The sequence below is a fragment of the Calliphora vicina genome, chromosome 2, assembly GCF_958450345.1.
Source record: "Calliphora vicina chromosome 2, idCalVici1.1, whole genome shotgun sequence".
In the NCBI taxonomy this organism is placed as follows: domain Eukaryota; kingdom Metazoa; phylum Arthropoda; class Insecta; order Diptera; family Calliphoridae; genus Calliphora; species Calliphora vicina.
In genome coordinates, this window is record NC_088781.1 from 9,603,203 (window position 1) to 9,747,381 (window position 144,179).

Below are 144,179 nucleotides of genomic sequence, written 5' to 3' on the forward strand. Positions count from 1 at the left end.
TTATATATATAAAGATTATTCATGGATATTTTATCAGAACTAGTAAAATATATTTGTATATTTTGAATTTATGACATTTATATCTGCAATAAGTGATATGTAAATATTTCTGTGGTCCGAGAGAACAATTAAGTTAATAATTTTAAATAAATATCGTTCATTCGTGTTAAGACTGATTGCAATTATCTTTTGTAGTTTATCAGTAAAATATTGCTCTAATAACTAACTATTCCATACTATAATACTTTATTTTTAGATTATTTAAACAGTTGTTTTTTGTTTATATATTAAAGTTTATGCATAACCATCATAAAGAGTAATTTTTAATCTGTTTTTATTATAAATAACAAAAATATCAAGCTATTAAGTACACACCTACCGAACTACTACTATTGTAATTTAAAGTAATCTTGAATGAATATCATAAGTATACAATTCAGCAAAATTAAATGAATAATGAAAATGATGTCCCTAATTGTCTTATTTTGTAATAATTTTAAAATTGTATAAGAAAAATTGCCAAAAATACTTTAAGTAATTACTGCGTAGTTATACCAAAAAGACGAAAATTTCACAGTTAAGCACATTTGGGAAGATGTTCATACTAATTTTCAACGATAATTAATTTTCACAATTTCTCTATATTTTGTCAATTATTTTAAATATATTCGATTATGCAGTATGCGTTTTATACCTTGTATTTAAACTGCTTGAGTATTTTAAAACAAGCACAAGTGCCAACGATAAGCACAAAAAGAAGAAAAAAGCTTAAGTAAATACAAACAACAAAGACTTTAAAAGCAACAAAACAAACAAATAAGATATACGACTTTTTCTTGTCAGAGATATTAGTCGTTTTGGATCTGTCAGTCAGTACGTTATACATCTAGAAGTACTCCTCCATCTTCTGACACAACAAGTTATCAATAGATCGCGTACGTACACATACATACAGCAGTACTTAAAAATAACAACACTTTTCTTTCTTACAATTGAATTAAAAAATGTTTGTGTTCAATTAGTATTTCATTTCATTATAATAAAATTGACAAATAAAGCTTAACCACAAAAGAGAGCCAGCTAGCCACAGTACTAAATATTTTTGACTTAATTAAACTCAATTGATAATCAAATATTGTTGTATACCAAATTTATATAAATAATGTAAAGTGCTAAATATTTAACAAATAATCGTTCAATAAGATATTTATTTTTAGCATTAACGAGAGAAAAATTTAAATACAACGGGTCAGTTAAGTGCATTTAAGTGGCAATGGATGATACCTGGAATAATGTTGAATTGACAAATATGTCAAGAAGAAAATCTTATACACTTAATCATGAATATGATGCCAATGGGAAATTCACTTTCAACAATAATAAGGACGAAAGTGTGCCTAATGATTGTAATCATGCGGAAATTGAAAATACAAATGGTTCGTCCACATCACCATCTACTACTTTACAGCCCGGCTCAGATATTAAGCCTAAAGTTACTAATGAAATTGTCGAAAGTTTGCTGCGACGATTGTATGGCATTACCATTGGAGAAATTAAGGAATTGATTTCGTATGATGATCGTAACTTTTTAGTTAAGGAAGACCCGTAAGTATAAACAGGTTGAAAAAATACTTTTTTTTTCCTCGATTTGAAAAAAAAAAAATAATACACTGTGACTTAAAATTGATAACTTTATAAAATGCAAAAAAAGCACATAGGTATTTATTAAACACACAAACATCATTTATAACAAAAAAAAAAACAAATCAAAACATAAATAACATTATTAAAATACACTAACCTATAGCTATAACTTTTTCAATGAGGGTTTCTTTTGAAAGCCAAACATACTTAACTTTGATTGCTTTGGATCGACCAAAGTCTTGGCAGATTTACGAGGTATGATTTGTGTTTTTGATTTGGTTTTGGAAAGGCTCACTTGTGACCTTTGAGAGAATGTGGTGGTAAGATTTGGCATTACTGATGTCGACGACTTTGAAGATTTTTGGGAACCCCGTTCTTCTTCAGTATCCGAAAGTAAAATTATATCTTCCTGTTCATTTGAAACGGTAAGTTCCTGGGAACTAATGCAACTCTCTGAGTCTGATGTTGACGCTTCTATACTTTCTTTGTTACATTTATCATTTTCCTCTTCATTACTTTGAATATTGGTATTAGAAGCTTGATCATCAAATACTGTTGTATCATTTACTTCAATTTTCTTTTTCGGAGATTGTGGGGAACAATTGTATAAATCATGTTGTTGCTCTATATACGTATTTGTTTTCTTTTCTATTTTGAACATTTCAGAGGTTAAATCTCTGGCAGCAAAAGGTTTTTTTACGATTTGTTTGATATTTTCGGCAAAAAATCTAGACTTAACAGATGCCTTTTCTTTGTTGAAATTATTCTCATTGGCTTTCTTAGGACTTAGAAGTTTCAGTAGTGAGTTGTTGTTACACACAGGTGATTTTTGTATATTTTCCAACGAACCATTGACTTTGGCAAATGGATTGTGAGTATATTTCTTAGGTGTTCGTTCAACAGTCGGTGTTTTTTCGCTTTCTTCTGCTTCACTGCTAGAGGAGGTTGAAGGTCGTCTTTTCCGTTTTCGTTCCATTTTAGGGGAGGCATATTTATACATAGAAAATATTTCAGACTCCTCAAGTTTACATCTTTCTTCAGACATTTTTTCTTGGATTTCCATTTCAGCCATATGTTTGAATTCAATTTTTTTAAATTGCAATATAGGAGCAGCAGTTTGCTTATGATTTTTTGTATCTTCGTTATGTATTTTACTCGACTGTGAATCGGTTGCACTTTGCCAAATACTTTTATGTTTAAGTTTAACATCTGACCACTTTTGGTCTGGGTGCCAGTCGTCCAATTGCTTTAATGTAAAGGGATTTAGATTTCCTAATGCTAGTTGAAAAGCTTGTTCTTCGTTATCTAGCAAAGATCCAGCATTACTACAATGACTTTCATCTGTGTTGAATTCGTCAAGCTCGTTCAATCTTTCCATTCTTCTCTCCAAAGGATTGTATATAAACATATGTTTAAATGTAGCCTCAGCCTTTAGAAAAGATTCTACATATTCATCTGTTACCACTAATTGTTTCATTTTCAAATAACTTGGTATTTTCTTCAAAGCTTTCGTCATATCATCTTCCTCGGTAGTTAAAATGAATTTGCAGGCCTTCTTTAAGCCAATGCCTTGCAACGAGTCCAAATAGTCACATCCTGACAATATGCACATTCTACGAAATTTGTTAAAAGTGTATTTTTCGGGTTTCAAACCCATTGATAAATATAATTTAGTATTTTCCACCAACAAAGCTTGCCCTGTCAAGTCTAATTTGAATAAAATCTTTTTGGCACCAAATAATGTCAAATCGGAATCTTCAGTTACTATATATTCGGCCAAACCTACCTTATTTAGCCATGCCATTTGAGCATCTGCTTCATAAGGTGCTACAATACAGTCGACGCCACGACTTCGACATTCTTTTATTAACTCCAGAGCCATTTCGTGTGTCACATCAACTGCCCTTCTCATATGGGATCTGGCTTTGTCTATTTCATTGCGCCTCAAATATTCTTTCGCCAACTGTTTGCTTTCATTTCTAGCTTCCCGTCTTCTGCGCTCAGTTTCGGCTTTTGCTGGTAAATGTCTTCCGTCAAACACCATGATGACCTTAATTTTGTGCCTCATCAGCATGTCAACGTACTTTAGACAATATTGTATGTGAATATCTGTAGTTTCGCCTCTTATCAGCTTTTCGGCACACGCAAAAACTCCTTTATGCAACCAACAATAACTGTCCACTGCCACCGATGACCCCTGCAATTTCATGATGTTGACAGGGGAGGATGACTTTTCCAAAAATGGTATTAAACCAGTAATACCCATTTCAATTTATTTTAAATAATTTTTTCTCACAATTAACATTTATATGACTCTTTTTTACAAGCACTACGAATGCGTATTTACATCCACACTTTTATGAACTTCATCCCAAACTACTTGTTTGTTTTCGTTTTGTTTTTCTTCTTCTTTTCAATAAATTGGCGCGAAAAGTAATTTTTGTTGTGCCAAATTATAGTGATGCCATATTTAATAGTATCAGTAATGTCAACTGAGCGCTTCTCATTTAAAAATCTTCAAATACCCAAAAAAGAATAAAGGTACAATTTTTTAAGCCACTTCATTATAATTTTGTCGAAAGTTATTAGCAAATAATTCTGTTCACATACAGATTTATAAAAACTCGGACGAAACGAAAATATTTTTTTTAAAAAATAATTTTTAATTTCCTCTTCCGAATTCGATAGATGTTTTTCATGGTCATACAAAATTTGAAGATCTCCACAATTTCGAAATTCACTTTGTTTATTTTTTATATAAGTTCATATTATTTAATAGATGCGTTGAACTAAAACTGTTGATAACTTTTTAACTGTTCGTCTGATTTTATCATTTAAAGTTAATGAATCGCAGATTTTTGAATTTGTTCTAGTAATCCTTTTTGTTATCAAAACAATGCCTTATTACTTGAATACGCACAATTAAAACATACATAATTTATAAAATTCAAATGGGGGTTCTCGAGATAATTCAAATTTAGGGATATATTTGAAACAATATTTACAAACTTTATCCTACGTGTACGTGACTTTTTGAATTTCACACATCCTAACTGAAAGGACAACACTGCTCCTGTCAACAGCCATCTGTCAGTTGACTCCTGTTAAAATTTCAACAAGGTGCGTCATAGTAATTTGTTTTTAACAGCCATTAATAGCAGACTACCGCGTGACTTTAGGCAAAGATGATGAACAGATACGTTAAAATGTATCAAAGTGGCATCACCCATTTAACCCCATCGTAAGTAGGGTTCTATAAGTCGATTGTTCGAACAATCGACTATTTCCTGAAAAAAGTCGAAATCGACTTTTTAGATTGTTAAAAAAAATATTGCACTTGCATTTTTTGTAGTGTATGCTAATATATGTAAATAATATATAAATAAATGTTTATAAAATAAAGCTTTTTCCTACACAAAATTCTTACAACATTATTCTAACTATTATCGCCTTGATAAATTTCATTTTTATTGCTAAACTTTACAAAAGGCGCATCAATAAATGTAGAAACCATGTATTTTTTACAAGAAATGGTAAAAAGTTGAAAAAAGTCGAAAATAGTCGGAAAGTCGAAAAAAGTCGATTAACTAAAAAGTCGAAAGTTCGAAAAGTCGACTTTTCATAAACTACCAAAAGTCGAAAGTTCGAAAAGTCAACTTTTTAAAAAACGGAAAAAGTCGCAAGGTCGAAAAGTCGTCTTTTTGTTTCAGCTATAGAACCCTAATCGTAAGGAATAGCAAATATCCTTTTTTTTTGTTCAATGGGGTTAAATGTAGCACAGCTGATACACCAATTTTTAAACGTCAGTTTTTACGAATCTGTTTTGTATCTGTGCTTGAGGAGAAAATGGATAAAAGTGAATTTCGTGTGCTCATTAAACATTATTTTTTGCGGAAAAAAACCATTACTCAAACCAAGGCTAAGCTTGATAAATACTATGGGAACTCTGCACCATCAATTTCAATGGTAAAAAAGTGGTTTACCGAATTTCGTTGTGGCCGTACAAGCACGGAAGATGCCGAACGTTCTGGACGCCCAGCTGAGGTCTCCACATCCGAAACAATTGAAAAAATTCACAATATGGTTTTGGCGGATCGGGGATTGAAAGTGCGAGAGATTGTAGAAGCCGTAGGCATCTCACATGGCTCAGTGGTTTCGATTTTGAATGATCACTTGGGTATGAGGAAGCTTTTCGAAAGATGGGTGCCGCGTTTGCTCACAAACGACCACAAACGCAATCGTGTGACAACTTCGCAAGAGTGTTTGGCAATGTTCAACCGCAATATGGATGAGTTTTTGTACCGTTTCGTAACCGTGGACGAAACGTGGATCCACCACAACACACCAGAGACCAAACAGCAGTCAAAAAAGTGGGTTTCTCGAGGTGAATCGACGCCAAAGAAGGCCAAGGTGGATTTGTCAGCCAATAAAGTAACGGCGACCATTTTTTGGGATGTACGCGGTATAATCCACATTGACTACCTTCAAAAGGGTAAAACAATCAATGGTGAATATTATGCCAACTTATTGGGTAGATTTAATGAGAATTTGAAAAAAAATCGACCGCATTTGACCAACGAAAAAGTTCTTTTTCACCAGGACAATGCAAGGGAGTACACATGTGAAGCTTTCGTGGCAAAAATCCTTGAATTAGGCTACGAATTGCTCCCCCATCCGCCATATTCACCGGATTTAGCACCGAGTTGCTATTTCTTGTTTCCAAACCTGAAGAAATGGCTCGGCGGAAAGGGATTTGACTCCAAAGACGAAATCATCTCACAAACAAATACCTATTTTGATGACCTCGACAAATCTTATTTTTTGGAAGGGATAACAAAATTAGAGAAACGTTGGACAAAATGTATAGAGCTCAAAGGAGGCTATGTTGAATAATAAAATATATTACAAAAAAACATTTTATAAGATAAGGGTCCCTTGAAGAAGGATATATCAAAATTGATGTCCTTAATTTTTGTATTTTGTTTTCATAAATTTGTTGGGAAAAACATACCCAAAATTGGAAAAGGGATTCTAAGGATCCCATAAGATAAATGTATTGCCATGTACTTTGTTATTGTATCCCATAACAAAGTAAATGGCAATACAGGGAGTAATTATACCCTTCATCAGAGTGGCAAGGGTATATGTATATAAGTTTGTCATACCGTTTGTAATTTTTCATTTGCGACCCCACAATGAATATATGTATATTCTGGATCGTTATAGATAGCGGAGTCGTTATAGCCATATCTGTCTGACTGTCTGTATCTCGAAATCAACATACCAGGACGATCTCGATTTTTTACCTATTTTTATATATATCTGGATTACTAAGTAATTAATATATGTAGACATTATGGATATCTAATGATAGATATTTCAAAGACCTTTGCGACGGCGTCTATAAAGCTATAGTAAGTCGGACCTACGGGTCAAAATCGGGGTAAATATTTTTTAACTCGATTTTTTCTTTTTCACTAATAAATTTCAATAAACATTTTTCTTAAAAAATTAAAAAAAATGTTTGCCATAAAAAGTTTTTCTTCCAATTGTATTATTGTATTATTTATGTATGAATTATATAAAGTTTAAATTGTTTATTTCTTTTACAGAAACATTAAAAATCCTTTAATTGTATCCCATTGGCCACATGGTTATGTTTTGAAGATATTAAATTCGTTGGATTCCAAAAAAATTGAATTTGTTGATGCCCAAAATCAATTGATGTTGTATTTATGTAAGTATTAAACAAATTTAACACTCGAAATACAATTTTTATTTGTAAATCAAACTATTCACATACAGCCAAACAACAAGTTCAATGTCCACGTCCCATAGCCAATGTAAATGGAAAATATTATTCCTTAGAGCATATAAATGGTGCTGATCATGTCGTACGTCTATTAGAGTTTATACCTGGTAAAATGTTTCATGAAGTGCCTACAACAAATTATTTGCTTTATCAAACTGGTGAATATTTGGCAAAAATTGTCAAAGCATTAAAGGTATATGATAGTTTTAATAATATTTTTATATGTTATACCCTTCTTCACCATAAGTGGCAAGGGTATATGTATATAAGTTTGTCATTCCGTTTGTAATTTTATTTTTTTATAAAGAATTTTGAACATGAGGCATACAACACTCACAAAACTACTTGGCAATTACAATCCGTACCAAAGCTCAAAGACTTTTTGTACGTTTTACAAAATCATGAACGCAAAGAAATAATAGAAGAAGTTATAAATGCATTTGAAACAACCATACTAAGTCAATTGGACACCTTCGAAATGCAAATTATTCATGGTGACTTTAATGAACAAAATTTAGTGGTTGAGCCTGCTGGAGAAGGTGAAAACTATAAAGTGAAAGGTATAATAGATTTTGGCGATACAAATAAATCACCTATACTGTTCGAGGTCGGTATTGCTCTGACCTATATGTTGCTACAAGCAAAAAATTTGGAAAGTGGTGGCATTTTCTTAGCTGGTTTTGAATCGATGTATCCATTGACAGCCGAAACAAAACAATATCTGAAATATTGTGTGGCAGCACGTTTAGCTCAAAGTCTGGTGATGGGTTCTTATACACATTCCCTTGATCCATCGAATGAATATGTCTTGGTTACACAAGAGGAGGGTTGGAAATTAATTGAACAGCTATGGAGACATCAATTTGAACACATAGATGAGTTATGGCGATCTGCAGCTGATAAATATTTAACACAAAGTGTTAAATAAGTTTATAATAATTTAACGTTTTAATATTAAATATTGTTGTTTTTGGTCATAAAAATTTGTTTTATGTTTAATTAATTAATTATAAATTTTTTATATACATACATATACTGTGCAAACATTTTTAATCAAATAACATAAACATTTTTGCCTTTTCTTCCACAATGTCAATTATATGTTAACAATTGTATAAATAAAGTATTACGTCCAAACAATATATTATAATTAATAATTAAATTGTTTTTTAATAGAGTTATTCATACAGACATTATAAATATTGTGAATGGCTACGGAGTTTTTTGATTAAAAACTAAATAATAAAATATAACCGGGTAAATAGAAGTGCACATAACGCTCATATTTACCTGATCAAAAGTATTTATAACATTACAAAAGGATAAAGGATAAGTTTACAAAAAAATATGACTAGACGGATTGAGATATTACATATTAGTTTTGAAATAAGAGATAAATTTTAGAAACAATTTGCATGACTCTTACGGAAGATATTTGCGAAAAACAAAATAAAGTCAAGGTAAAAACGAAAATTTCAAAATTTAAACTTAAATATCATTTAAAGTATACTATGAGATAACTTAGAGAAATAAAACATAATTTCAATATCATCCTATTTGCTTTATAAAAAAAATTAGTTAAATATCTGACCATATTTGTAAATGTTAGAGTTCTACAAAACATTTTAACCTAGAGGTATTCGATTATTTTAATGTTATTTTTATAATTTTTTTCTTACCCCCAGTAACACGAAGTCTGGTTATGTATTAACTAATAGTTAAACTGACAGTTTTCATACAAAAATATTCTTAACCGACAATTTAACTATTAGTTAGGCCATAACCAGTCTTCGTGTTAATGGGGGTTAATAAATATATCAATAGTTTGACGACTCGGATTTTGTTTCAATATTTTCCCCGAAGACGGCCTTAAATAACAAACCCATATAAGTTTCATATCATGAACAAAAATCATTATTATTATAGGTTATATATCAATTAATTCCTAATATCGAATTCATGGTACCTATCATGATCCAAAAAACTATGAACATCGTTTACGTCAATAGTGTGCAAATCGAACTAATTCTGTTCTTAATCTCTTGCAAAAACTCATCTAACTTGATACTTTTTAGGTTTGGGAACCAGTAAGATTTAATGTTGAATAAACTAATTATTCTTTAAATTGTTAATTATTATTCAGGAGTATATCTTTGTATATCTAATGTAAGTTTATTGACATCAAGAGGCTTTTTTATATTACTGTTTGAAAGAAATAATCTATTTTATAGTTTTTACTTGGAACAAATCAAGATCTCAGTAACAGTTTATATTTTCATAATTTTTTGTCGGTTAATATTCATATTTCCTGTATTGTGTAGTGTGCACCCTGTAGACAAAAGCTACTAGAAAAAAGAAGAAGAGCTAATAATGAATTGATGATGACAAAAGGGTTTTGTTTTAAAGTTTTTTTTGTGTTTTGACAATTGGAAAGATTGTAAACAATAACAAATGAAAAGAATATATAATTTAGATGGCTGAAATAAAAATCTCGGCCATTTTCTTAAAAAAGATAGGTTTCGAGGAAGGAAAGATAGTGAAATTCTTTTTTTTTTTAATCGTACTGGCCAAAGAAGGAAGAAGGTGGAGTTCGTGGCGCAAATTTATTTAACAATTTTTATATTTTTGAAGTAAATTTTTTTTATTTGGAAGTTAAAAAGAAGAAAAATTCATAAATGATCTTAAAAGTAAATAATCTTGAAACTAAATGATTTTAAAACTAAAGAATTAAAAAAAAAAAAAAAACTAAGAAACCGCCAGCCACTTCAACAGGACTCCATCCATCGTGGGAACAGCAGCATTAGCACCACCACGCCTGGGGTGCTAGGGTATATTTGGTGATATTCCGACGAAGTACAGTAAAATACACCGGGACATATAGACGGACGTTCAATTCGGTTCCTTTTCTTTAAGAAAATAAGAAAAAAAAAAAGAAATATTTATAAAATAAAAAAAAGGTGATTAGTGAGATATTTATATAAAAAAATAGGAAGTCTTAAGTATCGCAAAGTCCATCCCGCGTGTGAACCTTAACCACGCGTGCGCGAGTTAGGTTAGAGCTCTGGCCTAGGGAACAGTGAGTCGCGAGGTTAATTAACCCAAGATTTTCCTAAATCTTATATAGGTAATTCTCCTATACAAAAAAAAAATTTTATAAATAAATATATATAAATAAATAAATAAAAGGAATTAGAGAATTCTAAATATTAATAGTACCTCGAACCACTTAGACATTTAGACACGTCACTGACAGGAAATATCCATCTACCCTATCCTCACCCGGGAGATTCTTCCGCAAAATTAGTTGGCCGCCAGGGAATAGAGCGGGAAAGCAGTAACGCTAGATTTAAAAAGATACATTATAAATTATTATTATTAAAAGAAATTTTATTAAATTAAACTAAAAGCAAAAAAAAATTAAAATTTAAAACTAAAATCTAAGAAAAGAAAATTAAAAACTAAAATCTTAAATTTAAAATTTAAAACTAAAATCTTAAATTTAAAATTTAAAACTAAAATCTTAAAGCTAAATTTTTAAAACTGAATCTTAAAGCTAAAATTTGAAATTTTTAAACAAAAACAAAATTTTTGTACATTTTTATTTCTAAAGTAAATTTTGTTAATAATTCATTTTTTGTTTGTATAAATTCATTCTTTATTAATAAACCGAAACTTTTATAATGTTTAAATGAAATTGCTATTTTTCAAGTTTTTTTTTTTAAAATGATTTACTAAATTTCAGTAAACGCGGCGGTAAGTAGGGAAGGTATTGTTTGCGGGGAAAGTTTGGGACATTCTTACGATAGGATGTCATGGCGGGATTCAATCCCGAGTGGGTGGGTTATCTCCTGGCAACAACATCAGCCAGGAGAAGAAATTGTTCGGTAGATAGGTACGCAGGGAAATAAAGGAAAGAGAAAAAGGACAAGAGAAACTACTTCGAGCCCCTTTAACTTAAATATACTTTTGCTGGTATGATTTTTGTGATAGTGTGTGTTTTCGATCCGGATTGCTGGCAAGGACCACCCCCTCCGGCGAGTTCCCAGCCAGGCAAACGCGAGCATACCAGCGCCGCCGGCAATCTGGCCACCTTGTTTCTTTATGTTTATTTTGTTTTCTGTTTGTTCAATGAACAATGAACAGACGTTTGACAGACACACCAGCCCATACACTACATAAATGGCGCCCAACGTGGGGCACGAAGTAGGTCCATAGCCTAATCTAGTTAGTCCTTAATGCTATTTAGTCAAGACTACGTAAGTCCTGTTAGGTCATAACAAGAGTCCCTAACTGCAGCGACGTCGTCAGACAAATAGTTATTTATTTTTTTTCCTTTTCGTTTTTTTTTACTTTACAATAGATGGGAATCTATCATCGTGCATGGCTAATGTGGTGCACACCAACGTAAGTCCCGAACATCTGGACAATCTAGTCTGGTTCGCGTTGCGACGTTTGGTGTGTACGCTATAGTCATGCGGGATGATAGATTCTTCAGCCTGTTCTTTCCAAGCAACTTGAGGCTCTCGTGTTAGCTTTCTGTAGCAAAAGCGAGAATGCTCAAGTTGGGAGGAAAGAATAGCATAGGCAGCCACCCTTAATAGATACGATTATTAGTATTTGTTTTATTTAAACTCACGTTTTGTCTGCGGTAAAATAGATAGGGTAGTCCTAGGCGTACTGGGTTTTCAACACCAATCTTCTAGATGCCCCTTGAAATTTGAGCTGCGGTAGAACAAATACTACCTTTTTTTTATTTATCCATTTACTTTTTCCATTTCCTGAAACCAATAGAAAAACAATTAGTACATATCTTCGAACAATTTCTATACACTTTACCTGCAAACATTACTTACCCGAAAAACATCGCCGTTCACAAGATTAAGTTTTGAATCTTCTTTTCCATTTTGAGTTTTAACCTTTTCTTTGTTAAGATTTATACGTCTAGTTTTTTAAGAGGAGGAGATTTCTATTAGTATCTTGTTTGATATTTATCTGTTAGATAAATATATTTTTTTTACTAGCGTTCTATACAAATAATCAACATTGTGGTTTTATCATTTTGATTTGTTTCATTTGGTTATTCCTCGTACTAGATCTTTATCTATATCTAATTAGACAAGTAGTAATGGTTTTAACTCGTTCGGCTAAATCTAATATGGAAAATACAAATAGAACTACCGTAGGAACTACAGTTTCTTCTACACTTCCGGTGTATACCATCGCGAACACGATCACGACTACGGCTACAAGAACACCAACAGTAACTCCAGCAGTTCAGCAATTCATCTCAATGGCGCAGGAACGTTCAGGATTCTTCAATGAATCGGCCATTTCGAACAGTACCATAACTTCGCCAGACTACAGTAGTGCCGCCGCCAGACATGTACAGGAGGAATATCGTGGTAGTAACCCGCCTCCAGTTCCTCAACCTGTCAATAATGTCCTATCTAACGACACTATAACGCCACCTGAGTACAGCAACATCACTGCTAGAACGGTGCAGTACCGTTCGGTTATGCCACCTGTAGCTCCGCAACCGGCAAATAATATGCCAGCCACAGGAGATATGTTTACTTTTATGCGGGAGGAACTACAGCGACAAATGCAGTTGTTGCGAACAGATATGCAACAAGAAATTGCGAATGCCGTATCTCGCGCGATCCCGTCAACACCTGGTCCACAAACTGCCGTACCACTTTTTCCTGCTGGACAACAAGATAATTTAATAAATCAACAACAACAACAAACTCATTCTTACATACCCGGTAATAACATTCAGCCACCACGTAATTTTCCTCAAAGCAATGCCGCCAATACGCAACCGAGTCATGGAACACCGACTGTCAATCCAGTTCAGTCTTCGCAGGCGCCTAGTTGGCCAACCGAAGGCGAGTTTACCATCCAACGCAAAGTGGATTTATCGAAATGGGGGATTAAATTCGATGGTACTTCGAGATCAATGAGTGCCGAAGACTTCATTTTTCGAGTAGATGTGTTGAGGCAAGATTATAATTGCGCTTTTAATGATCTCTTAAGATGTTTCCATACCCTTTTGGAAGGTCAGGCGCTGGATTGGTACTGGACCTTACGTAAGCTGAGTACGATACAGTCCTGGGACGAGCTCGTGGGAGCATTTCTCACACAATTCAGGAGGTATGGTAGTGAGTTCCAATTGCAAAAACAAATTATGGATCGTCGCCAAATGCCTCAGGAGAATTTCGAGAGTTTTTACAATGCTGTAATGAGGCTGAGGAACCAGCAACGGAATCCCTATTCGGAAAGAGACTTGGTCGAGATTATGAAAAGCAACTTGAAGCCATCTCTATCCCATTTGCTATTCGCTGTTAGAACTGACAGTCTGAATGATTTCTGTCAACAGGCAAAAAGAGCCGAAAATTTGATAAATACCCAGAGGCAGTCATTCCAGTCAAGAACTCTTACACCCGCTCGCGTGCATGAACTACAGTTCAGTGATGAAACACCTATACCAATCCTCGAGATAGATGCAATGGCCACCAGCAGCCGTTATACATGCTGGAATTGCAAGCAACCAGGCCATAGCTTTATGGATTGTCCTTCAACTAATAGGCGCGTATTCTGTTTTAAATGTGGTCGGGACAATGTAGTGACACCTAATTGCCCTAAATGTCAGGGAAACCTGAAGGGGGGCGAGTCCCAAACGGGGGAGACTCGTTCAACCCAAACCTAATCCCGGTGTTCTCTGATAGTGATAAGTTTAGGCCTACTGAAATTTTAGTAAGTCCGCAACGTCCGCTACCTAAGGACGAAAAGCCACGAGTTCACGTTATCAAACCACTCCATCAGAGAATTCGTGAATATAACGAAGCTAAATCTAGGATTTTCGGTCAGGTCTCTAGTAAAATACAGAAAGCTAGGATTAGGTATAAGATTAGGAGGAAAATTAAAAATGAAATTATGTCTACTAGTCTATATGAGGGTGAAGACGCCCGTTTTTATCTGAAGATACCCATTAATGGCGTACCCATAGAAGGTCTTTTAGACAGTGGAGCCACTGTCTCATGTTTAGGTAAAGGGTGCCTGGAGTTTCTCGAGAACACAGGTATACAAATTTTAAATTTTTCATCACACATTAAAACAGCTGATGGTAGTCCTCACAAAATAGTAGGTCGTGTAAGGGTCGAAATAAATTTTAATAATAGGACACAAGAGATCACTTTTTATTTGGTGCCTTCTCTAAATAGACCACTATTTTTAGGTGTAGACTTCATGCGAAGTTTTGGTTTATTTCCTAATTTGTGTAGCCTAACAACTAATGATGTCAATCTCTGTCCGGAGTCCGAAGAAACGAATGATAAATTTAAGACACATATACTCACTCCGAGTCAGAAGGCGTCATTAGATGTCATCGTAGCGAAATTTCCATGTTTTACGAAGAAGGGACTTGGTCAGACTTCCCTCGAATCTCATACAATCGACACTCGCGACGCGATTCCAGTTAAGGACAAGCATTATCCGGTCTCACCAGCTGTGCAGAAGTTGATGTACGCAGAACTTGATAGGATGCTTAATCTTGGGGTCATTGAGCAAAGCGAGAGCCCTTGGAGCCATCCGGTTACTCTCGTCCGTAGGGGCGAGAAGAACCGTTTGTGCTTGGACGCTCGTAAGCTGAATGCCCTCACGATTAAGGACGCCTATCCTCTGCCGCACATCGAAGGTCTTCTCAGCCGGTTAGGGGACACATATTTTATATCAAGCGTAGATCTTAAAGACGCATTCTGGCAGATACCACTAGATGCGTCTAGTAGAGAAAAGACTGCATTTACGGTGCCAGGACGACCACTTTACCATTTTACGGTAATGCCTTTCGGGTTGTGTAATGCAGCCCAAAGGTTATGCCGTCTGATGGATAAAGTGATCCCCTCAGCACTTCGTGATAGAGTCTTTGTCTATCTAGACGATCTTTTGATCGTATCTCCGGACTTTAAAACCCACCTGGAATTGCTGGATCGAGTAGCGCATTGTTTGGATTCGGCAGGACTGACCATAAATGTAGGGAAATCTAAGTTCTGCTTCAAAGAGTTGAGGTACCTAGGTTATATAGTGGGAGGGGGTAAATTAAGACCAGACCCAGAGAAAGTAGAAACGATTTTAAAATTTACTTACCCGAAAACCGCTAGGCAGGTCAGGAGTTTCATGGGAGCTACTGGCTGGTACAGGCGCTTCATCCCAGACTACGCGACGATTTCTACTCCTATCTTCAACACCCTTAAGAAAGGAAAAACGTTCAACTTTCCCGATGATGCCAGAGAAGCCTTCGATAGACTGAAAACAGCCCTAACAACCGCACCAGTGCTCACTCATCCCAATTTTAACAAGCACTTTTATGTGCAGTGTGATGCCTCGGATCTTGGATTGGGAGCTGTCTTATTTCAAAAGGACGAAGACGACGGAGAGCATCCCATCGCTTTTTTTTCTCATAAATTGACCAGCGCTCAGAAGAACTATTCGGTCACAGAGAGAGAGTGTTTGGCCGTAGTAATGGCCATTAAAAAATTTAGGCCTTACATCGAGTTGATGCCCTTTACAGTCATTACTGACCACAGCAGCCTTAAATGGCTAATGTCTCACAAAGACTTGAGCGGTCGACTTGCCAGATGGAGCTTGCATCTTCAGTCATTTGCCTTCAACGTCGAACACAGGCCAGGTTCTAAAAATATAGTACCCGACACCTTGTCGAGGTATGACATGGAGGAGCTTTCTACGGAGGTAAACAACATTATAAGTTTTGATTCCAAGTATTTTAAAGAACAAAGTTACCTGGAATTAATCGCCACAATCCAAGAAAATGCAGAACGTTTACCAGATTTGAAGGTAGTAGACGATTTGGTCTACAAACGAGTTTTGCCTTACGATGGAGTCCCGATAAACGAGGACTTCGCTTGGAAACTTTGGGTCCCGCTCGAATTAACCCAAGACATAATTGCCAAGTGCCACAATCCACCTCAGGCTGCGCACGGAGGATTTGGGAAGACGCTTCGAAGGGTCAAAGAATACTTTTACTGGCCCAACCAGAATGCACATATCCGCACGTTCGTGTCAAATTGTCAAACCTGTCGAGAAACCAAACCCTCTAACACCATCTTACGACCACCAATGGGAACTGAATCTCAGTCGGAACGACCGTTCCAAAAGTTATTCATCGATTTTTTGGGTCCGTATCCGCGGTCAAAGAACGGAAATACTTTCATTTTTATCGTGCTAGACCACTTGACCAAATACGTCCTACTTAAAGCTATGACCAAGGCAAATTCTAAAAACGTAATTAAGTTCCTTATATCTGAAGTATTCTTCAAGTTTGGTACCCCAGAGACGATTCTATCTGATAACGGTAAACAGTTCGTGGGCAAGGATTTCAAGGAAATGGTTATAAACTTTGGCGTTAAACACGTAAAAACAGCCATTCATTCACCACAGGCGAACGCTTCAGAGCGTGTAAACCAGTCGATTCTGTCCGCAATTCGGTCATATATACAACAGGATCACACTGAATGGGATAAGTACCTATCCGAAATTGAGTTTTCGTTGCGTTCGTCAGTCCAAACGTCTATTGGAGTTACACCGTACTTTGCACTGTTCGGCATGAACATGATTTCGCACGGAAGTGTATATAAGCTCGCTAGAAAACTACAATGTCTTCATGATCCGGAAATCGACATAGTACCAAAACCCGTAAAAATGGATCTAGTACGGCAGAAAATTCGCGAGAATCTGCATAAGGCGTACCTGAAAAACGAGAAGTCCTACAATATCCGTTGCCGTCAAGTCAAATTCATACCAGGTCAAGAAGTTTATCGCCGCAACTTCCAGCAAAGTGATTTTAAAAATAATTTTAACGCCAAACTAGCCCGAAAATTTTTAAAATGTCGAATTGTCAAGCCTATAGGTAATAGTCTGTACGAGGTGGAAGACCTTCAGGGGAAAATGTTGGGGGTATTTCACGCCAAAGACTTGAAACAATAGGTTCAAGTTCTTTGGTGGTCTTAGTCCCAACCTTTCAGTCCCAATACCTAACTCTATCAAATACAAAAACGTATTGTCAATTTTTTTTTGAGTGGTTAGTAAATACCTTTTTTTTACACAAAACTCTAGTTAAATGACTACATTTTTCTTTATTTTGCCTCATTAGATTTTATTTTAATTAATATTTTGCTATTTTTGTTGTTGTGTTTTTTTTTTTAGAAATTTGTGACCAGATGGTTGTTGTGAAACAATTACCAGTTGCGGTGGATTTACGCAGTAACAAGTAGTACGTCGCCATGCTCACCGAAACCAATTTAATCCTTTATCACAGTTGTGACTGTCAACACACTATTGATGCAATTCCGTTAACACTCTGGGGAACTATGCCATTAAGAGCTGGGAATCGTTAGTCATCTAGTATGTTGATCTGATTTTTTTTATATTAAAGGAACGGGAGCAATTCGCGACGTTTACCCAACAAGCATCTCGTAAAGAAATACGTGGCTTACTTGTTATTGGATGAATCTAACAATACTGTGATTTGTTCTCACAACATGAACCATTCCTGGCAAAATAGTTTAGTTTCTAATGGAAAACATTATGATCTTAACGATCACGAAATAAGGCAATATATCCAATTTGTTTTTAAATCTAATTTAAATACTAAATCTACTGTTAGACTAAACAGAATAATTTAAAATTAGATGTTAATAATAGCAATTTAAATTTTTCACTCACCGATTTTATTCTCGCTGACAGGGATCTTTTCCTCAGTGTGTTGCTTCTTCCTCAGTCTCGCTGTTTTTCTGTAGGAAATACGAATTGTTACCAACACCTGTAATAGGAAAAACAAAACAATTAGTATTTGGTCTAAATTAAGTTTTAATGATACAATTCATTTACAATATCTAATCAAATGATTTAGCTAACTTCAGCATTATTTAGTACTTACCTTTTTGAATCATAATTTGGTCCAAATTATTTCATATTTAGTTTTCCGGTCCAGGTCCCATCTGAATTTGTAGCCTGTGGAAGATAGATAAGATATAATTAGTTAAGATAAGTTATTTTAGTTTTTGTTATAATTTTCTAAAAGGACAAATTGAATTCCAAGCTAAAATCAAACCATTTTTATTTATTATTCCTTTTAGAAAATTATACTTTATTTTTTTTGTTTTCCAAAATAATTTTATTTTTGAATATTTTTACTTTTATTTTCCGGAGAAATGGTAAGGGGTATTTCTTGCCAAAGTCTCTAGACCTTAGTCTATGAGCTTTGGTGAGCTTAGTCCTTACATTTCTACCAAATTTCCTGCGATTAAGTCGTGAATTAATAAAGTTAATAAAATTATCTTTCATTTGTTATTATTTAGTTTTATTACTTGCCTTTCCTGAACGGAAGCAGCTAACCAAGGCCAAATCCCAGGTCCAATTGAATTTTATTAGCTGAAAGTAAAAGAAAATTTATAAAATTATTAATTTTGAATTAAAACAAAAGATATTATAATTGGAGAAATAATTTTATTTTCACTTTTCTTTTATTTTACCCATTTAGGATCGGTTTGATATTTTTTTTTAAGTTTTCTTTAATAATTTTTCTTTTGGATTGGTTACTAAATGGTTATGGCCACAGTTCACATTAATTTCCATATAGGAATTAAATTTTCATAAAATTTATTTTCACTCTCAACATTTCCTTTTTTTTTATATGAACAATTAAAATATTTGAGCAATTACTTTCGTCGCACACTATATTAATAATTTTCCAGTTATCCCATTATTTTTGATCACAGAGTTCACTTATTTAATTTTTAAATTTTATTCAGTTTTTTTATCCGTTTCACAAATTTTAGTCGCCACTGTAAATTATAAAATTCAATTTTTATTTATGTTTTTTTTTATTCAACAGTTTCAAATCACTCAATAGTTTAATTTTCATAAGATTATTTTAAATTTTTTTTATTAACACAAACTTTTATCAAGCACTGTATTTCCAATTAGATTTTTTTTTTGTTCCAATTTTTATTCTAAATTTTCTTTTTTTATCACTCATCGTAGATTCCGATTAAATTGTCTTTATTTAACGAATTTTTTTTTTAATTATTATTAAAGATGTTAAAAATATTTTTAACAGAAAACGATTTTACGGATTACTCACTTTACGCACACACTGTAACCAAATTTTTTTTATATAAACCCGAACCACATTTTTATTTTTCGCACTTTTTTATAAAAAAAAAAGAGAACACTTTTTTATTCCATGATAATTCATTACACTTACCTTCCATTTCCGGAACCACCTTAATCGATAGTCCACCAGCTTATCTGGAACAGTACCTGAAAAATTTCCAAAAGATTTATTAGAATTTATTTAATTTTTTTATTATTTGTTCCTTAATTTTACTTACCGGTTAAATCTGCTCAGATTCACCATCTTCAGAAGCGGCCATTGAAATTCTTCTGGTCCAAGGCAGCCAACATTGTCCCTGTAAAGAAAAATGTTTGGTTGTGTTAGTTAGCAACACCACTAATAAATTTCAATTTGTACAACACTTTCACTTACCTTATTCAAAATCTCCATAAATGGCCTTCAATCTCCAGCAGAACCTAAAAAGAAACAAAAGGAATAATTATTTTATTATTTTAAATAAATTAAATGAATATTTTTTTTTTTATAATGTCTTGTTAATAAAAAAAAAAAATTTTTACTTACCTTTTTATTTTCATTCATATTTTTTTTGTTTGGGTGCTTCTTCTTCACCCACGCGTAGTATTTTTCACATTTGCCTCTTCCCGTTCCATTCATTCATACAGCTGTGTAGTATGTTCAGTGGGGGGTTGCCATACGATTGATGTAAACAGGGCACAGAGTTGTTTTTTTTTAAGTGTGGTGAGTTTGTAAAACGGGGTTACCGTAGTGGTAATTGTATTATAGGAGTGAGTAAAATGCCCAAAATTCCCAAAATTTTTTGAACATTAGGGATTTCATTGAAATTAGGGCGCTTTTTTTTCCCTCCCATCCTGTATCCAGGGCTGGATAACAGGAGTGGTGGGGTTTGTAGTGTGCACCCTGTAGACAAAAGCTACTAGAAAAAAGAAGAAGAGCTAATAATGAATTGATGATGACAAAAGGGTTTTGTTTTAAAGTTTTTTTTGTGTTTTGACAATTGGAAAGATTGTAAACAATAACAAATGAAAAGAATATATAATTTAGATGGCTGAAATAAAAATCTCGGCCATTTTCTTAAAAAAGATAGGTTTCGAGGAAGGAAAGATAGTGAAATTCTTTTTTTTTTTAATCGTACTGGCCAAAGAAGGAAGAAGGTGGAGTTCGTGGCGCAAATTTATTTAACAATTTTTATATTTTTGAAGTAAATTTTTTTTATTTGGAAGTTAAAAAGAAGAAAAATTCATAAATGATCTTAAAAGTAAATAATCTTGAAACTAAATGATTTTAAAACTAAAGAATTAAAAAAAAAAAAAAAACTAAGAAACCGCCAGCCACTTCAACAGGACTCCATCCATCGTGGGAACAGCAGCATTAGCACCACCACGCCTGGGGTGCTAGGGTATATTTGGTGATATTCCGACGAAGTACAGTAAAATACACCGGGACATATAGACGGACGTTCAATTCGGTTCCTTTTCTTTAAGAAAATAAGAAAAAAAAAAAGAAATATTTATAAAATAAAAAAAAGGTGATTAGTGAGATATTTATATAAAAAAATAGGAAGTCTTAAGTATCGCAAAGTCCATCCCGCGTGTGAACCTTAACCACGCGTGCGCGAGTTAGGTTAGAGCTCTGGCCTAGGGAACAGTGAGTCGCGAGGTTAATTAACCCAAGATTTTCCTAAATCTTATATAGGTAATTCTCCTATACAAAAAAAAAATTTTATAAATAAATATATATAAATAAATAAATAAAAGGAATTAGAGAATTCTAAATATTAATAGTACCTCGAACCACTTAGACATTTAGACACGTCACTGACAGGAAATATCCATCTACCCTATCCTCACCCGGGAGATTCTTCCGCAAAATTAGTTGGCCGCCAGGGAATAGAGCGGGAAAGCAGTAACGCTAGATTTAAAAAGATACATTATAAATTATTATTATTAAAAGAAATTTTATTAAATTAAACTAAAAGCAAAAAAAAATTAAAATTTAAAACTAAAATCTAAGAAAAGAAAATTAAAAACTAAAATCTTAAATTTAAAATTTAAAACTAAAATCTTAAATTTAAAATTTAAAACTAAAATCTTAAAGCTAAATTTTTAAAACTGAATCTTAAAGCTAAAATTTGAAATTTTTAAACAAAAACAAAATTTTTGTACATTTTTATTTCTAAAGTAAATTTTGTTAATAATTCATTTTTTGTTTGTATAAATTCATTCTTTATTAATAAACCGAAACTTTTATAATGTTTAAATGAAATTGCTATTTTTCAAGTTTTTTTTTTTAAAATGATTTACTAAATTTCAGTAAACGCGGCGGTAAGTAGGGAAGGTATTGTTTGCGGGGAAAGTTTGGGACATTCTTACGATAGGATGTCATGGCGGGATTCAATCCCGAGTGGGTGGGTTATCTCCTGGCAACAACATCAGCCAGGAGAAGAAATTGTTCGGTAGATAGGTACGCAGGGAAATAAAGGAAAGAGAAAAAGGACAAGAGAAACTACTTCGAGCCCCTTTAACTTAAATATACTTTTGCTGGTATGATTTTTGTGATAGTGTGTGTTTTCGATCCGGATTGCTGGCAAGGACCACCCCCTCCGGCGAGTTCCCAGCCAGGCAAACGCGAGCATACCAGCGCCGCCGGCAATCTGGCCACCTTGTTTCTTTATGTTTATTTTGTTTTCTGTTTGTTCAATGAACAATGAACAGACGTTTGACAGACACACCAGCCCATACACTACAATTGTCGACATGCGACCTTTTCTATATATCATCATTTTCTGATGTAAATTCCTATAGCTCCTAAACAATGAGAGATCAGTCAAAAATTTTAAAGTTGTTGTACTTATAATTATGAAAGCTTTCAACACCAAAAAAAAAATTTTAATGCAAGCTGTTTCGACGATCTTGGTTTATGCCAAAATTGTTCAGCTTTTTGTTTCAAAAAGTTTTTAGAAAAAATTTTTAACTAACGATTTTATAAAAATGCATTTTAAAGACTTGTTTAAAGTTAATCATTACACCAAAATTTTCGTAAAAATGTTTAAACATTTTTTTCACTTAATACTGTGGCAACATTCTTGAACAGTAAGAGAAAAACATTCACAATATTAAACAAATTAAGCACTATTGTGAAAACCCATTCACAATAGTAAACAAAAAATCAGCTCTATTCGAGAACAGTGGTACGAGAATTACATACATACATTTATTTAATTTGGCCGTTAAAAACATTTAATTTTCCCAAGTTAAAACAATAGTTATATATAGCTTGAATCTAATGATTTGTTTTATTTTATATACATTACATTTTGATTAATTTAAAATACTAATTATTTTAAATTTTGCTACAATTAGTACAAATAGTACGTTACGTTTAAATGATTTTGAAAATATATAATTATTTAACGTGCAATTCTGTTGGGTATTTGATTTAACATTACACTTACAAACTTAAATTACATTGAAAATGCATTTTGATTATAATTATTATAAATATTTTACACTTCATCCAAACGTTTAATTAAATTTATCACAATTTTCTTAGGTCAAAATGTTGTAAAAATTTATAATATACATACAATGTATTTTTTTTAAGAATCGTGCTTGAATATTTTTCTAAATTAAAGGTTTTAGTTATATATATGTACATATAAATGTCTAGTTAAGGTATAGTAAAAGCTATTTAAATTCAAATTTATTTACATTTCTACTCAAAGAAATTATTCGGAGATTTCTTTCGAATATTATATTTACGTACTGCTTACATTTGAGTTGTTACTGCCACTAGCTACCGTATGTGTTGTGGTAGTCGTCGTTAGCGACATCGATGAAGAGGTTGTTAAAGTACTGCTAGTTGCAATGTTTGATTTTACAATGTTCAAAAATGTTGGTGTAGGGGTTGTAGTTGCGGCTGTCGTGCCACCACTAATTGTGCATGTAGTTATTATATTTGTAGGGTTATTAGTATTTACAAAACGTGATGCGTGATTTCGTTGACGAGGGTTGTGGTGTAGAGTGCCAAATGATGAGCTTTGTTGTCTTCTGCGTTTCTTAAGAAATGTAAAAGAAGAGTTCAACATTTGTTGCTGTATTTGTAGAGATGCTGATATTGTTGTTTCACTAGAGTTTACTGTGGATACGGTTAGTGGTTTATTATTGTCGCTTAAAAATTGCAAATGCTCCTTGTCCAACCAAGGCAATTGGAAACCCTTACGGCGTTCACCCTTTACACCGCTGTTAACAGCGGCTGTTAGTCTTGGTATCATTTCTCCAAATGCCTGCACCGGTAAGTCGTGGACGAAACAAATTGTTTGCAGATTCTCTGTTGTGGGATAAAATGTTTGTAAACTAGGCGTATCTTGTGTGGGTTGAATTTCATCTTTACAGTGCCGTCTCTTAAGACGCTCTATACGCCTTTGTTCCCGTATTTGTTGCACATCCCATTTTTTACGACGCTTCTCATCTACTTCTAATTTTGCGTGTCTTTTAAGAAATATTTCATCAGAAAGATCTTCTGTTCCTTCAATGCAATATGACGGTGTCAACTCATGTTCTGTCCATTTGGGTATTTCCAATTTCGGATTATCGGCTTGCAAGAGTTTAGCTTCCGCTTTAAAAAATTCGTTATCATAATCGCAACTAAATGCTTCATCTTCCCACTCTCTAGTGCTGTATAGCTGGGGTGTCGATATATAGGCGCACCTTCGGATTTTTTGACGATGATGTGTATGCTGTGACGAATTATCATGAAATCGTTTCTTTTCAGTAACATTTGGCGAAGGTTTCATAGGTGAAGATGTAGTGGAAGTGGATCGCTAGAATTTAGTAACATACAGTATATTATTAGCATGATATTCAATAATGATAAAGCTATAATTGTGTCTTACCCTTTCAGCTTCGGCCGTTGAATCACAACTAACGGATTCGTCAGTATTATAATCTGGTGCATGCCAACGCATAATTGTCATCTGTTTACCACGACTGGGTGTAGGTGGCTGTTTACTTAACTGTAGCGTCGATGAGGAAGATGATGAGGTTACTGCCTTAAAGGCAGTTTGTCCATCATTTGTTGTAGTAGAAGCCGGGGATACACTTGGCTTTGCACCCCTTGGTATTGCCAGAGACTGTTTTGCTGCTTGACGCAGTCTTAAACGTTTGCTTTGCACTGCCAGAACTTCATTGCTGTCTTCAGTTGTGTTGCCGGTATCATATAAATCATCAATGGCAACTGCTTGTGTGTTTGACTTATCATCGACTGAATCCTGAGAATGTTCTACTTCTTCGATCTCGCCTTCTTCAACAAGTTGCTCTGTATCATCCTCTTGAATTTCTTCTTGATTACTTTCATCTAAGTCCTCTTCATCTTCTAAGCACTCATCAACACCGTCGCCATCTATTTCCTCTTCGCCTTCGTCGTGTTCTTCATCCTCACCTTCCTCATCAGCTTCCTCATCATTTTCCGTATCACTTGTTTGACTTTGTGGACTTTGGTTATGTTTTCCCCTACCGGCTGCCATATTTACTCTCTGCAGCACTATTTTACTTATCAACTTGCCATTGCACTCTCCAATTATATTAGCAGACTTTCCCGTGCTCGAAGTTGTTAAAATTTTGGCGCAATTCGCCGTTACTGAGCCCAACGTTGCCATCGCTATAGATGGATTTGTTTTGCATTGTATTTTAGCCAGTGGAGGTGGGGGTAGTGTTGATACTTCGCCAGATCTTTTTATTTGCTGCTGCAGCTGTTTTTGTAATTCCTTGACTTGATTTTCGAGAACAGAATTACGCGTTCGTACCGTTTCTATTTCTTCATTGCGTGCTATCAAGAGCTTCTCTTTAGCCATGAGTTGGTCACTTTGTTCCTGTATTAAATCCAAATGCAATATCAACATGGCTTTTAGTTGCTTGTTTTCCTTAAGCAATGCCAATACATCAGCATTTGGAGAAGCAGCCGCACCACCTCCACTGCCGCTGCCGGGTGTTGTTACAATGTTGTACGAATTTTTCGTTTGATTTGAGTGACAATAAACATGATCCATGTATTTGCTGTTTGTTGTATTGTTATTATTACTGTTATTTGGTGTTTTATTACATTTATTTTCCATTTTTGTTTGTTTTCAGTAATTTTTTTATGATAAATTCAATTAATTTTTGCAATTTTTGTTGTTATTCTTCAGATTTATTCTGTATTCCCTTTTGGTATTTTCATTTTATGAAATGTTCTTTCTATTCACCTTTTGTTTGCTGTTTCTTATAAATGCGCACTTTTTTCACCATTATGCTTTTCACAAATGGAAAATTGTACTTATTTATTTTATTAATGCACACGTGTAATTATTGTTAAACTTTTTATTATTTTAGCTGCTTGTATTGCAAATGTTTTATTTCAAACAATTAGCCAACAATTTTTAATTTTATTTGCGAATGCAATAAAATATTTATTCCAAAGAAAATTTGGCACAACACAAGGCGTATTCATTATTAGGTGGTGCCGATACCACAACTGATTATTTTTTCTTTATTTTGTTGGTGACTCGAACTGTCAAATTCACTAGTGTTTGTTGTTGTGAATACTACAGCAGAACGAAAAGAGGCAGAGTTTGACAGCTGCAGTCAACATAAACAAAAACAAATTGCGTGTGGTTTTTGTAAATGTTGTACTTAGTGTAGAATCGACATCACTAACTTCTACTATATTTAATTCACCACCACTTTATTTAGTTGCTAAAAGTAGTATGCAATGTTTACTACTATTTATGTATTTTTATTATATTGAATAGTGATGCCATTTTTAAAAGTACCAATTTTGTTTAGTAGATGTTTTAATTAATATTATTATAAAATTTGATAAAATAAGTCTTTATGTTTGAATTAGTTAAAATTTGTTCGAGTAACAATATTTGAATGAATTCTAAATTGAATTATCTGAATACTGCGAGTTAAATGTTTTGTAGTAAATTGACTTATGACAGTATTTACTCAAACGTTAATACTATCGTGTAAACGTTTATTTTTTTATAGATTGATAGTTTTCTGCAAACTTTTTTTATTTCATTCACATTTTCGTGTGATATATTTCTATTTATAAATACATACCCGATACATATGAAAATTAAAAGTTTTTGAATTGTTTTAAACATTATTTGAATACCGACCGTAAATAAAAAAATCATGAATTTGGTATGAACCTAATAAGCAATGAAATATCACGTATAAAAAATCTACAATAAAATAGTAATGCTAAGTATTTGTCAAAAATTAAAAAAAAAAATATAAAATTGATCCGTTGTCATATGCGTTTTATTTTTGAAGAACTGGATAAGGGTTAAAAATGTTACCAAATTTGTAAGCAATATGTGGCAACACTTGTGCCGCCTTTTTAGTTTTTTTTCTGTTTACAATTATTTTTTTTTTAATAATTTACACAAAAATCCTATAATTTTTAAAAATGTCCATATTCGGAGATGATGGCGTTGACGATTTGCTAAATGGTAATTTGCACAATGATGAAGATCAATTACCGGGTGATGCTGACGACAACGATCAGATATTTGGCGATAATGAGCAGGCGGAAGGGGAAACTCAAGAAGGCGCAGCTGCTGTATCTGCAAAGGTTCAACCTAAAAAACGAAATGTCCTTAATCCGAGACCACGCTTAAACGTAGAAGTTCTAAGAGGTCAGCGTGGTTTGCACACGATTGAGGATTATTTTAAAGATATTAAATATAAAGGTAAGGGCAACGAGAAAGAGGATCTTGATGAAGTTATGCGTCGAATGCAACATTGGGGTCATAGAATGTATCCTACATACAAATTTGATGATGTATTAGCAAATATAGAACGATTAGGTAAAAAGAAACCACTGCAAGTTCATATGTCGCGCTATCGCCTGGGAATGCTAGAAAGTATGAAGAATTATGGAGAAATCAACGATGGAGAGGGTGATGATGACGATCAACCGCCTGCAGCTGCAGATGAACCATATGATGAGTTTGATGCACTATTGGATGAACAAATTGCCATATCGAAAATAGATCCACGAACACCAGGACCAAGTACTTCAAGGTATTCTGGTGGAGGAATGGGCACCTCTACAAACATATCGGTTTCGAGCAGTAGTTTTGCAACACCTTCCTTTTCTAAGGGTAACGCTGTCATATCTACACCCTATACAGGACAAGGTAACTTAAATGACACTAGTGATTTGGCTACACCTTTGCCACCAAGTCAACCTACAACACCTGCCGCCAAGCAGCAATTAAGTGCTGAACAAATGGCTCGTATTGCCGAGAATAGAAGATTAGCGCAAGAACGTTTAGCAGCCAAAAAGCGGGCCCAACTAGAGGCTCAAAAAGCGCCAGAAATAGTTCAATCATAAACATATTCAAAATAATACTATGTATTAGATAATTAAGACTTTTAAAATGCTTTTAGTAAAAGTGATTTTACAATGTAATTAAAATATACACATGTACTGTTTGATTTGATTATGAATGAGGCGTTTGAATAATTATACATTGAATGAACAATACATAGGAGTCGTTTCCTATGACTAAATTTGGAAAACGAAATTGTAAAAATTTTAATTTCACCTATAACTTTTTTCATTACGTGAGACTAATATATTCTTAAAATGACCACATGATTCTGAAAAATATTGCATTGTTTTGTCTAGGCTATCTAACATATCCTGATAAAAAGTAGTCAGGTTGTCTTATTGAAGTTACTTGCAATTACGAATATTCAGGTATGTGATGAAAAACGATTTGAAAACGACAAAAGGTGTGATGTGTTTATTTGAATCGTTTTGTCATATTAGTTTCAAATTCGAATTTGTTTAAAAGGTAATTTATCAGAATTAAATTTTCACTTTAATTAAGGTAAACAAATGGAGAGTTGCTTATTTTGTTCTTTTTTGTTATAATAATGATACGGAATGAAACAAAAATTGAATATCAAATCAATCGAAATTCATCACACCTAAATCGTTTATGAAATTGATTTCAGTTTTGAAAACGATCGTTTTTCATCACATGCCTGATTAATTTAATAGGATAAAATGAAGCATTAAATATGATTACTGCTACTATTTTTAAAATTTTTATTTAATCCGAGAAATATTACTGTTTTCTACTTTGATCACCATAATTTAATTATTCCATTAGGAAGTAAACTAATCGGGATATGTTTAATAGACTTTGAATTATTCCACAACCTAGACATCAAAATAAGTGAAATTTCAGATATTTCCATTTAGAAATCTACCGAATCACAGTTATGAGCTACATTACCATTCACAATTTTTTAATATTTTAAAAATTAAATCCTTAAGGCCATATTTATAAACAGTTTTTAAATTTAGGTTGGATTACCGACTTTTTCCGACACTGTATATTAAAATCGAGATCGAGATGCAATATAAAACAGATGTTTTTTAAAGGCCAGCAACGCGTACCGGGTTCAGCTAGTATCAAATATACCCGAACGAGACCCACTTTGAAAATCTTAATGAAATGTTTAGTGTGTTTATTTGAAGCAATAACTTCTTTTTAGTTCAATCCAATAAATTTTGATTTTAACTAAAATTTTCAGCCACTTTATTAGAACAATCTCGAAGTACTGATAGCAAAAGATGATTTAGGTACTGGAACGCGACATTGGAACATGAACAATTGAAAATAATAATTTTAATATGAATAAGAGCTGTACCTGGCGAAATAAGGTAAACTCTCCTGCTCGACCATAGTAAATTTCTATTATTCCAATAAATAACAAATTTTATATGTATATATTTTTTTAAATAAAATCTTGTTGGAAAACTTAAACTATTACTTATTTATAATAAGATTACATTTAATATTGTTATGACAACTTTAACTTATTAAGATTATGAACTGTTTCACTAATATGTCTTATATCGCGTGCATAAGTACGACAGCAGCCACCAATAATTTTAGCTCCCAGTTGTGCCCATTCTGCAACATAATTTGCCAAAGGCACACAATGCTCCTTACCCATCCAACCTTTGTTAACATCATACACCTCACCGCTATTGGGATAAACTACCAATGGTATTCTGTCCTCTACCGTGCGCTCACCATTTAACGACTTAAAAAGAGGTGTTACAAATTGGGGATTTACGCAGTTAACACCGATTGCTAAACAATTTTCTTGAGCATTGCGTTCCTTGAGTTGTTCCCATATAGTATTAGCTGCTTCGACAAACTGTTCACCATGTGCCAACGTCTTTTCGTCTTTGCATTGGAAGGCAATCCAAAATTTAACATCTGGATAATCTTCGCATAACATCTCAACTAAAACTTCTGCCTCCATTTGACAAGGTATCGTCTCAATAGCTAAAGCATCCACACCGGCTTCTAGACATGCATCAATTCGTACTCTATGCCAATCAGTAATCTCTTTGGCTGGCACATAATCAGCGTAATCGCCTGAATACTCAGAACCGTCGTGTAAATGGGCACCATATGGTCCTATCGAAGCAATAATCATGGGAAATCCTACAAGTTGCACAGGAAATATTATTAACATTTATTAGTATCCATTCATAGAAAAAACTAAATTAATTAATACCTACCCTCATTAACGTTTAATTGTGCCTGATAACATTCTGTCAAGTATTTCTCTTTGGCTATATGAGCTAATCGCACTGTGTTTTTAATTAGTTCAACACTTTGATCAGCATCTAATTCCAAATATTCCATATAACCCTCAACACTTGTCTGATAGGTATTTGTTAAAATTAAATCGGCACCATCTACATAGTATTAACATACATACATATATATGGGGGATTTCATGTCAAGTGAACCAACTTTTGAAATCGATGTCTTCCGATCGGGATGAAATTTGCACCAAGGTTAGCTCTATTGGATAGTAACTCAGACACAATTTTTCAACAACATCGGTCGAGAACTCTCTGAGTTATAGGGGGTAAAATTTTGACAATTTGGTCAAACAGGGGTTTTTTCTTATCCATGTAACTTATTACCTATTGTTCTTAGCAAAATGTGTTCCAAATAGTATAGATAGCTATTTCTTCGATCTTTCGAAAAAAAATATTTAAAAAAAAAAATAAAAAATTTTTAATATTTTTTTTCCGAAACCAAAAACTTTTTTGACTTTTTTTTAAAATACGCTATTTTTTTTATTTTTTTTTTTTCTTAAAATAAAGTTTAGATATTTTCCTTGAACACCTACTTGGTCGCTTAGTGGGATGCGAGTGGGATATCTATCAAAATAAATATTTTGTAACTCAAAACATAAAATTTTTGACTTTTTTTGCAAAATCAAAAACTTTGTTGACTTTTTTTTTTCAAAATGGACCCTTTTTTAATCTTTTTTTTTAGGTCAAACAAAAGCTTAGATATTATCCTTGAAGACCCTTTTGGTCGCTTAGTGGGATATCTATCAAAATAAATATTTTTTAACTCAAGACTTACAATTTTTGACTTTTTTTTTTGCAAATACGATTTTTTTTCCAAATGGGCCCTTTTTTTAAAATTTTTTTTGTAGTCAAAAGAAAGCTTAGGTCCATTCCTTTAAGATATTTTTAGTCCCTTAGTGGGATGCGAGTAGGATATCTATCAAAATAAATATTTTGTAACGCAAGACATACAATTTTTTAATTTTTTTTGGCAAAATCAAAATTTTTTTCCAATATGGGCCCTTTTTTAATTTTTTTTTTTGCTCAAAAGAAAGCCTAGGTCCATTCCTTTAAGATATTTTTAGTCCCTTAGTGGGATGCGAGTGGGATATCTATCAAAATAAATGTTTTAACACAAAAATTGTATGTCTTGAGTTACAAAACATTTATTTTGATATATATCCCACTCGCATCCCACTAAGCGATCAAAACCATCTTAAAGGAATAGGCCTAAGCTTTCTTTATAGCAAAAAAAAAAATTACAAAAAGGGCCCATTTTAAAAAAAAGTCAAAAAAGTTTTTGATTTTGCCAAAAAATCAAAAATTGTATATCTTGAGTTACAAAATATTTATTTTGATAGATATCCCACTCGTATCCCACTAAGGGACCTAAAATATCTTAAAGGAATGGACCTAAGCTTTCTTTTGACTAAAAAAAAAATTTTAAAAAAGGGCCCATTTTGAAAAAAAATTCGAATTTGCAAAAAAAAAGTCAATAATTGAATGTCTTGAGTTACAACATTTTTATTTTAATAGATATCCTACTCACATCTTCCTAAGTGACAAAATAGGTCTTAAAGGAAAAGACCTAAGCTTTCTTTTGAGCAAAAAAAATTTTTAAAAAAAAGTCCCATATTGGAAAAAAATTTCGATTTTGCAAAAAAAAATTAAAAAATTGTATGTCTTGCGTTACAAAATATTTATTTTGATAGATATCCCACTCGCATCCCACTAAGGGACTAAAAATATCTTAAAGGAATGGACCTAGGCTTTCTTTTGAGCAAAAAAAAAAAATTAAAAAAGGGCCCATATTGGAAAAAAATTTTGATTTTGCAAAAAAAAATTAAAAAATTGTATGTCTTGCGTTACAAAATATTTATTTTGATAGATATCCTACTCGCATCCCACTAAGGGACTAAAAATATCTTAAAGGAATGGACCTAAGCTTTCTTTTGACTACAAAAAAAATTTTAAAAAAAGGGCCCATTTGGAAAAAAAATCGTATTTGCAAAAAAAAAAGTCAAAAATTGTAAGTCTTGAGTTAAAAAATATTTATTTTGATAGATATCCCACTCGCATCCCACTAAGCGACCAAAAGGGTCTTCAAGGATAATATCTAAGCTTTTGTTTGACCTAAAAAAAAAGATTAAAAAAGGGTCCATTTTGAAAAAAAAAAGTCAACAAAGTTTTTGATTTTGCAAAAAAAGTCAAAAATTTTATGTTTTGAGTTACAAAATATTTATTTTGATAGATATCCCACTCGCATCCCACTAAGCGACCAAGTAGGTGTTCAAGGAAAATATCTAAACTTTATTTTAAGAAAAAAAAAAAAAATAAAAAAAAATAGCGTATTTTAAAAAAAAGTCAAAAAAGTTTTTGATTTCGGAAAAAAAATATTAAAAATTTTTTATTTTTTTTTTTAAATATTTTTTTTCGAAAGATCGAAGAAATAGCTATCTATACTATTTGGAACACATTTTGCTAAGAACAATAGGTAATAAGTTACATGGATAAGAAAAAACCCCTGTTTGACCAAATTGTCAAAATTTTACCCCCTATAACTCAGAGAGTTCTCGACCGATGTTGTTGAAAAATTGTGTCTGAGTTACTATCCAATAGAGCTAACCTTGGTGCAAATTTCATCCCGATCGGAAGACATCGATTTCAAAAGTTGGTTCACTTGACATGAAATCCCCCATATATATATAAAACGTTTTTTAATTGTATTGCATTTAAAAATAGTACAAACTTTGCAAGAAATCTACGTGGGTATTCACTACAGCTGCTGGATTTGTTGCATTGAATCTGGCACTCCATAGGGGATCACCATCAACAGCATTTCCCACATGCACGGTCATTTGTGTGCCGAATCCTCCATCTTTAACAAGAATCTGTTTTAGGCGCATGATATATTTGTAGAAAAATGTCGCTCTAAAAATTTCATTAACTTTTATTAAAATTATATAGTCTGCATATTAACTAAAATCTGAAAGATCTTGTTTTACTAAAAAAAAACATTTCGTTTCAGTTTTTCAATCGATTTCAGAATTTCTAATTGTATTTCATAAATTTCTAATTATATTTCAGAAAATTATAATTGAATTTCAGAAATTTTCAATATATTTCAGAATTTTCTAATTGAATTTCAGAATATTCCAATTATATTTCAGAAATTTCTAATTGTATTGCAGAAACTTCCATTTGTATTTTAGAAATGTTCAATTGTTATTCAGAATTTTCCAAATGTATTTAAGAATTTTCTAATTGTACAATTGTATTTCAGAATTTTCTAATTGTATTTCAGAAATTTCTAATAACAATACAAATAGAAATTTCTGAAAAACAATTGAAAAATTCTGAAATACAATTAGAAACTTCTTAAAGTTTCAATTGAAACTCAATTGGGAATTTCTGAAATATAGGCCGACTTCATAAACGCATTTTGCAAAGAAACACTGCCATGCATAGTGTTCATAAACGCAATAGATTTTGATTTGGCAATGTCGCAAGTTCATTATTGTATGGCAATGCTTGTCCATGCGCAGCATCTGTCAAATTTGTGAACAGTTTTTATTTATGATTCTTTACAAAACATTTTTGTGTTCATGAATGTCACAAAGTATTGCTTTGCCTTGTAATTGCTTTGCATTACTGCCTTTATGAAGTCGGCCATAATTAGAAATTTAATTGGAATTTTCTGAATATATGTAATTAAAAATTTCTGAAATTCAATTGGAAATTTCTGAAACATAATTAGAAACTTCTGGGAAAACTGGGGTATATAACGAAGCATTGCAATGAGATTGTTAAAATCCGATAAGCGGTTAAAAAGTTATTCTTATATAAAATTTGAATCATGATAACAGACAAACCAAAGCTAATTTTATATGTTTGAGCGGCTTCATATTTTGTATGACCATAAAAAACCTGTGTACCAAGTTTTAACAAATCTGAAACTGGTAAGATCCGATGCCTTGCCAAAAATTTTTGTTTCCATATAGGTAGTTACTAAATATGTACTTGACGAATAGTAGGGTATTCAATTAATCGGGTTTCTGATTTAATCGGTTAATCGATCAAATAATTAATCGAGGTTTAGATTTATTCGGTTAATAATCGGTTAATTTAAAATTATTCGATTAACCGAATAATTTTTATTTTCATTTTAAATTGAAAATACAACAACGAATTTTGTGTACAAAAACATAAAAAACAGCAAATAAGGTATTTGAGATCATTTTTGTAAACATATCGTCTATTTGCTGCAACAACGTCATAACTCAAAATCCGTTTTTTTTTTAACTGAATAATACAAAATATGAGCTGTTCTACAATCTTTCTTAAAGTTTTATCAGTTTTCAAAAAAGTCAATTATTTTTTGTGAGTGTTTTTTGTTGTAAACATCAAAATTAAAATTCATGTTTTCTCGTATATTTTATAAGTTTGGGTTAAATACAGATTAGAAAGATATTAACATCTACTATTTATATTTCTGAAATCGCATGATTTGTTGAACATTTATTTAAGAAATATGTAGTTTTTCTCGAAACGACTTTTTTTGAATTATGACGTTGTTGCAGCAAATGAGCAATATGTGAGGTTTTTGGGGCTTTAGTGAGATCTTCTGAAATAATGTTTTATTAAAATAATATAATTTAAAAGATTTTTTCTTTAGATTTAATAAAACTTTTCTTGGAAAAAACTCTCGCTGATTGTATATGTTAGAGAAATCAAAAGCATGATAAAGAATATTCCTTTTTGCATTGTTTTAGATTTTTCATAATTTTGTTTAGTTATGATAAAAGACTCATTTCAAAAAAAGTTTCGTCTATACATGTAAATCCAAACAAAGTTTCAAATACATGTAAATTAAATATGTCAGTTGTTATACATACTCACTAATCAATGTTTATTGGATGTTCCTAAAAATATCTAAATTTAATTTGAGTTGAAATAAAAAAATAAATACAAAAAAATGGTTAAAGTGCAAAAAAAGGAATTTCGGTTAATCGATACAAATTAATCGGTTTATTTGTTATTTGAAAATCGGCAATTTCAAATTACTCGAACAGTTAACCGTCCAAAATTAATCGGTTAACCGATTAACGGTTAATCGATTGAATACCCTAATAAATAGTAAAAGCAGCAGTTCAACTGATGACAAAGTTGATCGAATTATGTGAATCATGTCTCATTTTAAAATTAGATTGGATTAAATATATCAGATACACTTTAAACAGTTTCTGTTGTTAATAAGTATAAAATTTACACTTTGTACTTCTAATTTGTGCGTGTGGTTTTTGCCAGAATTTACAGGAATTATTTTTTTTGTTTTTTTTTTAAATATTGAACATTTCTCATAAAAACGTGTAAATTGAACTATTTATTACTGGAACAGGGAGAGTATTTGTGATCTTCCATAATTAAGGAATTATTCTTTCAATTTATTTAAAATTTTATTTGCTGATGTCAAAGTATAATGCTGATATATTCTTTTCCCCTTTGTTTTAGTCGACAGTGTATTAAATATTCATGATTGTATAGACAAGTGTACAAACTAGTAAATAGTTTTATTAATAGGTATTTTTTATGAGTGCAGTTTGTTAAACTGATAAGATCCCTATAAAAAAATTATTTGTTTTGATTTCACACGTTATACGTATGTATAACGGTATGTGTTTGTAGAGAGAGAACTCTTTGTTGTAATGTTTTTGTTTTGAAAAAACTCTGTTGTTGCTATACTAAGTTATTCATTCTTTCTAATGGGAGCCTTGACATCAGGTTCATGAACATTAGTTTACGAAATTCTGCCTGCTTGTGATGATATTGATAATAATCTTAATAACGTTTTTGTTTGTCGCAGATTTTATAAAGAAAACCACCAAACGGACAAAGCAAATGTTTAGTTTTTCAAAATTAATGTTAAATTATTTCGAGTCCTTTTTGGAATTAATGAATTAATTTAAAAATACCGCCAAATGGACTAATCAAATGTTTAGTTTTTCAAAATGATTGTATTATGCATTATATTGCTAGTCGTGCAGCTGTGTAGCCAGCTGTAGTCTATAGGCATTTTTCATAATGTTTTTAAATTTATAAAAGGTTTTTAAACAAAATTTCCATACAAAATTCCATATGGACTAGAGCATGCCACACATCTACACGATTATAGATACCGTTGACCTGAAGTCAGTTACTTAATTGTAATGAAAACGACAGCTGACATTGATGTTTCGATAGATCTGTTCATTGTTGTCGAATTCGAAACGTTGGTCATGAAGCTATGATGCCATCAAAATAATCGTCTTGTGTTTATCTAATGTGTTTAAAGCATTATATTTAAATTATTTATAGTTATTTTTGAAATTAATAAAATAATATTTTTTTTCTAAACAGTTTTTTTTTTCTTAAAAAATTTGGAGATTATTATAAGATCTTTCAGAATAGTTTTATTTTTTTTATTTCAAACACAATATTATTTTTCTTTATGTGTAACATACCTTTTAAAAGTTTAAATTACTTAAGATTCAAATTAATAAATAGTATTCTTTTTAAATTTATTTGTTAATAAAGATTTTTTAACTAAAACAAACACTGCTTTGCTACCAAACGTTTCACTAAGTCTAATTAAAGTCTCTGTTACAATTGATTGATTAACTTAAATATGCGACAGCTTTTATATGTAGTTCGCGGGACAACATAAATCTATATCAATTTATATATATTTTTTTGTTTATTAAATTACACCCATAGACAGACTATAATAATACAGCTGTTAAGTGATAAGGTGTTCTTAAAATGCAAACGTTTTCCATTAACACAGTGATAACAGAGAATTAAAAGAGAGTAAATGAGAGCTTAATCGAGCAAAAACTCCCAGTTAAACAGCGTATTTTTAACCCATTAACCCCCATTTTCACAATATTTAGTTATATTTTAACACATAAAGTTATACTGACAGTTTTCATACAAAAATTATTTTAACAGACAATATATCTTTAAATTAAGATATAACCAGACGTCGAGAAAATGAAGCTAAGTAATAAATATTTTTGCTACTTACTAACTATTTTCTTGCAAGTTAAACCAAGGTTGTCTACCGATTAGAAACTGTAAAAAGGTAACGGTCACGCTAATTTGAATTATTTCCGTAAAGTTGATTTAGCGGTAATGTTATTTCGGCTTATTTTAAAAACAGTATTTTGGGGAACGTTTGTTGCTGTTTAGGGAAGGGCAATTTCTGTCAGTCTGAAATAATGAATAAAATTTATAAAACATTTTAACTTCTGCAGATTCCAATTAAGTCAATTGCGAAGAACAACAATAGGCAACGATAATTGCAGTTATTTCGATAACCATAGCTTACGGTAACTGTAGTTGAGCTTATAGAGTATTTTAGGTGTAAAGGTATCTTCACCTTGGTATTTTCATCTTATATGTATATAAATAGGCCACACGTATTAAGTATGTTTTTGTCCACCAATATTGATGTAACATATATGGTTTAAAAGATTATTTTCTCTAGATATATACAATATAAAAAATTGTTTCAAAATTCTTTCCATAAAAGTGGTAAAAGGCGTTTTAAAAGTGTTCGACCACCGGGTGATCCAAGTAATTTATAATTATTTATAGAATATTTGTAAAGGCATTTTAGAGGTAACTGTGCGGTAAAGTTTTGTTGACGGTAATTGCAGTTACCTCGTCAACGAAAGCATAGGGGTAACGTAAGCCTAGCAGTAACTAGCGTCAATTGTTTTCAGTTAGGAACAAAAGAAAACTATAAAAAATTTGAGTGAAAAAAAATTTGTTGTGAAAAAAACTTTTTGGTGGGAAAAATGTTTGGTGAACAAAATTTGATTTTGACCGATTGTCGGTCCGAACTACTGTGACGATATATATGTCGTTGGAAAGGTCATTGAAATGTCTATCATCAAATATCTATATTGTGTATATTAATGACTTAGTAATCCAGATATAGACCCAAAATCGAGGTAGTCGTGGTTTTTTGTTTATATCTCAGCCATTTGTGGGCCAAAATTTAAAGAACATTCAGATCAACACTCTAAATTGTTACAAATAATGCATGATTTCTGGTTCGGCATAACCAGAATATGCCACACAAGTCAAAGTATTGTAATTTTCTGATTCTGTTTCTACAATTTGTTTCCCTTTTGATAAATTTAATTAATTTCGATCACATTTGTTTTATATACATCTGGGGGTTACTCCCTAATTCGATTCGAAAGGAAATCGTTTCGAATTACAATGTATTTAGCACAGAATTTCGAACATTTTCATTTTCGGATTGAGTTACGCAGTAATCGCCCTGAATAGACAATCGGCCTTTGTAAGAATACTTTAGTGAAATTTTTGAGTTTTTGTCAATGTTGGCATGCGTTTTGCCAAGGAGTTACTAACTTAAATGGGTTAATAGATTTGTATACGTAGTCTACTAAACAAAAGTGATTACACTTTTATATTGTTTTCAAGCTCCACTTTTTTTGTTTACTTTTTTATTATAATCATAATCATACATACATACATATGTATGTATATTTATTTATTAATACATATATAATCATAAATCTTGTTTATATAGAATGATGTTTGATTCTATTTCAGACATAGTGTTATTTACCATAGTTTAAGATAATGAATTTGTTGTTGGGTTTTCTTTATTTCAGATACATATGTACATACAAATTAATAAATGTACTTTAAAAATCTATACATGTATGTTATACATGAATACATATGTCAGAAATATAACATAACTTTTTGACATTGAAATATTCCAAATTAAAAAAAAAATAATGGTAAAAACATGGACTTGCGTTTATAATAATTAAAGATAACCCTAGACAACATCAGACAGATTTTGTTTATATAGTAAGTATATTGAAAATAAATGAAGAATATATTTGTATAAAGGTTTGTTGACATTGCTTAGTAGCTAATAATAATAAAACCTTAATGATCGATTGAGTCTAATCTTGATACACATGTATGAAATTGAAATGTACAAAATTCAGCAAAAAGTAGGTCAGTTCAATTACCTTAAATTATTAAATGCAAAGTAAAGTAAACAAAATATGAACAAATTCTTCAGTTTAAATATTTTTGTAAGTATATTTTATTTCAAATTTAATAGCAGTTACAATTAAATATTATTATTACCCAAGCTATCGATGCACTTGCGTATATTAAGTATATCAGCCGGATAAACGCGACAACAACCACCAATTACTGTGGCACCTAAACGTATCCAATCTGGTACGTATGTCTCCAATGGCACACACTTGTCTTGGTCAACCCATTCATCCTTTTCTAAGTCAAAAGTTTCGCCACGATTACTATATACCACCAAGGGCGGCAAATCCTTATCATCTAATAAAACGTGCAGTGATTTAAAAAGAGCACCCACAAACTTAAAATAGAAAATTGTGTTTAGAGTAAACAACTGAAACTTTGAATATAGATATTAAATTTACCTTTGGGTTAACACAATTTACGCCTATGCCAAAGATTCTATCTCTAGCATTTGCCTGTTTTACCATGTCCCATATAGATTTGGCAGCATTGGCAAAATTCTCACCATGAGCTAAATGCAATTCATCTTTACATTGGAATGATACCCAAAATTTGACTTTAGGATAATCCTTCAAAATCATTTCAGTAACAGCTTCAGCCTCCTTTGGACAGGGTATAGTTTCTACGGCTAAACCGTCCACGTCTTCGGCCAATAAAGCATTAATGCGAGTACGATGCCAATTCTGTATTTCCTCTTTGGAAACTTTATCAGTGTACGAACCATTGTATTCCGAACCATCGTGCAACATAGCTCCATAGGGACCTACAGATCCTAATATTAAAGGTAGACCAGCTTCCAGTGAGCCATTTGATTTTTCGACCATATCAACATATTTATCTCTAGCTTCTTTAGCAAGTTGTACACTTTTGCGCATTAACTGTACAGAATCTTCCTTAGTTAGTTTCAAATGCTTCATAAAGCCTTCAACGCTTGATTGATAAGTGTTTGACAATATAATTTGTGCTCCATCTATATAAATGGATAAATGTTTAATAAAGTGTTTTGATTAGGAAACCTTTAATCAGTTTTTTAGACTACGTAATAATTTCCTTTATAATTACTAATAAGGACCTAAATATAAATTGAACATATCTGCCATATTCATGTACTCGATTATCAATACATTTTTTTATTCAACAAATTATAATTTCACCAAGAAATCTAATATTAATTTGTGTGCCGAATCTTATATACCCTTCATCAAAGTATACTTTAATATTAAAATTGAAAACAATTTATGTTGAAACATTTTTTTTGGTGGAAAAAATTGTTTTTAAAAATAAAATTTTTGGTTGAAACACAGAGTTTTTGTTTAAAAAAAGTTTTCGTAAACAAATTTGTGAAAAATAAATTTGAAAAAATTCGGGTTTAACAAAATGTTTCCATTTTTGACCCAATGTCGGTCTTAATTTAAATAGCGTTCATACGTCGTTGGAAAGGTCTTTGAAATGTCTATCATTATAATCTATAGATATCCATATTATCTATGTTAATATCTTAGTAAACAATATATAGATAAAAAATCGAGATAGTCGTGGTTCTTTTGCTTATATCACAGATATTTGTGGGCCGATTAACTGCAACAAAAAACGAATTTAATTTAAAACAAGAAAGTATACTCGGTCAACCCCAAATATATATAATACCCTATACTGAGCATATGATCAACAAATATTTCTTTTAAAATTTCATAATTTTGGTTAAAGTATATATTAATACATACTAACATATTTAATTTTTATGCTCGTTAAAGTAATTTTCGGAAGTGGGCGTTATATGGGAGCTATGGATCGATTCGCCAAAAAATTTTATAGGTATAAAACTTATTTTTGGAGGTATTTGTAAATTAAGAATTAATTCTTTTGAACCTTGGATCTCTGACAGAAAAAGAAAATCAGACTAAAGCCTATGCGTTGTACAAACTATTTTCAAAATTATTGAAATGATAACGCCAAATAATCAATGCCCCTAATCTTATTTACAATGTTGCCATAATAACGTAAATATAAGTTTACATTTTTAATAAATATTATTTTTTAGGCCCTAATTTTGTAAATCACTTCACAAAGTGATATTTATATGGAAAACAAAAACAAAATTTAAAAAATTTTAAAAATTTGTTTTTGTTTTATATACAAAATCTTAACAGAACAAACGAACCAAAATTCAAGCGTTGATTTGCCTTTCATAATTTGAAAATTTTGTATATAAAACAAAAACAAATTTTTAAAATTTTGTTTTTGCTTTCAATATAAATATCACTTTGGTGACTTGATTTACAAAATTAGGGCCTTAATCTTTTCATTCAAGTAAAATTCAGAATACGTGGAGGTGAACTACAACATAATTTAAAAACTAAAGCGTTATACCTACAGTTTATTATGGAACAATATTAAAATAAAACTTATGCTGTTGTTACTCTTTAAATATTAAATAAACCTACAAAACTACACACATATTTGGAAATCTTTAATTTTAAATAGATATAATTGCAGAAAATCAATTGTAATTCTTTACTTACTTTCCAAAAAATCTAAATGAGTTTGCACTACGGCAGTGGGATTAACCAAATCGAAACGTGAACCCCACAATGGGTCGCCATCGATTCTTTCACCAACATGATTGGCCAATTGGGTAGAAAAACCACCACATTTAACTAAGACACGTTGTTCACGGGATTCAGACAGAGCCATGTTTATTTATTTTTATTTGAAGTTCCTTTGAAATGTACGAACATGTTAATTCATTAAAATGAGATTAAATGTAATGCAACGGATAAATAAATAAGTACATATAAATAAAATTGTTTAAAATAAATTTCTTTTACTTATTGATAAATTCTTTTGTTTTGCAAATGAATAATGCGTACATGTACGTATTATTTTTGTTATTGTAGCTGCGGTCTTGTAGTTCTATCGCTCCACTGACAACAAACAGTTTAATTAATCTTTTTTCTATAATCTAATACTGTATTATTAATTTTATTGTTATTTGTATTTTATTTTCATAAAAATAAATGTAGTTTTTGCAAAAAAAAAGTTGCTTTGTAAGCATAAAGTTCTCCAAAGGAATTATTACTGTTCTATTAATTTCCAGCACTTTGAAAACAAAAACAAATGTCAAGGTAAAGAACATTTAAAAGAAAAAAAGAGGGATGTAGAAAGCAAGAGCTTAAAAAGGGGAAAACAACAAAAAGAAACCGGCAAGTTGAACAGCTGTGTATATTAGGAGGGCTCCGTTTATATTGAGCCAAACTAAGTTATGGGCTTTCCTAACTAAATACAATTTTAGTTTGGGAATAAAATTAAATATCCCCGAATAATTTTGTATAGTCATGCAACCACGCAAACTATAAATAATATTGAACAAATTCAAAACTTAAACTACACAATATGTGTTATATTGTTATATGTAATTCATAAACAGTTTTTAAATTTATCGATGGTTTTTAAACCAAAATTTACAAACCTTTAATAAATTTGTTATGAAACTAGTGTCCACTGTAGTATAAGGAAACAAATATATGAAAAAGTATGTTTTATTACAACTTACAAATCATTTTATTCCATCTTTTAAATATATTTACCTTTAAAAATATATTTAAACACCGTTAAGGATAATAAAATATATTACTGATACTTACGTCACTGGGAGTATGTATAAGGCGTCAAGGATACAAAATTCATCTGGTGCTTAATTCTATAGATAATATAACCGTAAGTTTTCATCAAATTAATTTCTGATATTGTTTTCAATGAATTAAAAATATTTGTTGAGCTTAATAATGATAATCATAAAATAAATAATTGTATAACATAAATTGCCGTATTTGTATATGAAACATTTTGAGGATTGTTGTATATCTCATAGAGTAAAAAAAAATATGTCTGATACAACAACAAAATGCATACGGCACTGCTACACGTTCAATATATGTGTATTGACTGCGATCCAGTATCGCGATAGCATGCGATATGATGATGATGGATCGTAGAATAGCCTAATATTCTGAAATCTAGATCACGATCCAAATATCACAATATACACGTTCTATATGGGCACTGCTACACGTTCAATATATATTGACCGCGATATTTATTGAACGTGTAGCATGCAGTATTGATAGATCGCGATCCAAATCGCAGAATAAATCCATTGTAATGGATCACGATCTAAATATTACAATATATATTGAACGTGTAGCAGTGCCCATAGATTAACATGAATTTTGTTGTTGCAAGAGTTAGGTTTTTGACAATTACGTCTCATCTCTATGTTACCCTATTGTATATCTGATTTGACTAAAATATATGGCAATGCTGTCAAAATTGACAATTCGTAATTCATTAGCTTTATTGATTAAAGTCCGCCAAAATTTGTTTCAGTTTTAACTTATCAGCGTGTTTAACCAGCAAGTAAAAAGTTAGCTTTTAACAAGTAAAAACTAATTATAGACAAAAAATTTGTCCAAACCCTAAACTTTTTTAAAGAACTTATTACTTATTCGAGACGGTTAATTAATAGCCCAAATGAAAAAACCGATTTCGGTCGGAATTTATCAAAAATATGATTTTTTTACAGAACTATAAATGTCGGAGATTTGAATCAAATAGAATCTGATGAAGCTAAAACAACCTTGATTGGAAATACATATATCTACGGATTTGAAAACGAATGTAAATTCCTCCTACAATTACAATTGCCATCTCTGGCAGTACTACATTGATCAACGTATGAGTAATATGCATTAATTATAACAAGTATACGCACGGCGCGCCTAATTGGTGAGATTATAAAAAAACTTTGTGAAAACAAAAACAATCTCGTTACGTGTGATTATTTTGAGTTATGTTGTAGTTTTTTTTAGATTATTAACCTAAAAATGCATACAATTTTACACTAATTTTGTAATAACAACAATACACATGTATATGGGCATTTCCACTATGGCGTGACGTGATATTTATGCAACAAAATGTTCAAAAAATTATTAAATAGTCAAATTTGTAAAAAGTTTTTATTTTTTTATTTGAGAATTAATTGAGTACCGCTTAATTCAGACAATAATTGCAACAATTGACCCTAAGGAATTGAAGATATTGGCAAAAATATGCGATTGCTTGATGTTACCAAAAACAAAAGTGCGGTTTGACTTGCATTACAAAATTGCACAACTCTGCGAATTGGGCAAGACTTTTTGTATAAAACCTTTTGTAGTAGGATTTGGAATAATTTTGGATAATTTATTATCCAAATTATAAAATTTGAAAATCTTTCCATGTTTTGTATTTGATAGCCTTAGTATCTGACGTCACATTACATGACGTTATTTTATTTAAATTTCAATTTGATATATTTTTTTGGTTAAGAAATAAGAAAACAATTAAGAAAGTATGGTCGGTCAAGCATGACCGTACACTGAGAAACATTTTTTTTAATTGCAGTAATTTATTTTCGGAAGTTGGCGTTATATGGGAGCTATGACCAGTTATGGACCGATCGCCATGAAATTAGGTCTCGTAATTTATGTCTATATGAAATTTATTTCTGTTGAATTTTGTGTGGATACCAAAATTTTTAAGAGTTGACTAATTATGGACCGATCATCATGAAATTAGGTACCATGATTACCGTATATATAAAACTTATTTGGAGCGAAATTTTATTTGAATTGATTAACTTTTAATTTTTCGGTCTTGGTGGACTTTTCAGTGCAAATACCCTTTATATATCATTAGTTTTATTCCTTTTTTTTATTAAAACAACGCAATAAAACAACATTAACATTTATTTATTCTGTGTAACATTGTTAAACAATTTTACTTTATTTTTATTAATTTTTAAATATTGTATGTTGTATATATTATATATATTGTATGTTGATAAAATTATTAATTTATAAATTGTTATGTAAATAAAAAAATAATAATATATAAAAATAACAAAATAAAAAACCAATTGTTAAAATGGAGAATAAAAAACAATAATAAATTAAAAACTTTGGTTAGATTTTTTATAGGGACTCTAATGTTAACAATTAATTTTAGTATAATGTTTTAAATTATTTTAAAAATAAAAAAGAGAAATATATATATGTATTTAATAATAATAATACACTTGTGTATCTGTTATAATAATAATAATAAAAAGTAATTATTTAAAAAATGGAATTTTTGTTATGTTTTATATTTAAAATAAAAGCAGCACTTTAAAAGCAATAATAATAAATTCATATTGATATACGACGAGAGTACAATGCATAATAAAATATGTAGTAAATATAATAATAATAATAGTAATAATAATATGTATGTATTTAAATAAATTTTATGTTTAATAATATGTTTATGTTTAAGATAATATTTTATACGAGTAATAATAAATTCAACAATAAAAGTATGTAGGTATGTAGTGTTTGGGATTAAGATAATATGCTAAATAGTAATAAGAAAGAAAGAAAGTATGTATTCATTTTGTATCTGTTTCGAAATTTTCGCCATTCAAGGGACTTGATGAAAAAACGCGGGAGTTTGTTAGAAAAAGTTAGACAATTTTTGTTAATTTTTTTTAGAAACATTTAATATTAAACTGGGTCTTACTTATCAAACTTTTAGTTATACGTTACAGTTCATTTTATACAAATATATATATAGTAGTAGTAGTAGTAGGTTCTAAATACATTCACATTAGATCATAAAAATTTGTTTTTCTTTTTCGACATTTTCATTTTAAATAATGCTCTAAAAGGCTTTATAGTTCTGGTATAAAAGACTGTATAAAACTGTGTGTTTTTGTTCTGTGTATGTTAAGCATAGTACTTTTAGTGTATTCTAAGGCTTCTTTCTATCCATACTGTAATGATATTTGGAAATAATTGAAATGAAAAAAAAAAATTATATAAAAACAAGTCATCATTTTACCATATTAAATTAATTGAAACATTTAATTTAAGTATTCATGTATACATACTTAGTATTTCTTTAGTATAATTTTGTATAAATATATATTCATTTAATTTTTTATTACTTTTTAAGGTTCTTTTTATTATTTTTTGGTTTTTTATTTGTCTTCTAAAAGCTTTTTGAGTATATTATTTAAGGTTAGGATTTGTGTGTGATTTTTTTGTTTGTATTTCTGCAATTACAATTTATTCTAAAGGCATTTTTACTCGTTTTATTTTAGAGTTGATCTGTTTTAATGTTCGGTTTAACAAAGAAAGCCGTCGCCACAAACAACAACACATGGAATAAAGTGATTGATCATCAGTCTTGCAGCAGAGCTCTTTAAAACTCACGAACGAATATTTTATTATGTTGATTTCGAGTGTCCAACTGTTACAAATTTCTTTATTGCTATTCGTAACATTTATTGAGATTTTTTATTTTTTTTAATTTTGTCAAATACTGTATGTGATTTATTTGTGTAATAGGTTTATTTTTAAATTGTATTAAAAAGTCGTTACTTTGGAATGTAATGTTTGATAATTACTGATATATAGATAGAGTTGGCGGTGTCCACAAAACGTTTCGCAGTCGAATTCTGTTATTTTAACAAATTACTTGAAAAAACTTTGGAATTAATTATAGGGACGAAACGAAAAATTTTGAAAAAATAAATAATTTTTGAACCTTTACTTTTCTGCATTCGCTAATATTTGGCATGCAAGTTTTTCATAGTCATACAAAATATTTAAAGTTCTCCATTAGCTTATATACAATTGAAATTGAACGATTTTACACCATTCTTATATAAAATTTGAACTTTGAACCTCAATAAAAGACAAACCAAAGCGAATTTATCAAATTTAGAACTGGTAAGGCCCTAGCCTTGTCGTAAATATTTGTTTCCTCCCTATGCAGTAATTACATATTTAAGACGATTCGTTTCTTGTAACAATTTAATGAACATTTTCAATCGTCTTAATAGCGCCTGATATTTATGAACTGAATGAGATTTAAAAACCGTTAATTTAAGAATACAATAATGTCTTATATCTTGGCCGTTTGGAACTTTTTTTTGAGACATTCTAGAAAGTATTTCTGGAATTTTGTAAGAAATATCTTTTTTTTATAAAATACTATTCGAAATGAATATTTAAAAATAGATTTGTTTAAATTTAAATAACAACAGTTTCCATTTTGTAGGCTTGTTTTTGTGATTAAAATTAAAATTTCCTCCGAAGTTGGTTTTGACAAATATACAAATTTAAAATGAACATTTAAATTTACACTTAGATAATTAAATCCAATTATTAATGCTTCTAGCACCTTGTTATAATTGACTAATTTTAATTTAGGAAATATTAATCACATTAATTCTTATTGTGGTGTGCCGAAGTTGACGAGGAGGACGATTTTAATACTTTCTGAAGGATTTGTTTGAATTCCTGTTTCAGTGACTGTTTGGTCACTGGTTTAATTCTCTTCTAGGAGAATAGATTATTACGTCTCTTCAAAGAGCCAAATTTCTTTTCGGCCTCTAAAAGAGCCTTTTCATTGCGGACCACTTCAAAGGGCAAAGCGGGTGCTTGAGTCATACCACGTCCACCGGCATCCATTTCTTGATCGGATGGAAAATCTTCAAAGGACATGTTACTAAAGCCTGTTTTAACGGAATTTTTTATTGAATTCGACTGGAAGGAAGAATTGCCAAAAGATTTACCCGAAAAGGACTTTGAATGTTTTTGTGTCATCGAAGTGGTGTTGTTAGCCGTGTTTGATGACGACAACATATTTTCATAGTCTTCTTCGTCATCGAATTCATCGGTGTGTGATTTATATTTGGAACGTTGATGTTTCTGTTTGGGGGGACACATACTTAGTGATGAGGATGATGAACCTAAAGCTGATGTCGTAAGGCCGGTGTTGGTAGAAGACGATTGAGGGTGATGGTGATCACCAGAAACTTTCTTGTAGGAATTTCCTTTAACTTTTTGTGACAGTTTTGCAGGCAGAGTCCTTACGCCCATATGGTTCTTTTTTTCTTTGTGTTTTGTGGATGTGGGTGCTGCTACTGCTGCCGTTAACGGTGTGTTTGTTATTGAAAGACTGGAGGAGGAGATTGATGCCTTTGTTGAATCCAGGTCGGCATTATGTTTAGCATGCAAAACAACTGGCTCCTCTTCATCGTCTGGCGTAAAGTCCGAGCAACGTTCTTGAGAAATTTGAACAAAAGCATTATCAGCAATTGGAAACATTGACTGTTCACTACCAGGGGAAGCACACAAGTGGGGAGGCAATGCTTGACAAGTGACAGTGGTAGTTGTCTTCCCCAGTACTGAGGATGAGCCGGGGGCATTCAAAGAAATTTGCATAACTTGGGGATTGCTCGCATTGTTCAAGTCAACAATTTGTTTCGACCTTACTGAAGCATTGGGAGGGGGTATAATCGCATTTACAATTTGTGTTTTAGGTATTTTAGTAGCGGAACCACTCAAGACACAGGTATTCGGTAATGGCGGCACATTAACATAAGTAGCCAAGGGAGTAACATTCACATTCGTCTTTTGGTGTGATGCAAACTTGTTTTTAGGAATTTGTGGCTGTTGTTGCTGAGGTATGGAATATGTCGGTTCAGGCGTTTTATTGATTATAATAGAATGATTGACAGTTACAAGTTGGGGCCTAGATTCAAGTGTTGGTGGAGTTGTGTATGTCGTAGCAGTGGGAGCGGTAGTTTTAACTTGTACAACATTATGGTTTTTGTAGTCTTTTTGACAACTGACAATATCTGGATTAACATTATTAATACATTTACTAATTACCTGAGGGAACGGCTCAGAATCAAATAAATCGCGCTGTTCTGTTGCTGATGTGGCTGTGGTCACCGTCAATGATGTGGGTGCAAAAGAGCAGCAAGTTGACGCTGTCGCTGTGGGTGCAGAGGTCTCTGATGCGTTTGCTGAGATAACTGTTACTAGGCCATAGTGAGACGAACTTTGTATGTGTTGGCTGGGAGTTACTTTATCATTATTTTGCAATTGTTGCTGCTGCTGTTGTTGCATAGGCTTTATATGATTTACAAATGGATTAAATACGGGTTCATTGAACTCATCCAACACTGCATGAAGTTGAGATGTCTGTTCAACTTTTTGTGAAGTCGTTATTGTAGCTATTGCTGCTGGCGTCGGCATATGAAAATCAGAAAATGTTGTCTTTATATTTTTAATTGGAGTAGATGTCCATATTTCTGCTGTCTGATTTAAAGTGGGCTTCACACTAACTCTCTCTGTATCTAATGATTTCTTGCGGGAAGCAGTTTTAGAATCTAATTTAGTTTTATGAGGCAAACCTTCAGGCATTTTGAATGGAGCCATAGCAAAAACATCTAATTCTTCTTCCTCTCGCTCGACTTTAACAGTTTGCTTATTATTATCGGCTGTATCAAGCGGAGCGTGTGGAATAGAATCGTCAGAACTAGAATTCTTGTTATTGGAATCTGTTGAGTCAGCCGAGTTATATGCCAACTCATCATCAAGTAGTAGCGGCTTATCACCCAGTTTATTAATGAATTCATTTGAAGTGGGACTTAGCTCATTTTCTTCACATGCCAGATTACCACCAGCGCTAGCGATAGTTACTGCATTGGCTTCATTGTAGGCAGCCTGTAAAGCAGCAATACGATCCTTTTTACGCATACGCACTTTAACGACAACCCGACTAATGTCATCTTCGTGTGTGGTCACAGATTCACATTCGGCATGATAAGCCGAGGAATTGCATGTTTTAACACTCTCACTTATGCCATCCATATCGGGTCGTTTCAATTTTGCATTGGTTCTCAATACACTGTTCATTTGATTCTCGTCAAAGAAATCATCATCTTCGGCCCTTAAATCCGAGGCCGAGCCAATGGAATCAGCATCTTCATTGTCTTTGTTCGCTTCGTCGGCTGCTGCCACAGCTGCCGCTATTTCAGCTGCCTGTTGCTGTTGTTTTTCATGTTTTTCCAGAGCAGCATTTACTTGTTGGGCCACTTGCTGGGCCGCAGAAGATGGTCGTTTTGTAGTGGTTTTTTCTCTTAGCTTCTTAACGATCGGTACTTTAATTTGTGTCTTGTCCACTTTGTGATAGGCTGCCTGCTGGATTTTATGTATAGTATCGGGTATATTATTAGTAACAATCTGTTTAAAGATGGCCTTCTTGGAGGTGGTAATTCCGGAATTGTAATCCTCCTGAAAAAATTCCGAATCGGAATCATCTGAAGTGGCCTGATCAATGCTGCGCAATTTTTCATATTTATTGCGATCTTCCAGTGGTAGTTTAACAAAGCCCCCAGAAGCTAATGCAACCGAGGCACCACTTAAATTAACTAAAGAATCATCTAGGTCTTGCAACAAACCACTTCCTCCATCCCCAACACCACCACCATCGGAATCAGTTTTTAAGTTATTTATTAGCGAAGTTTTTTCCTCGCTTGACACTTCTAAGGTGGGTGACAAAAGCCATTTCGACGATGTCGATGATGTGGTACCACCACCACAGTAGGCCACACCTGCCAAACTGTTGGGATTTGTTAGAATTGGTGTTGTTGTTGTTGCATTTGTAGCACTGTTGTTGTTGTTGTTTCCCATAAAGTATTTAGCTGTTAAAGAAAATTAAGTTCTTTTATGTGATAAAAAAGAAATGAACTGAAAATAGTGTAAGTATGTATGTACGTGACGGGGGATTTTGAGAAACTGTGATTGAGTAGGTGTGTGATTGAGTATAAGTGAGTGAGTGAAAGGGCGGTTAAATAGATACAAAATTATAGAGATGTTATGTAATTATTAAGGAAGTATAGACAAGTTGAGGAACAGTTCTTATTACAGTCTGTCATTTAACTATATCCAAATAAGTTTTAATTATACATTATGTTTCTTACATATGATTGGTTAAATATTCTTGCAGTAGACAAACCACAAATAAATACATTTTAATACTTGTTGAAAACATAATTTTTTAAAGACTACTACTATATTTTAAAAACAAAACCTTTGTTGAAAGGCAGGGAGAAGATTTATTTACATACATATATTGAAATTAAGAGTAAAAATATCCATGTTTCCCTGTTTTTCTAGATCTATTCATAAAGAGATAATAATTACTCAATCCACCCTGTAGTATTCTACACTTAATTACATGCATAATTATATATTTGTTCATACATTTACATAATATTATGACCCAATAACCCAAACGATATTATAACTATATCATCTTTTATCTCGTTTTTCCATGAAATTATGATATTGTTTTCGCTATCATAAATTCACGGAAAGACGATAGAAAATTTATTTACTTATTTTATTGGAAGCAAAATATTTAAATATAGTTTTTAATAATAAAATATGATATCATAATCGCCCCCATAAGGTAATATCATTTACGCTATTATATGATCATTTTCATCTTGGTTGGAGATCAAGATAACAAAAAGTGATTCTCGAGAAACAAATGGTGATAAAATGTGCCACTGTACGCAATTTGATAGTTATCCTGATATTTCTGCCTAAACTACAGACATTGGCTTTTACGGAACGATGTCAGGTAGCGAGCATGTGTAATTTCCTATTTGTGTAAATACTGTTACAGAAAAACTGAGAAACACGATTATTTTTTACTCTTCTTTCTGAATAATACTGGACCTAAATTATTATATTGAAGTTTTTTGGATGGAACAGAAAAGGTTTTAGACTTTAAGTTTCGGAACAGAAAACACTTAAATTAACATCTGAATATTATCGGAATAACAAAGAAATACGTTTCTAGCCAAAAAGATGGTAGAAAAGAAGCTACACGATTTCAATTTAAAATAAAAACTTTCGTTTATAAATATAAATGTTTAACCATACCCAAGATTTATATTTACAATTTTCTTTTCAATTATTTAAATGCCTGACTCACTAAATGCGAACGAACATTTTCTTTCTTATTTTATATTGAAAACAAATAAATTTGATTTTTATATTGTTTTCAATATAAAATAAGAAAAAAATGTTCGTTCGCATTTAGTGAGCCAGGCCCTTAATTTTTCTCCATTTTATGTTGTTTCTTTTTCAAATTTAATTATTATTTTTCGAATTTGAAATGGATTTTCTTAGTTCTATTCTGAAATTGAACTGAAAAATCACAATTTCAATTGTTCTATTCCGAATTTGCAATAAAAAATCTAATTTTCAATTGCTGTTCATTTCTTATTGTTCTAATCTGAATTTTAAATGGAAAATATCAATATCGAATATCAATCCTATTCACAGAGCTTTTTTTTAAATTACTGTTGAAAATAATGTTAAGATGTTGGAATTGCTTATTTGTTGGAAAACTATACAGTGCACTCGCCATAATATGAACACTTTTTTACTTCCATTACCGATTTTCCACTATTTAAATAGTAACCGAACTAGGAATATAGCAGATATAGTGATATATCAGGCATGTACGTAAGTTATTTGGGGGCTTCGGAAAGTTGATATCAACAGGCAGATGGCTAAATCGACGCCGCTATATATATTATTTTACGGTGTAGCAAATGATAAATGTAGAAGTTACACACATGATGAGAGTTCAGTTACTGTTATATGTGTTTTATTTTTCACTTTAAATTTTATTTAATTATTCCATTCGACCATAATGCTGAATCATCATCTCCTTGAATTTGTCACACTTATTTAGTAAAAATCTCAAACTACTTATTTCGCTCCCCATGTAATTTAGTGTGATATTTTTAAAATATTTTAATTAAATGAAAATTCTTTTGTTAATAATATACATAATAAAGGTGGGTGGGTAGTAGGTACAGATGTGTGTATGAGGGTAGTAGATATTTGTTACATAACATTGTTATTAAACAAATTGTTAATGAATTTATGATTATACGGTGAGTTGTGCGATGTTTTTGTCATAGAATGAAATAAACTACCAGGCATTAAATTTGAGTGCTAAAAAATAATAAACATAAATTATAAAAAAAAATAATAATAAAACTTGGGAAATTGGAAAGAAAAATGTATCATGGACTTTTCAAAAGCACTGAGACACATGTTAAGGATATAAGATTAGGTCATCTTTAATTTGAAAACTGCTTTATGGTAAATGACAGGATAACGGATAAGAACAAGAACAAGAAAAAATAAACTTAAAATTAATATAAAAAACAATGTTAAATAAATTATATTGTACAGCAATTAAGGCCAATTAATATTTTAAAACAAAATATATAAAAAACAACATAAATTTCAGGTAAAAAAAACAATTTTGAAAGTACAATATTTGTTGTAATAACAAAAGGAAAATGAACTTTTGGATAAACCAAATAAACAAAAAATTTAAACAAATTAAGGCTTCATCAAAAGTAAAAATTAATTTCGTTATTTTCGTTTTTAAAGTTTTTCATAAATATAATTTTTAATTTATTTAGTGAAATATAATATTTTCATAATATGCATACATTTCTTTATAACTTAAGCTAAATATTTATTTATTTAATTATTTATTCATTCTTGTAATCTATTTAATTGAGAATATATTCAACAAATAATCAAAAACTAATTGTTTTCTTTTCTTGTTTTGTTATTGTAATTATTATTATACTTGGTTGTTTCTCTTAAATAAAACTTATTGTGGCCATTTGTTTTGTTATAAGTATGTATTTGTATTTGTTATAAGTATTTCGGTTATATATAATTATATAAATATACAGTGTGTAGATTTTAATTGAAAATATATATATAAATTTTCATATAAGAATATAGTTATTATAGCAAAAATATTTAATCTTTTGAATAACTAATTTCAATTCGTTTATTTCCTTCAATTTCAATTCATACTAAGAGTGTGTTTGATTGCTTTATTTATATTTTGTAGTTTTTCTTAATGTTTTAATTATTTTTATTAATAATGTTTAAATAAATGTACATAAACACAATTTTATTTAAATGTAAAGGAACTTTTTATTTATTTATTTATAATAAAATTTTATTAATATTTTTTGTTGATACAAAAAAAGTATACAGTGAGCAAAATGGTTTATTTTTTTTTTCAAAATATTTTGCCAACGTTCTAAGGGGAAGTGTGTGGAAAGGAAACAAAAGTTATGATAAAAATATTATTACTTCAGCTCGAAAATGTGACAGTGAAAATTTTATTTATAATTTTATAAATTTTGTTTTAATATTTTGATAATTGAAAAACGTATACAGTGAGAGTAGTTTATTTGTTATTTGTTTTGGAATATTTTGCTAAATTGCATTAAAAATGTAACCAGACATCGTAGTATACTACTAAATTTTTTGAATATTAACTGAAGTTCTTCTATCGGCATTTATTGTTAAAGTCCTTAAAGCTCTTGCATGCACCTCTTTTGGCATGGATATAGAGACGATTGTTGGGACATATAAGGAATTTGTTTGCTCTCTTCTCAATTATGCATAGACTTCATTCTTCAGCGTCACCAAATGGCACAAAATAAAAAAACGGTTTCTCAAAAAACCGAAAAGTTAAAGAAAACCGAAACCGGTCGAGTTTACAAAGATGAAAAAACTGGTTGACCGGTTTTCGGTTTCGGATACTCTACTAGCCACCCAAACCATCAGATGTCCTTCTCTGACATATCCGTCTGATCTTCCGACGCTTTCTCAACGAAAATCAGTCGTCGATTTATTGTCTATTACAAGTGTTCAGAAAATGTGGCATAACATGGCGGTCTCCGAAGCAATTTATGGCTACAGATGCAACAGAGTTCTGAATCCAGCTACACAAGATTTACTGAGATTTTTAGTATAATGCCTGTATTCATACAAATATAAATTGCTTTCATAATTTTATTGTCATAAATTTGCTATAATGTTACCTATTCGAAAATGTTACCTATATCTATGTAGAACATATCTTTCAGATATAATTTTTATTTTGTTATTAGTTGAAATTTCAGAAATAAATTAAAAAAATCGATCATTTTTAGCAAAATATTCAACAAATAAAATAAAAATTTTAAATTAAACTTGTTTAACTGTATTATTAAATCAAGTGTGTCATAAATTGTAAGATTATATATAGGCGAAATTGACCATATTTTTAATTGTCATGATCAATTTTATAAATATTTGCACATTTAATTTTCGAAAGTCAATATTTATTACCATGTAATATTTAGCTGTGTTATCGTACTAGTCAAATTTACATTTCTTTTTTAAAGAATTGGTAAATAAAAGACAAAAAAAAATGATTGCTCGTTCATTTACGCCAAAGGAAAAATCATTCGAACCAAATTTAAAGGATTTCTTACAAATTAGTTTGACAAATTTTTCCTTTGATATAGAGAAACCGGCTGTTTGACTGCGTTAATGTCTAAAACCTGTAAATATGACTAACATGACAACAGATTATTTATTAGAGTGGCTTAATAGAAATACTACTAGACTTGTTATAAATTAAAAAGGAATTAGAATGTATGCTTTCTTTATGGTTAAAAACATATTTCTATTAGCTTTACTTGCTTCTTTTTTGTCGCATAATTTTAAATTTAGCTTACAAGATTTTTAATAATTTAAATTTTTCATTACAGTTTGATTTGTATTTTGATAAAATATTGCAATTTCTGTTCAAAACTGTATTTTTACAAAAACAGTAATATATATTCGAAAAATAGTACAATAATTATATTTTTGGTTTTTTTTTTTAGACGAAAACTAAATAATTTTATATTAATTATAAAAAAGAACTTAAAATAATTTTAAATGTAGGTATTAAAATAAATTGTGCTAAGTTTTAATTACATAGAATTGAATGCTTTTTATACAATGATATGCCAAATAGAATTCTTGTTTAAATCATAAATATAGTTTACAAGATTTTGTTACCGATGAAACCAAATTAAAACAATATTATGCAAGTTTTTATAAATTTTCTTTCATTTTTTTTGTTAGCTAAAACCACAACCAAATTCTTATATAACAAAATAATTTACAATATTATCAGGACAGTTTTTTTTAAATAAAAATAAAATATTAACAATCATATAGTACATATTAAAAAGACCAATGTAAAACCACCACTATTTGAAAGTGTTAGATTGTGTTTTTGGTGTAGGATGATGAAAGAGAGACGCATGTAAGGAAACATTTTCTTTATTTTTTTTTGCTTTAATTAGAGTTAGTTTTAAATTTGAATTTGAATTTTCTCATATTATAGTTTAGTTTTGGTTAGAACCACAATAAGTTAATAATGTATTATGTTTATAATAATAGAGTTGTTATTTATACTATTTTGTATAAAGAGGATGTGTGTTTAAGATGTATTATCTAATTGATTTTCATCTTTTGAACGAAAAAAATCATGAAGAAGATTAAGAAGAAAAAAAGAATAAAAAACGTATTCCTTTAATATTTTTTTTTTTTTGGTTTTGGTAATATAAAAATAAAAAGTAGCAAGAAAAATACAACTGGGAGCAGGGCTTGGGTAGAATATTTTGTAACGAGAACAAAACGAAAAGAACGTAAAATATATAAAACCAAAATACGGATAAAATTAAGCAGATTAGCCATTACACTAATGGACAAGGCAAGCCTTAAAAAATCATAACACTATAGCAAACTACAGACAGCTGTTTTAAGTGTTACGCGTTTTTTAAAGATTGCACAAAGGCTTTGGTTTTTGTTCAAGGGAGTTCAAGGAGGTTTATAGGCAAATTTGTAGTATATTTAGTAAAATATTAAAAGAACAAAATAACAATAATAAAAATTTATGCTTTACCTCCAGTTTTGCGTAAAGATGCTGCCTTTTCCCTTAAGCCAGGCGGTAAACTAAATGGTGCGGAACCAAATGGATCCTCAGGTATTGCTGGGGCTATTGCAGTACTTCCTGCAGCTGAGTTGGGTGGCGGTAGAGATGTAGAAGCCGATTGCGAAGTATTGGAATTGACAGAACCAGGCGTTGCAGCCATATAATTTGTTTCAGTTGGCGTAAGAGTTGATGTGGTAGATGCTGACTTTGCAGTGATACCTAAAAAGATTTTATATATTATATGTAAATAAAAACAAACAAAACAAATAGCTGTAACTTCAAACATACTTCCTTGACTGCCTCTTTGACGAATTTTATCAAATTCCGCCTCAAATATATGATCCTCAGTCATTTGACCAAATGGCTGCTCTTCAAATGGATTCCAAGTATCGACACGTGCTGCTATAGTCTCACCAATACCGATTCCCATTCCGGCACGACTCATCTGCGATGTTTGTGTTGTGGCTAATTCGGCATTTGAAACCGAAGATTGTGTGGTAGGTGGAGCAAATAAGCCCGGATTAGAGCCGCCGTAATTATTGCTTGTTAGGCCTGAATCACCACCACTGCCGGTGGATGAGTTGCCACTTCGACTTTTAACAGATTGATCATAAGGTGCTAGAAATTGTGAGGTCTCATTGGCAAAGGTTCTGTGTGTGTTGGATTGTTGTAAATATTTGGAAACAGAATTTCATAGTTGGGAGTAGTAGTTTAGGCCAGAAAAGAGTTGGGTTGTTTGGTGGTGCATTAAATGTGCCATGAAATGAAATTAAAGTTATATGATAAGAAAAATATTGTATAAACCGAAATTTTAAACTATATAGTTGCCATAATATCAATTATACGAAATTCTTTGCGGGGCCTAGATGCAAAAGAAATAAATACATTTATTTATTTATTAAATATCTAAAAACAAAATGGATAGTTGTTACATACATTCTTTACATACACTGACAAATTAACGTCTAATTTCAATCACGAAAATATGAATTGAAAATTCCTCTAATTGCAAATATCGATATTAAATTAATATTTTATAATCAATATATTATTTCATCATTGTTTTCGCTCTAAACTGTCTCGTTTACGACTTATAAGCAATTTTATAATTTTTGGGATTTCATATGAAAATCCTCTCGTTTTCGAATTATAAGAACTTTTAGAATTTTCTGAATTTCATATGAAAACATTGATTTTTGGTGGGAAATATCAGTGATCACAGATTATCATTGTTTTCCCTATAAACCCTCTCGTTTTCGAATTATAAGCACTTTTAGAATTTTCTGAATTTCGTATGAAAAAATCGATTTTTGGTAGGAAATATCAGTGATCACAGATTATCATTGTTTTCGCTCTAAACCCTCTCGTTTTCGAATTATAAGCACTTTTAGAATTTTCTGAATTTCATATGAAAAAATCGATTTTTGGTGGGAAATATCAGTGATCACAGATTATCATTGTTTTCGCTCTAATAGGGGGGTCAGACGGCATGTATTGCTTGTGTATTGGGACATGTATTCGATACATATGGAATTCCATGTGTATGTCAAAATTCACGTTATACATATGATTCATAATTTCCACGTTCAAACGTACATATGTAATTGCATGTGACATAACCTCTATTAGTTTATATGTTTTTTGTTTTTAACAATATATTTATTTAAAACATTTTTAAATCACAATAAATATATTTAATGCAATGAAATTTATTTCGTTATGATTTTTCTTTACTCTTTTTTGTTTTGTTTTTTTTATTTTAAAACATTTTTAAATCACAATAAATATATTTAATGCAATGAAATTTATTTCGTTATGATTTTTCTTTACTCTTTTTTGTTTTGTTTTTTTTATTTTGCACTCACACAGTGTTGTATTTCAAAATACAACACTGTTAAAGGGGGGTCAGACGGCATGTATTGCTTGTGTTTTGTGCCATGTATTGGGACATTTTTCCATATGTAAACATGTACACACCGTGTGATCCATATGAAACTTTGTGTATGTAAAATACATGTGTATTACTCGTGACATTTTTTGCAATTAGAGCATGTTCTATTTTCGTGTGTATAACAGTGTTGTATTTTGAAATACAACACTGTGTGAGTGCAAAATAAAAAAACAAAACAAAAAATAGTAAAGAAAAATCATAACAAAATAAATTTCATTGCATTAAATATATGTATTGTAATTGTTTTAAATAAATATGTATATTGTTAAAAACAACAAACATATAAACTAATAGAGGTTATGTCACATGCAATTACATATGTACGTTTGAACGTGGAAATTATGAATCGTATGTATAACGTGAATTTTGCCATACACATGGAATTCCATATGTATCGAATACATGTCCCAATACACAAGCAATACATGCCGTCTGACCCCCCTATTATACACACGAAAATAGAACATGCTCTAATTGCCAAAAATGTCACGAGTAATACACATGTATTTTACATACACAAAGTTTCATATGGATCACACGGTATGTATATGTTTACATATGGAAAAATGTCCCAATACATGGCACAAAACACAAGCAATACATGCCGTCTGACCCCCCTTTAAACCCACTAGTTTTCGAATTATAAGCACTTTTAGAATTTTCTGAATTTCATATGAAAAAATCGATTTTTGGTAGGAAATATCAGTGATCACAGATTATCATTGTTTTCGCTCTAAACCCTCTAGTTTTCGAATTATAAGCACTTTTAGAATTTTCTGAATTTCATATGAAAAAATCGATTTTTGGTGGGAAATAACAGTGATCACAGATTATCATTGTTTTCGCTCTAAATTTCTATGAAAAATTCGATTTTTGGTAGGAAATATCAGATCACAGATTATCATTTGTTCAATTCACAACTGACGTTGTACAGTCGTATGAGTTATAAGTCGTCTGAATCTACAATAGTTGTACAAATGTTGTTGATAATTTCTATATAAATGTTTTGTACAACACCTACAACATTTTTACATATGTTTTTCGAATGTTGTATGAAAGTCTAAGTGTTACCAAAAGTTCATATTTTTACATAAACAAAAAAATTAGACAATTTTAGTGTAAAATAATAACCAAACGGTAACACTGAAATCAGTTGATTTATTTAATTTATGAAAAACGATAATTTGTTTTAAATATTTGGTAATTGTTTTCATTTTTACGCAATGCAGATATTAGTTTGTTATTAATAATGATTTTACATATTATTGGACTTTGGAATCTTTTGTTTTAAACTCCTTCTTTTACCATTTTCAAGCTTACGATTTGACGAAAATTGTGTTCACAACCACAATAGTTGTATCATAGAATGTACAACATACAACTACGTTGTGAATTGGACAATTGTTTTCGCTCTAAACCCTCTTGTTTTCGATTAATAAGCAATTTTAGAATTTTCTGAATTTCTATGAAAAAATCGATTTTTGGTAGGAAATATAAGTGATCACAGATTATCATTGTTTTCGCTCTAAACCCTCTCGTTTTCGATTTATAAGCACTTTTAGAATTTTTGAGACTTCATATGAAAACATTGATTTTTGGTAAGAAATATCAGTGATCACAGATTATCATTGTTTTCGCTCTAAACCCTCTCGTTTTCGATTTATAAGCAATTTTAGAATTTTCTGAATTTCTATGAAAAAAATCGATTTTTGGTAAGAAATATCAGTGATCACAGATTATCATTGTTTTCGCTCTAAACCCTCTCGTTTTCGATTTATAAGCAATTTTAGAATTTTTGAGACTTCATATGAAAACATTGATTTTTGGTAGGAAATATCAGTGATCACAGATTATCATTGTTTTCGCTCTAAACCCTCTCGTTTTCGATTTATAAGCACTTTTAGAATTTTCTGAATTTCATATGAAAAAATCGATTTTTGGTAAGAAATATCAGTGATCACAGATTATCATTGTTTTCGCTCTAAACCCTCTCGTTTTCGATTTATAAGCAATTTTAGAATTTTTGAGACTTCATATGAAAACATTGATTTTTGGTAGGAAATATCAGTGATCACAGATTATCATTGTTTTCGCTCTAAACCCTCTCGTTTTCGATTTATAAGCACTTTTAGAATTTTCTGAATTTCTATGAAAAAATCGATTTTTGGTAGGAAATATAAGTGATCACAGATTATCATTGTTTTCGCTCTAAACCCTCTCGTTTTCGATTTATAAGCACTTTTAGAATTTTTGAGACTTCATATGAAAACATTGATTTTTGGTAAGAAATATCAGTGATCACAGATTATCATTGTTTTCGCTCTAAACCCTCTCGTTTTCGATTTATAAGCAATTTTAGAATTTTCTGAATTTCTATGAAAAAAATCGATTTTTGGTAAGAAATATCAGTGATCACAGATTATCATTGTTTTCGCTCTAAACCCTCTCGTTTTCGATTTATAAGCAATTTTAGAATTTTTGAGACTTCATATGAAAACATTGATTTTTGGTAGGAAATATCAGTGATCACAGATTATCATTGTTTTCGCTCTAAACCCTCTCGTTTTCGATTTATAAGCACTTTTAGAATTTTCTGAATTTCTATGAAAAAATCGATTTTTGGTAGGAAATATCAGTGATCACAGATTATCATTGTTTTCGCTTTAAACCCTCTCGTTTTCGAATTATAAGCAATTTTAGAATTTTTGAGACTTCATATGAAAACATTGATTTTTGGTAGGAAATATCAGTGATCACAGATTATCATTGTTTTCGCTCTAAACCCTCTCGTTTTCGATTTATAAGCAATTTTAGAATTTTCTGAATTTCATATGAAAAAATCGATTTTTGGTAAGAAATATCAGTGATCACAGATTATCATTGTTTTCGCTCTAAACCCTCTCGTTTTCGAATTATAAGCAATTTTAGAATTTTCTGAATTTCATATGAAAAAATCGATTTTTGGTAGGAAATATCAGTGATCACAGATTATCATTGTTTTCGCTCTAAACCCTCTCGTTTTCGATTTATAAGCAATTTTAGAATTTTTGAGACTTCATATGAAAACATTGATTTTTTGGTAAGAAATATCAGTGATCACAGATTATCATTGTTTTCGCTCTAAACCCTCTCGTTTTCGATTTATAAGCACTTTTAGAATTTTCTGAATTTCATATGAAAAAATCGATTTTTGGTAAGAAATATCAGTGATCACAGATTATCATTGTTTTCGCTCTAAACCCTCTCGTTTTCGATTTATAAGCACTTTTAGAATTTTCTGAATTTCATATGAAAACATTGATTTTTTGGTAAGAAATATCAGTGATCATTGTTTTCGCTCTAAACCCTCTCGTTTTCGATTTATAAGCACTTTTAGAATTTTCTGAATTTCATATGAAAAAATCGATTTTTGGTAAGAAATATCAGTGATCACAGATTATCATTGTTTTCGCTCTAAACCCTCTCGTTTTCGATTTATAAGCAATTTTAGAATTTTCTGAATTTCTATGAAAAAATCGATTTTTGGTAAGAAATATCAGTGATCACAGATTATCATTGTTTTCGCTCTAAACCCTCTCGTTTTCGATTTATAAGCACTTTTAGAATTTTCTGAATTTCATATTAAAACATTGATTTTTGGTAAGAAATATCAGTGATCACAGATTATCATTGTTTTTGCTCTAAACCCTCTCGTTTTCGATTTATAAGCACTTTTAGAATTTTCTGAACTTCATATGAAAAAATCGATTTTTGGTAAGAAATATCAGTGATCACAGATTATCATTGTTTTCGCTCTAAACCCTCTCGTTTTCGATTTATAAGCACTTTTAGAATTTTCTGAATTTCATATGAAAAAATCGATTTTTGGTAAGAAATATCAGTGATCATAGATTATCATTGTTTTCGCTCTAAACCCTCTCGTTTCCGATTTATAAGCACTTTTAGAATTTTCTGAATTTCATATTAAAATATTGATTTTTGGTAAGAAATATCAGTGATCACAGATTATCATTGTTTTTGCTCTAAACCCTCTCGTTTTCGATTTATAAGCACTTTTAGAATTTTCTGAACTTCATATGAAAAAATCGATTTTTGGTAAGAAATATCAGTGATCACAGATTATCATTGTTTTCGCTCTAAACCCTCTCGTTTTCGATTTATAAACAATTTTAGAATTTTCTGAATTTCTATGAAAAAATCGATTTTTGGTAAGAAATATCAGTGATCACAGATTATCATTGTTTTCGCTCTAAACCCTCTCGTTTTCGATTTATAAGCAATTTTAGAATTTTTGAGACTTCATATGAAAACATTGATTTTTTGATAAGAAATATCAGTGATCACAGATTATCATTGTTTTCGCTCTAAACCCTCTATTTTTCGATTTATAAGCAATTTTAGAATTTTTGAGACATTGATTTTTGGTAGGAAATATCAGTGATCACAGATTATCATTGTTTTCGCTCTAAACCCTCTCGTTTTCGATTTATAAGCACTTTTAGAATTTTCTGAATTTCATATGAAAACATTGATTTTTTGGTAAGAAATATCAGTGATCACAGATTATCATTGTTTTCGCTCTAAACCCTCTCGTTTTCGATTTATAAGCACTTTTAGAATTTTCTGAATTTCATATGAAAAAATCGATTTTTGGTAAGAAATATCAGTGATCACAGATTATCATTGTTTTCGCTCTAAACCCTCTCGTTTTCGATTTATAAGCACTTTTAGAATTTTCTGAATTTCATATGAAAAAATCGATTTTTGGTAAGAAATATCAGTGATCACAGATTATCATTGTTTTCGCTCTAAACCCTCTCGTTTTCGATTTATAAGCAATTTTAGAATTTTTGAGACTTCATATGAAAACATTGATTTTTTGGTAAGAAATATCAGTGATCACAGATTATCATTGTTTTCGCTCTAAACCCTCTCGTTTTCGATTTATAAGCAATTTTAGAATTTTCTGAATTTCATATGAAAAAATCGATTTTTGGTAAGAAATATCAGTGATCACAGATTATCATTGTTTTCGCTCTAAACCCTCTCGTTTTCGATTTATAAGCACTTTTAGAATTTTCTGAATTTCATATGAAAAAATCGATTTTTGGTAAGAAATATCAGTGATCACAGATTATCATTGTTTTCGCTCTAAACCCTCTCGTTTTCGATTTATAAGCAATTTTAGAATTTTTGAGACTTCATATGAAAACATTGATTTTTGGTAGGAAATATCAGTGATCACAGATTATCATTGTTTTCGCTCTAAACCCTCTCGTTTTCGATTTATAAGCACTTTTAGAATTTTCTGAATTTCATATGAAAAAATCGATTTTTGGTAAGAAATATCAGTGATCACAGATTATCATTGTTTTCGCCCTAAACCCTCTCGTTTTCGATTTATAAGCAATTTTAGAATTTTTGAGACTTCATATGAAAACATTGATTTTTTGGTAAGAAATATCAGTGATCACAGATTATCATTGTTTTCGCTCTAAACCCTCTCGTTTTCGATTTATAAGCAATTTTAGAATTTTTGAGACTTCATATGAAAACATTGATTTTTTGGTAAGAAATATCAGTGATCACAGATTATCATTGTTTTCGCTCTAAACCCTCTCGTTTTCGATTTATAAGCACTTTTAGAATTTTCTGAATTTCATATGAAAAAATCGATTTTTGGTAAGAAATATCAGTGATCACAGATTATCATTGTTTTCGCTCTAAACCCTCTCGTTTTCGATTTATAAGCAATTTTAGAATTTTCTGAATTTCATATGAAAAAATCGATTTTTGGTAAGAAATATCAGTGATCACAGATTATCATTGTTTTCGCTCTAAACCCTCTCGTTTTCGATTTATAAGCACTTTTAGAATTTTCTGAATTTCATATGAAAAAATCGATTTTTGGTAAGAAATATCAGTGATCACAGATTATCATTGTTTTCGCTCTAAACCCTCTCGTTTTCGATTTATAAGCAATTTTAGAATTTTTGAGACTTCATATGAAAACATTGATTTTTGGTAGGAAATATCAGTGATCACAGATTATCATTGTTTTCGCTCTAAACCCTCTCGTTTTCGATTTATAAGCACTTTTAGAATTTTCTGAATTTCATATGAAAAAATCGATTTTTGGTAAGAAATATCAGTGATCACAGATTATCATTGTTTTCGCCCTAAACCCTCTCGTTTTCGATTTATAAGCACTTTTAGAATTTTCTGAATTTCATATGAAAACATTGATTTTTTGGTAAGAAATATCAGTGATCACAGATTATCATTGTTTTCGCTCTAAACCGTCTCGTTTTCGATTTATAAGCACTTTTAGAATTTTCTGAATTTCATATGAAAAAATCGATTTTTGGTAAGAAATATCAGTGATCACAGATTATCATTGTTTTCGCTCTAAACCCTCTCGTTTTCGATTTATAAGCACTTTTAGAATTTTCTGAATTTCATATGAAAACATTGATTTTTTGGTAAGAAATATCAGTGATCACAGATTATCATTGTTTTCGCTCTAAACCCTCTCGTTTTCGATTTATAAGCACTTTTAGAATTTTCTGAATTTCATATGAAAACATTGATTTTTTGGTAAGAAATATCAGTGATCACAGATTATCATTGTTTTCGCTCTAAACCCTCTCGTTTTCGATTTATAAGCACTTTTAGAATTTTCTGAATTTCATATGAAAAAATCGATTTTTGGTAAGAAATATCAGTGATCACAGATTATCATTGTTTTCGCCCTAAACCCTCTCGTTTTCGATTTATAAGCAATTTTAGAATTTTTGAGACTTCATATGAAAACATTGATTTTTTGGTAAGAAATATCAGTGATCACAGATTATCATTGTTTTCGCTCTAAACCCTCTCGTTTTCGATTTATAAGCAATTTTAGAATTTTTGAGACTTCATATGAAAACATTGATTTTTTGGTAAGAAATCACAGATTATCATTGTTTTCGCTCTAAACCCTCTCGTTTTCGATTTATAAGCAATTTTAGAATTTTTGAGACTTCATATGAAAACATTGATTTTTGGTAGGAAATATCAGTGATCACAGATTATCATTGTTTTCGCTCTAAACCCTCTCGTTTTCGATTTATAAGCACTTTTAGAATTTTCTGAATTTCATATGAAAACATTGATTTTTTGGTAAGAAATATCAGTGATCACAGATTATCATTGTTTTCGCTCTAAACCCTCTCGTTTTCGATTTATAAGCACTTTTAGAATTTTCTGAATTTCATATGAAAACATTGATTTTTTGGTAAGAAATATCAGTGATCACAGATTATCATTGTTTTCGCTCTAAACCCTCTCGTTTTCGATTTATAAGCACTTTTAGAATTTTCTGAATTTCATATCGATTCAAAATCGATTTTTGGTAAGAAATATCAGTGATCACAGATTATCATTGTTTTCGCTCTAAACCCTCTCGTTTTCGATTTATAAGCAATTTTAGAATTTTTGAGACTTCATATGAAAACATTGATTTTTGGTAGGAAATATCAGTGATCACAGATTATCATTGTTTTCGCTCTAAACCCTCTCGTTTTCGATTTATAAGCACTTTTAGAATTTTCTGAATTTCATATGAAAAAATCGATTTTTGGTAAGAAATATCAGTGATCACAGATTATCATTGTTTTCGCTCTAAACCCTCTCGTTTTCGATTTATAAGCACTTTTAGAATTTTCTGAATTTCATATGAAAACATTGATTTTTTGGTAAGAAATATCAGTGATCACAGATTATCATTGTTTTCGCTCTAAACCCTCTCGTTTTCGATTTATAAGCACTTTTAGAATTTTCTGAATTTCATATGAAAAAATCGATTTTTGGTAAGAAATATCAGTGATCACAGATTATCATTGTTTTCGCCCTAAACCCTCTCGTTTTCGATTTATAAGCAATTTTAGAATTTTTGAGACTTCATATGAAAACATTGATTTTTTGGTAAGAAATATCAGTGATCACAGATTATCATTGTTTTCGCTCTAAACCCTCTCGTTTTCGATTTATAAGCAATTTTAGAATTTTTGAGACTTCATATGAAAACATTGATTTTTGGTAGGAAATATCAGTGATCACAGATTATCATTGTTTTCGCTCTAAACCCTCTCGTTTTCGATTTATAAGCACTTTTAGAATTTTCTGAATTTCATATGAAAACATTGATTTTTTGGTAAGAAATATCAGTGATCACAGATTATCATTGTTTTCGCTCTAAACCCTCTCGTTTTCGATTTATAAGCAATTTTAGAATTTTTGAGACTTCATATGAAAACATTGATTTTTGGTAGGAAATATCAGTGATCACAGATTATCATTGTTTTCGCTCTAAACCCTCTCGTTTTCGATTTATAAGCACTTTTAGAATTTTCTGAATTTCATATGAAAACATTGATTTTTTGGTAAGAAATATCAGTGATCACAGATTATCATTGTTTTCGCTCTAAACCCTCTCGTTTTCGATTTATAAGCACTTTTAGAATTTTCTGAATTTCATATGAAAAAATCGATTTTTGGTAAGAAATATCAGTGATCACAGATTATCATTGTTTTCGCTCTAAACCCTCTCGTTTTCGATTTATAAGCAATTTTAGAATTTTTGAGACTTCATATGAAAACATTGATTTTTTGGTAAGAAATATCAGTGATCACAGATTATCATTGTTTTCGCTCTAAACCCTCTCGTTTTCGATTTATAAGCAATTTTAGAATTTTTGAGACTTCATATGAAAACATTGATTTTTTGGTAAGAAATATCAGTGATCACAGATTATCATTGTTTTCGCTCTAAACCCTCTCGTTTTCGATTTATAAGCACTTTTAGAATTTTCTGAATTTCATATGAAAAAATCGATTTTTGGTAAGAAATATCAGTGATCACAGATTATCATTGTTTTCGCTCTAAACCCTCTCGTTTTCGATTTATAAGCAATTTTATATCAGTGATCACAGATTATCATTGTTTTCGCTCTAAACCCTCTCGTTTTCGATTTATAAGCAATTTTAGAATTTTCTGAATTTCATATGAAAAAATCGATTTTTGGTAAGAAATATCAGTGATCACAGATTATCATTGTTTTCGCTCTAAACCCTCTCGTTTTCGATTTATAAGCACTTTTAGAATTTTCTGAATTTCATATCGATTCAAAATCGATTTTTGGTAAGAAATATCAGTGATCACAGATTATCATTGTTTTCGCTCTAAACCCTCTCGTTTTCGATTTATAAGCAATTTTAGAATTTTCTGAATTTCATATGAAAAAATCGATTTTTGGTAAGAAATATCAGTGATCACAGATTATCATTGTTTTCGCTCTAAACCCTCTCGTTTTCGATTTATAAGCAATTTTAGAATTTTTGAGACTTCATGTGAAAACATTGATTTTTGTAGGGAAATATCAGTGATCACAGATTATCATTGTTTTCGCTCTAAACCCTCTCGTTTTCGATTTATAAGCACTTTTAGAATTTTCTGAATTTCATATGAAAAAATCGATTTTTGGTAAGAAAAATCAGTGATCACAGATTATCATTGTTTTCGCTCTAAACCCTCTCGTTTTCGATTTATAAGCAATTTTAGAATTTTCTGAATTTCATATGAAAAAATCGATTTTTGGTAAGAAATATCAGTGATCACAGATTATCATTGTTTTCGCTCTAAACACTCTCGTTTTCGATTTATAAGCAATTTTAGAATTTTTGAGACTTCATATGAAAACATTGATTTTTGTAGGGAAATATCAGTGATCACAGATTATCATTGTTTTCGCTCTAAACCCTCTCGTTTTCGATTTATAAGCAATTTTAGAATTTTTGAGACTTCATATGAAAACATTGATTTTTTGGTAAGAAATATCAGTGATCACAGATTATCATTGTTTTCGCTCTAAACCCTCTCGTTTTCGATTTATAAGCACTTTTAGAATTTTCTGAATTTCATATGAAAAAATCGATTTTTGGTAAGAAATATCAGTGATCACAGATTATCATTGTTTTCGCTCTAAACCCTCTCGTTTTCGATTTATAAGCAATTTTAGAATTTTTGAGACTTCATGTGAAAACATTGATTTTTGTAGGGAAATATCAGTGATCACAGATTATCATTGTTTTCGCTCTAAACCCTCTCGTTTTCGATTTATAAGCACTTTTAGAATTTTCTGAATTTCATATGAAAAAATCGATTTTTGGTAAGAAAAATCAGTGATCACAGATTATCATTGTTTTCGCTCTAAACCCTCTCGTTTTCGATTTATAAGCAATTTTAGAATTTTCTGAATTTCATATGAAAAAATCGATTTTTGGTAAGAAATATCAGTGATCACAGATTATCATTGTTTTCGCTCTAAACACTCTCGTTTTCGATTTATAAGCAATTTTAGAATTTTTGAGACTTCATATGAAAACATTGATTTTTGTAGGGAAATATCAGTGATCACAGATTATCATTGTTTTCGCTCTAAACCCTCTCGTTTTCGATTTATAAGCAATTTTAGAATTTTCTGAATTTCATATGAAAAAATCGATTTTTGGTAAGAAATATCAGTGATCACAGATTATCATTGTTTTCGCTCTAAACCCTCTCGTTTTCGATTTATAAGCAATTTTAGAATTTTTGAGACTTCATATGAAAACATTGATTTTTTGGTAAGAAATATCAGTGATCACAGATTATCATTGTTTTCGCTCTAAACCCTCTCGTTTTCGATTTATAAGCAATTTTAGAATTTTTGAGACTTCATATGAAAACATTGATTTTTGGTAGGAAATATCAGTGATCACAGATTATCATTGTTTTCGCTCTAAACCCTCTCGTTTTCGATTTATAAGCACTTTTAGAATTTTCTGAATTTCATATGAAAACATTGATTTTTTGGTAAGAAATATCAGTGATCACAGATTATCATTGTTTTCGCTCTAAACCCTCTCGTTTTCGATTTATAAGCAATTTTAGAATTTTTGAGACTTCATATGAAAACATTGATTTTTGGTAGGAAATATCAGTGATCACAGATTATCATTGTTTTCGCTCTAAACCCTCTCGTTTTCGATTTATAAGCACTTTTAGAATTTTCTGAATTTCATATGAAAACATTGATTTTTTGGTAAGAAATATCAGTGATCACAGATTATCATTGTTTTCGCTCTAAACCCTCTCGTTTTCGATTTATAAGCACTTTTAGAATTTTCTGAATTTCATATGAAAAAATCGATTTTTGGTAAGAAATATCAGTGATCACAGATTATCATTGTTTTCGCTCTAAACCCTCTCGTTTTCGATTTATAAGCAATTTTAGAATTTTTGAGACTTCATATGAAAACATTGATTTTTTGGTAAGAAATATCAGTGATCACAGATTATCATTGTTTTCGCTCTAAACCCTCTCGTTTTCGATTTATAAGCAATTTTAGAATTTTTGAGACTTCATATGAAAACATTGATTTTTTGGTAAGAAATATCAGTGATCACAGATTATCATTGTTTTCGCTCTAAACCCTCTCGTTTTCGATTTATAAGCACTTTTAGAATTTTCTGAATTTCATATGAAAAAATCGATTTTTGGTAAGAAATATCAGTGATCACAGATTATCATTGTTTTCGCTCTAAACCCTCTCGTTTTCGATTTATAAGCAATTTTATATCAGTGATCACAGATTATCATTGTTTTCGCTCTAAACCCTCTCGTTTTCGATTTATAAGCAATTTTAGAATTTTCTGAATTTCATATGAAAAAATCGATTTTTGGTAAGAAATATCAGTGATCACAGATTATCATTGTTTTCGCTCTAAACCCTCTCGTTTTCGATTTATAAGCACTTTTAGAATTTTCTGAATTTCATATGAAAAAATCGATTTTTGGTAAGAAATATCAGTGATCACAGATTATCATTGTTTTCGCTCTAAACCCTCTCGTTTTCGATTTATAAGCACTTTTAGAATTTTCTGAATTTCATATCGATTCAAAATCGATTTTTGGTAAGAAATATCAGTGATCACAGATTATCATTGTTTTCGCTCTAAACCCTCTCGTTTTCGATTTATAAGCACTTTTAGAATTTTCTGAATTTCATATGAAAAAATCGATTTTTGGTAAGAAATATCAGTGATCACAGATTATCATTGTTTTCGCTCTAAACCCTCTCGTTTTCGATTTATAAGCAATTTTAGAATTTTTGAGACTTCATGTGAAAACATTGATTTTTGTAGGGAAATATCAGTGATCACAGATTATCATTGTTTTCGCTCTAAACCCTCTCGTTTTCGATTTATAAGCACTTTTAGAATTTTCTGAATTTCATATGAAAAAATCGATTTTTGGTAAGAAAAATCAGTGATCACAGATTATCATTGTTTTCGCTCTAAACCCTCTCGTTTTCGATTTATAAGCAATTTTAGAATTTTCTGAATTTCATATGAAAAAATCGATTTTTGGTAAGAAATATCAGTGATCACAGATTATCATTGTTTTCGCTCTAAACACTCTCGTTTTCGATTTATAAGCAATTTTAGAATTTTTGAGACTTCATATGAAAACATTGATTTTTGTAGGGAAATATCAGTGATCACAGATTATCATTGTTTTCGCTCTAAACCCTCTCGTTTTCGATTTATAAGCAATTTTAGAATTTTTGAGACTTCATATGAAAACATTGATTTTTTGGTAAGAAATATCAGTGATCACAGATTATCATTGTTTTCGCTCTAAACCCTCTCGTTTTCGATTTATAAGCACTTTTAGAATTTTCTGAATTTCATATGAAAAAATCGATTTTTGGTAAGAAATATCAGTGATCACAGATTATCATTGTTTTCGCTCTAAACCCTCTCGTTTTCGATTTATAAGCAATTTTAGAATTTTTGAGACTTCATGTGAAAACATTGATTTTTGTAGGGAAATATCAGTGATCACAGATTATCATTGTTTTCGCTCTAAACCCTCTCGTTTTCGATTTATAAGCACTTTTAGAATTTTCTGAATTTCATATGAAAAAATCGATTTTTGGTAAGAAATATCAGTGATCACAGATTATCATTGTTTTCGCTCTAAACCCTCTCGTTTTCGATTTATAAGCACTTTTAGAATTTTCTGAATTTCATATTAAAACATTGATTTTTGGTAAGAAATATCAGTGATCACAGATTATCATTGTTTTTGCTCTAAACCCTCTCGTTTTCGATTTATAAGCACTTTTAGAATTTTCTGAACTTCATATGAAAAAATCGATTTTTGGTAAGAAATATCAGTGATCACAGATTATCATTGTTTTCGCTCTAAACCCTCTCGTTTTCGATTTATAAGCACTTTTAGAATTTTCTGAATTTCATATGAAAAAATCGATTTTTGGTAAGAAAAATCAGTGATCACAGATTATCATTGTTTTCGCTCTAAACACTCTCGTTTTCGATTTATAAGCAATTTTAGAATTTTCTGAATTTCATATGAAAAAATCGATTTTTGGTAAGAAATATCAGTGATCACAGATTATCATTGTTTTCGCTCTAAACACTCTCGTTTTCGATTTATAAGCAATTTTAGAATTTTTGAGACTTCATATGAAAACATTGATTTTTGTAGGGAAATATCAGTGATCACAGATTATCATTGTTTTCGCTCTAAACCCTCTCGTTTTCGATTTATAAGCAATTTTAGAATTTTCTGAATTTCATATGAAAAAATCGATTTTTGGTAAGAAATATCAGTGATCACAGATTATCATTGTTTTCGCTCTAAACCCTCTCGTTTTCGATTTATAAGCACTTTTAGAATTTTCTGAATTTCATATGAAAAAATCGATTTTTGGTAAGAAAAATCAGTGATCACAGATTATCATTGTTTTCGCTCTAAACCCTCTCGTTTTCGATTTATAAGCAATTTTAGAATTTTCTGAATTTCATATGAAAAAATCGATTTTTGGTAAGAAATATCAGTGATCACAGATTATCATTGTTTTCGCTCTAAACACTCTCGTTTTCGATTTATAAGCAATTTTAGAATTTTTGAGACTTCATGTGAAAACATTGATTTTTGTAGGGAAATATCAGTGATCACAGATTATCATTGTTTTCGCTCTAAACCCTCTCGTTTTCGATTTATAAGCACTTTTAGAATTTTCTGAATTTCATATGAAAAAATCGATTTTTGGTAAGAAAAATCAGTGATCACAGATTATCATTGTTTTCGCTCTAAACCCTCTCGTTTTCGATTTATAAGCAATTTTAGAATTTTCTGAATTTCATATGAAAAAATCGATTTTTGGTAAGAAATATCAGTGATCACAGATTATCATTGTTTTCGCTCTAAACACTCTCGTTTTCGATTTATAAGCAATTTTAGAATTTTTGAGACTTCATATGAAAACATTGATTTTTGTAGGGAAATATCAGTGATCACAGATTATCATTGTTTTCGCTCTAAACCCTCTCGTTTTCGATTTATAAGCAATTTTAGAATTTTCTGAATTTCATATGAAAAAATCGATTTTTGGTAAGAAATATCAGTGATCACAGATTATCATTGTTTTCGCTCTAAACCCTCTCGTTTTCGATTTATAAGCAATTTTAGAATTTTTGAGACTTCATATGAAAACATTGATTTTTTGGTAAGAAATATCAGTGATCACAGATTATCATTGTTTTCGCTCTAAACCCTCTCGTTTTCGATTTATACGCACTTTTAGAATTTTCTGAATTTCATATGAAAACATTGATTTTTGGTAGGAAATATCAGTGATCACAGATTATCATTGTTTTCGCTCTAAACCCTCTCGTTTTCGATTTATAAGCAATTTTAGAATTTTTGAGACTTCATATGAAAACATTGATTTTTTGGTAAGAAATATCAGTGATCACAGATTATCATTGTTTTCGCTCTAAACCCTCTCGTTTTCGATTTATACGCACTTTTAGAATTTTCTGAATTTCATATGAAAACATTGATTTTTGGTAGGAAATATCAGTGATCACAGATTATCATTGTTTTCGCTCTAAACCCTCTCGTTTTCGATTTATAAGCAATTTTAGAATTTTCTGAATTTCATATGAAAAAATCGATTTTTGGTAAGAAATATCAGTGATCACAGATTATCATTGTTTTCGCTCTAAACACTCTCGTTTTCGATTTATAAGCAATTTTAGAATTTTTGAGACTTCATATGAAAACATTGATTTTTGTAGGGAAATATCAGTGATCACAGATTATCATTGTTTTCGCTCTAAACCCTCTCGTTTTCGATTTATAAGCAATTTTAGAATTTTCTGAATTTCATATGAAAAAATCGATTTTTGGTAAGAAATATCAGTGATCACAGATTATCATTGTTTTCGCTCTAAACCCTCTCGTTTTCGATTTATAAGCAATTTTAGAATTTTTGAGACTTCATATGAAAACATTGATTTTTTGGTAAGAAATATCAGTGATCACAGATTATCATTGTTTTCGCTCTAAACCCTCTCGTTTTCGATTTATAAGCACTTTTAGAATTTTCTGAATTTCATATGAAAAAATCGATTTTTGGTAAGAAATATCAGTGATCACAGATTATCATTGTTTTCGCCCTAAACCCTCTCGTTTTCGATTTATAAGCAATTTTAGAATTTTCTGAATTTCATATGAAAAAATCGATTTTTGGTAAGAAATATCAGTGATCACAGATTATCATTGTTTTCGCTCTAAACCCTCTCGTTTTCGATTTATAAGCAATTTTAGAATTTTTGAGACTTCATATGAAAACATTGATTTTTTGGTAAGAAATATCAGTGATCACAGATTATCATTGTTTTCGCTCTAAACCCTCTCGTTTTCGATTTATACGCACTTTTAGAATTTTCTGAATTTCATATGAAAACATTGATTTTTGGTAGGAAATATCAGTGATCACAGATTATCATTGTTTTCGCTCTAAACCCTCTCGTTTTCGATTTATAAGCAATTTTAGAATTTTTGAGACTTCATATGAAAACATTGATTTTTGGTAGGAAATATCAGTGATCACAGATTATCATTGTTTTCGCTCTAAACCCTCTCGTTTTCGATTTATAAGCAATTTTAGAATTTTCTGAATTTCATATGAAAAAATCGATTTTTGGTAAGAAATATCAGTGATCACAGATTATCATTGTTTTCGCTCTAAACACTCTCGTTTTCGATTTATAAGCAATTTTAGAATTTTTGAGACTTCATATGAAAACATTGATTTTTGTAGGGAAATATCAGTGATCACAGATTATCATTGTTTTCGCTCTAAACCCTCTCGTTTTCGATTTATAAGCAATTTTAGAATTTTCTGAATTTCATATGAAAAAATCGATTTTTGGTAAGAAATATCAGTGATCACAGATTATCATTGTTTTCGCTCTAAACCCTCTCGTTTTCGATTTATAAGCAATTTTAGAATTTTTGAGACTTCATATGAAAACATTGATTTTTTGGTAAGAAATATCAGTGATCACAGATTATCATTGTTTTCGCTCTAAACCATCTCGTTTTCGATTTATACGCACTTTTAGAATTTTCTGAATTTCATATGAAAACATTGATTTTTGGTAGGAAATATCAGTGATCACAGATTATCATTGTTTTCGCTCTAAACCCTCTCGTTTTCGATTTATAAGCAATTTTAGAATTTTTGAGACTTCATATGAAAACATTGATTTTTGGTAAGAAATATCAGTGAACCCTCTCGTTTTCGATTTATAAGCAATTTTAGAATTTTCTGAATTTCATATGAAAAAATCGATTTTTGTTGGGAAATATCAGTGATCACATATTATCATTGTTTTCGCTCTAAACATTCTCGTTTACTAATTATAAGCAAGTTTAGAATTTTCTGAATTTCATATCGTCAGCTAAAATGCACTTTTGAAAGCCAAAACTTAAAACAATTCATAGGTTTAAATATATAATAAATCTGCTATACACAAATGTTTTTTAGCTTATAAAAATTATTAATGGTTTAACATAATTCGGTTATTGTATCTGTTTTCTCAGACGTATTGTATTATGTGTTATAAATAAATAGAATAAATGTTATGTCATTTGTTAAAAAAAGAAAAAAATAAGAACACAAGAATTCACATTAGTCATTAATACTCACTTGTTGAAAGCAGATGTGTCACTAACATTACGACGATGGCCGGAAGCATTACTATTGTGTGTGGATTTTGGTGGCGAAAGCAACTGAGCAATTGCATTGTCTCCACCACCGCCGACCGCAGCAATTGTAGTTGTAGCGGTTGCTGTTGTTATAGTCGTAGAATCTAAAGAAGTAATGTCAGTTGCAGTGCTTTTTAGCACTTCATCACTTGTGCCAGCAGTTTCGGCAGTTTGCAGTTGGGGTGTGGGAGAAGCTTCACTAAAAGGATCTGGGTAAACGGATGATTCAAATAGACTATTTAGCATTTCCGGAGCAGCAGTATTCTTTGCTTGTATTAATGTTGCAGTAGTGTTGGGGACTTCTGCAGTTACATCTGTTTGAGTTTGTGGCTGAACTGTAGTTGCTGGGGGTGGAACGGGTGGTGGTGGTATTGTAGGTGTTATAGCGGGAAAAATTGCTTGGAATTGTTCGACTACGGGTTGCTGTGGTTGTGGTGATGTAATATTGTTACGAGGTGAAGGACTAGGAGGTAAACCCAAGCCTAAGGTTTTTTGAGGAAGTGCGGCAGAAGATCCCTTTGGTCTCTGGCGCGGGGCCACACTTGTGCCAGACTCAACTATGCCCACTGATTGAGGTTTGGCGGCCTTAGCAGCAGCAGCTGCTGCTGATAATATACGTTTGGCTTCTGCCTCAAATGGAGGCACTGCTAGTTGCTCAAAATTCACTGCAGGCGATTTCTATCAATTAATTAGAAAATTTCATATTAAACATGTTTTGAAAAACTAAAATAGTCGTATGTATAACTTACATGCAAATTTTGTACGGGATTATCTTTTCCAGCTAAACGAAATGCTACTTCGCACACTTGCCATATATTTGGACGCTTATCTGCATCAGGTTCTAGCATGAATTTAATTAGTTGATGCATTCCTTTGGAATATTTAGAATTGTCAGGTATAGAAAATGTACCATTTTGTATTGCCAGAGTACTTTCGCCAAATGGTAAATTGAAAAAACACAATTTGTAGAGCAAACAACCTAAAGCCCAGATATCAGCTTTTGTGGTGATACTTCTGCCCCCATAAAGATCCACCATTTCCGGTGCTCTATACGAGAGTGTGGTATATTTTTGTATTTCTTCTTCGACGACTGTAACACCATGCTGTTGAGGATTCAATATTTTAGCTGTAGCCGAACCAAAATCACATAATACGAAATTTCCTGCATCGTTTTGCAATATGTTTTCCACCTTCAAATCACGATGTATTATTGGTGTTTGACAGTAGTGCAGTCTAGAAACTGCTTCAGCAATATCACAGAATATTGTCATGACTTCCAATTCGGTAAAACCAACTTGTAACCTAAAACAATTATGAAGTTAAGGAATAGATACAGTACAATTAATTTGGGGACAACACCACCTACCGTGCATTCATCATGGCCAGCATATGATGTTTACAGTACGGCATTAACAGTAAAACCTCACAAACGCCATTACCAGTTGGTGTTATACTCGAATCGACATAACCAATAATATTTTTATGACCACTTAAGTTACTCTGTTCAAGAAAAAGGAAGACTTTAATTCATAAACCTGTACATTTTTTTTAAAATATTGTATTTATGCATGTTTGTGTTTATAGATAGTAGCAAGTTTAATTGCATGGAATAAATTTGCTTAAATTTAAACACAGACACTATACAAGTTAAAAACTTACCGCTATTTGTATTTCTCTTTTAGCCACATTCAGATCATGTTCATTGTTAACATACATACGCTTGAGAGCGTATTTGGCATTGCCTGTATTGGCTTTTGCCAGAAAAACCATTGCAAAACCACCTACAAGAAAAATAATAAGATAATGTATGTATAATAAAGACAATGAAAAGGAAAACTATTTTTTTTCTTCTTAATTTAGATGAATATTGAATAAATGGATCGTAATATAATTCTTTAAAGAATTCCTGTTTGTTAGAATTTCATATATTTCATTTAACACTTTCCTATCTGACGGTACGTATAAGTATTCCAATTTTGTACCAACGAATCGTCATATGTGGGAAGATTTGCTTAATTTCTTTAATTTGAAGCACACCGATTGCTCATCAAAGCTTATGGTGAATGTGTTCCATCGGTAACAATGTTCGAGAGATGTTTTGTGCGGTTCAGAAGTGGTGATTTTGACACGGTCAACAAAGATCGCCCAGGCCAGCCAAAAAAGTTTGAAGACCAAAAATTGGAGGCATTACTCCATGAAGATTGTTGTAAAACTCAACAAAATTGGGAGCTACAGCAGGATTCATCCAAAATCAGGAAAATTGGGTACCATACGAATTGAAGCCGAGAGATCTTGATATAAGATTTTGCATATTCGAAATGATGCTTGAACGCTACAAAAGAAAATAATTTTTGCACCGAATCATTACTTGCGATAAAAGCTGGATCCATTACAATAATCCGAAGATTATGAGATCGTATGTGATGCCCGGTCAACCAAAAAAGTTAAATATCCATGGCGCTAAGGTAATGCTCCATATTTGGTAGGCGCAAAAGGCTCCGATCTATTATGAGCTGCTGAAATCTAGCCATTACAGGGAACCTGTACCGAACGCAACTGATTCCTTTGAAGCGAGCATTGGCCGAAAAACTCCCAAACCGTCCAAACCGTCTCCCGTCCGACCACAATCAGCCCAATTATGAATAAAAATTTCCCGGGAGTTTTCTCCCTTTTCCCATTTTTCCTATGTAAATTCAATACCGGGGAATTTTTTATTCATAATTGGGCTGTATATGTTTCGATCGATGCAGAATGCTCTCTCTGGGATACGCTCCACTTCAGAAATAAGTATCCGACATTGGCTTGATTCGTTCTTGGCATTAAAAGATGAGCAGTTCTTTTGGCTCCAAATCCATATCAGAAAGATAGGAAAAAGGCATAGCTAACAATTGCCAATACTTTGAATAAATTTATATTGTACAAATGTTTCAAAATAAAAACTAAAAATTCCAAAAAAAATTCCCGCTTTTAATTTTTCCTAAAGAATTTATTATCATGTTTTCGTGAAAAATTTTGTTTATATCTAACTTTTTTAATTAAATAAATTCATAATACTTGCACAGTGATTTCAAGTCTTTAAAACTCATCGCTATTTAATCGTTGAAAAAGAGAAAGAAAACAACAGATGAATAAGATAAGATTATAGTAAATAAAATAAAATATATACAGAGATAGAGCGAAAAGAAAATGAACTAGATGCTAGCTAATGATGTGACTTTTTTATTTTGTTTGTTGTATAGCAACAATTAAATCTACACGCAAACATTATTATTGAATTAAAATTGTATGTTACAATCATAATACACTCGCCATAATAAACGGCAGAAGTACACAAAATTATTTTAAAAACAATTTCAATTAATTATTTTTTTTTTCATTTTTGATGTGCTTTTTTAGTTTACTTCTGATACATTGTAGGTAAGTATTTATTCATGCTGAATAAGTAAGGAATCTATTTCAATTTAAGTGGGCAATTATTTAAAAAACCTCGGGATGTCAGTCTAATTCAGGGGTTCTCACAAGCTTTTGCTTTACGGCCCCCTGACACATTTTATTAAAAGCACGAAATCAATGAAATTCAAATGAATGTGGAGAAATACAACCGGTAATTCAGAAAAGCAAGCTACGAGGGAGGACCAATAAGTCCGTAAAATTTTGAAGTTTCAAGCTTCTTAACTGAAAGCGAAACAATGCTCCTGTCAACAGATATATGTTAGTTGACTCCTGTCAAAATTTAAACAAGCTGCATCATTTAGTTTGTGTTTGACACCCATTGATAGCAGACTACCGCGTGACTTGAGGAGAAAATGGAAAAATCTGCATTCTTTTTTTGCGGAAAAAAATATCACTTAAACCAAGGCTAAGCTAAATTAATACTATGGGAACTCTGCAGCATCAATTTTAATGATAAAAAAGTGGTTTCGTTGTGGCCGAACAAGCACGAAAGATGCCGATCGTTATGGAAGACCATTGAACGTTCTTTACACCCGAAACAATTGAAACAAAATTCACTATATGGTGAAAGTAGTTCGGAGATTGAACGTGCGCGAGATGGAAGCCATAGGCATCTCACATGGCTCAGTGGTTTCAATTTTGAATGATCAATTGGGTATGAGAAAGCTTTTCGCAAGATGGGTACCGCGTTCGCTCACTATCGACCACAAACGTAATCGTGTGACAACATCGCAGGATTTTTTGGTGTTGTTCAACCCCAATAAACCGTGGACAAAACGTGGATGCACCAGAACACACCAGACCAAAACTGTGGCTTTTTCGGGGTGAATTGGGGCCAAATAAGGTCAAGGTGGTTTTGTCAGCCAATAAAGTAAAAAAAAAAAAAAACGACCGCATTTGTGATAAACAAATTGGAGAAACGTTGGACAAAGCGTATAGAGCTCAAGGAAGACTATGTTGAAAAATTAACCCTCTAATGCTTAAGCATGCCTCAAAAGGCCAAAAGGGGTGCGATGATGGGTGATGAGGCGATCGACCCCTTTTCTGGTCAAATGCAAGTTTCCTGTTCAGCAGAAACTATATGAGACTGCACAAAACAGGTGGACTAATGAATGATGCCTGCAGAACGAATCTACTTATAGATTACCGTCGTGAGCAAATAAGGTTAATTGTCTCCATTATTACAGGACACTGTTTAATCGGGACACATGCTAGAAGAATGGGCCAACGGTACAATGATTATTGTAGAAGCTGCCATAATGAAGAAGAGGAAGAGACGGTGTATCACCTTTTCTGCCAATGCCCGGCTCTGACAAACATGAGGGAACGTATCCTCGGACTTCCATTCCTATCATGTTTGGACGAGCTATCAAGGATGAATCTCAGACGAATCTACTCCTTCATCCGGGAATCTGGTTGGTTTAATTTGGAGTCAACGGAAGTATTGTAAATACCCTGCTGTCTACCCCTTGGGTATTACAATGGGATCAGATTTGAATGGACCCAAGTGAGCTGTTTTGAGGAGCAGCTGCCCATGGAACCTAACCTAACCTATGCCTCAGGGCACTCATCGCAAAATGCCAATAAATGCAAATATAACTCATATTTCATTTCAAAAACATTGAAGACTTTATAAAATAATTTAAGTGCGATTTTTAGCAACTGTTGCATGAGTTTTAGAAATGCAAAACCAGTTGTATTTGTATTAATTGACATTTTTGCGATGAGTGCCTTGGATATGCTTGGGCATTAGAAGGTTAAATGATTTTTTATCCGAAAATCTGTGTTTCATAAAAAAAAAATCACGGACTTATTGACCCGTCTTTGTATTAACCAAAGTTTTAGATTTTATCTAATCCAAAATCAAATTTGCCACACGAGTTACATTTTATTTCAAATATTTCTTCTTGGAAAATATCAGGTATATCATCAACAGACGTAATAAAAGGATTTCGAAGTAAATTATTTTGCCAGATCTAGAATACAATATTAAATATAGTGTTTAAGCTTAATGTTTTACTGGAATATTTATACGGCTCACCAGTTGAGAACTGTTGGACTAATTCATAAACTATTATTATATTGTTAAAGGTCAGTGATTTATAAAGCAAAATATTAATTGTTAATTTTAATACTTGTTTATGAATAATGCTGATATTTAAATTTGAAACTAAATACTAAAATACGTTGAAGTATTATATTAAATTAACGTATCCTTTAGGTTTTCATAAATAACAGTAGTACATATGTATTTAACTAAAATGTACCTGCAAAGACACAACTGTGGCATTGTTTGACAACAAATATTCATGCATACGAATAAATCTAATAAATAAATACAAAAAATAAACCAAAATCAACAATGTCTCTCCACAACTTGTTTTCATTTTATTTATTATATTTGCTGTTAGTTAGAAGAGGGGAATAATCGTTCGAATATTGCGACGACTACGACGGCAACGACAACGAATGCGTGACCTTCATTTCAATTCAAGTTGTTGCTGTTAATGGCGTAAAGGCAACATTACCGACAATATAGTACATTCTAACAGTTCCATGCATAATATCAAACTAGAGCTCTTAAAACAAGTAGTGTAAGTTAACTACAGTCGGTTAAATCCGATCACACTTTTTATGTTTAAATTATAATCAGCTTACGACCATATTTGATATAATAATTATTAATTAATTTTGTAAATATAGGAAAATACAATACATTTTGATTTAAGAGTCCCATAAATGTACCAACAACAACAATCAGTTATTAACATTTTCCTATATACTTATGTATGTTGTAGGGCATTAGAAGTACAACTACCACGAGTATTAAAACAATTTAGACGCAATGTTTGATTTGTTACAGTTTGTGATAATTTTTTTTTTGTTTAATTTGCATATTAGTTTAGTTTTCCAATTGTTTGTAAATAACTTTCTGATGATGTTGAATGTATTATAAAAAAAAGAACATTTGGGGGTATTTAGTAGGTCGTGAATTTCTGTGAATTTTCAACAACTTGTTTATCACTTTTGTAGCAGTGTGAACCGATTTTAAATTTTTGGGAGAATATTATTGGGTGTATAACTTAAAAAAATTGAGATAATTTAGATTTTTAGCTTTTATATTGAAACATTTGTACTATATAAATTTATTCAAATTATTGGACATTGTTAGATATGGAGTCCGAGGCATATGGATTAAATTATATGGATTAAAGGCAAAGATGGAATCAAGCCAATATTTGTTCCAATGTGAAGCGTATCCCAGAGAGAGCGTTCTGCATCGATTGATACAAATAATCAAACAAAACGTCCCAACCACTTCATTCTAATATTCTGGTCGTTTTTCGGCCAATGCTCGCTTCAAACGAATCAGTTGCGTTCGGTACATAATCTCTGTGATGGTCTGGTCAGATTTCAGCAGCTCATAATGGATAGGATCCTTTTGCTTTCACCAAATACAGAACATTACCTTAGATCCAGGGATATTTGGCTTTTATGTCGATTCGGCAGGTTGGACGGGCTTTAGATTATCCTAATGGATCCATTTTTCATCACAAGTAATGATTCGGTGCAAAAATTATTTTCTTTTATAGCGTTCAAGCATTATTTCAGAAATGGTAACCAATTTCCCTGCTTTTGAATGAATCCTGATGCTCGAATTTGCTGCTTGTGTAGGTCCCAATGATTTTGCAATCTCTTGGTGAGTTTTACAATAATCTTCATTGAGTAATGCCACCAATTCTTGGTCTTCAAACACATTCACCATAAGCTTTGTTGAGCAATCGGATTGCTTCAACGGCACTTGTTTTTCAAATTAAAGAAGTAAAGCAAAACTTCTCGCTTTATTGGTAAAAAACTCGACATTTTCGAAGCAAAAAAACTTTGTAGTGTAAACAAGAAAGTTGTTTATAACTAAAAGAAAAATTTCTTTATAAAAATTAAGTTTTAAAATCGTATCTTGTACATTAGTGGATCGATTTTCTTGATTCGGGAACAATTTTAATGGAATATTTAAATAAAAAAGGGAATTCTTAATACAAATGCAATTTTCTAATGCATTTTTGACCAATTTCTACACTTTTGAATTTTACTTTTTATTGCCATAATAAAATATTTGGTAAACAGCGGAATTCTGGGACATGAAGGTCTACTATTTTTATTTATTTATAAATAGTAAAAATCAAAAGGTAAAAATTTGTCAAAACTGCCTAAGAAAACTTTCAAAAATTATTTTTTTTTATAAATCTTCTATGGTATTAAAAAATCAATTTATTTTTATGAAAAAAATTTTTTTTTTCAAAATTAATCAACCAATTATTTTAGTTTATTAATTAATGTAATAGGTATATAAGATTTGAAACAAATATGGCCTTCATTTTACTTCAACAATAAATTTAAAATTTTGTATGTACATTTTGCAATAATTCAAAAAATCCTGGTTTCGTAATGATAAAAAATTTTATTTTATAAAAAATTATTAAAAAAAGTTGTGGTTTTAAAACAATGTAGATAAGTATATACAAATATTTTTTAACACAGACGAATCTTATCAGTTATTTTTAATAACCCAGCAAAATCATAGCTTTACATTTCAAACTAAGCATACATAATAACCATAACAGAATTATGGATTATATGTTTTAATTCATTAGATCACGCAAAAAAAATTTCAAAAAGTATTTTTTTAACTACACCGGAAAGTTTCCCATAGAATGCACATGAAACGTTATACAGGTGCAAAAAATTTATCACTCGAAGGCAGACACTATTGACTCTTGACCTAAAACACCGACTTTCCTGTTTGCCCAATCTGCCAACATTTTTTTGTGCAACGTCAAATCCTACAAAATTTACCTTTTTTTAATTTTAAACGATTTGTATAAAACAAAACATTAAGGTAAAACAAACAAAAGCACATTCATTATAATTTAAATAGTAGATCGATTTTCTTATTTGATTTCTTTCCTTATGAATAAATGTATAAGCAAACACGTGATCCAAATCTTGCTTAAAATACCAAGAGTTTGTTGAAAAACAAAAGTGGCTTTATATCGACTGACATTTAACGTTGTTATTTTATTTTTATTTTTCTCTCTTTTGTACACTTGAAAGTGGAAAGCAAGGACATTGTTATTGAAATGAAATAATACATGGCCAATATACAAACATTTATGAGGAGCTGATGATGATAAAAAGAAAAAAATTACAGGAAATTAATTCAACCTAATTGTTATTGAAATTCTATTTGTCATTATAGATTGAATGGAAAAATGAAGCAAGGAAATTATTAAAGATTTTGTAAAGTACAACAAAGACTAAATAAACTATTTAAGGGAATATTTAAACAGCAACTATTTATATTAAAATTGTACAGCAGTAAGATCAAAAAAAGGGCGGATAGAGCTGGTAAATGAAATCAATGTTTAGAAAATAATGCAGAAATATTAAAAAAGGTTTAATTGTAAAACATTCAAGTGAATGTTCCTTTTCAAAGAACATTCATTTGACGCTTTTTTGTCCTCACCAAAGGCAATCTCTATAGTCAGCAACTTTTATTTGGAGACATTTAAAATAATACTCATATGAGTCAATTACGTACAATTTCTTTATGTTGAAAAAAAACACTTGTTATATTTTCCACAACAAAATTGAGGGTGTCATTCGGTGATAAATTTCATAATATATACAGTGAGTGAAAATTAGGGTGGTAATTCGAAGAAAACTTATTCAAATAATCGAGGAAAAAATATGCTTTTTATTCCAAAAAATCAATTCGATCAATTACTGTCGATTAATCGAATAAATTCTATTTTAGTGAAACACCTTTAAAATTTAATGCAACAAGTATTATATGAATTTAAAATGTATTGTAATCAATATTATTTCGTTAAATATTTAACGTGATAATTAAAATTTTCTAGTTTATTATTATTAACATCTATATATTAGTAATTTTGTATTTTTATTCATTATTAACAAATAAATTATTAAAAAGTTTTTAATATATTGGGTGTATAACATAAAAATGAGGGATTTACAAAAGATGGCGTATCTTTTGGACGCGGTTTTTGTTTTTAATAACTTATATGTAATTTTGAAGGGTACATATCTGAAATTTCTTCTCACTTAGTTATTGAACATTATATTATAAACAACAAAGTTTTTTTGCTTCGAAAATGTCGATTTTTGTGTCAACAAAGCCTCATATACGGGAAGTTTTGCTTTACTTCTTTAATTTGAAAAAAAGTGTCGCTGAAGCACACCGATTGCTCACCAAAGCTTATGGTGAATGTGTTCCATCGGTTTCAACGTGCGAGAGATGGTTTGTGCGGTTCAGCCAAAAATGTTTGAAGACCATGAATTGGAGGCATTACTCTATGAAGATTGTTGTAAAACTTAACAAGAGCTGCAAAATCATTAAGAGCTACTCAAGCAGCAAATTCAAAACGTTAGCGAACAACAGGATTCATCCAAAAGCAGGAAAATTCGGTACCATACGAAATGAAGCCGTTAGACCTTAAAAGACGATTTTGCATGTCCGAAATGATGCATGAACGCTATTAAAGGAAATCATTTTTGCACCGAATCATCATTTGCGAGGAAAAAAGGTTCCATTTCGGCAACCAGAAATGTAAGAGGTCTTATGTGAAGCCCGACCAATCAGCCGAATCGACACCAAAGACAATTTTCCATGTCGGTAAGGTAAGCAAAAGGATCCTATCTATTAGGAGCTGCTGAAATCTGGCCAGACCATCACAGGCAACATTTACCGAAAAATGCCCAAAAATGCACAGAAACCGTTAAAAATTTTGATTGTATTGTCACTCACTGTTTATGGATATTTCGATGATGGAAATAAACATTAATAATTTTACAGTGTATGCAGTATCATGTATTGCTGACATTTTGTAAATGTGATTAAAAAAAAACAATTGGTAATTTTACGCGTCACGTACTTTTGATAAGAAATTTCGTTGGAAAATAATAAGTTGATAAGAAAAACCTTTTCTGATATAACATTTGAAGCAGGTCTGATTAGACACAACGATCAACCTAACGATCAATCCGTTTTTTTTTATCTAATCTTATCGCAAAATTAAGCTATCGAAATGTTGATGTAATCAAAAATTATTATTTTAAAGAACCATCGAAATGACCCAGTTATTTTATTCAATTTATTTTTGTGTATTAGCTATTTTTATTTTTTGTACTTACCTTCAGCCAATACATCCTCTATGGTGACCGTGACACGTCCTACGGTAAACACTTTACCAACAAAACTAGTATTGGTTTCCTTGGCCGATGAAACATTATGAAGTGATTCAAGTTTTTCATTTTTATCAAATTTTGAAAAAATTTTCTTCATTTTGCCCAATCTATAGAAAAAATTAGATTGTCTTTTCTATCTGGAAAACTATTATTTACTATTCCGTAAGAGTTTTACTCCGGTAGTAGTGTCAGCTGTTTTCTATGAACTTTGAAGACACACAACTCGTTCAAGGTAAAAAACGAAAACTGAAATAATTTATGTTGTATATTATAAACACTGAAAAAGTCTTACTAAATAAAGGGTTAAAGGTTTTCGCTGTTTTTGTGAAAAAATAATAAAACGTTCACTTCACTTTGTGCAGTTTTGTTTGTTCCTTTTTAGCTTTAAATTTAACTTTTTAGGGATGACAAAATTTTAATTGAGGAAACTTTAAAGTGGATATGAGGCTTGAAAAAAATATGCGCTGCAGCAGTAAAACTTCTTCACACTTCACACTATTCCATGCATAACTTATATGTTTGAAGATTGTTTCGTATCTGTAATCTTCAAACTTTTAAGTAATCTTCAAACTTTAAGTAATCTTCAAACTTTTAAATAGCCAATGGCTGTTTAAAGTTGAACCTTCAAACACATAATTTGTTAGCGCTGCCGCAGCCGCCGTGTCTCTGTCGACTTCTATATTTTTCTGCCTGTAAAACGTTGACGGTCAACTTGCAGTTTATTGATTATATGTGCCAAGTATGCAAAATACAATTGAAAAAACATTTAGAGGTAAAATAATTGTAAAATTTTACTAATTTTTGCTATTGCTTCGTTTTAATTTTTTACACAAATTTTGCATTTACTTTAACTGTTTTTATCTGCGCATTAAAAAATTTAAAAAAAATAAATTTATTTCGTTTTTTATTGCATTAGCAAAAAAAATTTTTTTCATTTTTTTTCTTTTTCACAGACGAAAAGTAATACAATTTTCATTGATTTTTCGCATCTTACTTATTAGATATACGCGAAGTATTTTTTTCACAGTATTATGCACATATTTAATAACTATTTTCTAGTATTTGTGGAAGCATTTTACAATTATTTTAAAATAAAATAACAAATTTCACAAATTTTTCCAGCAATTGCACAAAGAAATTCACACTGAAAACTAGTAAGAAAGTTGACAGTTAACCAGTGAGGCTAATTTAGTGATTTTGCGTAAAATCAAGCGATTTCTCAAAATTATTTTAGCTGATAATAAAAGTAATGAAATTAGCAGAGATCGTAAATATAAATAAAAATTTTAAAAAATATATTTTTATATCGTTCCTAACCACAAAAATCTGAAAATGATTTTAAAAATAAAAATCCGACAATTTATCATGGTGACAGAAATGGGACATAATTGTCAAAAAAACAAGTTCCTTGTTAAAAACATAACTCAAATGCAAGTGAAATATGAAAATCATCATACGATTTTTATTTCCGAAACAAAGTAAAAGTAATAGTAACAGTACATCTGCACAAAATTTGTGCTAAATAATGTAAAAAGTCTAAAATATCTGGCAATAAACGAGAAATTTGCATAGACATTTTAAAGTAAATTTAATTAATATATATAAAATCTTATTGACAAATTAAATTTTAATTTATAAGCTTTTTATTTAAATTATTTTGTTTCTAATAAGATAAATATTAATTTCTGATGATGCATTGCCAATCATTTACAATTTGAAATTAATGTTATCATTCCTTTGTGAATGCTTCTGCCAATGTGTATAGATTTTGACAGCACATTGTTTTGTAAACAATTAAAGGCAATTTTTATTTTGAGGATTTTATTTGAAACTTTTCATGATTAATTTAAAAGAAACTAATTAATAATGACTAATATAAACAAATACTGGATAATATTGGAATCTTTGCATTTTCAAGTGGTGGGAGGTGAGTGTGAAGAAGTACCTACCACAACAATCTAATACATTTTGTTTTATTTTAATACAGCTCCTAAGAATGGTTCCTTAAGTGAGGAAGAACGTTTAAAAACCAATTTAAAAATCTTGCAAGATTTAATCAAATTAACACCTGAAGAGGTTTTCCTAAGCATCATTAGCCACGAAAGTCTTAAACATTTGGAGTGTAGACAACATGAAATAATTAATAATGGCGATAACGATTTCTTGTACTGTTTGTACTCTTTTAAAATGTTATTAGAAATTTGTATGAATGTAAATTTTGCGGGAGATGCTAAAGAGGATTTAATTTCGGAAAGGCATAAATCATTAATAATATCTAGTCTAACGGAGGTGGCTTCTATATCATTACAAGAAAACTTACATGCTGCTTTTTATAAAGACAAAGGAGCCATCTTCAAAAAGAGTTCTCAAGGAGAAACGAACTTTTTTCGCCTGGAGTTTTTTGTGGAGATTGTTTCACACTTAGTCTATATTAAAGCTTTACATGTTGGTAAATCTTTGGATGAGGTACAACTTTGGTATATGGCTTCCATTTTTAGTATTTTCATAGCATTTGATAACAAACAGTTCCTGTTGGAAACATCAGCTATTGCAAACTTGCAATCTAAACTACAAAAGTTGTGGTTAGAATTATCCAAGAAGATGTATTATCGCAATTTAATGATGTTGTTTTCCATTTTGCCCAATACCCAAAAACAGAGAATACACAGAGAAATGCTATTGCGCCTGTGGTCACCTGGTGGATTTTCGGCTTTACTTTACGCTATGACAGAATCACAACGTAGCGAAGAACAGTCACTAGATGAAATGGTAGCAAATCTAGTTGCTCAACCACAGTTTTCGGCGAAAGCACAACAATCATTAATGAAACAAATTTTGCAATTTCTAAGAGTAAGTCTAAAAAATAAAGAATTGTCTCCATTTATGGGCGCGGGCATATTATCACTTAAAAAACTATACAACAATAAAGAAGAAAACCAAGAGTTTTTAATTAAGTGGCTTGAAATTGAAATGCAGCCTTTAATTAAGGTAGACAAATTAAGTTTGGTAGCCATGGAATGGTTAAACTTTGTCGATTTAATTTCACTATTATATCACATTTTCTGCACTTCTTCAATAGCCACATTACCCAGTGATTTATTAATTTCTTATATGCCTGTATTCATGGAACTTCATAGTCAGCTGGAAGGTCATACAAATCAAGAAACTTTAAGTAATCATTTGCAATCTTTATTATTAAAAATTCTAAATAACCGTTCAAAGGTTGAACTCAAACACATTATTGAGTGTGTAGCCTTGAAAAAGTATCCCAACGAATGGTTTCAATTACACATTAGTATACACATAAAGGAGAATCCATTAAACATGCAAGAGCTTAAACTAAGTCAAGTGGATAATGAAACATTGGCATTAATGGCAAGCAATAAAAATCCTTTAGCCGATTTAATTGCCATTTTAAAAAGTTCATCCTACAATCTACTAATTTACCAACATTTTATAATACTGCTTCAACTGGTGCCTTCTTTAATCATGGATACAAATACCTCAACAGCAAGTGCCACAAACATTGATTTATTGCACACTGAGGAAGATATTTACAATAAAATGTTGATGGATTTTTCTCAAATGTATGAAAGTAAATTTCAAATTATAAAGTCCTTGGAATCACTGGTACAGTACCAACCCCTTAAATCATTAATCAATGACAACATCCTGGATCTTTTAAAAGCTTTACAAGACATATTAACAGCTTACACTGAGATTACCACAAAAGATAGTGCTCAAACAGAAATAAATTCAGCAGTGCTTATGATTTTGTTAATATTAATTAGAGAAATTATTGAGAACTCCAATACAAACCTAGACGATTTACAAAATAATTTGTTTAAACCCTTAAAACAACTGGAATCTCAAATACAAAATGAAAATTTAAAATATCAATTAAGTGGCCTTTTAAGAATAATTCAAGGAGAGGAAACATTTACTAGTCGTTATGGTGATTCTGCGAAAAATGAATTTGAAGAAGCTCGTACTTTTATGGAAGCGGGCGAGTCGTATTTACAGGTGGAGGGTATTGAAAAGATGATAAAGCTGTTAAATAAACGTGATGAATTTGCTGTTACAAATTGCCACATATTAACAGCGCTGGCCTTAAACACACTCAAGTCTCCGGAATCATATACTTTTTTAAATTGTGTTAGACTGTTTGTGGCATTGGTAAATGTAAATGAAAGCGAAGTTTTGGATTTATTAGCCGATGAGTTTTTAAATGAAGCCTCAAGCATGGACTATAGATTAGTAATCGGGGAGGCTATTGTGAAAACATCAAGGGAATTGGGTGAGTAGTTTAGTGGTCATTTATAAGCTATAACTAATTTTACTTTAAATCTTATTTAAGGTCCTTTGTGCTTTAGATATAAAAATGTTTTGCTAAATACATTTATGACGGGCTGTCGTTCTCCGTTAGATGAATTTCGCTTTTCTGCTTTTTCAAATCTATCACAAATGTGTCGTCTTTTAACCTATCAAGTTCATAATTATTTTCAAGAAGTAAGTAAACCAAATATTTATTTTATTGTCTTTATATTGTTGTTTTTGTTTACAGCTGCTAAATATTATAGACTGTGAATTAACCTCTGGTAAATATTTGCCCGCCCAAAGAGCTGCTGTTATGGTTTTAAGCGATTTATTAGCCGGCATGGATAATCTATTCGATTATGAAGAAATGCTTTTGCCCATTTATCGTCTACTGAAATACTTGGTAAACTCGGAAAAACATGACGAAAAGATACGCATACATGCCTCGAATGGTTTAAAGTGTTTGTCGGAAAAATGTAAGGAACTCTTTAGAACTGCTTTAGAGCAGCAACAACAAGGAGCTTCATTGACAAAGGAAATTAAAATAATGGGTATTCACGATAAACCCAAGAGAAGCCTAAAAGGTCATATATTAGAAATGAATTAATAAAATGTATATTTATTATATTTCTATGTACATAATAAATAATAGTGGATAAATGCACAAATTATAACAAGAGAGCTATGTATATTCGGTTGCGACGAATCTTATATACCATTCATCAAAGTATATTTTATAATAAAGATTGAAAAAAATTATTGGTGTAACAATTTGTTTGGTGAAAAAAAAAATAGATTACAAAATATTTTTCCCGAATTTAACCCATTGTCGGTCCGAATTTCTTTGGGCTTTCAAATGTATGTATATCATTAGATATCAATATATGTTAAAAACTTAGATCAAAAATAGGTGAAAATATAAATATTCGTGTTTCTTTGTTTATATATCGGCCACTTATATAAATAGCAACCTAACCGGAACTATATTAGATATATTGACGTGTGAAATTTACACCTTTTATTAACGCCAATCAATATTATCTTAATACATGAAGCAAATCAATGTTAGTTAAGTTTGGAAAAAAATATCCAGTCATTTTCCAAACCAATTGAATTGCATGAGATTGTAACTGGCAACATTTGTTTTCTTTTTGTTGTTTCCTACTTTAAGTAAAATATCAAAAATAAGTTGGCAACGCCGGTGATTATTTCCTCGTTTAATTTTGTTTCCTTTTGTTGTTTCCATTTTGCTTCTTCCTTAAAGAATTGCAACAATAAGTTGGTAACGCTAGTTATGCTTTCCAATTAGTTTTTACAAAAATTACGCGGCATATTGTGTAGAAAAATTATTTTACTTTTCTGGCAAATAAGTTAAATATAGTATTTGAAACGTAAATAAGTGTAAAAAGTGAAATAAACAGGAAAGTTGATTATAAAATAGGGTTAATGGTTTCTTTTTGGTTAAATCTTACAAGTGTGGCTAAAATTATTATAAAAAATGTTCATTTATACACCGTGTCAATCCTACTATCTAGTGACAACTCACTGAAGTGAATTAAATATAAATTTTGTGAACATGTTCTTAAAATGTTTATACATTCCCAATACTTGTGTTAATGAAACGAAAACGGAGAGGATTGTTTGTATTTTAAAATGTTTTGGATCAACAAAAAGTTTGACAAAACCACTGTACAATCAAAGCTGTTTCCACAAGTAGGGGTCGGGTAAGTAAATAAATAAGTTTAAATTACTCTTAATGTCCAACTACATATATACATTATGTATTCGTCCTAAAAAAAATTTAATATTTACTGTCACTGTATATTCAGTGACAGTTATACCTACTGGAAGATTTTTCCACAGATTTAACTTTCGGCAACATTGAAACGTTTACAATAACAACAATATCAAAATTCGCTTCAAGTGGATTTATGTACAAAAATTTCCAATCAGTACCAACTTCTGCGCAGAGTTCACAAGTAGAACCATTTTTATGCATTTGACCATGCGTAGTAAGGGTATAAATAAGTTTATAATTTCGTGAATGATACAACAATAAATTGCCTATGATCCCTAATTGGATTGAAGATCGGAAAAAATAAATGGTTGGAAAAAAATATTAAAAAAAATCTGTTAGAAATATGCCTATAAATGGACGAGATATTAACGATTTCATTTTCCCAAAACAAGCAAAAAAATACCTTCCATTTGTCATTAAAAATTTTAAATAAAAATTTATTCTTATTGCTTTGGTAAAAATCTAATACAAAAATCAAATGCATTTTCTTACACTAACAACATTTAGACGCTTACTAATAAATATTCAACATTGTTTTATTACAGTCTTTCTGTAAATCTGTTCGTTTGTCCTCCTAGCATTTGCCAATATTGAATTCCTGTTCAATTTTATCGGCAACCATTTTAGCAATAGCCAAACTACTGGTGGCTCCAGGGGATGGTGCATTACGGCAATGCAATACCAGTTTAGCCAAGGCATCAGAGCCTGTTCCCCTATCGAAAACAAAGTCATCAACTAAATTACCATCCATATCCATGGCTTGAGCTCTTACGCCAGCGGGGCCGCGGCTGACATCGTATTCGGTAATATCGGGAATGAACTTTTGCAATTCTTTGATTTGTAGGGGAATGAAGGCGGACTTGCTCATTTCGCTCAAACCGAAGCCAATGTATTTAGATGCCATTTTGATGAAACCGGGATAACGCAATGCATCGAAGAGTTCTAAGAGATTGATATCGCCCCAACTGAAAACAAACAAAAAAATATTTTTCATATTTTTTTAAAATTTGTGAAAAATATTTAATATCTACCTGTAGCCTTCTCTCTTGAATGCCAATACGGCATTGGGACCCAACCACACACTGCCATCCATACGGGGTGTAAAGTGCACACCCAAGAAGGGGAATCTAGGATCAGGAACTGGATAGATATTACCATTAACCATGTGACACTTTTCTTTAGCCAAAAGCAGATATTCGCCACGGAATGGTAGGATACGTGGAGAACGGGGGCAGCCAGTTTTTTCAGCCAATAAATCTGATTGCAAGCCTCCGCAGGTTAAAACATTGCGAGTACGTACTACTTGCTGGGAGTTACCACCATGTATGGTGACAGGATAATCAGCATCACCAGATTCTGTGAATTTTGTTACCTTGATAACAAGAAAAATTCGTTATTTTATTCACTAAATAAACCACATATTTTAAATTTACCTTGAAATCCAAATGAATATCACCACCAGCTTGTTTGAAATCTTGACCATAGTACTGTGTCACTAAACCCCAATCGACAATGCCAGTGTGAGGACTCCACAGAGCCTTAACACCCTCACAGAAAGGTTCGATCTCCTTGATTTTATCGCCATCGATCAATTGCATATCGGGTACATTGTTCTTAAGGCCTCTTTCGTTCAGATCCATTAAACGGGACACTTCCACATCGTTGGTGGCCACAATAAGTTTGCCACACTTTTTGTAGGGTATCTTCTTCTCATCCAAATATTTGTAGGCCAAATGCAAGCCTTCCACGCAAAGCTTGGCTTTAAGTGTACCCGGTTTATAGTAAATGCCTGCATGTATGACACCAGAATTGTGACCACTTTGGTGAACGGCTAATTTAGCTTCCTTTTCCAAAATCGCTATTTTCATAGATGGATGTCTGAGTAAAATTTCCCTAGCCGAAGCCACACCCACTATGCCACCACCCACCACAACTAAATCATAATCCCTAGTTGTAAGAAATTGTCAAGTGTTATACAATCATTTTGTAATTGCTTTGTTTAATTGCTGACTGTAAGTAACATTTACCTGCTGTTTTGATTATGCTGCCATCTCTGCTGTCTAATCGCCACCGCTAAAGGCACTTTAAAGTTTAGTGGCTGCCTGATATTTTTGATTAAAAGTGACATGTCTTCGTAGCAAGTCCTAGTTCCTTCTTTGTTCTATGACCTTGTCTAACCTTGATAGTATCTGTTTTAATTGATGCGTTTAACAATTTGATTGACAATTGTTTTTCAGTTTGTTTTTAATGCGCCCCCTCTGCGATCCACCAGTGGTTTATTAATATTATTTATGTAGAAGCAGCGCGTGTAAGCATTTAACACACATACAATTTGTTTTTCTTTAGACACAAATAAATAATAATGATAACACTACTACTCTAACTACTATCAGATAATAAGCATTAGACGAACATGTTTGTTCTTGGATGCTTCTTCTACTTCTATTTCTCATGATTTTGTTTTTCTCCTACTTTCTATTTTTATCACGGTAATTAAAAGTTCTTCAAGAGAGCAAAAAAAAAATAAAAAATCGTGGAAAAACAAAATCAGCTGTGTTGTGTTAAGGGAGGACAGGGTTGTTTAAATCGAGATGAATACGGTGTAATTTGCCCTTTTTCCCTTTTACACTGGATGACAAAATAAATGCAAATGATAAATTATTAAAACAAACAGTATGTAGTATAAAAAGTCATTGAACTAAAAAATTACGTAAGAAACAAATTAGAGTATTTTATTCGTGTGTGTCGAATCTTTTATACACTACACCATAGTTTATATTAAAAGCTAAGTTAAAAATCAATAAGTTCATTTGTTTTATTTATCAAACAATATTTTTTTTAACCCGTTACTAATATTTTGAAAATCAAGGATGGCTAGTTACCTTTTAATTACCCTTGCAGCTCTAATAACATTGCTTCTATAATACCCTTAAAGAAATAATCGCAATTGCCGTTACCTTTAATTTTTAACTATGAAAATAGAAAATTTTGTTTTTCAAAAGTTAAAATTCCATTACTCTCATTGGCGTAGATAGGGGATGGCTGGGAAATATATTAATTTCAAACGTAAAATAACGTCTTATCCAACTGCAATAAATAGCATTGTGTTCTCGAATGATGTTGACATTGCAAATATTTTGTCCGATTTAATATTTCACATATTGTATTCAAAAAAATGACACATTTGGTAATTGAAAAACAAAAGAGTTATGAATTGTGGGTCACGTCCTCAAAACACTATAAGAATAAAATTAAAAAACAAAACGTTTTAAAGGCAATAGCCAATGATATAGACGCGACCGAAGAAGAGCTCAAAAGGAAATTGCACAACCTCCGAACACAAAAATTTAAGAGTAACTAAAAGCCGGTCTGTGGGAGTTATAGCAATATTATTTTAGTATCCTGCTTATGAATACTTGTTTGAATTAAATATAAAATGTATTTAAAATCATCAATAGACATTCTCAGGAAATTGTTCAGCTGCATGGAATCTTCGGTCCGCAATTCTTCAAGTAATGTATTTTGGAAACTTAAATCTACGCGCAATGACATTTTTATACTTTCATTCGTAAAAAAAGCAAACTCTACTGCAAGCTGTATTCACATTCACATTGTGTGGAAACACGTCTGCAATTTCTTGCAGCAAGTTCGTCTTAATAACACTACAAATTACTTCTGGTAGTAGACTTCAGCAAGTTTCGGTTCAACAAATATTTGCAGAAGATCTTCCGCAAGTAACTTACTTAAGAAAGCTTTAATCTGTCCAAAAACAATTTCTGACATTTTGCCTTCGGAATCTACTATGACAATCGATTGGCATTTATAAAGCATCCAACATTTAAAAGTAGAAGAATAATCGCAAATGTTACATTTTTACTAAACATAATTAATGGTACATTCGATTCCGAAAGTTCGCTTTAATGTTCCAAACAGACAATCCCATGTTCCACTCTACTTGGAGTTCCTTATATTATACTTTATATATTTTGACACTATTCGAAGAATATGTGAAGAAATCAACAAACTCGACGATTTAATCGATTTTTCTTATACGGCTAAAGAAATATAGAATGGGCTAGCGTACTATCTGAATTTCAAATTATAATTTTTCATATTTTGCTCAGTTGTTGCAAAATTATTAACTAAAATTTTAAATAAATACATAATTAGGTAAAACTTATTTTTATTTTTTTAGTGCAGATACATGTTTGATGAAGCTTCATATAACAATTATATTTATTTTTTCATATTTCATTCTAGCATAAAAAACATGTCCATCATTAATTTAATACGTGATTTAATAGAAATAAATTCTCTTAAAATTTTTGCAGATATTATGTTAGTTTTAATTGTATATTACTTAATTTATTATGCCTTATGCAGATTTTCTAAAGTTCGAAGTAGTGAACTAATTTTTGAAAACAATTTTAATTATGGAAATTTGAAAATATAAAAATAACAAAAAACAGAAAAATTTCTCTAAGTGTCAAAACTATTTTCAGGATATCAAATCACAGTGAATGCATTGTTTTTAACCAAAAAATAAACAAACGAAATTACAAATAAATATTGCAAATTGTTTTAAAAATTTGTTAGCTAAATAAAACAAATAATTGTTAAATAAATGCCATCATTTTGTGCTGTAGCTACATGTAATGATAGATATGGCCATTCCGAAAATATATCCTTTCACAAGTGAGTAAAACAAAACGCCTTGAGAGACACCTGCGAATTGTAAATACTTCACGGTTTCTTGGGATTTTTTAGGTTTCCTTTAAAACGTTTGCATTTATTGAAACAGTGGGAAGAATTTATACAAAAGCAACGTGGCGAGGACTGGCACGCCTCACGTTGGAGCTCCCTGTGCAGTCGTCATTTTCGTGATGAAGATTTTCGTTCATTAAATGAACGCCGGACATTAAAGAAAACTGCTGTTCCATGTCTATTTGGTGAACGAGGCCATGGAGTTAGTGAAACAGAAAAATCTAAATGCAAAAAGCCGGCAAAAATCATTGAAACCTGTGAAAACACTAGGGAAAAGGAATTTAAAGAGATATTGGCCATTAAAGAAAGGCTAGAAGATGCGGTAGTGGAATCGTCTGCAGTGACTTTAAATGTACCAAAATCTAACTGTCGTTTATGTGGTGTAGCCTCTATACCAGAGGCTGATTTTCTACAAAATATTGAATTGTATGGTTTATTACAAAAATGTTTTCCTACTTTAAACTTCCAACAGGAAGATACTTTACCCAAGGTAATGTGTGCTCCCTGTCACAAGAGCCTGGAGGACTTTGGTAATTTTGTTGATCGTGTTTGGACGGCTCAAACGGAATTGCAAAGAAAATTTCGCACCAGAGCAGTAGAAAAGCCGGTTAAAATCAAGCAAGAACCTTTAGTACGCGTCAAACAGGAGGTGGCAGAGTCTGGCTATGAAGAACGCCAGGATACTAATGGTTTTGGAGGTGCCAATGAAGATTATGATGGAGCTTTGGAGGGAGGCGTTCATGAAGAAGAAGATGATCAAAAATTTGAATTTTGTGATTTTCCCATCATTAATGATTGTGATATTATGGAAATTATAAATTTAGATGATCCATTTATAAATATACCTGATGATGACAACACTACCACCGTACATGAAGAGGAGGAGATACTGCAGAAACCCATACATGAACCAGTGATGAATTACATGCCTACAGCTCACGAACTGCTGCAATCCCACTTGCTAATGGAGGAACACAATTATGCCTACATTGATGCAGATGCAGAATTCAAAGAAGAAAGACAAATTTATAAAACAGAAAAATCCGATAATGACGAACGTTTACTGGAATATGTTGCTGCAAATGGTCAAGAGCTACAACAATTGCCACTGCCCCTGCCAGCTACTTACAGTACAGATTTTAATTTAAATCAACAGCATCAGCCTTTTGAAAATAACCATCTGGACAATGGTGCTGGATTTGAAAAGCGCGCTTTAAAACCTATAGTTACATCGGTGAGTGCCATACAACAACCCACCAAATCATCCTCCAATGGCATAGTTGTACTCAATGAAAGCATTGTCAAGTCAGGTTGCGGTTTTCAGCTACATGCTTGCATTTTGTGTCAACTAAAGTTTTTCTCCGTGGAGAGTCTTAAACAGCACTATACACAGAATCATAGTGCTCCCATGGTAACGGTGCCTGGAGAAAATATACCTTTACAAAAGGCTGTCCAAAATACCTGTAAAATGGAAAAAGAATTCCCTGAAGGAAATACCGAAAATGACCAAAAATTAATTGCAACTAAAACTAATGAAACTGATTTCAATAAAGATTTTAATAGTGAAGTCCTAGAAAAAGAAAATAATTTTCAGGACCCCAAAAAGGAAACACCCGACAACTTTGTGGAAAAACAAGACATGGAAATTTTCCAAAATACCAGTACTATTTGCCAAGAACCATCTACAAATAATAGCATTGAGCCAAGCTCTAAAATTAACACAAATGAGCCAAAACAAACGGTTTTAAACTTGAAAAATAAAAAGCAGAAACTAAAAATCCCTTTAAAATCACGAAAATCTCAAAATCTTTCCCTCAATACCATGGCAAATCAGTACCAGCAATTAAGGAAATTGTATCAAAAGCTGCAAAAGAAATGTACAAATCTGGAACAAAATGTCGAACAATTGCAGTTGATGCCAGTCACAACCACACCAAGCAAGAAAACAAGTAGAAAATCAAAGTCAGTAAACAATCCAAAAACTAGCAAAACTAAAATTATTACTAAATTAAAATCTATGGAAACTATGGAAGATAAAATAGTCATTAAAAAGGTCGCTTTCACTTGTGTCGAGTGTTCGAAAACGTTTTCGAATGCCAACAGTTTAAGACAACACAAAATTACCCACACCGAAGAAAGGAAACATCATTGCAGCTTGTGCCAACGCACTTTTAAGCGACGCAATGGTTTGCTGCAGCATTTAAAAGGTTTCCATTTGCAGGTGAAGCCATTCTGCTGTCCCGTTTGTAAGCACAGCTATGCTTTAAAGTGTGATATGTTGCGCTGTAAACATTCGACATTACGAAATTTACAAGCGAATACCGAAAAGTCAAATAATGTTAATAAAGCTCGATTAGTATTAAAAAATTTGGAAAAATAAAAATTTATTTATTGTATAGTAAGTGTAGATGTTTTATTATTTGTATAACCTTCCTCATAAGTCGAAAGGGTATATATTAGTTTGTAATTTTTGTTTTCGTAAACTTTGGTTAATTGTATGTAAGATATAGCACAGCCGAGTATAGGACTTTTACTTGTTTAAATCTGATCCAATAGGTAACAAGAATTGGTGAACAGAATTTTGGTGACATTTTTTTTTTAAATTTCTCCGGGATTTAGAAAATAAGGCCCCCTCCACTCAACATTTAATTCTTGGTATGTGTTTCTATCACAGACCAAAACCAAAAATTTTCCATTTAACACTTATTTTTTGCTAAGTGTTACTATCACAGACCAAAACCTAAAATTTTCCAGTGCTGAATAAAATTCGAATATCGAATTCCTAGTGCGAAAGACGCTGCAAGAATAAAATGTGTCGAACTCGAAGTGTAAAATCGTTGTAACAACATTTTGTGACTAAATTATATGTTATTATGTTATTATGAGAATTTTGGGAAACATAAAAACTAAAAGTATCATGAGCTTATTAACTTCAAATTTATATTTTTGTGGATCGAAAGCTTATAATTTGTTTATGGAAATACAAAGAAAGCACCATTAAACAGATTTGTTTATCAGAAAACTTTTTCAGGATACCATTGTTATCTTACCCACAAGCACCATAATCTGTTGAACTAAAACAGCGTAATTTTTCTTAACAAAAATTATTGAAAAAGTTTTAATTTGCTTCGTTATTTAATTTATTTTAAACTTAATAAAAAACACAAAATTTTTTTAAATTAAATTCTAATTTTAATTTTAAAATTTTATTTGTCAAAATAAAGCAGAGTAGGGTTTCGTGCTCGGTTTTACCCAGGGCACACTTAGAAAGGTGACTGCTTCACTACAACAATACAAAAACAACAGGTACTTTGTTTTTGTTAAAAAGTAGGTGAACTGTAAAAGTTGCCTGTTGTTGTTTTTGCTATTGGGTTTGTTGTATTTTTCGCCACAACAACCACAAGTGAATTGACAATTCAAACTGAATAAAAAAAATAATCGCAGTCACCTATCTTATAGTGCCCTGGTTTTACCTAAAATAGAAACCACCAGTCACAGATTAATGCAGATATGCAACAAATGACAAGACGGTAAAACCATCACTTTGTTGAGCCAACCGTTGGTGACCGAATTATCTCAAGAAATGGATCTGTGAATTGGCCATCTCGTTCGTGAGGTGGGAGTACGTCAAATCTCTGGTCTATGCTGTTAAACCAGTAACGATTGATAATTTAGAAGCCAATTTTGTTAATTCCATTGAATTTGTTGAGTATGTATGACTTAAAAATGAGGGATTTACAATAGATGGCTAATCTTTTAAACTTAGTTATTGTATATTATAGTAGTTGTGTTCGCGTACTTGATAATTTGTAATAATTTGTACAAATTATCACTGGAAGTTACGGGATTCCGTTCGTTTACTTTTAAAAACTTATAACGAGAGAGCAAGAGAGTGTTAGAGAACATGATATTTTTTACTGGACTTTTTTTGTCCAGTAAAAAATATCAACATTAAAAATACGTTTAAAACAAAAAACACAAAAAAACGTTTTAAATTGGTTTATAATAAAACACAACTTATTTTTACAAATTGTTGTTCGCGTACTTTTTTTGGTTATTTTTCAGATTGAGAGTAAATTATTTTTACTCTCTAAAATAAAGTTACTGGATATTTTTTACTGTAAAGTACGCGAACACACCTAGTGTAAACAATAGAGTTTTTGTTTTGTTTCGCAAATGTTGAATTTTTTACCAATAAAGCGTCATATGCGGGAAGTTTTGCTTTACTTCTTTTATTTTTAAAAAACACCCATTGGTCAGGATAGAAAGATGGTTTGTGCGGTTCAGAAGTTTTGATTTTGACACGGAAGACAACGATAACCCAGTCTAGCCAAAAAAGTTTGAAGTCTAAGAATTGGGGGCTTTACTCCATGAAGTTTGTTGTAAAACTCAACAAGAGCTTGCAAAATCATTGGGAGCTACTCAATCAGCAATTATAAACGCTTGCAAGCAGCAGGATTCATTCAAAAGCAGGGAAATTGGGTACCACACGAATTGAGACCTTGAAAAACGATTTTGCATTTCCGAAATGCTTAAACGCTATAAAAGAAAATAATTTTTGTATCGAATCATTACTTGCGATGAAAAATGAATCCATTACGATAACCCGAAGTGTAAGAGATCGTATGTGAAACCCGGCCAACCAACCGAATCGACACCAAAGCCAAATATCCATAGCGCTAAGGTAATTATTTGGTGGGAGCAAAGGAGTCCTATGTATTTTGAGCTGCTGAAATCTGACCAGACCATCTAAGGGAACCTGTACCGAACTCAACTGATTTGTTTGAATCGAGCACTTCCCGAAAAACGCCCAGAATATGCGGTCAGACGTGAAACCGTAATGTTGCAATACCTGTTAAAATCTATTTATAACGAAGTAGTTGGGAAGTTTCACCTTACCCGCCTTATAGACCTTGCTCCGCCCGACTAATATTTGTTTCGATCGATACAGAACGCTCTCTGTGAAATACGTTTCACTTTGGTACATAATCATGGCTATTCCTGTTCTCACTTTCACCATTCATCCTACTTTTGAAAGCATAATTACAACAATATAATATAAAATAAGATTTCGAAAATTATATAATTAGGTTACAAAAATCACTTGTAAACATTTATAATTAGAAATGCTGAGAAAATTAGATACTATTGTTGTAATTATGCTTCCAAAAATAAGGTGAATGGTGAAATTGAGAACAGGAATATCCTGAATATTCGAAATTGGCTTGATTTGTTCTTGGCCTCAAAAGATGAACAGTTCTTTTGGCTCGGAATCCATATTTTGCCAGAAAGATGGAAAAAGGTCATAGCTAACAAAGGCCAATACTTTGAATAAATTTATATTGTACAAATGTTTCAAAATAAAAGATAAAGGCCCATAATCATAGTCAAACACTAAAGTCGGTTCTTTTTAAAAACAACTTTAAAATAAAAACCTGCTTTTTATTAATTTGCAACCATAGTCAAAATTAAAGTATGTTTTAAATTGAACCGACTATAACTGGGTGCCACCGCAAATGTAGAAAATGTTTTCATATACATATATACAACAAAAATCAGACAAGTGGCACCGCTGAACAGCTGACATAGAAAATTAAAACAAAAACCAAAAAAGGTAAACAATAAAAGTAACCGGGAAAACTAAAGAAAAAAAGTTTTTTGTTGTGGAAAAATGAAAAAGATAAGATTAATATCATAATTAGGATATTTTGGCACTAATTTTATTGATAACTGTTCAATAATTGCAAAATCTATACCAATATCTTGTAACTTAAACATTTTTTACTTGGTGAAGAACAGCTGATGCTGTTGTTAAACGAGTTAATAACAGCTTCAGCTAGTTTTATATTTAAAGTCGACTTCAACGCCAGAAGTATACTTTAACTTGTCTATGATAGACCTAAAGTCCACTCTTAAGTAATGTCGAGTTTAATTCTCTTAAAGTATTCTTTATTTTTGACTATGATTATGGGCCAAACATTTTAAAAAATCAAGCACTTTTAAATAATACAACGAATATTTTAAAAAAAAATTCTATGCCTCTACATACAATTTAACGCAGCCAAATAGTGTTTATTAGAAAATATCGTTACCTTAATTTAGAAAGGCCCTAACGCGTGTTTTTTTGTAAGCCCAGATATTTAGGGCCTTTCTATATTAAAGTAAAGATATGTCTTTCCTACAAAAGGAAATTTTCGCTGCTTTAAAACTTGTTATATAGCATAGACTAAAACCAACATGGTGTCTTTACTATGTATACCACTTAAATGAGACGCAAGACAAAAGAATAGTTTGGTTACACACCTTGCATAGCAAGGACAATATTCCAACAAAACCCGTATTTAAAGGAAAATCACCACCAAACACCACTGTCAACTGGAGAAACTGAGAAGAGGGGAACATTTGCATGCAATTCAACACATAATTAACAGGTTCTTAGAGCTTTTTGTTTAAGGCGAATTGTGGAAAAAGGCTTTATCGGAGTTTTACACACCGTTTGTAGGCAGTGAATGGCAACAGACTGACACACTGACAGGACAAGTGCAGACCAGACCTAACCTAGAACAAGAAGAAGAGAAACAAGAGCAAGCATAAGCACAATAAAATAAAGCAAGACGAAAAAGAAGAAGATGCATGAATGCCTACATGTGTACTATATCGTTCAGTAGTGCCATCAGGACCAAATCTACAACAAGTAACACACATTTTTCCTTCAGTTGCCTACAAGAGTCACAAACGTACGGTGGTACACAATGGTGCTCAACGGTTGATTAAAATTTTACGTACGAAATAATTTCATTTGTTATTGTTGTTAATACTCGTATCGTGGTCGTTAATAAAGTTGTTGTTGTTATTGTGGTAGTGCTTGGTTTCGTTGTGTTTCTTCGCCTCTTCTATCATCATCATCATCAACTACAACAATAAAAACGAATGATTTAAAACGGATATTAAAGGAAAATTAAGTGTAAAAACCAACAACAACAGCACCTTAACAAAAACGTATAAAAAGAAAATATTTACCACATTATGCAGTTGTTGCTGTTGTTGTTTTTCTTTTTTTATTACGAGTCAAAAGTGCTTGCAATGTTTTAAGTAAAAAATGTAATTATTTATAATTTACAAAATATGTATGGAAAAAAAGCAGCAGCAAAAGAAAGAAATAATAAATTACTTAAATATAATAAATACGTTTGTGTGTGTGTGTGGGTGTGTAAACAATGAAACTTCCGGCCAATATATTTACGTTAATTATGCCGGGCTTCTTTTTAATGCAGTAACAAACAGGCCAGCAAGTCAATGGCGAGTTTAAATTAAAGTCAAATACGATTTTTTTTAAATTAAATTTATTTTCATTCAAATCTATGAGAGTGTTGCAAAGAAATAAACTAAAACTAAATAAAAAAAGTATCCAATGGCCAAAAACCGAGGTCAGTTTTAACATATGTAAGGGTGTGTGCGCCTGAAATTACACTTCCATACATATGTATGTACTATGTACCTAATGTAAACTTGCATGTAAAATGCCAGTGTGAAATTTTCATTGAATGTGTATAATAGGATTTTGTGTGCATGTGCTTGTGTTAGAAGCATTAACACTTAATGTTTATTATCGCTGTCAAAGTGTCAAAAGCCATCTCCCTTACGTTTTGTGTGCGGTCGCATGGTAATTTGGTTACAGTTAAGCATCGTCAACTACCAATATCCATTGTAATAATTGTAATAACAATAAAAGCTGAAAGAAAAAACACCAATGTTGGTGATAAAAATATGTATAAATGGACTGTTGTTATATTTTTTTTTTTATCACTTTGTATCCTAATTGTTGTATTTGTTATTAAGGTGTTTACCGAGTAAAAGACATTTTCAAAGTACCCAGCAGTTAAGTAAGTAGTCAATGACAGTAACTGTCACAAATGTCTTATCACTTGGCTGACTCCAATTTATATATTTTGGGTATGTGCTCTTTGTAGTGCAGAGAGAAGACAATTGGTTACTTTATACATCCCAGGTAATCTAGCGTGTAGACAATTGTCACTAAGTAATCTAGTCACTTCAAACGTTTAGTGAGTAATTCGTACAAACTTGTTTTATACACATTGTGTTGAAATAATTCTCATACAGTTTATTTTTTCTGCTTAAATATACTGATATGCCAATAAGTAGTTATGTAGCTGATCAAGTAACCAGTTAGGTAGCTAGTAAGGTAACTGACGCTATGTAGCCAGTATGTGAATCCAATGCGTTGACGACTTTGGACCAGCTATAAGATAGTCTCAAAAAGGGTCAATTGACCCCTGCTTAGGACATGCACGTGTTAAATTAAATATTCACGTAGCTAGTTATGAAACTAGTTGTCACCCTAAATAATGGATAAAATCACTAGTTCGGGACTGTCTCCTAGAACTGCTGGGTACTTACAAACGTAATATACATAAATGTATGTACTTAAATACTTATGGATGTATAAAAGTATTCGCATTACTGTTTAGTATGTTTGTAATGTAAAGAAATAAGGATTATTTTTTTAAAATTTCATACATTTCAGGTATTATGCAGTATTATACAAATCGCTTTTTATGAGATTTACTTTAATATCAAATCATTTTTACATGCAAAAAAAATCACAGTTGTCTTATGATCACAGCAAGATCACTGCATGATTGTAGCAAGATCACGTGTTCTGAAAATAGAGTGATCAAATATTCGACATATACAAAAAACCGGTATTCGAATAATACGAAAAAGTGTAATTTTTAAAAACCGGTTCGAGTCACAGGTTTTTTGTTTTTTGCCTTCACGTTCGTGAGAAGGGTATATATAAGTTTGTCATTCCGTTTGTAATTTCTACATTTTTCATTTCCGATCCTATAAAGTATATATATTCTGGATCCTTATAGATAGCGGAGTCGATTAAGCCTTGTCCGTCTGTCTGTCTGTCTGTCTGTCCGTCTGTCTGTTGAAATCAATTTTCTGAAGACCCCACATATCTTCGGGATCCAAATCTTCAATAATTCTGTCAGACATGCTTTCGAGAAGTTTTCTATTTAAAATCCGCAAAATCGGTCCACAAATGGCTGAAATATGAGGAAAAAACCAGGACAATCTCGATTTTTGACCTATTTTTTACCTATATCTGCATTACTAAGACATTAACATAGACAATATGGATATCTAATGATAGATATTTCGAAGACATTTGCAACGACGTATATGAGACCATAGTAAGTTGGAATGGGTCAAAACCGGAAAAAAATTTTGAACCGGATTTTTTTTTTCACCAAAAAAAATAATTGAAAAAACAAAAAAAAAAAAATTTAAAATTTAAAAAAAAAAAAATTTTAAATAACAATTAGAACATTATTTTTCCAAAAAATTAAAAAAACAACTTTGGAAAAAAAAATAATTTTGTTTACCTAAAAATATTTAAAATTTTTATTTTGAAATATAATTTGGTGAAGGGTATATAAGATTCGGCACAGCCGAATATAGCACTCTTACTTGTTTTATGTCAATTTATGAATTGAGGTAAAAATTTAGCTTAACTAATTTTTTGTTTACTAAATAAAACTAATTAAAAAATCGTTGACTCTTTTAAAAATCAATTTAACATACATATGGAAATTCCAAGAGAATGACATCCATGACTAACTAAGAGAAAAATCAGTCACTTACGGTATGTCACGTACGATATTAAATTTTATTTATTTATCTTTCGCATGAAATATGATTATGTTACAGTTTAAAAAAAAACCGAAAAAACTCAAAACCGAGGTTTGGTTTAAAATATTAAAAACTAATTTGTATCGGTATTCTGCGTTTTGCTACAATTATTACATGATCATTTTTTAACAACGTAATCAGTTTTATTTAAAAAAGATTTTTTTGTAGTTTTTAGTTATATATTATTAAATTAGCGCCCGCCATTGATAATCTGAAAATTATTATAGAATATACATAGAAGAGTTACTGGGAGACAAAAAACCTAAGTCTGTTGTCAAAAACCCAAGTCTTGCAACAACAAAACACATGAAAATCAATGTATTTTGTTGTTGCGTCAGCCATAAAATTTAGGAGAGAGTAAATATTTTTAATATATTTTTTCAGTTGCGCCTATAGTTCTACCCTATGTTAAAACCATGATAAAAATATAGAAGGTAGTTTCAATAATTTTTTTTTTTCAAATAAGGTTTTTTGAAGTTTCCTTATTTTGTGAGCATTATAAAAAGCGTTGCCACATTCCTAAAAATGATTTTTATTTTAGAGAAATTTTTTACAAAAAATGTGTAATTTATAATTTAGTATTTAAATAAAAATGTATTAAGTATGTTATGTTGGAAGTTAATGATTCAATTCCTAACATTCGCTATATAATTTGGGCTACCTGACAAATAATTTTCATTAAATTTAAAAATAAAATTAATTTATACGTTCCAAAAGGCTTAAAAAACTGGTGTTCGGTTTGTATAATCCACCCTCTGACAAGTTTTACATACATCCAACCACTGTTGTCGTTTGTTAGGTAATGTAGGGACTTTATAAAAATTTACATTTGAATTTTTGCAAAAATATTTGGTATTTTCGCAGTTGGGGAAAATGCAACTCATGTTTGTTAAATCTTAAAATAATGTTCACAAATTAGCTTTGAAATATTTGAAAATGAAAATCTTACCTTTGATCCCAATTTGATAGTAAATATTTTTTTTAATATTCTTCAAATTAATGAAAATTATGTATTAATTTTTTCACAAACTTCAAAGAATATATGGGAAAATTTTTAATTAATATGGTATTACTATTTTAACGAAAACGTCAAAATCCTTAAGCATGTCAGACGTAGAATTTTAAAAAATAAAGAGAGAATGAAACTACCTTTTATTTTTCTACTATGGTTAAAACATTATATTTTAGTTAGAACGTTCTCACGTGATGCCATTACATATATGGATCATTTAATTTTTATATGTATACTAGTTGACCGCCCCGGCTTCGCCCGATAGCATTTACTAACGTTAGTTCGTCAAGTTTCTCTAACCCTGCCTGTTCTTATTTATTTGCAAATAAAATATCTAAATTTGTACTGCATACTTTAGTGGCTTTTTTATTACAGTTGACTGGACTCAAAAAAGCCGGTTTTAGCCGTAATTTTTTAATTTTTCTTCTTCATCTAATGAAAATTTCGAATCGAATAAAAAAAATCAGTTAAATCGCTCCAGCCGTTCTCACGTAATGACATTACATACATGGACCATTTCATTTTTATATATATAGAAGATGTAGATGTACAACAACAGAATTAAATAGTCACTCAGAGTTTCTTATACACGTTTATAAATTCGCAGAAATACAGACACACTTTATAATGTACACGATTTCACTTGAAAAATACAGCACACTTTAAGGCACTAAGTTGATGTTTATTTGAATAGCGTCTCTGATAAACTCACTAACGACTGCAACCTCTGCCACTATTTATAACACTGCCATCTGCACTCGAAGCCTAGAGCATACGCCATCTCTGGTAATTTTTCTACAATGTTCTTTAACTGTCAAAGCTAGCAAACATTCAGCGTTGCCATACTTACGATCAATGATCAACTCAATATCAATAAATATCATTATTTAACTTTAAATCAGCCGTTAAAATCGTTATATTTGAATTCAAGTACAATTTCGTAACAATATTTTATGAAAAAGGTTCCAAAACTAAATAAAATATTTACCCCATAAGTGTTCGAATTTCCAAAAAGTACCAAATATGTATTTGATATTTTTTGATAAGTAAAGAATATGATTTAAAATTTATTTAAAAGTTTTATTGGTTTAAAAGGTACATAAGATGCTAAAATAGTACCTAAATAAAGTTTTTACCCGATTAATAACCTAAATTGTACCTAACACCTGTCTGGTCATTTTTAAAATAGATGAAGATACATGCTTAATCGATGTTTGACCTATTTTGGATCATTAACTGGATTACTAAGTCATTAATATAGACAATATGGATATCTAATGATCGATATTTTAAAGACCTTTGTCTACAATGGGTCAAAATTGGGAATAAATATTTTTTAACTCGAGTTTTTTTCATCAAAAATATTTTAGTGCAATAAAATTGTTTTCACTAATAAATTAAAAAAAAATAATTTTTTTTAAAAATTAAAAAAAAATTTTAAATAAAAAAAATAAAACAAAAATTTAAAAATTTTTTTTTTTTTTTAAATTTTGTTTACTTAAAAATATTTAAAATTTGTATAAGGATTGGAACAGGCGAATTAAAACATTCGAAAATTCAATGACAAAACAATCGAATATAAAAATCAGCCCGCCTTGATTGATATTCAATTCAATAGCGTTATCTATAAAACACCGACACAGAAATAACTGTATGTAATTACCATTATACATTCCTTAATTTAATAAATAAACTAAATTTGAAAAATACCACAAAACTCACCCACTAAATCAATGTTTGTTTTGCTTTACTATTTACTTCAGCTCAGCCCCCAAAAAAATTCTTCTTTACTGTCATAATAAATTCAATTAAAAACTTTGAAATTAACTAATCTATGTTTGTATAATTAAAATTCACATCAACTAACTAAATTAATATTAATTAAATAATAACTAAACGTTCGTTCGTACATGTAAGTACATGTATTTATTTCAAAAGCAATTAAATAAAACCTTAAAACAAAAAGAATTTCTCTAAACACATATGAAATTAATTAAATTTAAAATTAAAAAAATAAAAAAACAACAGATTATGTTAAAATAATAATAACTATAACTATAATTAATAATAATAATAATAAACCATAAATATAAATAAATTAAAAAAACACCATGTTGTTGCAATTAATAAAACGTCTTCAAATAATCGTATGGCTGCTGTTGACATTTAATTTAACTTTGCTCTATTCAACAATTATCTCAACTGTCTCCTCAATAACACCAACAGCGGCAGCAGCAGCAGCAGCGGCAGATACATCCGTATCAATCTCATCAACAGCTGCCGCTGCTTTAGCAACAGCCATCAAATCTTCTACTCCGTCTTCGTCTTCAGTGTCAAATCACGACAGACGTTTACATTTACAATTACAACATCATCAATATACACAACAACAATATCCTGCCTCATATCAAAATTATCCTTATTCACCATACATGGCAACTGAATTTATGGATGGATTTCCTAGTCCAAATCAAGCGGGTAAGTTTGATGGTGTAGATTTGCATAAAATGCCTATGGATTTAAATATTATATTATAAAGCTTAAGAAATATCTGAATAAAACATTATATGAGAATGTACAAACTTATGGAAATGTTAATATCGCATCAGCTAGCATTTCATTGCAGAATTAAGGATAGAGTTTTACATGAGTGAGATTTCTACAATCAGTGTTTATTTAATTTTTAATGATTCCTTTAAAAAGTAACCGATTACTTTAGGATTTTCAATGATAGAACTAAACCATTGCAAATCCTAAAGTAATCGGAAAAAATCTAAATTCATTTTGTAGAATTATTGTATGAATTTTGATAGTTACTTAAAAAAGTAACCAATTACTTTAGCATTTTCAAAGATTTTGTTATTCTTTATATTGCTTTTGCATTTCTTTCGAAATTTTGAACATGATCAAAACTAAATTAATTTTCTATATAAAAATTGTGCAACTACAAATTTTAATGGCTATTTATAAGATTTAACTTATATTTTAGCTTGTTTCTTTACCCCCATATTCATAAAAAAAATTAAAATTTAAACAATGTTTTAAAGCTAAATTTCAATACAAAATTTGATTTTAAAACGTTGTTTAAAAATCAAATTTAAAAATAACCGTTTGAAATTATAAATGAATGCGGAAGATTTTGTGTAATTTTTTGATGGTTACTTAGATAAATAAACAGTTATTTGTAGGGTTTTCATACATATTTTATTTTTTTAAATTATATTTTTAATTCCCGAATCAATTATTGTTTATTTGGAATAAGAAAAATGTATACATTTCCTTAATCGGAATTTTTACGGCGATTTTGTTTCTTTTTGCTATTAAAACTCTATAAAACATTAAAATTAAGGTAAATTTTGTGCAAATTTTGATGGTTACTTAGAAAAGTAACCGGTTATTTTCCGAATTTTCAAAAATATTATTTATTTTTAATTTTGTTATTTATTTTACGTTGGAATTGAATTTAATAATGACATTTTTTTAAATTTTTATGGTTACTTAGTAAAATAACCGATTATTTTAGGGTTATTCTTAGATTTACAATTCGTTTCGTTGTGATGTCTATTTTACGATGATATTGTATTTGAATAAGAAATATTTTGTCTAAATTTGAATGGTTACTTAGAAAAGTAACCGGTTATTTTCAGAATTTTCCAAGATTTAAACTTTTTTTATATTGTTATCTTATATTTATTTGTTATCTATTTTACGTTGAAATTGTATTTGAATAAGGAACATTTTGTCTAAATTTTATTGGTTACTTAGAAAAGAAACCGGTCATTTTCATGTTTTTCAAAGATTTTAATTTCGATGTCTATTTTACGTTGGAATTGTATTTGAATAAGGAATATTTTGTCTAAATTTTAATGGTTACTTAGAAAAGTAACCGGTTATTTTGGAAGATTTAACGGGGATTGTATTATTTTTTCCATTAAAGTTCCATTTTACGTATAAATTTAATTGGAATATGTATAATATTGTGTACATTTTGATGGTTATTTAGAAAAGTAACTTCCAAATTTCATGTGAGAATAAGGCCAATTTTGTGCAAAATTTGATGGCTACTTAGAAAAGTAACCGGCTATTTTAGGGGTTTCCAAAGATTTGATTTTTTTTTGGTTTTGATGTCTATTTTACGTTGAAATTGTATTTGAATAAGGAATATTTTGTCTAAATTTGAATGGTTACTTAGAAAAGTATCCGGTTGTTTTAAGGTTTTTCCAAGATTTTAAGTTTTTTTAATTTTGGTGTCTATTTTACGTTGAAATTGTATTTGAATAAGGAAAATTTTTTCTAAATTTTAATGGTTACTTAGAAAAGTAACCGGTTATTTTGGATGATTTTACGGGATTATATTATTTTTTCCATTACAGTTCCATTTTACGTATAAATTAAATTGAAAAATGGAACATGTAGTGTACATTTTGTTGGTTACTTAGAAAAGTAACCGGTTATTGTCAGGTTTTTAAAGAATTTTTTTTGCTTTTTTATTTGTATGTCTATTTTGCGTTGAAATTTTATTTGAATAAGGGATATTTGTTATAAATTTTAATGGTTACTTAGAAAAGTAATCGGTTATTTTTCAAGTTTTTTTTATTTTAACGGCGATTTTGTTTCTTTTTGCTTTTTAAACTCTATAAAACATTAAAATTAAGGTAAATTTTGTGCAAATTTTGATGGTTACTTAGAAAAGTAACGGGTTATTTTCCGATTTTTCAACAATATTATTTTTTTTAAATTTTGTTATTGTATGTAAAATACGTTGGAATTGAATTTTATAATGAATATTTTTTAAATGTTAATGGTTACTTAGAAAAGTAACCGGTTATTTTGAAAGATTTTAGGGGGATTGTATTATTTTTCCCATTACAGTTCCATTTTACATATAAATTTAATTGGAATATGGAACATATAGTACAAATTTTGATGGTTACTTAGAAAAGTAACCGATTATTATCAGGTTTTTAAAGATTTTTTTTGTTTTTTTATTTTTATGTCTATTTTACGTTGAAATTGTATTTGAATAAGGATATTTGTTCTAAATTTTAATGGTTACTTAGAAAAGTAATCGGTTATTTTTCAAGTTTTTTCGGAAATCCCATTCTTTTTTTCAATCTTTATCTGAAAGTACACTTTGGTAAAGGGTATATAACATTTTACACAGCCGAATATACATAGCTGTCTTACCTGTTATTCCTATGATAGTTACTCTGCAATATTTCTAAGATATTCCCTAATTGTTGCTACTTCTGTTCTGTATTTGTTTTTCAAAAAACCATTAACTCTGTAGTTTTCTTTGTATTGCCTTTAATACTTATTATTCATTATATTCGAAGACAGCTAATTTGGCATATTGTGTCATTTCTATTTTAATCCTATTTTTGATTCCTGTATATTTAATGAGACTATTTTTGTTCTCATAATTGTCATTTCCATGCCAAGGATTTCCTGAGCTTGATATGACATGACAGCGAACACATGTTATAGGAAAAATCTTAATAAATTTGATTTTCTACTATTTGAACTCTTTTAGACTGGAATACTTATTGTGTGTTGTGTGTTATTGCTTCACAAAATCCTGGTTAAATCACCTGTGCGTATGAATAATATTCTCATGATTATCTAGAAAATATTCCACATACTCTATAGAATTTCTTATAAAGAAGGGAAATGTGTGTTTTCCAAGTCCCTTGAACTCTTTATTTAAAATTCATTATTAACAAATTTAAAGCATAATAATAAAAAATAAAAAAAGAAGCTGTGTATTTATAAGTCATTTGAACACCAGCGTATTTGTGAATCATAAGATTAAATTGAAATGTTGGCTGATTTCTGGTTCGTTATTTTTATTGTTCACTCATAAAAATTCATTAGTTTTTATTTGTTGTTGACAAATTTTCCCATTTTTTTTGTTATTCCAGCAAACTGCTAAAAAAAGGGAAAAATTACAAAAGATATCAGAACAATAACAACAGCAACAAACACAAACAACAATAAAAATACAATATAAATTGTTTTTAAATTTTGGTTTAAAATTTGTGTTGTTTTGTTGTTGTTCATACAGTAGACGGAAATAACTGAGAATAATTTAATAAAACTTTTTTTGTCGTTGTTTTGTGTGTGAGTGGGTTTTGCTTTAGTTCCTGAGTCGCTGTGAAAAACAAGTGTATTGGCTGTATTATGTTAACAATTTGTTTGTTGTTTTTTTAAGAACTGAGAACTTTTTGAAAATTGAAAATTTTACTTTAACAAATTTTTAGTTGAAACAATTCACAAACAAACCATCATACTCTCATAGACATTTATTTATCGAGACTGGTTGGCATTGTAGTTGTTGGTTTGTTTGTTTTACGCATTGAAATCAGCTCAATTGAAAGTTTATTTTTTATTTCAATTTGCATGAGGCATGGCATCATAAAATGATTTTATTGCTCCGTCACATTGTGTGCCATCATCATCACCATCATTGGCATTGGCATCTTCACAGAGCAATGTAGTCGTTTTCGTTTTCGTCATCATCATTATTATATTATTATTATAATAATATTCTGCAGAACTTTGTAAGAATTAAGTTTATTTATACACTTACATACAGATAGATACACACTCGCGTTTTCACATTCATATCGTTACATATAGACATTTACACTTACATAAATATAAATGTTTATAAGTAGAGTACTTACTAGCATCACAAACATCATCTCCATTTCCAACACTATAACCATAACTACCATCTCCAACCATGAAATGGTTTCCTTGTTGTAGACTTATATGAACTGCACTTGTTTACGCGTCCTTCTTCTCCTTCGTTTTCATTGTACACGAGACTTTACTCTTTCAAGGATAATAATTAAATCACTTGCAATGCTGCCACATAAATGGTAGGCTTTTGGGTTTAAGGAATGACATTGAATTTATGAGAAAATCTTTAAAAAAAATGTAAAGCATTTTAGATTTAGGCATTTTCTGTGTAACAAATTATATTATGTTAAGTTTTTAAAATTTAGTAAAGCTCTAGTTCAGTTCTAGTTCAGTTCTAGTTCAGTTCTAGTTCAGTTCTAGTTCAGTTCTAGTTCAGTTCTAGTTCAGTTCTAGTTCAGTTCTAGTTCAGTTCTAGTTCAGTTCTAGTTCAGTTCTAGTTCAGTTCTAGTTCAGTTCTAGTTCAGTTCTAGTTCAGTTCTAGTTCAGTTCTAGTTCAGTTCTAGTTCAGTTCTAGTTCAGTTCTAGTTCAGTTCTAGTTCAGTTCTAGTTCAGTTCTAGTTCAGTTCTAGTTCAGTTCTAGTTCAGTTCTAGTTCAGTTCTAGTTCAGTTCTAGTTCAGTTCTAGTTCAGTTCTAGTTCAGTTCTAGTTCAGTTCTAGTTCAGTTCTAGTTCAGTTCTAGTTCAGTTCTAGTTCAGTTCTAGTTCAGTTCTAGTTCAGTTCTAGTTCAGTTCTAGTTCAGTTCTAGTTCAGTTCTAGTTCAGTTCTAGTTCAGTTCTAGTTCAGTTCTAGTTCAGTTCTAGTTCAGTTCTAGTTCAGTTCTAGTTCAGTTCTAGTTCAGTTCTAGTTCAGTTCTAGTTCAGTTCTAGTTCAGTTCTAGTTCAGTTCTAGTTCAGTTCTAGTTCAGTTCTAGTTCAGTTCTAGTTCAGTTCTAGTTCAGTTCTAGTTCAGTTCTAGTTCTAGTTCAGTTCTAGTTCAGTTCTAGTTCAGTTCTAGTTCAGTTCTAGTTCAGTTCTAGTTCAGTTCTAGTTCAGTTCTAGTTCAGTTCTAGTTCAGTTCTAGTTCTAGTTCAGTTCTAGTTCAGTTCTAGTTCAGTTCTAGTTCAGTTCTAGTTCAGTTCTAGTTCAGTTCTAGTTCAGTTCTAGTTCAGTTCTAGTTCAGTTCTAGTTCAGTTCTAGTTCAGTTCTAGTTCAGTTCTAGTTCAGTTCTAGTTCAGTTCTAGTTCAGTTCTAGTTCAGTTTTAGTTCAGTTTTAGTTCAGTTCTAGTTCAGTTCTAGTTCAGTTCTAGTTCAGTTCTAGTTCAGTTCTAGTTCAGTTCTAGTTCTAGTTCAGTTCTAGTTCAGTTCTAGTTCAGTTCTAGTTCAGTTCTAGTTCAGTTCTAGTTCAGTTCTAGTTCAGTTCTAGTTCAGTTCTAGTTCAGTTCTAGTTCAGTTCTAGTTCAGTTCTAGTTCAGTTCTAGTTCAGTTCTAGTTCAGTTCTAGTTCAGTTCTAGTTCAGTTCTAGTTCAGTTCTAGTTCAGTTCTAGTTCAGTTTTAGTTCAGTTTTAGTTCAGTTCTAGTTCAGTTCTAGTTCAGTTCTAGTTCAGTTCTAGTTCAGTTCTAGTTCAGTTCTAGTTCAGTTCTAGTTCAGTTCTAGTTCAGTTCTAGTTCAGTTCTAGTTCAGTTCTAGTTCAGTTCTAGTTCAGTTCTAGTTCAGTTCTAGTTCAGTTCTAGTTCAGTTCTAGTTCAGTTCTAGTTCAGTTCTAGTTCAGTTCTAGTTCAGTTCTAGTTCAGTTCTAGTTCAGTTCTAGTTCAGTTCTAGTTCAGTTCTAGTTCAGTTCTAGTTCAGTTCTAGTTCAGTTCTAGTTCAGTTCTAGTTCAGTTCTAGTTCAGTTCTAGTTCTAGTTCAGTTCTAGTTCAGTTCTAGTTCAGTTCTAGTTCAGTTCTAGTTCAGTTCTAGTTCAGTTCTAGTTCAGTTCTAGTTCAGTTCTAGTTCAGTTCTAGTTCAGTTCTAGTTCAGTTCTAGTTCAGTTCTAGTTCAGTTCTAGTTCAGTTCTAGTTCAGTTCTAGTTCGGTTCTAGTTCAGTTCTAGTTCAGTTCTAGTTCAGTTCTAGTTCAGTTCTAGTTCAGTTCTAGTTCAGTTCTAGTTCAGTTCTAGTTCAGTTCTAGTTCAGTTCTAAATCGATGCTTGCGGTTCCACATCTCGTCCGGATAAATATCATCCATATTTTCAAATAAAAATTCATTGATCATGGTGCGGTAACGATCTCCATTGACCGTAACGTGAGCTGCGGCTTAATTTTTGAAGAAATAAGGTCCGATGATGCCACCAGCGCTTAAACCGCATCAAACGGTTCATTTCTGTGGATGTAATGGATTGTGTAGGTTCTGTTGTGGATTGGTCTCACTCCATATGCGGCGATTTTGTTTATTAAGAAATCCATTAAGCCAAAAATGAGCCTTATCGCTGAACACCATTTTGCGATAAAACAGTCGTCTATAAGTTGCACGAATCGATGACTGATTTTCAAAGAAAATTTTGATAATTTGGTAGTGTTGTTCAAGCGTCAATCTATTCAGAATGATTTGCCACAGTATACTGATCATAAATATCAAAAAGTGAGATCTTAGTAAGTGGTCATTTCTTACTCTTGGATTTGGAGACGAGTTAACTTTGCTGTATGGTGTAAACCACTGAAACTGATTCTTTTGTTTAAGTAATAAGTGAAGGATTTGAAAGTAATTTTGTTAAAAAACCATAAATTCCATATTATTTTTCAACAATACAAAGGTTTTGAAAACATCCCTAGGGTAACACAAAGGGACCAATCTTATGGACCCAAGTGAGCTGGTTGATAACTAGCTGCCTTTATAACCTAACCTTTTGAAAACATTTATTTTCTCAAAATGTTGTCTGGCATCCTTTGCCATTATTAAAACATAAATTTTGCATTGTTGTGTGGAATGTATTCAATGTTATTAACAAATTTTATTTTCATTTGTAACCCAGAGTAGGGGAAATATGAACCTCTTTTTGATTTTAATATAAATTAACATTTTGCATCATGTTCGCTGGCTCGATACAAGCGCTGCATGTAGAGACAGACGTTGATGGCACATTAAGTGATGGTGGTCTTTCTTTTTTTGTTGTATTTATTCTTCTTGTTGTAGCCTTTTGCAAATTTTATTTACGAGCTCAGACTAAAAGTAGTTTAAATTTAAGACATAAATTTATGGTTATTTTTTAAAGGGGAGCGACATAAGCAATTTCCAAAAGTAAAGAAAACCATAAAATAAATATTTATTTAAGCACAGACATTTTATAAGACATAAAAATCAGCTGTCAACATTTGCTAATTGAAACAATTACCAAAGATTGAGGGGTTAAGTACTTTGATCGTGTTGAAAGGGGGACAGGGGGGAGGATGAAACTTTTAAAGGTTAAACTAGAAATAATTGAAAATAAATTACCCAGCCAACATAAGTACTAATTAGGTGAATATGTTTTAAGACGTGCGTATTTCCACAATTTATTGGCATTTTAACTATTGTAATGATTTAAAACAAACTTTCTGTTTATGTTGCTGCAACATAAATAAAACAAAGTTTATTATATTTTTTTGTTCTTCTTATCTTAATAAACGTAGATAGATGTAGAATGAATAATGTGTTTGTGTAAAAACAAAGTATGGTTAGCTGAAATAAAAAGGGATAAGAATAAGGGAAAAGTCAACAAAATCCAAAATATATGGTGTTTCTAAAGAAAGTTTTCGGTTTGAGTAACTTTTCATTTCACAAACTTGGTGGAGTTTCTTTTGTAATAAAATATTGAAAACAGGGACTTCAACCTTTTTCAATTCATCACACGATATACTGCTTCCTATAGGTAACTATGGAGTAAAGTAAATACTTAGATAATGATTAAAAAATACCACTTAGAAGAAGATTCAGCAATCGTGAGCAAAACTTTGTTTTGTTCAGTTTATCATGCAAAAGGAAAACAACAACTTTTGTTTTGTTTGAAAAACAAGTTAAAAGAACTATTATTCAAATTTCAAAGCGACCTTGAAACTTATAGAAATATGTTATTTGATATAATTGTTTTGTAAGATTTTACACAACTATACCCCTAAACAGTATAAATACCTATTTACTATACCTTTTTATGAATACCAAAAATCAAAAATAGTATATTTAAATCGCTAAAGAATGGGAAAACTTTTCTTTTCTCTTTTTGTAATATAATAGAGACCGACCATATTGTTTATTAAGTGACAATAATATCCTTGTTAATTTTATCTGCTGCTCTAATCATCTTTAAAAGTTTTATAGTTTATGGTGCAAAATCTGGCAGCCAATAAACCTTAGTTGTATTTTAGTTAAAATGTGATAAGAAACCAACATATTTGTTAGCTTTTGTTACTTTTTAACTCGTAATTATAATACAATTCTTAATTATTGTGTGTGTGGCTTACAAATGTCATATATAACACAGTTGGGGGATTCAAACGGTCTCCTATTAGGTCGTATTATCATAATGTCCTAAAATATTTTTTTAGTTTAAACAAATTCTCGTTGTGCTGCAAACAAAAAAAGAGTTATTTTATGACAAACCAATAAACATAGTTCAAAAAGTCTAATTAGTTTATACATTTTTTGTTTGGAACCCAACAAAAATTTGTTTAAACTAAAAAAATATTATAGGACATTATTACAATACGACCTAATAGGAGACCGTTTGAATCCCTCAAGTGTGTAATTTTTTGTGTCATGGAAATATAACCATATAAGGACACCACTACGTGATAAAAGACCAAAAAAAAGACCCGTGTCTCCCAGTTTTGCCCAAAGTCATGCACTTTATATTTTATGGGCCCCCAAAGATTTGGGGCCTCGGTGTCATTTTTGCAAAAAAGTGATCATTTCCTCATGCTCATATCTTGCAAATAGTTCGGAATTTTGATGTAGCGCTTGTCATAAAGAACAAAAACTGTGAACATATAAAATCAAAAAATCTTCATCTTCAAGATTAAAATCGCGAAAAACTTAAAAAAAACTTTAGTGTAAACAACAAAAATTTCGAAATTTGTACCAAAAAAGCGTCATATGCGGGAAGTTTTGCTTTACTTCTTTAATTTGAAAAATAGTGCCGCTGATGCACACCGATTGCTCACCAAAGCTTATGGTGAATGTGTTCCATCGGTTAAACGTGCGAGAGATGGTTTGTGCGGTTCAGAAGTGGTGATTTTGACAAGGAAGACAAATATCGCCCAGGCCAGACAAAAAAGTTTGAAGATCAAGAATTGATGGCATTACCCCATGGAGATTATTGTCAAACTCAACAAGAGTTGGCGAATTCATTGGGAACTACTCCAGTAGCAATTTCAAAACATTTGCGAGCAGCTGGATTCCTCCAAAAGCAGGGAAATTGAAAATTGGTGGAACCAAAAGGGTCATATCTATTATGACCTGCTTAAATCTGGCCAGACCATCACAGGACCCAGTACCGAACACTACTTATTCATTTGTAGAGAGAATTGGTAGAAAAATGCCCAGAATATGTGACATGAATCTGTAATATTCCATCATGACAAAGCTCGGCCACATATTGCAATATCTGTTAAAAACTGTTTAGGAATAAGAGGCTGAGACTATTTAGATTGTCCAGATTGTGCCCGTCTTTCTGGGATACTCTTCACTTTGCAACAGAGTATCCGAAATTGGCTTGATTCGTTCTTGGCCTCAAAAGATATACAATTCTTTTGGATCGGGGTCCATATGTTGGCAGAAAGGTGGGAAAAGGTCATAGCTAACAATCATCAATACTTTAAATACATTTATTTTTCAAAATAAAGCTAAAAATTAAAAAAAAATCACGCAATAAAAAAAAATTTTTCAAAAAAATTTAAAAATATTTTTTAAAAAAAAATTCTGAATTTTGTTTAAACAAAAATATTTTTAAGTATAATTTGGTGAAGGTTATATAAGATTCGGCACAGCCGAATAGACATACATAGCTCTCTTACTTGTTTTTGTTTGAAATTGCCGCCTTTCTAACAAATACTATGGAAACGTTACCGGGGCCATACGCATTCCTTGGACTATTCTGGAACCAGTTCTTCAATCAATGATTTCTGCATGAAATTATCACCCTCGGAACTAGTTCTATGGAAGCGAACAGTTTAGAACGGTTCTAGCAGTAGTTTTTCCACCAATATTTTCCGGGAAGCAGTTAAGGAAATTTTTAAAATACTGGCTAATTTTAATTCTAATTTATTGAATTGAGGTCAGATTTAAAATATTTGTATTTGTTTTGTATTTCCAATATTTCGCTAGTCCCCAGTTAATTTCTCCTGAAGACGCCACACAATGAAGTAGCGAACGAAATCATGTAAATAAAAAACAAATCAAAATTTTGTAAATCTGACGTGGGCTCAATAAATGTGGATTAAAATTTATAAAAACATGATGTAATAGAGTTATATTCAGCTTTGCCGAATCTTATATACCCTTTACCAAATTATACTTTTATATTTTTAGGTAAACAAAATTATTTTTTTTTCAAAATAGTTTTTCATATTTTTTTTTAAAAAAAAAATTTTTTAATTTTTTTTTATTTTTAAAAAAATAGTTTTAGTTTTTAAAATTTTTGAAAAAAGATTTATGAACAAAACATTTTTTTGGTGAAAAAAAATTAGGGTTAAACAATTTTTTTTCCTGATTTTGACCTTTTTATACCCCACCATAGTGGGGAGGGTATAATGCTTTATGCAGATGTTTGTAACCCCCAAAAATATTAGTCTAACACCCACCTTAAAGTATATCGACTTAGAATCACTTTCTGAATCGATTAAACGATATCCGTCTGGCTGTCCATGTAAACCTTGTGCGCAGAGGTCGCAATTTTGAAGATATTTCGATAAAATTTGGTACACATTATTTTTTCGGCCCAAGGGCCAAGTCTAATGAAACTGGCGGAAATCGGTCCATTATTTCACCTATCCCCCATACAAATGTCCTTCCGAAATTGGACTTTATCGGTCATAAATGTTTAATTTATATATGTAACTCCACAAATTCCACTCCAAATAAGTTTTATATATACAAAATTCGTGTCACCAAATTTTGTTAAGATCGGTCCATAATTGGTCATAGCTCCCATAAAGACCCGCTTCCGAAAATCACTTTAACGTGCTTAAATCGCGTAAAAATGTTCGTATACACACAAAATTCAACATAGTTAACTTTAATATAGACATAAATCGTGTGATCGGTCCATAATTGGTCATAGCTCCCATATAAGGCTCACTTCCGAAAATCACTCAAAAATAAAAATTATTGAAATTTTAAAATAAAAATGTTTTTGCTCTTTTACATACTGTAGGGTATTATATGGTCGAGCTTGACCGACCATACTTTCTTACTGGTTTCTTTTTGACATTGTAGGTCCAACTACCTTATATACATCGTTGCAATGGACTTTGAAAAATCTATTATTAGATATCCATATTGTCTATATTAATGACTTAGTAATTCAGATATAGATATAGAAAAAATAGGACTACATCTCAGCCATTTGTGGGCCGCTTTTCTCGATTTTAAATAGTAACCGAGCCGGGAGAATTCCCGATATATTTATTGATGTATCAATCATATGTGTAAGTTATTTGGGAGCTACGGAAAGTTGATTTCAACATACTGACGGACAGGCGGACATGGCTATATCGACTTCGCTATCTATAACGATCCAGAATATATGTATATACTTTGTGGGGTCGCAAATGAAAAATGTAGAAATTACAAACGGAATGACAAACTTATATATAGAATAAAGAATAAATTAGTCTGAAAATACAAATTTAACATGTCTACAGGATATTCAACAATATTAAGGTCCTGTCATTATTTACATGGTTGCGGCAACCATAATATTTTACAGTAAATATTCAAATGATTGCAGCAATCATATATGTATATGATTGTAGTAACAAAGTACATATATGTTTGTGCCAAACATTTGTATGTTGAAGGATTATACCATATAATGATGTAATGATTCATCATGAACATGATTCATCACGAATATATACTTAATTAATACAATCATACATGTATATTATTGCTGTTAAAATTATTGCTGTGATTATGTACAACTATATTTTTTTTCTGGGTGTAGAAGTCTAGTTTTTAATTGAATTATTTTTTAATTTGACGAGTAATTTAGAAGTTAAATGCATATTTAAAAATTAATAATGATTGATAACACACGTCAACAGCAAAAAAGGCTACACTGGTTACTTAAGTACAAAAATGGTAAAATTTTTAAATTGTATGGATAGATTTTTTTTTTAATTTTTTTTTTAAATTGTGAATTTTTTTAGATGCTTCTCCACATACTTTATGATAACTTGAAAAGTGTTAGTCGGATATTATTGAAGTAAACTTAGAAAAGTTCAAATTTACATAACCTTTAATCTGTTTATGTATTGCGTTTTAATCGGCTCAGTAGTTTCGGAGCTATAATAACAAATTGAAGCAAAAAATATATTTTTCACGTGAAAATAGCAAATTTTTGTGTTTTAAAAAACACATGAAAAATCGAAAACGGCAGAAATTGTTCAGGTTAATTACTTTGTCGCAAAGCCGCGTATAGTAGATAACGAAGATAAAAATCGATTGATTCTTTTCGAATTTATTCACAATTAAGTGAATTCGCTCATTTACCCAAAATTTAACTTTTTTGTTTGATATACATAAAATTGAGTAGTTAGTGTTCTTCTTTCGATTAATTGAATGTTGAAAACATTTTCCCCATGCTATGTACAAATTTTCACTTATATATTGCGTTTTAATCGGCTCAGTAGTTTCGAAGTTATAATAACAAATTGAAGCAAAAAATATATTTTTTATGTAAAAATATCCAATTTTTTTGTTTTAAAAAAATCATGAAAAATTGAAAACGGCAGAAATTGTTTAGATTTATTGCTTTATCAAAAAGCCACTGTAATAGGAATAAAATACGATATCGGTCATAAAAATCGATGGATTATTTTCGAATTTATTCACAATTAAGTGAATTCGGTTATTTTCAGAAAATTGTGTGTGCGTTCTAGCGTGTACATTATAACTATAACAATATCAGTAAGCGGAGGAAACATTTAAAATCATTTAAAAACCTATCTTTTCATTATTGAGTCAAGGTCTTTTTAATTTATCTATGTGATTCTACAAATATATGTTTAAATCTGTACAACACTAAGATCTGCTATTCTGTTTCTGTTTCTATTTCTTATTATTATTATTAAATTTGTGTTTATTGAGATGTTTTGTTTTTTGAAAAAAAGATATATCTGCATAATTACACACTGGTATTCCAATAAATTGTATTGTTTGTTATACATATAAGTAGAAAATGAAGTACTTAAACCAATTTTTTAAATTATTATGGTCATTTAGGTTTGGTTTTCATTTAATTTGCGATGTTTTACATGGTCCTTCATTATACTTACCAACATACGTTGGTTGGTTGGTTCGTTCGTTCTACATTTTCTCATTTTCTTTAGCTTAAACGTATGCAGGAAAGAAAGAAGAAAAAAAAGAGAAAGTATGGTGAAAGTGAGTGTATGTATGTGATGTGATGCTTTGATATAAATTTCAAGTAAAAAATGTAAAAATAATTGAGAAACACTCAAGAAATTTATGCTTCATTAAATTCATTTACGTTTTACTCGTACTACCTACCACCACCAAACCACATTTACATATAAACATACTAACCTATTAAAGACCCGGCAGATTTATAGTTATCTATTTTTAATATTAAACTAGCTATTTAACTACTGCTCATTATTGCTAGTTTCTGTCTTAATGTCTCAAATTTTAAAAATATTGCAATTGATACCCTTTTCCCAATAAAATCACTAGTTCATGTAAAAGATACAACAACAATTTTTTTTTTAATTTATATAAATTTACTTTAAACTCATAAACAAAATACAACAAAAAGCTAAGCAACATTAACAATGTTAAAAAATGGTTTTCTTAAAAAACATAAATTTTTTGTTAAGGTTGTCTCCTGTTGTGGTCCATAACTTAAATTCTGTTTAAGCGATTTTGCTGAATTTCAATACCAAGCTACCTAGGATATTAGTAAATAATATAGCTGAATCTTATTAATACCGGTTTTGTATTTACGATGTGAGCGTGATTTACACACAGTTTGCTAACGCTTAACTCGGTCCAAGACCGGCAGGGTACTACTAATATATATGTATGTGTATGAAACTGTGTATTTGTATTGAATAGTATATTGTCCTCAACATCTCTAACGAAAAAAAACTATATAAATAGAGTATGAGCTCTCAAGCAGGCAACCACAAAGAGTTATTTTATTGGAAGAATTCTTAATTTTTTTTTCTTCTTTCTAGCAAATACTTACACACACTTACATACACTTCAACACATTCCTACCTACATACATACATGTTTGTATTGTCATTTGTATGTGTATTTATATACTTGTATAAAATTTCATACCTATATTAACAAACGAAACAAGGACTTTTCCTTTTTCCCTCATAATACTTGTTTGCTTTTTACTGACGACTTTGTCGTGCTGTCGTTAGCAGCCAAAGAAGAACAAGGGGAAATTCTATCAAGCGTATGCAAGAAAGTATTGCCAGTATGCAGATGCCAACAAGACGTATTTAAAACATTCATGCTAAAAGTATAATTCCACATTGTGATTAAACATTTTACACACAGGGGAAATACAAGAAATATTTAAATACCCAAACATACTACATACTCGTATTTATGTAAATGTACAGAATGTAATGCCGTACGTACGGATAGATGTGTGTAATTCATGTGCGGTATTTCTTTGTTTTGGCGTAATTGTAAAAATAGTTGATTTTTATGAGAAATAACTTCCATATGAATGGAAGTATTAATAATGTAAATATTTTGTACCTTTAATGCTTTAAAAATGTTGGTGAATTAAATGTAGATTGAATACATTCGACAGTTTTATTTGGGAAAGTATTAAATCGAGGAAAAAGTGGTAGTTATTTTCAACTTAAATGCAAATTTGGGAAATGTTGCAGCTCTCCATTGAAAAAAATTGATATTCTAGTTTTAAGTCTATGAAAGATTGTTGTCATATTTCTTTCAAATGAATAATTTACAGTTTTGCTTTCATTTTATAAGGTTATATCAGATGAATTGTACACTATTAAGTTCAATCAAGCCTATTTTTGTTTGTGATTTTTTCACAAATCACAAACGTTATGATAGGGTCATAACGTTTGTGATTTCCACATTTTTCATTTAGCATCTCATATCTCTAACTATTCAGAATATATATACTATACTTTATGCTATATCTTAAAAAAACACCACCCTAATGTATCCATAATTAAGCCTGAACTGGGAAATAAATTACAATATTCATGAGTTCATGTACCATAAATATTCTCTATATAAGTAAGTATTAATCAAATTTGATTAAGTTCAAACAGTTCGAATAATTGCAACTAAAAATATTGACAAATACATAAACATTTTACTCATTTGCATAAACAATTTATATTTAGCTAGACAAATTATTGTATTGTATAATTCCACGCCCCATTAATAAGACATTGTCAGTTTCGTGTACTAAAGAATAATGTCTTTATGCGCACATAGTTAGTAGGAACATGTTATTGTACATAATTATTAATTTGCACATATTAATCAAATTCTGGCAATGGCTACAGTATTTGTTTACTGCATTGGAACTTATGAAATAATAAGAAAGGAAATTATGGTGGATTAAAACATTCAAATTGTATTATCATTCTTGAATATAATATTGTGGATTTATGTTTTACACTTGGAAATAATAATCTTGTTTAAAATAAAGTGTAAACATTCTTAATTGTTTTGAAATTTTAAGGGGTTATATGTCTCTGTGTGTGTAAATCACACTCAGGTCCTTAATACAAATCCAAACTTAATGAAATTTACCTAAAATGTATATCATTGTTCTAAAACGATTGGTATTGGAAATCATCAAAATCGGTTCAATAGAAAAAAATATATGAACCAAAATGTGAGACAACCTAGAAAAAACTATATATCGTTACCTTAGTATTGAAAGGCAATAACTCGTGTTTTTTTAAAGTCAAGATTTTTTGGCTAAATATGATATATGAGCGGACTATTTATCGAAATAAACGAAAATTTGGGCTTACAAAAAAAAAACGAGTTAGGGCCTTTCTATATTAAGCTAACGATATATAGAATAACTAACTGAATAACTAAAATTACCGTTTATTCCGAATTCGGCAGATTTAGAATGGCAGTCACTGTTTGTTATATTAGTAAAAGGAATTAATTCAATTTCGTTTTTATTGTTTTCTCCATACACGCAGAGAAAAAATATAATTGGGCATGGTTACTGTAACCATTTAAATAGTGTTACAAGATTTTTAACAATATTATAGTCACAGTAACTATTTACATGATTGTGGTAACCATAATATGGTTAATTTATGATTCACATGATTGTATCAACCACATATATATGGTTACAGTAAACAAATATATGTTTGTGACAACCATTCATATGATGAATAATTTTATCATAATATGTTGTTCTCAGATTATGATAAGCCTTAAGCCGAGAGCAACATAATATGATAAGTCCTTCATCATATGAATGGTTGTCACAAACATATATTTGTTTACTGTAACCATATATATGGTTGCTACAATCATGTGAATCTTAAATTAACCATATTATGGTTACCACAATCATATAAATGGTTACTGTGACCATGATATAGTTAAAAAACTTGTAACAATATTGAAATGGTTACAGTAACCATGCCCAACTATATTTTTTCTCTGCGTGTACTTTTTAGAAACACAAGTCTTCCAAAAAAAAATCTATAAAATTTTTTGCACTTAAGGTCATTGGGTTAAATTTGACCTGGAGCTAAAATCTTAAATTTTTGTTACACACAATTAAGTTAAATGTTTTTAGAGCTTTAGTAGCTCTAACATATATCCGTCTCTTTTCATCATACTTGCTGAACATAATATTTGTATGAAAACTGGGATTCCCCTTGTAAATACCAAAGCTATTGTTTTCTTAAGATATTCGGGTCAAATTTTACACATTTTGAAATTAAAATTGAGAGTTTTCTAAAATTAGTGGTTGATATTTTACGACTTTTATTTAATTTCAAAAGTCAACAATTACGTTAGGTTTAAAAAAATGGACAAAATATATATAATATAATATAGATCGCTTGTGACATATTTCTGAATATAAAAAGTCTTCTGAAATAATTGGAGTATTTTTTTTTAAAGTTTTTTGGATTTTGAATATTTTTTTAAAGATTTTAATGCACTAAAACCATAAAAACACACTTTTAGAAAAAACCGGCTATTCGAGGAGAAAAATCCGGTTTCTACGATATTCGAAATGCGTGGCCTAATTCATGGATTTTTGCCATGGAACCTGCACATTTGTGTACCCTATTTTGTTTTTAATAACTTATATGTAATTTTGAAGGATAGATATCTGTCATTTATTCCCACTTAGTTATTGAATATTATAATATGTTTTTAACTTCCAAAAATATTTGTCTAACACCCCACAGTGGGGCAGAATCGAAATTAAAACTCCGTCCTTCAAAAATATTGCACTTTTTCATACTAAAATTTTTTTATAAATTTTCTTAATATTTTATTCAACACAAATCATTGGTTCTGACTCAGTCACATTAAGAAAATTTATACAAATTCTTTAGTATGAAAAAGTGCAATATTTTTTATACCAAAATATTCTCCACAAAGAAACTTTATAGAAAAACATAAAATTGTTATATGTTCTTAAATAAAGTTGTTTTTTAATAAAAAAAGAGTTATGTCACTTTTTTGTCCAAAAAACAGCAAAAATATACTATTTTTTGAATTTTTAAATGTAAAATCTGTTATTTTTGGATTCGTAATTGATATTGCTCTGAATTCTTTTATATGTTGTTGGTAATTTAGTTGTCTAATTAACAAAAAAAATTTGAGTCCATTCGGTCCAAAAGTGCGCCCTATATTTTTAAAAAAGCGGACCAAGGTATGGCAAAATTTTAAAATTTCAATTTTGAAATGCCTATAACTAGGAAATTATAGATAAATAGCACACGCAAGCACCGGATGGGAAACAAAAAAATGGCACGTGTTTAAAATGTTTACATGTCGAAGGTACCCTACTTTGAGTCCCCATAGCGCCGCTCCTGGATTATTTGTAGGGCTCATTTTAATAACTTAAACTCGAATACTCCTTGGCTACGCCCAATTCAATTTTATCCCGATCTTATTTTTATTTCGATCAAAATAAGTTCCATGTATACGGAATTCATGTCACATAGTTTTATGATAATCGGTCCATAATTATTCATAGGTCCCATATAAGGCCTGCTTCCAAAAATCACATTAACGAGCATAAATCTCTTAAAAATATTGGTTTCCACATAAAATTCAACAAAAATAACTTTCATATAGACATAAATCGCACGACCTAATAGGTCCATAATTAGTCATAGCTCCCATATAAGGCCAACATCCGAAAATCATTCACGAAAATAAATTACTGAAATTTTAAAAGAAAAATATTTTTGCTCATTTATGGAGCAGTGTAGGGTATTATATGGTCGGGCTTGACCGTCCAAACTTTCTTACTTGTTTTGCTTTGAAAATTTTGAATTTTGTGATAATGAAGCGTCATATGCGGAAAGTTTTGCTTTACTTCTTTACTTCTTTAATTTAAAAATTTCAATTTTATTCGAATTTACATCCAGAACTGCTGTGTTGTTTTCTTACGGTGTTTTTTTTTACTGATACATTCTCATCATTCGCCACATTTTTGAGTGTTGAATGAGTTTCCTCTCTATAACTAGAGGGAGTTATGAATAAAATTCATAAATTATTATTTATTTTTTTTGTTGGATGAGACTAATTTGTCATATTGCCTCATATTTCCTAATCCATTCAGACAAATCAGACCAACTAGTGTGTGTAACAACACAAATTCGCATTTGTAAAGCTAGCTAGTAAGAAAACAAATAATTTGCTTCTTTTTTTGTTGTTTGGTTTGTTTGTGTGTTTCAGAATAAATTGCTTTATTTTGAGTTGTAAAGACCGACAAATCAGTCAATCAGCAGTTACCGCAAACACAATACAGCAACGCGCTGTCAGTCCCCACCAGGCAGACGACCAAAATACCGCATTCACCAGCAAATTCTTTGACTGATGGAATGTTAAGAAATGTTAAACATGTTTGGGCCGTTGGCAATTATGATGAATATTTGTAGTCATCGTAAGCTAAACCTACCATACATTTAAATGGAAAGGAATTTAATATGAAATTGGAGATAAATGTAATGTGGAGTGGGTTGGTGTCTCTGCTTGACTGTGAGTTCTCAATTATTTTGCCTTAATAATTTGTAATGGAGGTAGTTATGAAGGGATATTTAGTTTTTTTCATTTGTACATATTTTATTTCGTGGCTTCCGTTTTTTCACTCCTTTTGTTTAATAATTTCGAGATGATTTATATTTATTTCCTGTTGGCTTCTGCTCTATTTAACGTGTTAGCAAGAATAGAATTTTGGTTTTTTGGGGGGTAATTTTTTTTGGGAAAAGGATTTTAGCTTGTTACTTTAAGGTTTAAATAATGAAATAATTTTATTTTACTTTGTTTAAACTAGAAATTATAATTGAAATTTAAGGAAACCAGAAAAATGTTAATGTTTGAATTACAAGGGAATTTACAACAAACTGGTTTGAAGTGACAGCAAAAAAACATGAAACATTAAAGACACTTTAAAGTGAGCAATTTAATTCAGTTTCATTTCAAGGAGTTTATGTTGCTTGGCATTCTAAATAAGCAGCGAGATGTTACGTGTGTAACACGCTATAAAGTGTAAACATTTTGGATTATTATGAAATTCTAGGTAAATGTAGCTATTTCTGGAGGGACAGTGTGTGTAAATCACATTCACGTGCAAAATACACAACCGAGAGTAATGAGATTCAACTAAAGTATTCATCATTATTATAGGCAGTTTGCTATTGAAAATCAGCAAAATCAGTTTAATAGAAAGAAAAGTTATGTACCAAAATGTGAGACAACCTAAACCATGGTTAAGAGAATTATTATTTTTTTTTCTGGATTACTATTTAATTTACATATACAATATGGATATCTAATTATAGATATTTCAAAGACCTTTCCAACGACGTTTATAACGACATAGAAATTTGGATCGACAAGGCTTAAAATCGGGATTTTTTATACCCTACACCACCATAGTGGGGAAGGTATAATGCGTTTGTGCAGATGTTTGTAACGCCCAAAAATATTGGTCTAACAACCACTTTAAAGTATACCGATCGACTTAGAATCACTTTCTGAGTCGATTAAACGATGTCCGTCTGACTGGCTGGTTGTCTGTCCATGTAAACAGGTCGCTAAGTACAGGTCGCAATTTTGAAGATATTTCGATAAAATTTGGTGTATGTAGTTTTTTCGGCCCAAGGACCAAGCCTATTGAAACTGGCTGAAATCGGTCCATTATTTCACCTAGCCCCCAAACAAATGTCCTTCCGAAATTGGACTTTATCGGTCACAATTGTTTAATTTTTATATGTATCTCAACGAATTTCGCTCCAAATAAGTTTTGTATATACAAAATTCATATTGGTTACGATCAGTCCATAATTAGTCATAGCTTCCATATAGACCCGCTTCCAAAAATCACTTTAACGTGCATAAATCTCTTAAAATTTTTGGTATCCACACAAAATTACTTTTATATAGACATAAATCACACGACCTAATTTAATGGTGATCGGTCCATAATTGGTCATAGTTCCCATATAAGGCCCACTTCCGAAAATCACTCACGAATAAAATTATTGAAATTTTAAAAGAAAAATGTTTTTGTTCATTTACTTAGTGTAGGGTATTATATGGTCGGGGTTGAACGACCACACTTTTTTACTTTTTTTTGGGAAAATTTCCATTTACATTTTTATTATTTAAAAGTTTGGTACCTTCAAACTTGTAATTTGTGGAGAGTTATAATAATTTCTTCAGCTATTACTCTCAATATGTCTTCATTTTAGACACAAAAACTACATTTTTTTCTTGTGTCTTTCCATAAATAAAAAACACTTAATCACTTAAGTTATATTTCCCATAATCCTTTCTGTAGCTTAATTATTTTACCATAAATCAAACATTTACTAGAAGAGGAGTAGAAAACAAGAAATTGGCTTGTAGCTATTTTCTCACCTGACACATTTAGACATAAATATTTCCGCTTTAGATGTAAAAAGGATGTATTTTACAAAAAAAACTTAATAATAAAAAACACAAAATACTTAAAGACAATTCTATTGAAATACAATTTCTTTGATTTATGAGTTGAATGAACGTTAGTGCAGATTTATGCTAAAGTAAGTCGTTGGATTTGTATGATTTTAAAATTGTATTTTAAGCTTTTCTATCCCTGAGGTCATGACACGACATGTTTGGTTTTCATTTCTTTCAAGCCAATATTTTTGTGTGAAAATTGTGGCCAAAAAGTATGAAGAGAGAGAGTTAGCAACAAATGTTTTCTTAATAGAAATATATAAATAGGAATACATAAGCAGTAAAAGTATGGCAGGAATTGCATGAAAATAGTTCCGCATTAAGGAACTTTTAGTTACCCAGCAAGCTACTAGCCGGCTTTTAAGGGGTGAATTTATCACGAGGGTTAATTGACACCTTCTGCAGAACTATTTACTAGGGAAATTGCTAGTCATGTATAACTCTTTCGTATATTACATTAATTTCAGTTTTGTTTGATTTTGTTGTTACCTATTTAATATAGATATTGAACTAGCGATTTTCCTGGCAACAGGTAATGCAGAGGAATCATATCTAATACTGTTCATAGTACAATTTATTATAGGCAATATAGCCTATAATAAATTTACAATTGCAACCTTTAAAACTGCAGGTTTTTTAATAATATTTTCGCTTAAAACAAGTCATACTAAGTCACTTTATGTACTTTGGAGTGACAGTTTTTTTTTGGTTCTTAACAAAAATGCAGTCAACTCTTCATATTACGTTACTGTTATATGTCAATTCAACAAATTTGTTTAACTTTGTCAAATATGTTTTACATTTTCATAAAACAGTTGAGTTGTAACAAAAATGTTACTATTACTAAGGGAACATTTCAACAACTCAAAAATAAGCTATTTTCTATTTCAATGAAATTTAATGTAAATATTATAAGAGTTTAACAAATCTTTTGGTTTGTTAAATTGAATTAAAGACAGAAATGTAACCATAATCGAATTGCTTTATATTAATAGCGTGGCACTTATTTTGCATGTTTTCGATTTTCTAATTATTTTATTTATACCAGTTTTTTCACAATCATAAAATATTTGTGTAATATAATTGTTTTATACTATTATTACCTAATATCTTAGCTTTCATTTGGTGAAAGATTTTCAAAAATATCTTAAAAATGTCCAAAGTTATGGGCAATTTTCCAACATAACACCTGAATTAATATTAATCATACGCCTGAGTTTGAAAAAAAGTTAAAAGTGATTTAAAATGCTAAACAACTGAAAACTGTTATATCTTAAAACAAAATTATATTGAAATCAGAGATGCCAAACGGGGAATCCCGTTTCCGAAAATCCCGGGGTTTTCGGGATTTTCCAAATCCCGTTTTTCATAAATAAATAGGGGAAATTGTAATTTTTGTGTGTCTTTTTCATGCATTTTGACATTCTACGTGCTCGAATATCACAAAGTGATGTTCAGCAAAGTTGTTAAACTCAACTCCTGCTACAATATAGTTAATAAAGGAAAACGGTATTTTTGGTTTTCCTTGAGTGGGGCTCTAGAAAATCAATTCTTCATCTTTTTTTTTTGTAAGTTGCCTTACAAAACTCAATTTAAATCCTCTTCAAATGAAATAGATTTTATCTCAGATGAGGAGCTCGAACAAAATGAAAATATTTCAATTGCAAAAAGGCTAAAAGATAAAAGATAAGGTACTGTTTTTACCAGTATGTACATTATGCTGGATCGATTTGTATGGACGATCAAAAAGTAAAAAATCGTATAGCAGAAACGCAATATACGGAAAATTCTAAGAAAGTTTCCCCAAGAAATCATAGGTTGAAAATCAAATCCTATCTTGCGCATTTCGTCTTTTATCCAATAAAAAAACTATTGCTATTATAAATACAAAAATACTGAAATATCATTGGATAAAAGACGAAATGCGCAAGATAGGATTTGATTTTCGACCTATGGTTTCTTGGGGAAAATTTCTTAGAATTTTCTGTAGAATGCGTTTCTGCTATACGATTTTTCGTGAAAAAAATCGACCCACCCTAATGTACATACTTTATTGTTATTTCTTCTTACATACATAATGTACTCATGCAAGTATTTTATGCGTTTTAGTGTCTAATATAAATTAATTGCTAAATAAAAAAATTTCTTTCAATTGTAAAGACATAATTATGTACGTTTCTTTCTTATAATTTTCGGGATTTTAGATTTCCCGAAAATCCCGAAACCCCGGGTCGGGATTTCGGGATTCTTTACCAAATCCCGAACCCCGGGATTTTCAAAAATCAGTCCCGATTAGCATCTCTAATTGAAATAGACATGATAAGCACGAGTATATAAAACAAATGTATGGAAAAAAGAAATTGCAAAAACATTTCAAAATTTTCAAAAATATTTTTTTTTTTATTTTTTTTAACATTTCTATCATAACATGATTGTGTTCCACTATATATTGATTCCAAATCAATCATAATATAATGATCGAGCACAATCATATTATGATTTAGCCAAACCATAATAAAATTCCAGCTCAATCATAATATTATTATTTTTAAAAATATTAGCTGTGCTTCACGGTTTATTAAGGATGGTTTTATTATTTTCGGAAATATTATTCAGAAATGAAAATGCGAAAATTGACAGCAATACAAATCTTGTCTGAATTTTGGGAAACTCTTTACTTTAATTTTAAAATTAAGAAATTCTACTGAAAATTATGGTTAAATTGTACAAGTTTCAAGCCTGAATGCCCTAAATAAAACTGTGAAAGCCTTAATTTTTGTATGTTAAATTTTAAGGCTACTTAATTTTAAGTTTAAAATCTGGCAAATAAAAAGAACAACATGTAAAGAAAAAAAAATATGTTTATAAATCATCTCTGACAGTGGTTACAGGCTCGTAGATAAGAAATGAAGTAGAAAACTCAAGTTTTTTTCAACAAACAATGTTGTTTGAATATAAAAGAAAAATTTTAAGTAGAAATTGATTTAAGTAGAAATGAGAAAATGTTTGATATGTGAGCTAGTATAAGACTTTGTAAAAGTGAAAGACTATTAATCACATTTGTGTGTGAACAAACATGATTTATAGGCTGTCTGGCCATTTTACTCCAGCACCTGTCTTGTTTGTTTACTAAAATGGATTTTAAATCTTTTTTTGAATTACTTAAAGGGAATTTAATTCTAAAGCCTTTCACCACACATCTTTAAAATCTAATAATGAAGGCTATTTCAAACTTATAATTCAAACGCATTGAGTTATTTAATCCTCTTTCCTTCAAAATAAAAAATATGATTATTGTTGTTTAATTTTCCATGTTAAGTGTTTGAACAAATATTTGCATCTGCTCTTAACTGTCACAATATTTACAAAACTTTTATTAAGTGAGCATTAACGAACACAACCGAATCAAACATAAATGAACACTATTTAACTCAAATGAACTGGTTCATAAGAAGAGAGTAAATATACCCACAAAAACAGCAACAAGAGAGTAATAGTTTCAAACAAAACTTACAGCAAACAAACATCCATAAGTGCACAACTATTTTTTTTTAAAAAATGGAAAAAATATATATGTAATTATAAATGTATGTAGTAAAGTATAGTAAATGTACACTCTATTTACAACACTACTGTGTTTGCTTATTTGGTTCGCAACTTAAGTGTTTTGTAGAGGGTTTTTCCTTGGTTCATAAGGGTTTGCGGCTTTTGATAAGCAATAAAATCCAGACATTTGATCATGGACTATTTGAAGAATTAATGCATATTTAATAACGTTAAAACTTCTACACAAAAATTAGAGAACTAAAATAAACCAACTAAAGAACTGAAACTAAAACTAAAACACTAAAAGCATACTCACCCGTACTTAAACACACTTAAATGTTAGCCAAGCAGACAGTAAAGAAAAAACCCCAAAAGTATAGATTGCATAAAATCTCCATAAGAAAGAAATATTTAGAAAGAATAGGGAAAACTAAATATAAATTATTTACTAGATGTTGGTTTTTGATTACAATAAACATTGCCAAAAAACAGGGTGTAAATAATATTTTGAATGCCAAAAAATTTGTATAAATAAAAATTGGATTAAAATTTACAATTAAAATTATAAATTTTTATATTATTTATTTAATTTTTCTCTAAAATTATTTCACAGTATTAAAGCTTAATAGCTTTCATATGATAAAAACTTTTTAAAAATATTGCAAATATTTTGGTATATATAGAGAATTAAGCAAGATAACCTCTGAATTAATATTAATCATACGTCTGAGATCAATAAAACTGTAAAAGTGATTTATAATAAACATAAAGGGCATTATATTCAGGTTTTTTAACAAAAATATATAAAAGTACTGATTTACCATGAAATTGAAATAATAGGATGTATTTAAACCAATAAAAATTTAATATTTAAACATTAAATATAAATTTTTTAAAAATTTCTTAAGTTTATGTATTACATTATTCAACTCAGTTAAATTAAATTATTTCATAACTTGTTGTTGTAACAGATTAAACTATAATCTGGGGGTTCTGCATCAAGGTCAAGGCCTTGTCTTCCTAAGGCAAAACTGTCTTAGGAAGACACTTTTCTATAGGAAAACTGTCTTAGGAAGACACTTTTCTATAGGAAAACTGTCTTAGGAAGACACTTTTCTATAGGAAAACTGTCTTAGGAAGACACTTTTCTATAGGAAAACTGTCTTAGGAAGACACTTTTCTATAGGAAAACTGTCTTAGGAAGACACTTTTCTATAGGAAAACTGTCTTAGGAAGACACTTTTCTATAGGAAAACTGTCTTAGGAAGACACTTTTCTATAGGAAAACTGTCTTAGGAAGACACTTTTCTATAGGAAAACTGTCTTAGGAAGACACTTTTCTATAGGAAAACTGTCTTAGGAAGACACTTTTCTATAGGAAAACTGTCTTAGGAAGACACTTTTCTATAGGAAAACTGTCTTAGGAAGACACTTTTCTATAGGAAAACTGTCTTAGGAAGACACTTTTCTATAGAAAAACTGTCTTAGGAAGACACTTTTCTATAGGAAAACTGTCTTAGGAAGACACTTTTCTATAGGAAAACTGTCTTAGGAAGACACTTTTCTATAGGAAAACTGTCTTAGGAAGACACTTTTCTATATGAAAACTGTCTTAGGAAGACACTTTTCTATATGAAAACTGTCTTAGGAAGACACTTTTCTATATGAAAACTGTCTTAGGAAGACACTTTTCTATATGAAAACTGTCTTAGGAAGACACTTTTCTATAGGAAAACTGTCTTAGGAAGACACTTTTCTATAGGAAAACTGTCTTAGGAAGACACTTTTCTATAGGAAAACTGTCTTAGGAAGACACTTTTCTATAGGAAAACTGTCTTAGGAAGACACTTTTCTATAGGAAAACTGTCTTAGGAAGACACTTTTCTATAGGAAAACTGTCTTAGGAAGACACTTTTCTATAGGAAAACTGTCTTAGGAAGACACTTTTCTATAGGAAAACTGTCTTAGGAAGACACTTTTCTATAGGAAAACTGTCTTAGGAAGACACTTTTCTATAGGAAAACTGTCTTAGGAAGACACTTTTCTATAGGAAAACTGTCTTAGGAAGACACTTTTCTATAGGAAAACTGTCTTAGGAAGACACTTTTCTATAGGAAAACTGTCTTAGGAAGACACTTTTCTATAGGAAAACTGTCTTAGGAAGACACTTTTCTATAGGAAAACTGTCTTAGGAAGACACTTTTCTATATATGAAAACTGTCTTGGGAAGACACTTTTCTATATATGAAAACTGTCTTCGGAAGACACTTTTCTATAGGAAAACTGTCTTAGGAAGACACTTTTCTATATATGAAAACTGTCTTGGGAAGACACTTTTCTATATATGAAAACTGTCTTGGGAAGACACTTTTCTATATATGAAAACTGTCTTGGGAAGACACTTTTCTATATATGAAAACTGTCTTGGGAAGACACTTTTCTATATATGAAAACTGTCTTGGGAAGACACTTTTCTATATATGAAAACTGTCTTGGGAAGACACTTTTCTATATATGAAAACTGTCTTGGGAAGACACTTTTCTATATATGAAAACTGTCTTGGGAAGACACTTTTCTATATATGAAAACTGTCTTGGGAAGACACTTTTCTATATATGAAAACTGTCTTGGGAAGACACTTTTCTATATATGAAAACTGTCTTGGGAAGACACTTTTCTATATATATGAAAACTGTCTTGGGAAGACACTTTTCTATATATGAAAACTGTTTTGGGAAGACACTTTTCTATATGAAAACTGTCTTAGGAAGACACTTTTCTATAAGAAAACTATTCTATTATTATGTTTGGATTCTATGGCAAAATTTTATTAAAAAAAAACAAATTTAAAAAATTTTGAAAAAATCAATCTTAAAATTTTTACAAATTTACCAGAAATTGTGTTTCATTTCTGATTAAAATTTGTTCTTAGTATTATAAGTTGTTATCTTAGCTTTTATTTGGCCAAAGATTTTTTAAAATATCTTAAAAATTTTACAACTTATAAGCAATTTTTCTAGTTAACCTCCCAATTAATATTAATCATACGCCAGAGGTATAAACTATTTTAAAAATGATTTTTAAACCAAATGAGCTAATTTTTATATATGTTTTTATGAGTTATTTTCCCACATAATGAGATGAAAGGTATTTAAGATTCGGTTTAGCTTAAAATAAAGTAGTTTATTTGATATTATGTTTAATAAAAAACTGCAATTAGTTAGCATAAAGCAATACAATATTGTAAACATAAAAAGGTATCTATAAAATATATTTTAAATAAGCGGAGTTTTTGCTGAAAATATTAAATTACATATGAAAAACTATGTAATTATATACCACAATACACACATTTCCGATTAAATTTTAAAATAATTATAAATAGTTGCTAAAAAAATAAATACAAATTGAAGTCAAGGGCTATTTTTTTTATTTAACACAATATTTTGCAGGAAATTCAATATGAGTTAATAGCTTTTTTGTATATTTATTATAGAAATTAAGAAAAAAAAACTATAGATAAAAGTATGTTATTGGTTTTTATTAAAAATGCTATTAAAAAGTTAATGTTTTTATCACCCTGTATGTGGTATTTCTAGAGAAAATCTAAAAAAGAAAAAGTTGGTCAATTTAAGTCATCATTTTGTGTGGGGTGTAAAGAAGACAAGGAAGACATTAATCAAGACTCATTAGAGTGAAAAAGAAACTGAAAAAGAACACCATCTAGACAATACAAAAGAAATTTCATACTAAGCAAAATAGAAAATAAAATACAACAATAAAATATAGTTCTTACATACTATATACAAAAATATTACAGTGGATGGCTAGTAAAATGGAAAAGTTTTAATAGAAATATATAAATAAAATAAAGAGAATATGATTCTTAAAAGCTCAACTACTTAGTTATGTTTGAAAACAGTCTTGAAATTATTTTGTGCATGGGAGTAATTCAATTTTGCATTCTAGTAATACCAACTTGTACTTTACTGTGAATTCAAAACCTACACACTTCTACATTAGAAAAAAGAACAAAAAAAAAGAGTGAAACATTAGTCGAACACTTTCCTTTCATAAAAATTCTTATGTTTAACTTTAGTTTATGTTTCGTTGTATTTCTTTCATAACCATAAAAGTCTGTATCCAACTTTTAAAATTCTAGACAAATTTTGTTTTGCATTGTTTAAAGAAAAATAAATAATATTTAAGGGAATTTATCATCTATACTATTTTCTCTAAATTAATTTCTTTTTAAATGTGTATTTAAAGAACTATTTCTTTCTTCTGTTTCTAGGTAAGTTCATCATTGTGAAGTAGTTGACTTTGAAGGTATTGTATTGTTTTTAAAATTAATTTTAAAACATATTAAGATTAAACAGCAGCAAGTTTTTTAAACTGATGTTATAAATTAATATCTCAGTTCTCATTTGCTGAAACATTTTCAAAAATATATTTAAAACTTTTGAAGTTTGTACAGTTTTCATAGATAACATCTGAATTAATATTAATCATATGCCTCAGATGAATACAACATTTTAATTGATTTATAAACTAAAATAGAAACTAAAATATTAAAGATTTTCAAAAGAAATTACATAAAACATTAATTCGGAATTAAATAAGCTTGATATCTGGTTTTTTTGACACAATTTATAGGTAAAAAATAAATTAGAAAAAAATAAAAAAATAGAATTTATTCTTTTTACAAATTTTTAAACTTTTATGCAACACATCTCATTAAAATTAATTCATTATATTATAAGCTGGCATCTTGGTTTACTGTATGGATAATATTCCTTCACAACCTCTAAATTAATATTAATCATACGCCTGATATGAATACGATATTTAAAGTGAATTATAAACCAAAATAACTTGAAATAGTTCAAGTTTGAAAAAGTAATTAAATAAAACATTAATTTGTAATTAAATAAGCTTGTTGTCTTCTTTTTTATAAACAAAATATGTAAACCTTTATACTTCATATCTCAATATAATTAATTCATTGTTTTATAGCTTGACATCTTGGCTTACTATTGCTGAAAATTTTTCAAAAATATCTTAATAATTTAGCATGTTATGGTCAGTTTTCCTTCACAACCTCTGAATTAATATTAATCATACGCCAGAGATCAATTCAACACCAAAATAGCTTGAAAATGTTCAGGTTTGAAAACGAATTTACATAAAACACTAATTTTGAATTAAATAAGCTTATTGTCTTGTTTTTAAGACACAATTTATAGGTAAAAATAAGTTAGAACAAAGAATTTAAAAAATCAAGAAAATGCAATTTTATCTTTTTAGAAATTTGTAAATTTGTATACATCACATCTCATTAAAATTGATTCACATTAAAGTGGTGATAGATTTTCCGATTTTTTTCAAATAATTTACAGTTTATGGATAATATTTCTTCACAACCTACCTCTAAATTAATATTAATCAAACGCCTGAGATGAATTCGAGATTTAAAGTGAATTATAAACCAAAATAGCTTGAAATAGTTAAAGTTTGAAAAAGTAATTACATAAAACACTAATTTGGAATTAAATAAGCTTGTTGTCTTCTTTTTATAAACAATTTATAGATAAAAAATAAATTTGGAACAAAATTTAAAATTTAAAAAATCCAATTTAACATTTTTAAAAATTTGTAAACTTTTATATTTCATATATCAATATAAATAATTCATTGCTTTATAGCTTGACATCTTGGTTTACGGTTGCTGAAAAGTTTTCAAAAATATCTTAATAATTTAGCATGTTATGGTCAGTTTTCCTTCACAACCTCTGAATTAATATTAATCATACGCCAGAGATGAATTCAACACTTAAAGTGAGTTATAATCCAAAATAGCTTAAAAAGGTTCAGGTTTGAAAATGAATTTACATAAAACACTAATTTGGAATTAAATAAATTTGTTGTCTTGTTTTTAAGACACAATTTATAGGTAAAAAATACGTTAGAACAAAGAATTTAAAAAATCAAGAAAATGCTATTTAAACTTTTTACAAATTTGTAAACTTTTATACATCACATCTCATTAAAATTGATTCACATTAAAGTGGTGATAGATTTTCCGATTTTTTTCAAATAATTTTACAGTTTATGGATAATATTCCTTCACAACCTACCTCTAAATTAATATTAATCATACGCCTGAGATGAATTCGATATTTAAATTGAATTATATACCAAAATAGCTTGAAATAGTTCAAGTTTGAAGATGTGATTAAATAAAACACAAATTTGGAATTAAATAAGCTTGTTATCTTCTTTTTTATAAACAATTTATAGGTAAAAAATAAATTTGGAACAATATAATTAATTCATTGTTTTATAGCATGACATCTTGGCTTACTATTGCTGAAAAGTTTTCAAAAATATCTTAATAATTTAGCATGTTATGGACAGTTTTCCTTCACAACCTCCGAATTAATATTAATCATACGCCTGAGATGAATAAAACATTTAAAGTGATTTATAAACGAAAATAGCTTGAAAAGGTTTAGGTTTGAAAACGAATTTACATAAAACACTAATTTAAAATTAAATAAGCTTGTTGTCTCGTTTCTAAGACGTAATTTATAGTAAAAAAATAAATTAGAAAAAAATTTTAAATTTAAATAAAAATCTAATTTAAGATTTTTACAAAATTCTAAACATTTGTACTTCATATCTCATTAAAATTGTTTCATTGTTTATAAGCTTTATATCTTGGCTAACTGATGCTAAAAAGTTTTCAAAATTATCTTATTAATTTAGCATGTTATGGTAAGTTTTCCTTCACAACCTTTGAATTAATATTAATCATACGTCTGAGATGAATTCAAAATTATAAGTGATTTATAAACGAAAACAGCTTGATCATGTTTTTTTTTGTAACCAAGTTCTGTAACATTACTAAATTGCAATTTAAATAAGCTCATTGTCTTGGTTTTCAAAATAAATTGCAACGTAAAAATTCGGAATTTCAAAACATAAAATTTCAACTTTTTTCATCTCATTACAAAACTCATTACAATTGTTTTATCGTGTTATAAGTTGACATCTTAGCTTTTATTTGCTGAAAGATTTTCTGAAATATCTTAAAAATTTAACATGTTATAAGGAATTTTCCTTCATAACTTCTGAATTAATATAAATCATACGCCTTAGATGAATATTACACTTAAAGTTAGTTCCGTAACGTATATAAAAAAAATCTAATCTTCTAACAAAATTTTCAATTGAAGAAAATGAAGACAAATATTCTTATTAAATGAATTTACTTAAAATGCAATTTTATATAGCAAATAGTCATTCAAAACATTTTTTTCATTAATAAAAAAAGTTTTTATTTTATTTATTTGTTTAGTTCTCATACTCGTTATTGGCAGATATCTATGTATGAACTTGTAGTAACAAAAGCAGAACAACAATAAAAAAAATGCAAAACACGTCTTAATAGACTTACAGCCAGATCTTCATAAATTATATTTAATAACTAAAATATGCATACACGCATACATAATTACATATGTATTTCATTGCGTGCTTGTATTTGTCTCTAGTTTAACCACCGACATGTGTCGCCCCTTTAGAATATTTAGCAAGTTTTTTTTTTTTAATAAATATAAAAAATACTTACTCGTAGGAATAAAAAATGTTATAAGAAATAACAATAATAACAATATTAAATAAACACCTAAGACTATTGTTTATTATTTACAATGCTGTTGTTGTATTGCACGAGTATTTATGTAAAACATTTCCGCACTCAAATACTCAAACCCATAAAACCAGCAACCGCAGACAGACACAAAACACCTGTACATGTTCAAATACTTCTATGTACGTACACAAACAAATGTTATTTAAACAGATTTTTATTAAAAACACATACATACAACAACATAAACAACAATTTTATTTCAAT

The 144,179-nt window shown here is 30.4% G+C and overlaps 10 protein-coding genes and 3 long non-coding RNA genes across 22 annotated transcripts; 4 read left to right on the forward strand and 9 right to left on the reverse strand.

Moving 5' to 3' along the window:
• The first annotated feature begins 766 nt into the window (after positions 1–766).
• Positions 767–8,618, forward strand: LOC135949848 (hydroxylysine kinase). 2 transcript variants are annotated; one of them, XM_065499296.1, is made up of 5 exons: positions 767–873; positions 1,218–1,605; positions 7,257–7,381; positions 7,450–7,649; positions 7,764–8,618. In XM_065499296.1, the coding sequence occupies exons 2-5, from the start codon at positions 1,274–1,276 to the stop codon at positions 8,382–8,384; spliced, it is 1,278 nt and encodes a 425-aa protein (XP_065355368.1). In that variant the 5' UTR covers positions 767–873; positions 1,218–1,273; the 3' UTR covers positions 8,385–8,618. The 2 variants fall into 2 exon arrangements, with proteins under 2 accessions (XP_065355368.1, XP_065355367.1); XM_065499295.1 differs by having other exon boundaries at positions 846–935.
• Positions 1,808–4,003, reverse strand: tos (Exonuclease tos). Its single transcript, XM_065502540.1, has one exon. The coding sequence runs from the start codon at positions 3,908–3,910 to the stop codon at positions 1,808–1,810; it is 2,103 nt and encodes a 700-aa protein (XP_065358612.1). The 5' UTR covers positions 3,911–4,003.
• A 1,754-nt stretch (positions 8,619–10,372) lies between the features above and the next one.
• On the reverse strand, positions 10,373–19,273 carry LOC135952045 (uncharacterized). Its single transcript, XR_010576010.1, has 5 exons — positions 18,845–19,273; positions 18,411–18,484; positions 18,197–18,293; positions 10,673–10,796; positions 10,373–10,589 (listed from the first exon to the last, which is right to left on the reverse strand). It is a non-coding gene; the product is annotated as an uncharacterized LOC135952045 (long non-coding RNA).
• A 334-nt stretch (positions 19,274–19,607) lies between these two features.
• On the reverse strand, positions 19,608–20,284 carry LOC135952096 (uncharacterized). Its single transcript, XR_010576014.1, has 4 exons — positions 20,172–20,284; positions 20,022–20,065; positions 19,867–19,944; positions 19,608–19,795 (listed from the first exon to the last, which is right to left on the reverse strand). It is a non-coding gene; the product is annotated as an uncharacterized LOC135952096 (long non-coding RNA).
• An 832-nt stretch (positions 20,285–21,116) lies between these two features.
• On the reverse strand, positions 21,117–105,532 carry LOC135952095 (uncharacterized). The gene is made up of 3 exons (XR_010576013.1): positions 105,519–105,532; positions 21,416–21,539; positions 21,117–21,332 (listed from the first exon to the last, which is right to left on the reverse strand). It is a non-coding gene; the product is annotated as an uncharacterized LOC135952095 (long non-coding RNA).
• msl-1 (male-specific lethal 1) lies at positions 22,903–26,142 on the reverse strand. Its single transcript, XM_065501141.1, has 2 exons — positions 24,523–26,142; positions 22,903–24,450 (listed from the first exon to the last, which is right to left on the reverse strand). Exons 1-2 carry the CDS (start codon positions 25,738–25,740, stop codon positions 23,386–23,388), a joined length of 2,283 nt encoding a protein of 760 aa, XP_065357213.1. The 5' UTR covers positions 25,741–26,142; the 3' UTR covers positions 22,903–23,385.
• On the forward strand, positions 27,041–28,129 carry LOC135950300 (protein TIPIN homolog). The gene has a single exon (XM_065499846.1). The coding sequence runs from the start codon at positions 27,084–27,086 to the stop codon at positions 28,011–28,013; it is 930 nt and encodes a 309-aa protein (XP_065355918.1). The 5' UTR covers positions 27,041–27,083; the 3' UTR covers positions 28,014–28,129.
• LOC135951538 (uncharacterized) lies at positions 29,386–33,229 on the reverse strand. Its single transcript, XM_065501203.1, has 3 exons — positions 33,049–33,229; positions 30,231–30,410; positions 29,386–30,153 (listed from the first exon to the last, which is right to left on the reverse strand). Exons 1-3 carry the CDS (start codon positions 33,203–33,205, stop codon positions 29,498–29,500), a joined length of 993 nt encoding a protein of 330 aa, XP_065357275.1. The 5' UTR covers positions 33,206–33,229; the 3' UTR covers positions 29,386–29,497.
• On the reverse strand, positions 39,404–42,476 carry LOC135951680 (uncharacterized). Of its 2 annotated transcripts, none has more exons than XM_065501365.1 (4): positions 42,263–42,476; positions 41,915–42,111; positions 39,794–40,362; positions 39,404–39,729 (listed from the first exon to the last, which is right to left on the reverse strand). In XM_065501365.1, exons 2-4 carry the CDS (start codon positions 42,084–42,086, stop codon positions 39,463–39,465), a joined length of 1,008 nt encoding a protein of 335 aa, XP_065357437.1. In that variant the 5' UTR covers positions 42,087–42,111; positions 42,263–42,476; the 3' UTR covers positions 39,404–39,462. The 2 variants fall into 2 exon arrangements, with proteins under 2 accessions (XP_065357437.1, XP_065357435.1); XM_065501363.1 differs by lacking the exon at positions 42,263–42,476 and adding an exon at positions 42,221–42,240.
• On the reverse strand, positions 45,180–88,135 carry Nak (Numb-associated kinase). 8 transcript variants are annotated; one of them, XM_065502426.1, is made up of 10 exons: positions 87,991–88,135; positions 86,943–87,857; positions 77,934–78,055; positions 77,641–77,774; positions 77,024–77,576; positions 76,216–76,952; positions 57,441–57,802; positions 57,123–57,371; positions 48,055–50,976; positions 45,180–47,994 (listed from the first exon to the last, which is right to left on the reverse strand). In XM_065502426.1, exons 2-10 carry the CDS (start codon positions 87,091–87,093, stop codon positions 47,819–47,821), a joined length of 5,406 nt encoding a protein of 1,801 aa, XP_065358498.1. In that variant the 5' UTR covers positions 87,094–87,857; positions 87,991–88,135; the 3' UTR covers positions 45,180–47,818. The 8 variants fall into 8 exon arrangements, with proteins under 8 accessions (XP_065358498.1, XP_065358496.1, XP_065358497.1 ...); XM_065502424.1 differs by having other exon boundaries at positions 45,180–50,976; positions 86,943–87,242; XM_065502425.1 differs by having other exon boundaries at positions 45,180–50,976; positions 86,943–87,707.
• Positions 88,790–91,992, forward strand: Tango6 (transport and golgi organization 6). Its single transcript, XM_065501570.1, has 4 exons — positions 88,790–88,923; positions 88,984–91,293; positions 91,354–91,505; positions 91,561–91,992. The coding sequence occupies exons 1-4, from the start codon at positions 88,863–88,865 to the stop codon at positions 91,918–91,920; spliced, it is 2,883 nt and encodes a 960-aa protein (XP_065357642.1). The 5' UTR covers positions 88,790–88,862; the 3' UTR covers positions 91,921–91,992.
• On the reverse strand, positions 93,521–95,589 carry L2HGDH (L-2-hydroxyglutarate dehydrogenase). Its single transcript, XM_065501219.1, has 4 exons — positions 95,139–95,589; positions 94,545–95,058; positions 94,143–94,483; positions 93,521–94,076 (listed from the first exon to the last, which is right to left on the reverse strand). Exons 1-4 carry the CDS (start codon positions 95,237–95,239, stop codon positions 93,686–93,688), a joined length of 1,347 nt encoding a protein of 448 aa, XP_065357291.1. The 5' UTR covers positions 95,240–95,589; the 3' UTR covers positions 93,521–93,685.
• Positions 97,642–100,285, forward strand: LOC135952193 (zinc finger protein 484). The gene is made up of 2 exons (XM_065502033.1): positions 97,642–97,806; positions 97,879–100,285. The coding sequence occupies exons 1-2, from the start codon at positions 97,736–97,738 to the stop codon at positions 100,253–100,255; spliced, it is 2,448 nt and encodes an 815-aa protein (XP_065358105.1). The 5' UTR covers positions 97,642–97,735; the 3' UTR covers positions 100,256–100,285.
• Positions 105,533–144,179: the final 38,647 nt, after the last annotated feature.

What these genes read in the sequence shown, in the direction of transcription:
- LOC135951538 (XM_065501203.1), bottom strand. Translation starts at nt 33,205, where the DNA reads ATGCGCCTAAAACAGATTCTTGTTAAAGATGGAGGATTCGGCACACAA. An exon ending in CCACGTAGATTTCTTGCAAA is followed by an intron (nt 30,411 to 33,048) that starts GTTTGTACTATT and finishes AATACTATGTAG; the next exon opens with ATGGTGCCGATTTAATTTTA. An exon ending in ACAATTAAACGTTAATGAGG is followed by an intron (nt 30,154 to 30,230) that starts GTAGGTATTAAT and finishes TGCAACTTGTAG; the next exon opens with GATTTCCCATGATTATTGCT.
- LOC135951680 (XM_065501365.1), bottom strand. Translation starts at nt 42,086, where the DNA reads ATGGCTCTGTCTGAATCCCGTGAACAACGTGTCTTAGTTAAATGTGGT. An exon ending in TCATTTAGATTTTTTGGAAA is followed by an intron (nt 40,363 to 41,914) that starts GTAAGTAAAGAA and finishes CCATTTATATAG; the next exon opens with ATGGAGCACAAATTATATTG. An exon ending in TAAATTGTGTTAACCCAAAG is followed by an intron (nt 39,730 to 39,793) that starts GTAAATTTAATA and finishes TTCTATTTTAAG; the next exon opens with TTTGTGGGTGCTCTTTTTAA.
- LOC135949848 (XM_065499296.1), top strand. Translation starts at nt 1,274, where the DNA reads ATGGATGATACCTGGAATAATGTTGAATTGACAAATATGTCAAGAAGA. An exon ending in TTTTTAGTTAAGGAAGACCC is followed by an intron (nt 1,606 to 7,256) that starts GTAAGTATAAAC and finishes TTTCTTTTACAG; the next exon opens with AAACATTAAAAATCCTTTAA. An exon ending in TCAATTGATGTTGTATTTAT is followed by an intron (nt 7,382 to 7,449) that starts GTAAGTATTAAA and finishes ATTCACATACAG; the next exon opens with CCAAACAACAAGTTCAATGT.
- Tango6 (XM_065501570.1), top strand. Translation starts at nt 88,863, where the DNA reads ATGACTAATATAAACAAATACTGGATAATATTGGAATCTTTGCATTTT. An exon ending in GAAAACATCAAGGGAATTGG is followed by an intron (nt 91,294 to 91,353) that starts GTGAGTAGTTTA and finishes ATCTTATTTAAG; the next exon opens with GTCCTTTGTGCTTTAGATAT. An exon ending in TTCATAATTATTTTCAAGAA is followed by an intron (nt 91,506 to 91,560) that starts GTAAGTAAACCA and finishes TTTTGTTTACAG; the next exon opens with CTGCTAAATATTATAGACTG.
- LOC135950300 (XM_065499846.1), top strand. Translation starts at nt 27,084, where the DNA reads ATGTCCATATTCGGAGATGATGGCGTTGACGATTTGCTAAATGGTAAT.
- L2HGDH (XM_065501219.1), bottom strand. Translation starts at nt 95,239, where the DNA reads ATGTCACTTTTAATCAAAAATATCAGGCAGCCACTAAACTTTAAAGTG. An exon ending in CAGCATAATCAAAACAGCAG is followed by an intron (nt 95,059 to 95,138) that starts GTAAATGTTACT and finishes TCTTACAACTAG; the next exon opens with GGATTATGATTTAGTTGTGG. An exon ending in TTCAAGAGAGAAGGCTACAG is followed by an intron (nt 94,077 to 94,142) that starts GTAGATATTAAA and finishes GTTTGTTTTCAG; the next exon opens with TTGGGGCGATATCAATCTCT.
- tos (XM_065502540.1), bottom strand. Translation starts at nt 3,910, where the DNA reads ATGGGTATTACTGGTTTAATACCATTTTTGGAAAAGTCATCCTCCCCT.
- msl-1 (XM_065501141.1), bottom strand. Translation starts at nt 25,740, where the DNA reads ATGGAAAATAAATGTAATAAAACACCAAATAACAGTAATAATAACAAT. An exon ending in CAACGGCCGAAGCTGAAAGG is followed by an intron (nt 24,451 to 24,522) that starts GTAAGACACAAT and finishes ACTAAATTCTAG; the next exon opens with CGATCCACTTCCACTACATC.
- LOC135952193 (XM_065502033.1), top strand. Translation starts at nt 97,736, where the DNA reads ATGCCATCATTTTGTGCTGTAGCTACATGTAATGATAGATATGGCCAT. An exon ending in GAAAATATATCCTTTCACAA is followed by an intron (nt 97,807 to 97,878) that starts GTGAGTAAAACA and finishes GGGATTTTTTAG; the next exon opens with GTTTCCTTTAAAACGTTTGC.
- Nak (XM_065502424.1), bottom strand. Translation starts at nt 87,093, where the DNA reads ATGAAGAAAATTTTTTCAAAATTTGATAAAAATGAAAAACTTGAATCA. An exon ending in CTGGCCATGATGAATGCACG is followed by an intron (nt 77,577 to 77,640) that starts GTAGGTGGTGTT and finishes TAATTGTTTTAG; the next exon opens with GTTACAAGTTGGTTTTACCG. An exon ending in ATCCCGTACAAAATTTGCAT is followed by an intron (nt 76,953 to 77,023) that starts GTAAGTTATACA and finishes ATTAATTGATAG; the next exon opens with AAATCGCCTGCAGTGAATTT.